Source organism: Pelophylax lessonae (assembly GCF_965119305.1).
Source record: "Pelophylax lessonae genome assembly, chromosome: 13".
Taxonomy (NCBI): domain Eukaryota; kingdom Metazoa; phylum Chordata; class Amphibia; order Anura; family Ranidae; genus Pelophylax; species Pelophylax lessonae.
This window is the reverse complement of record NC_138780.1, coordinates 142,509,357-142,653,535: the sequence shown is the minus strand read 5'-3', so window position 1 is coordinate 142,653,535 and position 144,179 is coordinate 142,509,357. Positions and strand designations below refer to the sequence as shown.

The window sequence follows — 144,179 nt, the reverse complement described above, 5'->3', positions numbered from 1 at the left end:
GTCTCAACAAAATCATATCTCCATTCTCCACCAAGGATCGTCCTCGCCCGTTGATGAGTTCTCAAGCCCCCTCTTGGAACGATCCCCCTTATCCCCATATGGAAATTTTCATATATTAAACCCTTAGAGGTCACCCCCTAATCGTCGGGGACCCCAGGGAATTTTTGTACCACTGTAGTCCCAGCCAATCAGGGACCTCCATAGGTGGAACTTTTAAGAAGGAAAACAGTCCTGGTAACTGATCAGGCCAACTTCCTTCACCACAATCAAGTGGAAGGGGTGTCCCCAATGATAAGTGGCTCCAGCCTTCTGTATAACCTCTAATAAAGGCTTTAATATGGCCCTCATCTTGAGGGTATGTCTTGATAGGTCTGAAAGTAGCCGTATAGTTGAACCTTCAAAGTCAAATGGACCCTTGTTCCATGCGTTTTTCATTATTTTCTCTTTAATGGAGTAAAAATTAATCCTTATCAAGACATCCTGCGGGAAATCTGTCCCCATGCTTCGTGAAGCTCGCACCCAATCTATCTCAATGTCCTCTGTTGGAGTTGACTCCAGAAGGTCATTGAGTTTGGCCATCACCTTAACTTTTAGCTCTGGGCCTTGGATTTTGTCTGATAAGCCCCGCAGGCGTATATTGTTTCTCCTACTTCGATTCTCTCCATCATCTTGTTGGAGTTTTAATATAATTAATTGTTTAACAAAGGTTTTTTGAGTGTTCTCCATATTGGCTACTCTGGAGCTTAATACACTGCATCCTGTCTCCACCACTTCTATTTTTTTTAGTCAGATCATCCATTTGACCCTTTAGAGAGTTAATTTCTTGTGTAAGAGCACTTACTATTGAAGTTGCCATTGCTGACATATCCTGCTTTGGGGGCATTATGGCCAGTAATTCCTGCCAGTCAGGGTTTCGATATTCCTGTGTTCAGGACCCTTGGGCGATGCGAGAGTCTGCTCCCTGCAACATAATACTTTTATCCGGCCTTTGTTGTTGCTGGCTTTCTTGCGATGTCTCTTGGGGTTCCCGCTGGATACTGCTGGCCTTTCCATCCTTCTTAGTGGCGTTTACATTTGCCGTCGCCGAGCGTGTCAGCGCCATTTTGGGGCGAACCACCTTACTTTCCTGTGCGGGGGGGCTTCGGATAAAGTATTGTGAGATATCGGAGTGTCTCACTGCCGTTCTGAGTCCCGCCAGCTCCCCGCCGCCACTCATAAGCCAGGGAGAGGCTATCTCATCCCCCGGCCGGAGCGATGACCCCTCCTTCCGCTTATGGATCGGCTCCACCAGCCATCCTGCACCGTCCTCCTCCAAGTGTGAGATACTCTACCTCAGGATCCCAACCCGGGTCTTACGAACACCCTACACCCGGCCTGTCGCCTCAGCACATAGCAGGGAACGCTGGCTCTTCAGGGCAGAGACTCTCCTGCGAGTCTCAGAGCTCCACTGTGTGCTGTCTCACAGCGCCATTTCCTCACCACGCCCCTTACAGGGAGGATCCGCTCTCTGCTGCGATTCCGTTTTTTAATTTTTTTCTGACTTCGTGTTCTATATCTTTCACTTGGATGATATAGGAGGCACAAAACTGTCTTCCTTTCAGGCTGCAAAGCAAAAAAATTTGATTTTCTTTTTTTTTTTTTAAAAGAGGGGACACATTATATTCTATACCCATTGTATAGCTACAGAGGTGACTACAAGTGTCTCATTTCAAAGCACTTTTACTGCTTGTTCTGAATTTGCAAATACTTGTGTGTAACCATCATATACAGGTTCTATTTAAAGTGGAAATTTAGTCATGAAAATTAGGTCCCAATTACTGCAGGCATGTGTATGTGAAAAAATGTGCGCAGGATCTGTGAAGCAAATAAAGCTGCAACCTTAGAACCAAATGGGGATGGTGAATGTTGTAAAGAAATCAGGTGCGCTAAATTCACGAGTGTCACAAATCAGGAGCGGATATGATACTACAATAAGCATCTACCACATTCCTGTGCTGTGTGCCTGGATTGATGTGCAATCAAGTGTGTATATGATGACCTCATATACTCATGTGCATAAACGTAGGTAAGAACGTGATAAATAAATTCGTGGTGGAATCAATATCACTCAAGTGAAAATCAAACTTAAACACAAAAGTGTACAGTACAGTGAATCTCAACATAAAGTGTCTCTTAAACGGTCATAACCACCACTGCATCATGTGTGTAAAACGTTGAAATAAAGGGGGGAAAGGTGCATATAGTCCCAACTATTTCCACATAAGTCGGTAGTGAGATCCACACAGCAGATTCTCCTGGACTTGTCAGGTGCAAATAGGTTCCACCACCTTATTGCGGACTAGCCCCTTACCAGAAGGAAGAAGGTCAAGGGCGAAGTGTCAGCTCAGCAGTGTAGTAGATATACAGGAGAGTGGGTGAATCACTCAAGTGGGAGGTTCAGCCTCTTACCAGAACGAACTGTAATGGGGCTCGTATCACACGTATATCGTGGTACCTCTCTCTATCCTGGTCTTCCACACTCTGGGCGATGTCTCTCTGCTTATCACGGTTCAAGATTTCCTCCAGTCTGCCACCAACCAAGTAGACCGGTCTCCAGAAGGTGGCTGCTAATAAGCCTTGTAACATTAATCCTAGGCAGGGACCCAAAAGGAATCTTCTCCACTTCCCAGCATTGGACTGCAGGCAGCATTCAAGCATTACAAAAAGTGTAATAAGAAATGTAAAGACAAAATCAAGGAGGCTAAAATAGAACATGAGAGACATATAGCAGAAGAGAGTAAAAAGAACCAAGAAATGATTTAAGTATTTAAACAGTAAGAAAGCAAGGCTAGAACACATTAGCCCCATAAAAGACGACAAAGGAAATATGGCCACAGAGAAAAGGCGGAAGTGTTAAATAATTTCTTCTCTTTAGTCTTCCCAAAAGAATCGGGGGGCTACACTATGGAAGTACCACCATGGCTAACAGATTAGGAAGTACCACCATGGCTAACAGAAGATAGACTTAGAACTAAACTAGAGAAACTTAACATAAATAAATCACCGGGACCAGATGGCTTGCACCCGAGGGTTCTTAAAGAGCTCAGTCAGGTGATTGCCAGACCATTATTCTTGATCTTTAAGGATAGCCTACAGACGGGTATGGTGCCAGCTGATTGGAAAAAAGCCAATGTAATACCAATATTTAAAAAAAGGGCCGAGATATATCCCAGGTAATTATAGGACGGTCAGCCTAACATCAGTAGTCTGCAAGGTTTTGGAGGGGATGTTAAGGGACTACATACAAGACTTTCGTAATGAAAACGGTATTAGTAGTAAGCAACATGGTTTCATGAAAAATCGTTCTTGCCAAACCAATCTATTAACCTTCTACAATGAAGTGAGCTGCCATCTAGATAAAGGTAAGCCTGTGGATGTGGGGTATCTGGACTTTGCAAAGGCCTTTGACACCATTCCCGCACAAGCACTTACTGTACAAACTAAGGAAGGTAGGTATGGACCATAGGGTGAGTACCTGGATAGAGAACTGGCTCCAGGGGTGAGTAACAGAGGGTGGTGATTAATGGGGAGTACTCGGATAGGGCGGGTGTGGAAAGTGGGGTCCCCCAAGGTTCTGTCCTGGGGCCAATCCTGTTTAACGTATTCATAAATTATCTAGAGGAGGGGATATCCAGCACAATCTCCATATTTGAACAAAATAATAGGGTGGGCAACTCCATGGCAGATGAGGTTTAATGTTGAAAAATGTAAAGTAATGCACCTGGGCATCAGAAATACGAAAGCAAGCTACTCACTGGGAGGAACCTCTGGGTGAGTCTAGAATGGAAAAGGACCTGAGGGTACTGGTAGACAACAGGCTTGGCAGTGGCATGCAATGCCAAGTCGCTGCAAGCAAAGCCAACATAATACTTGCATGTATAAAAAAGGGGATTCACTCCAGAAATAACGGAATTTTTGTAAAATCTTACCTGTAAAATTCCTTTCTCTGAGTCCTCCGACAGTCGCCGCCTCTTCATATTCGTCACATATGGGGTATTAGACTTTGCTCCGAAGGAGTAGCTAGGCAACAGAATATGTTAACAATAAAGCTTTTAACATATCCCACCCTCAAGGGGTGGTCCCCTCAGTCAATACCCTCCTACTTCCTGCAACCATATCTCAGTTTTAGTGGAATAGCAGTAGAGTATACAACCAAACCCCAAAAGAGGGGCGGGGGCGGCGACTGTCGGAGGACTCAGAGAAAGGAATTTTACAGGTAAGATTTTACAAAAATTCCGTTTTCTCTTACGTCCTCCGACAGTCGCCGCCTCTTCATATTCGTCACATATGGGGACGTCCCAAAGCAGTGCAAACATGAGGGGTGGGAAACGCATCCGCGCCGAAAGGCAACGCAGTCTCTGCATCAAAGAAAGGAACCTTACCAAAGGAAGGAAACCAGCTGGGCAACAGCAAAAAACAAGTGCTCAACAGGAGCAACAACCCAGGAAAAGACAAAAAACCAGGGGATACAAAACTTATCCCAAAAGCCAGGAGTCCCCAACAAGGGACCCTAGGGAACAGCTGCACTAAGAACCTTGCGGCCAAAGGAAGCATCCGCCGATTCCTGAACATCTACTTTGTAGAATTTTGTGAAAGTGTGCACGGTCGACCAAGTCGCCGCCTTACACACCTGGGCTACAGAAGCCCCATGACGACAGGCCCAAGACGTACTCAAAGATCTAGTAGAGTGCGCCTTCACAGGAACAGGAGGAACCTTCCCCTGCAAAGCATAGGCCTGTTCAATGGTCTGCCTGATCCATTTGGCGATGGTAGAGGCCGAAGCCGCCACGCCCTTCCGAGGACCCTCTGGAAGAACAAACAAGGAGTCCGTCTTTCGAAAAGACTCAGTCGATTTAAGGTAAACCCTTATCGCCCGAACAACATCCAGAGAATGCAATCTCACCTCCTTTGGATGTTTAGGCTTCGCGCACAGCGAAGGCAAGACAATATCCTCATTAAGATGGAATTCCGAAACTCGTTTCGGAAGAAAAGAAGGATTAGGTCGCAAGACCACCTTATCCAAATGAATAACCAGGTACGGAGACTTGCAGGACAAAGCCGCCAGCTCCGACACTCTGCGAGCCGAAGTGATCGCCACCAAAAAGGCGACCTTTTTGGACAACATAGACAACGAGATCTCCCTGATCTGTTCAAAAGGAGCACGTTGTAACACAGATAGAACGAGATTCAAGTCCCAAGGGGGCAGAGGATCCCTCCTAGGGGGAACCAGATGCCGCACTCCTTGAACAAAACGTGCCAACCAAGGAGTTGGAAGCCACGGGACGTTGAAACAGAACGGCCAGCGCAGACACCTGACCCTTTATCGTAGCCAGCGCCAAACGCTGATCAACACCCGTCTGAAGGAAAGACAGCACACGGGAAACCGAGTACGTGCGGGGTGAAAACCCCCTGGACTCACACCAGGCAAAATAGGCCTTCCAAGTACGGTAATAAACCTTCCCCGAGGAAGACTTCCTCGCGTTGATCAAAGTATGAACGACCTCTGGAGAGAGACCCTTCTCCTTCAGGACCTCGGTCTCAACAGCTAGGCCGTCAAAGCCAGCGACTGTAAAGCAGGATGGTAAATCGGTCCTTGAGACAGTAGATCGTCTCGAAGAGGCAGATGCCACGGGGCGTCGACCGCCAGATTCACAAGGTCTGCGTACCAGGACCGGCGAGGCCAGTCCGGTGCCACAAGAATCACCGTGCTGCGTTCCGAGTGTAACCTGCGAAGGAACCTGGACAGCAACTGAATCGGTGGAAACGCGTACATCAGCCCGTACTGATGCCACGGGGCCACTAACGCGTCCGACGCGTCTGCCCGAGGGTCGCGCGTCCTTGCCACGAACCTTCTCACCTTGTTGTTGAGACGAGATGCGAACAGGTCCACATCTGGAAGACCCCACTTCGCGCACAACATCTGGAAGACAGCCGGGTGGAGAGACCATTCCCCCTGATCCAGGGTCTGGCGACTCAGATAGTCCGCCTGCCAGTTCTCCACCCCCGGAATGTGAACCGCCGTTATATGAGTCTCGGCCCAAGACAGAATGTCGGCCACTTCTCGAGCCGCTCGGGCACTCCTGGTGCCCCCTTGGTGGTTGATGTAGGCCACCGCCGTGGCATTGTCCGTCTGCACCCGAACCGGGCAGCCCTGCAGCCGGTCCGTCCAGCGATGAAGACAGAGACTTATCGCACGCAATTCCAGAATGTTGATCGGAAGGGAAGACTCCCCCTCCGACCAAGTCCCCTGGGCGGACAGAACGCCCAGAACTCCACCCTAGCCCGACAGGCTGGCGTCCGTGGTGATCACCGTCCACGAGACAGGACGAAACGACTTGCCCCCGGACACCAACGGAGACTGGAGCCACCACAGAAGGTTTCCTCTGGTGCGATGACTCAACGAGATTTGAAGATCCAGAGATTGAGGTCGCCCGTCCCACCTGGACAGGATCTCCGCCTGGAGACCCCGCGTGTGAAACTGGGCGAAGGGAATCGCCTCGAAGGCCGAGACCATCAATCCCAGACATCTCATACACGTCCGCAGAGACGAGTGCGGAACGTCCCTGAGGGACCTGACTTCCTCCTGGAGAGTCCTGAGTTTGTCTTCCGGCAGGAAGACCTTCGCCTGCACCGAGTCCAGAATCATTCCCAGGTAGGGAAGACGAACCGACGGACTCAGTGTCGACGTTGGAAAATTTATCGTCCAACCAAACTCCTGCAGAGTTTGCATCGTGACAGACAGGTCCTTCTCCAGACCCTGGCTGGTCGCAGACCGAACCAGAATGTCATCCAGATACCCCAGGACAGAAACGCCCTGGGCCCTCAATAATGCCAGAACCGGTGCAAGCACCTTGGTGAAGACCCGCGGAGCCGAGGCGAGACCAAAAGGCAACGCCACGAACTGGTAGTGATCCTCCGCAATGGCAAATCGAAGGTACCTCTGGTGACCCTCGAAAATGGGGATGTGAAGATACGCATCCTTCAAAATCGATGGAGGCCATGAATTCCCCCGGAACCAGGGCAGCCACCACCGACCGCAGGGATTCCATGCGGAACTTGCGAACCCGCACAGAGCGGTTCAGAGCCTTCAAGTCCAGAATTGGAGGAACCTTGCCCTCCTTCCTGGGCACGGTGAACAGATTGGAATAAAACCCCCGAAATCTGTCCCGATGAGGCACCGGAACCACCACTCCCTGAGCCCTCAGGTCCCGCACCGCCAGGTGCAGGTCCCGCAAACGCTCTGGAGACAGTTGAAGATTTGAGGGAAAAAATCTGCTCTCCGGCCGAGAGAGAAACTCGATCTTGTAACCAGATCGAACGATTTCCTGAACCCATCTGTCCCGCACACGGGCCAACCAGGGCTGAAGAAAACCGAGCAAGCGTCCCCCCACCCCAAAACTGGGTGAGGGCGCCCCTTCAGGCCGAACTGTTATGGGCTGCAGATCCGGATTGGCCGGACTTCTCTGTTTACCAGACCAGGGCTTCTTCTGAGAGCCTTGACCTTTGAACGGCTTGCCCTTGTAGTGCGGCCGAAAGGCACGAAAGGACCCCTGAGGGGGCCGAAAATTAGCATGCTTCTTCCCAGAAGCTCCCTTAGCCTTGGGGAAATGGGGCAAGAGAGTGCTCTTACCCCCGGTGATCCCCTTAATCAACACATCCAGGGACTCCCCAAAAAGGCGAGACCCATCATAAGGTAGATTGGCTAAGGTCTTACGTGAAGACTGGTCCACCGACCAACATTTCAACCAAACCAGGCGGCGAGACAACACCGCCACGCTGTGCACACGTACAGCCAACGGAACCAGGTCCAGGTCCGCATCACACAGATACATGACACCCTGGTGGATTTGATCCACCATATCCAGGGTCGCCGGCGAGGCCGAGTCGGCCACTAGGAAGCGCCTAAGCATCTGCGTCCAACTTGCGATCGCCTGGGCCGCCATGAGAGAAGCAAACAGAGCCTTAAGCATAGAACCCGTAACAGAATAAGTATGACGGCCAAGAGACTCCAGTCTCCTATCCGTGGCATCACGGAACACAGGGGAATCCTCTGCAGGAATCGCAGTGGCTTTGTTCAAAACCGCAATTGCGTGATCCACTGGGGGAGGCACACACCACCTTTCATCAGTGGAAGGCGAAAAAGGATAACGCAGCTTGAATCTACTTGGTACCGCAAAAGGTTTGCGCAGATTGCGCCATTGTTCCTTAACAGCGCGCTGAAAATCATCATTGCAGGGAAAAACCTGCGGCGTCCTGTGTTTTCTCTGCGTCCCATAAGCCGCCAAGGCGGCGGGGGGACACACTTCGTCCTGCAAACGCAGCGTTTGCTTTATGGAAGCAATCAACTCATCCATGATTGCAAGCTCTTCAGGCGAGCCAGGGGGAGAATTATCAACCCCCTCAACTTCAGCCTCCACCTCGGACCCCACTAGATCAAGAGAGGAGCGGGACCCCGATAAGGAGGCCCCCGCCATAACAGCCCCATCACCTTCACCCTCAGAATCAGAGGAAAGAGCAACTCTGGGCCTTTTAGTAGATTGAGCAGCCACCAGCATCTGCACCTGAGCAGCAAGGCCAGCCACAATAGTGGCTAAATCCCCCCCTGGGGGGGAAACAGCGGTCCCCTGGCTTTCCACCAATGCTGTAGGAAATTTGCCCTCCTGAGAATCCATTGCCCCTGTAATGCCAGACAACAAAGGGTTAACTGCCCCTTTTAAGCAAGCGCGGCAAGCGCAGCCCACCGCACCACACTCAAGCACAATAAGACCCCCACAGGGAATATGCAAACTGAACACAGGCAATGGATAGCAAGAACAGAAGGATAAAACCTGAGGAGACCCTCGCCGCTGCTGCTGCCTCGATCGGTGTTCCTGGAAAGAGGAAGTGATGCTGCCAGGGCGCTCTATGTAAGCCTATGGAGGCTACAAGAAAATGGCCGCCATGCATGTAAAACATGCGGCCGGAGCGAGTGTAGGCAAAATGGCGTCGTTTGGCGCCAAAACCGCCGCTCCACAGTGCATTAAAACACACATTACATTCCAGTATCAGAATACATGTCAGATCGCCGCAGCGATCGCTGTATATGCCCAAACATGCCAAAAAAACATGCCCCACAGCACACAGCTTCACACACTGACCAGTCTGACACACACAGTGTCACAAAGCTCCCCCCCCCCCCCTTGCAGCCCACAGCATGCAGCCGAGAGATAGGGAGACAAGCAGTGTGAATAGAGGCAGGTTACACAGTCCCAGACTGACACCCCCCCAGACAGACAGGTCCCCACATAAATACACTTACCTCTCATGGCGTGGGGGACCCGCACAGGCGAACAAGCCGCTGCACATGAGGCAGGGAGAGTCGCATTCAAGACGCACAAAATGGGGGTTAAGAAACCGCACAGCGTCCAGTGAGGTAGCCACCTCACCAATCATCCCTGCACCGAACAGGGATGGGTCGTTCACTGTGCCAGGAGCGTTACCTGGCTGAACGCTCGATGGCAGACTGGGAAGCCACTGACCCACGACCTGCGACCAGGGGGATCAGCCCGAGACCCAGTCCGCATGATCCTCTTCATCAGAAGAACTAACGAACGCTGACAAAAATAACAGCTAAGTAAAGGTAGAGAGAAAACTCAAACAAAATTTCAAAAAGAAGAAAGTCTGGGGCAGAAAGCCCCAGCACAGGAAAAGCCAGCCACTCCTGACAAGCTAGACATTAAAACTGAGATATGGTTGCAGGAAGTAGGAGGGTATTGACTGAGGGGACCACCCCTTGAGGGTGGGATATGTTAAAAGCTTTATTGTTAACATATTCTGTTGCCTAGCTACTCCTTCGGAGCAAAGTCTAATACCCCATATGTGACGAATATGAAGAGGTGGCGACTGTCGGAGGACGTAAGAGAAAAAACTGAATTTTTGAAAAATCTTACCTGTAAAATTCCTTTCTCTGAGTCCTCCGACAGTCGCCGCCCACTTCATATTCATCACCAATGGGGTTATGTCCTTTATTCCGTAGGAGTAGCTAGGCAATAGAATATGTTAGTACAAAGACTTTTAACATATCCCCACCCCCAGGGGGTGGTCCCCTCAGTACATAACCCTCCACTTCCTGTATCCAACTCAGTTTCAGTGGAATAGCAGTAGAGAGTACATCAAAACCCCAAAAGAGGGGCGGGGGCGGCGACTGTCGGAGGACTCAGAGAAAGGAATTTTACAGGTAAGATTTTACAAAAATTCCGTTTTCTCTTACGTCCTCCGACAGTCGCCGCCCACTTCATATTCATCACCAATGGGGATGTCCCAAAGCAGTGTAAACATGAGGGGTGGGAAGAACACAGCCGCGCCCAAGGCAACGCCGTCTCCCCATCAGAGAAAGGAACCTTACCAAAGGAAGGAAACCAGTTGGGCATAAGAACAAAACACTCGCTCAACAGGAGCAAGAAAACCCAGGGAAAAACAAAAATCCCAAAAAGCCAAAGAACCCGTAACAAGGGCTCTAGGAAACTGCCGCACTAAGAACCTTGCGGCCAAAGGAAGCATCAGCCGATGCCTGAACATCTACTCTGTAGAATATCGTGAAAGTGTGTACGGTCGACCAAGTCGCCGCCTCACACACCTGGGCCACAGAGGCCCCATGACGACAGGCCCAAGACGTACTCAGAGATCTGGTAGAGTGCGCCTTCACAGGTACAGGGGGAACTTTCCCCCTCAAAGCATAGGCCTGATCAATGGTCCGTCTGAACCATTTGGCGATTGTAGAAGCCGACGCCGCCATGCCCTTCCGAGGACCTCCCGGAAGGACAAACAAGGCATCCGACTTGCGAGAAGACTCAGTCGATGTGAAATAGACTCTAATCGCCCGGACAACATCCAAGGAGTGAAGCAACACCTCCGTCGGATGCTTCGGCTTCGCGCAAAGCGAAGGTTTGACAATGTCCACATTGAGATGAAAGTCCGAAACCCTTTTTGGAAGAAAAGAAGGGTTAGGTCGCAAGACCACCTTATCCAAATGCACAACCAGACACGGAGACTTGTAGGACAAGGCTGCCAGCCCCGACACTCGACGAGTCGAGGTGATAGCCACCAAAAAGGCGACCTTCTTGGATAACAAAGACAGCGAGATCTCCCTGAACCTTTCAAAAGGAGCACGCTGCAATACTGATAGAACTAGATTTAAGTCCCAAGGGGTAAGAGGGTCCCTCCTAGGAGGGATCAGATGACGTACCCCCCGCACAAAAGTGCTAACCAAAGAATCAGATGCCACAGGCCGTCGAAAAAGAACGGCCAAAGCAGACACCTGACCCTTGATCGTGGCCAGCGCCAGACGCTGGTCAACACCCGTCTGAAGGAAGGGCAACACCCTAGACACCGAATAAGTGTCAGGAGAGAAACCCCTGGATTCGCACCAGGCAAAATACGCCTTCCAAGTACGGTAATAAACCTTCCCCGAGGAAGACTTCCTCGCATTTATTAAGGTGTGAATGAACTCAGGGGAAAGACCCCTGTTCTTCAGGACCTCGGTTTTAACAGCCAGGCCGTCAAGGCCAGCGACTGTAAAGCAGGATGGAAGATCGGTCCTTGCGACAGAAGATCTTCTCGAAGAGGCAGACGCCACGGGGCGTCGATTGCCAGATTTACGAGGTCTGCGTCCCAGGACCGGCGAGGCCAGTCCGGTGCCACAAGAATCACCGTGGTCGGTTCCGCGAAGGAACCTGGACAGCAATTGAATCGGCGGGAACGCATACATCAGTTGGTACTGATGCCACGGGGCAACCAACGCGTCCGACGCGTCTGCCCGAGGATCGCACGTCCTTGCCACGAACCGTGGTACTTTGTAGTTCAGACGAGACGCGAACAGGTCTACCTCCGGAAGACCCCACCTCGCGCACAACATCTGGAAGACAGCCGGGTGAAGGGACCATTATCCCTGGTCCAGGGTTCGACGGCTCAGATAATCCGCCTGCCAAATGTTCACCCCCGGAATGTGACCTGCCGATATTGCCGGGACATGCGTCTCGGCCCAAGACAGAATCGCGGCCACTTCTCGAGCCGCCCGGGCACTCCTGGTGCCCCCTTGGTGATTGATGTAAGCCACCGCCGTGGCATTGTCCGTCTGCACCCGAACCGGGTAGCCGTGAAGATTGTCCGTCCAACGACGAAGACAGAGGAGTGTCGCTCGCAGTTCCAGAACGTTGATCAGAAGGGAGGATTCCTCCGTCGACCAAACACCCTGGGTGGACAGAACGCCCAGAACACCACCCCAGCCCGACAGGCTGGCATCCGTGGAGATCACCGTCCACGAAAGGGGACGAAAAGACTTGCCCCCCGATACTGAGGGAGATAGAAGCCACCCCAGAAGATCCCTTCTGGTCTGAGAACTCAATGACATCTGGAGATCCAGAGACTGCGGACGCCCGTCCCACTTGGACAATATCTCCGCTTGGAGATCCCGCGTGTGAAACTGGGCGAAGGGAAATCGCCTCGAAAGCCGAGACCATCAATCCCAGACACCGCATGCACGTCCGAATGGACGAAGATGGAACGTCCCTGAGGGACCTGACTGCCTCCTGAAGAGCTGCGAGTTTTTCTTCCGGCAGGAAGACCTACGCCTGGACAGAGTCCAGAATCATACCCAGGTAAGAAATCCGAACCGATGGGCACAATGTCGACTTTGGAAAATTGATCGTCCAACCAAACTCCTGCAGAGTCTGCAACGTGACGGACAGATCCTTCTCCAGACTCTGGCTGGTCGCAGACCGAACCAGAATATCGTCCAGATACCCCAGAACCGAAATGCCCTGGGCCCTCAACAAAGCCAGAACTGGTGCCAGCACTTTGGTGAACACCCTTGGAGCAGAGGCGAGACCAAAAGGCAACGCCACAAATCGGTAATGATCTTCCGCTATGGCGAATCGAAGGTACCTCTGGTGACCCTCGAAAATCGGGATGTGAAGATACGCATCTTGCAAGTCGATGGAAGCCATGAACTCCCCCGGAACCAGGGCAGCCACCACCGACCGCAGGGATTCCATGCGGAACTAGCGCACCCGCACAAGGCGGTTCAGCGCCTTCAAGTCCAGAATCGGACGCACCTTGCCCTCCTTCCTGGGCACGGTGAGCAGATTGGAATAGAACCCCCAAAATCTGTCCCGATGAGACACCGGGACCACCACTCCCTGAGCCCTCAGGTCCTGCACCGCTAGATGCAGGTCCCGCAAACGCTCCGGGGATAACAGAAGACTTGAGGGAAAAAATCTGCTCTCCGGTCGAGAGAGAAACTCGATCTAGTGGCCAGAGCGAACGATTTCCTGTGAAGTGGGTGAGGGCGCCCCTTCAGGCCGCACTGTTGTGGGCCGCAGAACCGGATTGGCCGGACTTTTGCTTACCTGCCCACGGCTTCTTGCGGGAGCCTTGACCCTTGGACGGCTTGTCCCAAAATGTGACCGAAAGGCACGAAAGGACCCCTGAGGGGGCCGAAAGAAAGCATTCTGATTTCCAGGAGCCGTCTTAGTCTAGTGGGATTGAGGTAAGAGCGTGCTCTTACCCCCCATGACCCCTTTAATTAGGGCATCCAGGGATTCGCCAAAAAGGCGAGAACCATCAAACGGCAGATTGGCCAAGGTCTTACGTGAAGATTGATCCACAGACCAACACTTCAACCAAACCAGGCGGCGAGATAACACCACCACACTGTGTACACGTGCAGCCAACGGAACCATATCCAGGTCCGCATCACACAAATACATGACACCCTGGTGGATTTGATCCACCATATCCAAAGTCGCCTGGGGGGCAGAATCAGCCACCAGGACACCCTGCGTCCAGTTCGCGACCGCCTGGGCCGCCATAAGTGAAGCAATAAAGCTTTCAACATAGAACCCATAATAGAATAGGTACGACGGGCAAAGGACTCCATCCTCTTGTCCGTGGCATCCCGGAACACCGGGGTGTCTGCAGCAGGAATCGCAGTGGACTTGTTCAAAACTGCTAACGCCTGGTCCACCGGAGGTGGGACACACCAACGCCCATCAGTAGCGGGCGTAAAAGGATAGCGCAGCTTAAACCTACTTGGTACAGCAAAAGGTTTGCGTATATTACGCCATCGTTCTTTCTGAAAATCATCAGTGCATGGAAACATCTGCGATGATATGCGCCTTTTCTGCGTCCCATAAGCCGCCAAGGCAGCAGGAGGACATGTTTCCTCCTCCAAACGCAGAGTTTGCTTGATAGAAGCAACCAATTCATCCATGAGCGCAAGCTCTTCAGACGAGCCAGGGGGAGAATTATCAACCCCCTCTACCTCAGCCTCCATTACTGACCCTATAAGGTCCCGGGAGGAACGAGACCCCGATAAGGAGATCTCTGCCCCAGCAGCCCCAGTACCATCACCCTCTTGAAACAGAGGAAATTGAAAACTCTGGGCCTTTTAGAGGATTGAGCAACCACCAGCATTTGCACCTGAGTCGCAAGGCTAGCCACAATCGCAGCCAAATCCCCCCCGGGGGGGGGGGGGGGAAACCGCAGTCCCCTGGCTTCCCCCTAAATTGGCAGGAAACTAGTATTCCTGAAAATCCATGCCCTTGTAGCAGCAAAAATAAATGGGTGACCGCCCCTTTAAGAGAGCGCTGCGATCGTAGCCCACTCACACTAAGCATCCCACACAAGGGACCCCCACAGGGACAAGTATACCAAGGCAGGATACAGGGAATAAAAAGAAATGAACCTGGAGAGATCGGTGCTGCTGCTGCTGCTGCCTGCGGTGCTCCTGAAGGAAAGGAAATGCTGGCATACAGGGCGCTCTATGAAAGCCTATGGAGGCTACAAGAAAATGGCCGCCATGCATGTAAAACATGCGGCCGGAGCGATCGCAGTCAAAATGGCGCCGTTTGGCGCCGAAACCGCCGCTCCCACACCCCATGAGGGAGAAGTAAAACACACCATCTGCCCAAAAAAGGAACATGGTAAACCGCCGCAGCGGCGCTGTAATGTGCCCCAAGCATGAGAAACTCAAGCCCCACAGCACACAGCCGTTCACACAAACAGAAAACTGACACAGAGTGCAGCCAGCCCCCCCTCCTGCAGCCCACAGCTTGCAATGTGAGAGATAGGGAAAACGTAATAGTGTGAACACAGGGCAAGGTACACAGTCCCAGACTGACACCCCCCAGACAGGCAGGTCCCCACATAAATGCACTTACCTCTCACATGGCGTGGGGAACCCGCACAGGCGAACAAACCGCTGCACATGAGGCAGGGAGAGTCGCATCCAGGACGCATCAGAAGGTGGGTTGAGAAACCGCACAGCGTCCAGTGAGGTAGCCACCTCACCTAGCATCCCTGCACGGAACAGGGATGGGTCGTTCAGATAACTCAGGAGCGATACCTGACTGAACGCTCGATGGCGGGCTGAGAAGCCACTGACCCACAGCCTGCTACCAGGGGGGTCAGCCCGAGACGCAGCCCGCATGATCCTCTTCATCAGAAGAACTAACTAACGCTGGTAAAATAACAGCTAACAAGAAAGAGAGAAAAAACTCAAATAAAATCCAAAGAAAGGAAAGAGAGCTGAGACAAGGTGCCCCAGCACAGAAACTTCCAGCTACTCCTGACAGCTAGACAAATGAAACTGAGTTGGATACAGGAAGTGGAGGGTTATGTACTGAGGGGACCACCCCCTGGGGGTGGGGATATGTTAAAAGTCTTTGTACTAACATATTCTATTGCCTAGCTACTCCTACGGAATAAAGGACATAACCCCATTGGTGATGAATATGAAGTGGGCGGCGACTGTCGGAGGACGTAAGAGAAAGAGATTATGCTCCCATTCTACAAGACTTTGGTCTGGCCACATCTCAAGTATGCTGTCCAATTCTGGGCACCGGTCCTCAGGAAGAACGTGCTGGAACTGGAGAGAGTCCAGAGAAGGACAACAAAATAATTAGGGGAATGGAGGGCATCGGCTATGAGGAAATACTACAAACACTGAACTTATTCTCTCTGGAGAAGAGACGATTGAGGGGGGATATCAACGTACAAATACTGTACTGGCGACCCTAGCATAAAGAACAAACTTTTCAGAGTAAGGGAATACAATAAGACACGTGGCCACTCACTAAAACTTGAGGAAAATAGAATTTTTGTAAGAACTTACCTTTGACAGTCACCGCCCACTTATACAATCTGCACGTCTGGGTACTGGCCTTCTCCACATTAGTAAGCTAGGCAGAAGATTGTCTGATGGCAGAAGGCCCAAGATGCACTAATTGCTCTGGTAGAGTGCGCAGTGACAGGGAAAGGTGGAACCTGATCCCTAATTGAATAGGCCTCCACAATCGTCCGCCTGATCCATTTTGAAATGGTTGCCGCAGACGCAGCCGTACCCTTCCGAGGTCCCTCAGGAAGAACAAAAAGACAATCCAACCTTCTGAGAGATTCAGTAGACGACAGTTAACCCTAATCGCCCATACCACATCCAAGGCATGCAAGGCAAACTCCTTAGGATGCTTAGGCTTCGCACACAGCGAAGGTAAGACAATGTCCTCGTTGAGATGGAAGTCCGAAACCACCTTCGGAACAAAGGACTGATGAGGTCGCAGGACCACTTTGTCCCTATGAACAACCAGATAGGGGGAGCGGCAAGACAGGGCCGCTAACTCAGACACTCTGCGAGCAGATGTGATCACCACCAGAAAAGCAACCTTGCGTGACAGCACCGGCAGAGGAATCCCCCGCATGTTCTCAAAGGGAGGACGTTGCAAAAACGGATAGAACCAAATTCAGGCCCCAAGGAGGTAAGGGTGCCCTCCTAGGGGGAGCCAGATTACGCACCCCTTGAATGAAGGTGCGGATCAAGGAGTTTGACGCCAAAGGGCGCCGAAAAAGAATGGCCAGCGCAGACAACTGGCCCTTAATAGTGGTCAGCGCAAGACGCTGCTGCACACCAGTATGCAGGAAAGTCAACACCCTCGCTACCGAAAAGGAGCGTGGATGGAACCCCTGCGACTCACACCATGCGAAATAAGCCTTGTAGGTACTAAAATAAATACTACCTGAGGAGGCCTTCCTGGCCTTGAGCAAGGTAGGAATGACCGCCGACGAGAGACCTCCGTCTCTCAAGACCTGGCTTTCAACAGCCACGCCGTCAAAGTCAGCAACTGTAAAGCGGGATGGAAGATCAGCCCTTGAGACAGATGATCGTCTCTTAGCAGGAGCCGCCAGGTAGGCTCGACGACCAGTTGCATGATGTCCGCGTATCAAGACCGGTCTGGGGCCACCAGAATCACAAACCTCGGTTCTGAGACCAACCTGCGAAGGAACCTGGACAACAACTGAATCAGGGGAAAGGCATAAATCAGCCGATGCCAAGGCACCACCAACGTGTCCACCAGAGGGTCGCGCGTTCGTGCCACAAACCTTCCCACCTTGTTGTTGAGACGAGACGCAAACAGATCCACGTCCGGGGATCCCCACTGCACACACAGCATCTGAAACACCTCCGGGTGGAGGCACCATTCCCCTTGGTCCAAGGTCTGGCGACTCATAGTCCGCCTGCCAGTTTTCCACACTTGGAATGTGAAATGCCAAAATCGCCGGGACCTGCGTCTCGGCCCAGGACGGAATCTCGGCCACTTACTTGGCCGCCCGGGCACTCCTGGTGCCCCCTTGCGATTGATGTAAGCCACCGCAGTAGCGTTGTCTGTCTGCACACACACTGGGCAGCCCCGAAGACGATCCGACCAACAGAGCCGGATCGCCCGCAGTTCCAAGACATTCATCGGCAGGGAGGATTCCCCCTCCGACCAAGTGACCTGGGCAGACAACTTGCCCAGAACTCCACCCCAGCATGACAGGCTGGCGTCCGTGGTGACCACAGTCCATAACAAAGCACGAAAGGACTTGCCTTATTTCAGAGCCGGCAACTGGAGCCACCACAGGAGATCCGATCTGACTAGGGGGCTCAAAGAAATCCTCCTTTCCAAAGACTGAGGATGTCTGTCCCACCGGACCAGAGTCTCCGCTTGAAGAGATCTTGTATGAAACTGTGTAAATAGGATCGCCTCGAAAGCCGACACCATCAAGCCCAGGGACCGCATGCAGGTCCGAAGCGAGGATAACTCGTCCCTGAGGGACCTGACCTTGTCCTGCAGGATCTGGAGCTTGTCCTGCGGAAGAAAGGCCTTCGCCTGGGCGGAGTCCAGAATCATTCCCAGGTAAGGGAGGCGAACAGAAGGGGACAAAGTCGACTTCTGAAAATTGACGGTCCACCCGAACTCCTGGAGTGTCTGAACCGTGATCGACAGATTGCGCAACAGAGTGGCACTGGAGCTCGACCTTAATAGATCGTCCAGGTAACCGAGGATGGCAATCCCCTGGACCCGCAACAAAGCTAGAACAGGAGCCAAAACTTTGGTAAAAACCCTTGGAGCAGAAGCGAGACCGAAAGGCAACGTCACAAACTGATAGTGCTCCTCCGCTATTGCGAATCGGAGGTACCTCATATGACCCTCGTAAATAAATGGATTTTTGTAAGAACTTACCGTAAAATCCTTTTCTCTTAAGCTCATTGACAGACGTAGTCTTCTTGATTCTCAAGAGCTGGGTTATGTTGTCTCCGCAGGAGTAGGACTAGGCAGAATGACAAAACGTTCTGGCTCCACCCTAGGGGGCAGTCCCTGAGGGTATATCCTCCCTCTCTCTGCTACAGGGAATCAGTTCTGTTTAAAGCAGTACAGAGAAATTAACCCAACCCAACGATAGAGGGGCGGGTACTACGTCTGTCAATGAGCTTAAGAGAAAAGGATTTTACGGTAAGTTCTTACAAAAATCCATTTTTCTCTATCGCTCATTGACAGACGTAGTCTTCTTGATTCTCAAGAGCTGGGACATCCAGAAGCAGTGCCACAAATGAGGGGTGGGATTGACAAAATCAAATCCAATCTAGTAGGCCCAACCGGTGCCAAACTAGAAGTTTTAAAGGCTCATTATAAACAAAGAATGAGACTAAAAGAAAAAAATTTTCCAACGGAAAAAAACCCTCGAGGTAGACCACTGGTCTCCTCAAATTGCGGCCTGCAAAACCTTGCGGCCAAATGAGGCATCAGACGATGCCATTACATCAACTTTATAATGTTTAGAGAAGGTATGCACCGACGACCAGGTAGCCGCCTTGCACACCTGGACCACTGACGCCTGATGGCGAAAGGCCCATGACGCACTAAGTGCCCGAGTGGAGTGCGCCTTAACAGGGAACGGGGGCTCCCGACCCTTAATAGAATAAGCCTGTACTACCGTCTGTCTGATCCATCTGGAAATGGTCGCGGCAGATGCAGGCAACCCCTTTTTGGGTCCATCTGGGATCACAAAAAGTGAATCCGTCTTGCGAAACGAGTCTGTCGTTTTCAAGTATACCCTGATCGCCCGGACCACATCCAAGGAGTGCAAAGCAAATTCCCGAGGATGACTGGGCTTAGGACACAGGGAAGGTAATACAATTTCTTCATTCAGATGAAATTCTGAAACTACTTTTGGTAGGAAGGATGGATTCGGACGAAGAACCACCTTATCTCTATGAACCACCAGATATGGTGAACGACAAGATAATGCGGCCAGTTCTGACACCCTGCGTGCAGAAGTAATAGCCACCAAGAAGGCCACCTTCTGGGACAACGTGGGTAGAGGAATCTCCCTAATATCTTCAAAGGGAGGTTTCTGAAGAACCGACAACACTAGATTAAGATCCCAGGGGGGTAACGGCGCGTGCACTGGCGGAGCCAGATGTCGCACCCCCTGGATGAAATTCCGCACCAAGGAATGAGTAGCCAAAGGCTTCTGAAAGAAGATGGCTAATGCTGAGACCTGACCCTTGATAGTACTCAAGGCCAGTTTCTGCTCAACCCCTTGTTGCAGAAAAGCCAATATTCGACTAATCGAATAAGACCGAGGACGGAACCCTAAAGGTTCACACCATGCAATGTAGGACTTCCATGTGCGATGATAAATCTTTCTGGAAGTCGCTTTCCTTGCTTCAACTAGAGTAGGAATAACTGAAGCTGACAAACCTTTGTCCTTCAGCACCTGGGTCTCAATAGCCAGGCCGTTAAAGCCAGCGATCGTAAAGCAGGATGGAAGATCGGTCCCTGAGACAGTAGATCCTCCCTGAGAGGAAGTCTCCATGGGACGTCCGCCACCAGTCTGACCATGTCGGCGTACCAAGCTCGACGAGGCCAGTCCGGAGCTACCAGGATTACTGGGATTCCTTCCTCCTCTACCCTGCGAAGAAGTCTTGGCAGTAACGCAAGAGGAGGGAAGGCATATATTAGCTGGTATTGCCCCCATGGGGCGATCAGTGCGTCTGCGGTTTCTGCTAGAGGATCGCGGGAGCGAGCCACGAATCTCTGAACTTTCCTGTTGAATCGTGATGCCAACAGATCCACATCCGGGGTGCCCCACCGTAGGCACAACTGGTGGAAAACGTCTGGATGGAGGGACCATTCCCCCTGATCCAGGGTCTGACGGCTGAGATAATCTGCCTGCCAATTCTCCACCCCCGGAATGAACACCGCAGAGATTGCTGGAACAAATCGTTCCGCCCAGCGAAGAATGCAAGCCACTTCTTTGGCCGCTCGGACACTCTTGGTGCCCCCCTGATGATTGACATAAGCCACGGCCGTGGCATTGTCCGACTGGATCCGAACCGGGCTGCCCTGGAGCTGCTCGGTCCAGTGAATCAGACAAAGTCTGATCGCTCTCAGTTCCAATACATTTATCGGTAATCTGGATTCTTCCGGGGACCAAAGTCCCTGGACAGATAACTGACCAAGAATTCCTCCCCATCCGGATAGACTGGCATCCGTGGTCACTATCGTCCAATATATTGGCAGAAATGACTTTCCCTGGCTGAGCATTGGAGACCGAAGCCACCAAACCAGAGACTCTCTGGTCTGTTTGCTCAATCGTATCTGATTGTCCAGGGATTCCGGATTCCGATTCCATCTGAGAAGAATCTCTTGCTGAAGAATTCGGGTATGGGACTGGGCAAATGGGACTGCTTCGAATGAAGCCACCATCAACCCCAGAACCCTCATGCACGTCCGAAGGGAAGACCAGCTGTTGGACAGTAACAACTGGACTGCTGATTGAATCTTTCGAAGTTTCCCTACCGGAAGGAAAACTCTCGTCCTGACTGTGTCTAGAATTAGACCCAGATATTCGAGCCTCTGGGTGGGAACCAGAAATGACTTTTGCTGGTTCACCAGCCACCCGAATTCCTGTAAAGAAATCATAGTAATTTCTATGTTTTGTAGCAAGGTCTGAGGAGATTCTGCATGAAGCAGAAGATCGTCTAGGTAACCTAGAATCGATATACCTCTTTGGCGCAGAAGTGCCAACATTGGGGCCAACACCTTTGTGAAGACCCGCGGAGCCGTGGCGAGACCGAAAGGTAACGCCACAAACTGATAGTGGTTCTCCTCTACGGAAAAGCGTAGAAAACGCTGATGTCCTGCGAAAATGGGAATGTGAAGATAGGCGTCCTTGATGTCTATGGACGCTAGGACATCCCCTGGATGCAGGAAGGCTGCTACCGTGCGAATGGACTCCATTCTGAATCTTCTTATGTTGACGAAAGAATTGAGTGCTCTTAAGTCCAGAATTGGACGCACTTTGCCCTCTTTCCTGGGTATTGTAAACAGGTTTGAATAAAACCCTTGAAACCGTTCTGTCCAAGGAACGTGGACTACCACTCCTTGTTGTAGTAAATCTGTGACTGCTCTCCGCAGATCTTCTAAACGATCTGCGGATAGACGGATATTGGAAGGGAAGAATCGCGCCGGTGGGAGAGATCGAAACTCGATCTTGTACCCTGACCTTATGACTTCGCAAACCCATTTGTCCGGGATTCTGGAAAGCCATGGATCCGGGAACCGGCGAAGACGTCCCCCCACCCCAGTTATGGGTGGGGGCGCACCTTCAGGCTTTGGATGGTTTATCTTCGGGTCTGGAGGGGGCGGGCTTTTGCTTGCCCGACCACCGACCCCTGACGCCTCCTGCAGGAGCTTTGGAGGACTTAGTTTTTTCACCCGCTGGACGAAAAAACCTCTTGTGAGCAGAAAAAGAAGGCCCTCGTCTTTGACGAGTTCCTTTACCTTTAAAATTTTGCGGTAAAAAGGTGCTTTTTCCACCGGTGAGATCCTTAATGATCTCATCTAAGTTGGCTCCAAATAGACGCTCTCCTGAAAAGGGGATATTAGCCAATGCTTTTTTGGAACCTTGGTCGGCTATCCAACCTTTTAGCCACAGTGTACGCCTGAGAACCACTGCTGAGACTGATGCTCGCGCCATTAATGGAGTGGCGTCTAACGCCGCATCACATACAAACTGTAACCCCTGTATCATTTGTTCCAACAAATCTGATACCGCCTGAGGGACTTCTTCTAAGTCCCGGCGTAACCACTTGGTCCATTCAGTTACAGCCTGCGAAACCAGACCAATAGCAATTATTGGCCTGAAAGCTGATCCAATCAAGGAAAACATGGTGCGAGACATAGCTTCTATCTTGCGATCCACTGGATCTTTAAAAGACGGAGCGTCTTCTAAAGGAATAACCGTGGCTTTATTCAATCTAGCAATAGGTGAATCCACCACAGGTGGTTCTGTCCATTTCTTAATAAGGGTTTCCTCAAACGGATAACGCCTGTCAATGCGTTTGGAAATATTAAAAGTGCGTTTTGGCAGACGCCATTCTTCATCGATTGGATTGCCAAAACATTTGGGCAATGGAAAAACCTTTGCCACTTTGATGCGCTTTTTAGTCCCAAAAGGGATCTCAGTTTCAGCTATTTCTGATGGAATACCCTGTAACCTTAAAGTCTCTTGAACAGATACAATGAGTGCGTTTACCAACGCTTCCTCTCGGGCTATGGAAGATGCCGAAACATCCTCCTCACTGTCTGAAGAGACAGGACCCGAGACACCAATACCAGATGAAGTACCTGCAACTGCAGAAATAGGCTCAGAGTCTGAATCCGAGGTTTCAGATAATAAGGGGTTAGGCGGGGGTCGCTTTCTTGCGCCCTGTCCCTGACAAGCCACTTCCACCCGGGACACAAAAGTTTCCATAATAGCTGACAAAGATTCAATTGTCAATGGGGTGCTGGAGGATCCCGCAGACCCCTCGAGGGGATCCGGAGGAGATACATGAGTGACAGGGTCCATGTTAATACAGGACACTTTGCCAGCAATAAACAAAAAAAACTTTTTTTTTTTTTTGTGTGTCTCCCCCTAGCGCAATAGCGCCCCTCAGAGTACCTGCTTCTCGATCCCAGAGAGAGAGAGAGGGACCCCCAAGGCTCACCAACCGATGCAGTGCAGTTTCCAACAAACTGCAGCCAGCGTCTGTCTTACACAGACTGGAAGGAGCTGTTTGCTTTTTCCCGGGCAGAAGGCGTGGCTCCGCCCCCTGTGTACGCCTTCCGGCGTTCCCAGCCCTCCACGAGGAAGCTGGGCTCACAAAACATGGCCGCCCCCATAGAAGAGACATAAGACTCCAAAAAACATGGCGGCCGACGTGACCTGAGGACATATATGTATTCGGTCTACGGCAAAATGGCGGCGGACCGCCGATATCGTCTTCCCAGCACATCCACCTGCACTCTGGTTCTCCTCTACCTGAGAGGTGACATATGGATCTACAGAGATACACTGCACATAAGGTAGGATTATACCTCCTATGTCTGCTGTAATGTTACAGTCTGCTGGGTAGAGTGTTAGCTCTTGAACCAAGTCCACTTCCCACAAACACATGCTGTATTACAAGGGGGACTTGTAAGTGTCAGATATATACTGACCATATATGGAGGGGCCCATAATATATACTGCCTCATAAATGAGGAAAAAAAGGGAACGTTTTACTCACCATACCGAACCGACAGGCACCCTCTCTTCATAATACCCTCTCCACCGGGGTGGGGGTTTGTGGACGCCTCGACTCTCTGGTCCTGGCGTCCAAGCGAGCTTTAACTCGCAAAGTCAGTCCCTTTACTGGGACTCCGTCGCGGCCGACTCAGCGCACTGGTCTGCACGCGCCTTTTAGGCAGAAACCGGGGTGACCACTGGATCTCACATCCAGCCCGTCGCCCGGCCCCGCATACTTACTTGAATATGTCGCGGCCGACCAAGCGCAATGCCTGGTCTGCACGCGCTCGTAGGCCGGCTGGGGTGACCACAAGTGTCGCCCAGTCCGGCATTTTTGCTTGAAGATCTCACAGGAAAAAAACACTGGAGAAAACTACCTAAAAAATGTCTTTTTCTTAAAGAAAAAAAGTCTTGCCAGGACCAAAAGATCCCAGCAAGGAGCTTAGGTCCTTACTCCCGACTAGACAGAAAAAAACTGATTCCCTGTAGCAGAGAGAGGGAGGATATACCCTCAGGGACTGCCCCCTAGGGTGGAGCCAGAACGTTTTGTCATTCTGCCTAGTCCTACTCCTGCGGAGACAACATAACCCAGCTCTTGAGAATCAAGAAGACTACGTCTGTCAATGAGCGATAGAGAAAGGGATGTGTAGATACGCATCCTTGAGGTCGATGGACGCCAGGAAATCCCCTGGACTCAGGGATGCCACCACCGACCGGAGGGACTCTATTCGGAACTTCTGAACCCACACAAAGCGGTTTAGGAACTTTAAGTCCAGAATCGGAAGAAACTTGCCCTCCTTTCTGGGCACTGTTAACAGATTTGAGTAAAAACCCCGAAATCTGTCCCGCTGTGGAACCAGGACAACCACCCCTTGGGCGAAGAGATCCTGAACCGCCCGATGGAGATCTCGGGAACGAACGGGGGTTAAATGAAGATTTGAGGGAAAGAATCTGTCTGCTGGGCATGATCAAAACTCGATCTTGTACCCTGACCGAATGAGTTCCTGAACCCACCTGTCCTGAATCTTGGCCAGCCAAGGCTCGGGAAAATAGCGCAGATGTCCCCCCACCCCTGAAACGGTTGAGGGCACCCCTTCAGTTCGAAGCGGACTGAGCCGCTGCGCCAGAGTGGGCGGCTTTTGACTTGCCAGCCCACGGCTTCTTCTGGCCACTAGAGGCCTTGAAGGACTTACGGTTGTCTTGTGCCTTGAAGACACGAAAGGGCCCCTGGTTAGGTGTAAAGGAGGGACCCCGCTTGCCGCGGAATGATTTTCCCCTGGACACCTGGGTAAACAGAGTGATCTTGCCCCCAGTTATCCCCTTGACCAGTTTATCCAAAGAGACCCCAAAAAGACGACTCCCCGCATAAGGGATATCAGACACCGTCTTCTTGGAAGATTGGTCAGCCGACCAGCTTTTCAATCAAACGATGCGACGAATCGCAAATGCGACTGCTGAAAGTTGTGCGACTAAAGGGGCCTCATCCAAGGCCGCGTCACACAACTATAAAAACAGCCTGACCCATTTTATCCACCATCACCAGAGCAGCAGGAGAGGCGGAATCAGCAATCAGAGTGCGCTTAATCACCTTGGCCCACTCCACAACAGCCTGAGAGACCATTACCGAAGCGAACACGGGTTTCAGCAAGGAACCCGCTACCAGATAGATGTGGCGGGAAAGTGTTTCCACCCGCCTATCCGCCGGGTCTTTAAACACCGGAGAATCCTCCGCAGGCATCAAAGTGGCCTTATTTAACCTGGACACAGTGTGGTCCACCTTAGGAGTCACGGTCCAGCGAAAATCCACCGGATCCGCAAAGGGATAACCGTACTGAAATCTCCTTGGCACCACAAAATTACGTATTAAGTAGCGCCATTGTTCATTCACGGTTTCGTGAAACTCTGCGGGACAAGGAAAAACCTGACCCTATTTTTGGGCTTTGCGGGTCCCAAAGGAAGACCGCTTACCCGACAGGTGGGGCTCATCATCCAAATTGAAAGTGTCTTTAACAGAGCTAATAAGCGCTGACACCGCAGCGTGGTCCCGTGCCGATCCGGAGAGGAATCCTCCTCCTCCACATCCGACTGAGACCCCTCAGGGAGTGCGCTGTCCGTGGCAACCAAATCTGGCTCTGAATCAGAAGACTGAGGGGGCATAGGCCTTTTCTTAGAAGCCCAGTCATCAACAAATCCACTTTTGATGCTAAAGTCGCAAATGCAGCAGTAAGTGAGGCTATAGCAGAGGAATCAGAGAACCTGAACTCTCCGCCAGATCTGGGGAGAATTTGCTATCCTGGGACTCCATAATAACAATCTCAATGTAAATGACGCTGGCCGTTTAAAATCGGAGATTCCCGCAGTCCCCACCGCAAATGGAGAGCAAGTCCTGTGCTACAGGAAACTGCAAAAAAAAATGAATGCTAGCAGGAATGCCGGCCAGGAAACACAATAAAAGCCCCCCAAAGTGTGCTATACTTGCCACACTGCTGATCGATCTGAAGGAGAAGAAAGAGGAAGTGACCTCACGCCCCTAGAGGCAGAAAACAGTCCTGAGCCACAAAAAAAAAAAAAATGGTTGCCAATACAAGTCTATGGGAAAAGCTCTGGGAAAATGGCCGCTGTCCACACAAGGACCTTTTGCCCTCACTAAAGATGGCGCCCGACCGGCGCCAACAGCATAGCAGAAAATGGCTGCTGCCCTCACTATGAGGCCAAACAGCCTGCCCACACCTAAAATGGTGGCCGCGCGGATTCACGCCGATTGCGGCCCCCACACACCATGTACTGTTCCCCAAATAGTTGCAAAAGCACCTCAGGGACATAGAAGACCCCCGCAACCCCCCATACAGCGGTAGAACCGCCATAGCGCCCCGACAGGGACTGGGAAGGGACACACAGGGACCGCACCTACAGACATGAGGGAGACATCACAGAACCCATACAGAACTGCCATCCCCATAAAAACAGAGGGCCCACATACACACCCCGACAGATATGGTCAGAGACAGAGGGATATCATGGTACTCACCGGTTCAGCGAAAACGTGGGTACCGCTCTGTGGCAGGAAGCCTCCCACTCTGGGTGCTGGTGCCATCAGCCGAAGGGGACGCTAGCAACTCGTGGGCATACCGCGGTTGAGACATCCCGGCGAAGATAGTGCCTTCGCAGGCTCGACCCTGTAGTCAGGGACATAGTCGTTTGCGAGGCCTGGGCATACCATAACCTGCTAACGCTCGATGGCAGGCTGGGATTCCGTAAGGCAGTGTTAATTTTGGCAGCAAGTTTCAATTTAGTTTTAGTCTTAGTACTAAAATGGCATTTTAGTTTTAGTCCCATTTTAGTCTTCTGCAAGTATTTTAGTTTTAGTCGTATTTAGTCGACTAAATCTCCAGTACATTTTAGTAGACTAAAACATCTTGCATTTTAGTCATCTAAATGGTCATGGTCAGGTCAGAGGAGGCCTGTAATGCTGCTGCCTGCAGTCAGTGCACACAGTGCTGGATGGGGATCTCAGGTTTATGGGGGGTCTCTGGTCTGACTCTGAACTGAAGTTGTTGAACAGGATGGGCCGGCCGGAGCTCAGCAGCCTATATGCACGCACGCAGTCCTGGATGGATGGCGGAATCGGAGGCCAGTGGTGACTGGTGAGTGGTCTGAGGGGACTCAGGGAGGCAGTAATAGCTGGCCTGGCTGTTAACTCACAGTGGGTGCTCTGCTCTGGATGTGGTGGTGGCCGGGTGCCAGTGCCGTGTGATAAGTAGGGCCTGGCGTTAACGAAAACAGATTTGATTTTCGCCATAGTGGTCGTCATTTGACGAAAATGTGCTATACTTTGCGTCTCGTTTTCGTCAGTTGAAAAATGCCGGTGACGAAAGCGGCGACAAAAACGTTTTGTTGACGAAATTAACATTGCTGTAAACTCCATTGGCTATAATGTCATTGCACATATTACCTGAATATATTCCCAACATTAAATATTAGGGAAAAATATAAGAAAAGCCTTAGTAGATGCCCCTTACTTATGCGGTGGTGCAATACATGTTTAAACTTTAATGTGCTATTATTACATGCTCTGGATGGAATTGTGTTGCCGATATAGAAATGGCCAGCAGGAGTGTTAATTTTGATGTCAATTTTTTTTATTTAGTTTTAGTCTTATGACTAAAATGCCATTTTAGTTTTAGTCGTATTTTAGTCATCTGAATTGTTTTAGTTTTAGTAGACTAAAATTGTGTTTAGTCGATGAAAACGTTTTAGTCGGTTTTAGTCGACAAAATTAACACTGCCGTAAGGCTCTGGAATAACCAGTGCGATTCCCAGCTCAGCAAACGCTGTAGTCTTCCGAAGTCCGACTAAGCGCAGGAACGAATAAAAAGCTATCTTTTAAAAGAAAAATTACTTTCCTAGAGAGAAAAAACAAAAAGAAAAAGGCTGAGACCGCAGCCCCAGCCAGGGAAAAGCCAGCCTACTCCTAAGCTAGGCAGCAGCAAACTGAATTGGGAATGAAGCTAGTTGGCGGTATTGACCATAGGGACAGCCCCCTGTAGGTGTCTATACAAAGTTTTGTGAATATTCTAACAAAATCTTCTGCCTAGCTTACTCCTGTGGAGAAGGCCAATACCCAGACGTGCAGATTGTATGAGAGGGCGGCGACTGTCAGAGGACGCAAGAGAAAAACGGTTTAAATTAAAATACGTAGGGGGTTCTTTACTGTCAGAGCATAAGGATGTTGAATTCTCTTCCACAAGCAGTCGTATCAGCAGGGAGCATCGATAGTGAAAAAAACTATTAGATGGGCACCTTAAAGACCACAATATACAGGGGTATACAATGTACGGTTAACAGCAAAACACACACATCTTAGGTTGAACTGGATGGACTGATGTCTTTTTTCAACCTCACTAACTATGTAACTATGCTGGTCCCTTTTGAAGGCATTTGCATTGAAACCACCTGTGAAGGAGATACCATAGGAAAAAAAAAAAAAAAAGAAGAAAAAAACAACAACTTTGAAACAAAGTTTACTTGAGTCATCTTCGCTTCTATAATACAAGCATGTGCGTATTAAATACAAAAAACTATTCTTTAACAACGGTATCTGAGACTTCAACAGAAATTGTCAAAATTAATTTACATTCTGGTTTTGCAAATTTTCCTGCGTTTAAAGCCTCTGCAGCTGCACTGCCAAACCATTAAACCTAAAAAATTAGCTTATCATAAACATGTAACATAACAGTAATGGGATATAATACAGCTTCAAAAATATCAACTCTTAAAAACAGTTTTGATCTTTAAAATAATAAAAAATATATAAAAAAGAAAACAGCACAATGGAAATCTTCTGGTTTGCACAGGCAGGCATAGGTTCCCAATCCTCCACAAAATGTTAACTTTCCATTGGTGAAAATACCATCAAGTCAGATACCGCAGTGATCGATTCTGACTTCAAGGGGGTATTTGTTACCTGCAAATAGAAATTCAAGTTACCAGTTGGTACAAAGCATACATCCGATATGGTCTAATGAGGATAAACCTGTCCCTAAAATCAGTTGTGAAAAAAATATACATACTATACACTTCACAATAGTACTGCATGTTAAGAAAACATTTTACTGAGGAAAATATCTAAGATGCAATTGCTGATCTTCTGAAAATACCAGTCCCCTGGCTATCCCCATCACCCTCACTGACTTGAAACAAGCATGCAAATCAGAACTCCTCTACATACTTTTCAGGAGCAGCAGGGAGCCAGGAATTGTCTTATTGTCTAAGACTGGCGGCAATGTCCACATTATCTTTTTTCAATCTATGTAATTATTTAAGATTTTTTGTAAGCTTTCCTGAATCACTAGTGCCGGTTCACACTAATACGACTTGTCAGGCGACTTAGACAGCCTGGCAAGTCGTGCACCATCGCGGTCATTGAGTAGTACAGGACCGGTTCTAATAGGAGCAACACAAGTCGCTCCGACTTAGAAAAAGGGTCCTGTACTACTTCGGGGCGACCTGGAGGCTACTTGCATTGATTCATTTTACGAAGTTCGTGCAAGTCACACGACTTCACAGGTCGCCCCCTAAGTCGGAGCGACCTAGTGTGAACCGGCACTTACTGCGCACTCCATCATGAGCTGGGACAGATACTAAATGTAATGGGCTAGTACAGTACAGGTTTGCTGCATTCAGGTTGTAGTCTATTTACAGCACCAAGTCCTGATGCCTCAGCTCTGCTTTCAATGAGGCCCCACATGAAAAGACAAAAAAAAAAAAAAAAAAAACACAAAAACAAACACCCCCCTTAAAAAGCACAAATGTGGCCTGTGCATGAAGTTTAAAAAGGCACCTTTGCTCACATGCAAGAACCCATTTAGGCATTGTTCTAAATGAGTCAATACACAAAAAGGTCAGTAACTATGGCTACCATCTCAGTCTGTCTGATAAGGTGATGTCAGTAACAATAGATTACTGCACTTGCACATTGGCTGGCAGTTTTCTATGTAATACTATGGCGCTGAATTCTGAGCTAGTATTAATAGCTGCTGATTTTTTTTATGGCCAAAGTTTTAATACAATATGGTGATGTAATACTGCAACCTCTACAAACCGCTTTAGTTTTCTGCTTAAAAGGGTAAACTAGGAAAAAGGTTGCTGTACTGTTGCCTATATTAACTATATGGCAGAATGTAGCTTTTGCTTGCGCAATAAAAAATATAGTCCGACAGTGTGCCTCGATTTTAAATGAGCACACTGTCTGGATCTTAGGAGAGTTCTAGATTATACTAGAAGCTGAAGATTTTTACAGCTGGTATCTCAGGGCAATAGTCTGTGATTGTACTTGCAAAAGCTTTGTTCTCCGTTTTAGTACACTTCAGCCAAGTGCAACTGTTCATATATAGTGTGACGGAAAAAAAAAAAAAAAAAATCTTACTTTAAAGTGGATAAAAAGAATCCTCAGTACTAAAGCAGGAGCCACTTCTAACCTTCCTCTACTAAATGGAAATGTAACATTTCATGTACACTAGAGTAGGCTGAATTAGTAATAGTTACAATGAGGAAAAAGCCACACAAATTTTAATAGAAACTTTTAATTCATGGAAAAAAAAGGTTGAAATAAATATAAAAAACACAGATTGGATTTCATTCTCCGATATGGAGGAGGGGGGGCGTGGACCCAGACTGTAGTGTGTAGATTTAATTTTCTCAAGTAGATAAAGATTGGAGGGAAAGGATTTACTTCTCTACCATATTTGAAGTACAGCTTTCAAGGAAGTCTAGTGGATTGTCCGAATTCTTGACGTCTAAAAGAGAAAAAAAAAAAAAGAAAAAACCACAAGGTTAAAAACCAAGAAGGAAATCCACACACACCACATACCCCTGCACGCACTACTGGTGGGCAAATCTAATCCAGTAAATGAAGTTGTGGATAAAGACCAACAGTAAGTTTACATAATGCCCTTACACTAAAACATGCGGTGTTCAATGAAAATCACCTTAAACCCCTGCTCCGTTCTATGGCTCACTATTGGTTATAGAACCTAGTCATCACTACAGGTCCACTAGCAAGTAACAGGAGAGGGTGGTTCCAAGTGCCAGTTTAGAAACTACTTTGGTTGAGTTTTCCTGCTTTGTGGTCCCCTGGAATTTTCTCTTTAGCACACATGCAGCCTGTAGTAGAAGTAGGTCCCTTTCATCTATGTTAACCCTAATCTACAAAGACCTGAAGCCAAAGCTACTGAAGATATTTTGTGAATTCATCATCATTGGCAGGATAAAGTAAAACTCTGTAAACAGCACTTGGCAACTGTAAGTCACTGCCCTGATTTAGTAGAAGCAATGTACGCTTCCTTTGTGCACTCCTTTTAGTTGGTTGCTGGGCTAAACATCAGGTCTAGCAGACAGGCAGCCCAACTAATAGGAAACGGACAAGTCTGTCAAAGTTGCTGCCAATTGTGAGGCAGTGGTTTGAACACTGTTAGCCTGCAACAGGAAGCAGTTACTGACAAGATTTCCACGTAAGAAACTTGCGGAAAAAAAACAAAACCATGAACCACATAAATTCTTTGGCCTGGTTTTTCAACACACCGCACACGGAAAGGTATGAGCCCTGCCCCTTTACACTGGATAAGCAAACAGTTCAGTTCAAATTAGAAATACAGTGAAATGTAATCGGGTATACCTTCGTCAGGTAAGATTTCAATCATGCCATCTTCAGGGGCCAGAATTTTAGATTCCTGAACTTTTTCTGGACTGCACATGAAAACGTCATCTACGACTGTGGACGTAACTTCAAACGTATTGTCTTCTTCCAGTTCAGTTCCTCCAGTTTCCAGCCTTGAGAGTTCCATAAAACCTGGAGAATCAGCTGGTACGCTTTCAGTAACTTCTGTAGTATGAGCAAGATACTTTGTCAGGTCAACTTCTTGTGACACCTTAAAAGGAGGAGATCAAAAAACGTTGTTACACCACATTAACCACACAATGTCAAACATAAATAAACAAAGACTCACGATTTCGGATTCTGTATCTGCAGAAGTGGTAACCACAGGATCCTCTTGATGGTGCTGCAAACTGAAGAGGGGAGGTTATCAAAAGAAAGAACTACTGGACTGTTCTATTAAATGAGTGTCAACCACACACAATGAATATTGTCCATTTATGATCCAGTATCACAGCGCCACCTAATGGCTAAAGTTACTGACCAGAAAACTAGGTGACAAATTAAGCTGGCCATACACTAGCGGAAAAATAGTTCAATCTAATTTTGGAAAAAACTAAAAAAATCGGCCGTGAGAAGCAGACGATTGTGCCATCATGTAATGACCGAATTTCGAACGATAACTCGTTCAATGGACATTCAGTTTGTCACATATGCCTAGTGCAAACAGTTCAGCCGAGAAACACATTAACTTCAATTTCAACTTAACTTTCAATTTATCGTTCGGCAGAACTTTCCAAACTGTTCCTTCGATTTTTCGGCTCTGAAAAGTGAACAATTTTCTATTTGTGCCCATTAACTGGACAAAAAACGAACAATCGGACCAAATGACAGATTTTCTAATGATTTTTCGACCAGTGTATGGCCATCATTACTTGTCTTTAGTTCTACATTAGCCCACGAGGTAGAGTATGACTAGCATGACACAAGACAACATTCCAATGAGCAGAGGTTATTTTTTTTTTTGCTTATAGCCCATCAATCTACACTGCTGTTGATAGTGAATTAAAAATCAGATTGTGACATGTGAGGCCAGCTTTAAATGTGTATCTAGTGCTGTATGGTGCAATGGCGTACTTTACAAGGAACCAGAAATTGACTGTTTAATTGGAACAATGGATAATATATTAGTAGTAGTAACAGCCTTCTGTAAAACGAAGATTGATTGATTGCACATTTGAAATTATGACCCTGTTCACATCTCTGCAATGAATGCAACTGTTGGAATATGCATCAAGGCATGCACACAGCTGTGCCATCATTTTTTTTGGTGCTAGTTCTCATCTGTGCTGCATTGACCAAAAATTGCAGGTTCGTTTTAAGCGCTACAAAATGTGTTGTAGGCCCCATTGATTACAATGGCAGAGCATGAAAGCACGCAACACGTTCTAGTGCTTTTTCCAGCACATGGCAACCATCCCCTTCTAAAGCATCTGGTCAGGTCCTCTTTAATTATGCTCTATTTATGTGGTACATTTACTTTACATGTAACTTAAAGGGTAAAACAATGTTAAAACAGGATCCACACACAATTATCGGGGGCACCTCCCCTCAGCCTAAACAAGCTGTGCCACCTCGGAGATTGAAGAGAGCCGGCAAAATAATCCCATCAATCCTGCGCACAATGACACATGCCCTCCTTCAAAAATAACGTATGCCAGATGCACAGATTATTCTACATCTTACACACCTGCTACCTATAATTCACAGGTTAGGAAAACAATTCTATAGGCAGCATTTTTAAGTCTGGGTGGACTCCTGACATTAAAGCGATAGGCAGATTCCCGACTGCCATCTAGCTCAGCCTTTCGGTTAAAGAGGCTGTCATTTTTTTTAAACAGACATGTTCTATACATACCTTCTCTGTGCAATGGTTTTACACAGAGCGTCCACTAACCACCTCTTGTGGGATCCCACTCCAGCACTCCTGGCTCTTCTTGTGTGCTCCCATATCAAGCTGCTTGCTATGGGGGGGGGGGGCACACCTGCAGGCCCAATACAGAGCTGGGCTGTTTGCATTCATATGGCACTTTTCCACTGCAAGTACCGGCTAGTACCGGCTCGGCTCTACTCGGCCCTGCTTGGCCCTGTTTGCTTTTCCACTGCGGTACCGCATGGTATAGGGTCGGAACGGTTCGGTACGGTATAGGTTTGCTTTTCCACTAAAGTAGTACTAAAGTTAAGTGGGTGGGATAACAACGGGGTGGGTGTGATTCTCTGACCAATCAGTGGCTAGTAGTGACTGCATGCAAAGGATTGTGGGATATGGTACCAGTTTGGTACCTGTTGGAACCACAATCGAGTAGGTACTGTTTTTTCAGAGCCGTACCGTACCGTACCGTTCGGTTCCATGCAGTGGAAAAGCAAACCTATACCGTACCGTACCGAACCGTTCCGACCCTATACCATGCGGTACCAGCAGTGGAAAAGCACAAAAGCGTGCCGAGCCGGTACGGTTCTATGCAGTGGAAAAGCGCCAATAGATAAACAGTACAGCTCATTTAACTGACAGCAGCTCCTGCTGCTCTCAGCCAAGAGAGTGAGTGCAGGAGTGAGTGCAGAAGGGAGAGCAGAAATTAAGCGGAGCACAGACCTGGATCAATAGAGGACTCTAGTAAATGATAAAGAAAGGGGGGCTAGGGGGCACTGGAAGTTTTTTTTTTTTTTACTTTAATGCAGAGAATGTATTCAAGTAAAAATCTTTTGCCTTTAACCGGTTGCCGACCGCCGCACGACTATATACTGCGGCGGTCAGCCCCGGCCAGGCAGAGTGACGTATCGGTACGTCACTCGCCTGTCACTGACTTGCGAGCCTATAGCGAGCGGGCGCGCGCCCGCCGAGGCGCGCGCCCGCCGCGGCTCGTTCACAGGCAAGTCAGTGCGTGTGACCGGCGGACTCGATGTCCGCCGGCCACACTACGATCGCTCCTGTGAAGGGAGAAAGACAGAGCAGCTTGTGTAAACAAGCTGCCTGTCAGTTCTCCCTGTGTAAAAGTAAAGATCTGACCGTTCTACTATGTAGAACGGTTGATCTTTGCTTTTACACCAATAGCAATGTCCCTACACAGTAGAAAGCACGCCCCTAGGACACACTTAACCCCTCCCTTCCCAATAAAGTTAACCCCTTCCCTGCCAGTGTCATTTTTGCAGTAACAGTGCATATGTATAGCACTGATTACTGCAGTAATGTCACTGGTAACCCCAAAAGTGTCAAAAATGTCAGTCAAGGGTCCGATCTGTCCGCCGCAATGTCGCAGTACCGAAAAAAAAATCGCAGATCGCCGCCATTACGCGTTAAAAAAAAAAACACCAAAAATGACAAAAATCTTTCTCTTTGTTAGTAAACGCGATAACTTTTGCGCAAACCAATCAAAATACGCTTTTTGCGATTTTTTTTACCAAACATAGGTAGCATAAAACAAATTGGCCGAAAAATGTTAAAAAATTTTGATTTTTACTTTTTTTTTTGGGGAATTTCATATAAAAAAATGTGAAAAATATTGTTATTTTTGCAAAATTTACGCTCTTTTTTTGTTTATAGCGCTTGATCAAAAAATCGCACAGGTGATCAAATACCACCAAAAGAAAGCTCTGTTTGTGGGAAAAAAAGGACGTCAAATTCGTTTAGGTACAGCGTCGCACGACCGCGCAATTGTCCGTTAAAGTCACGCAGTAAAAAATCGCAAAAAAACCCCTGGTCCTTTAGCAGCCAAATCCTCCGGGGCTTAAGTGGTTAAAGTACTTTAGGTATCACCACATGCCAAGTCCCTACAACAGGAACCAGTGCAAACCAGCTGGCCCTGCATCTTCCACCAGGTAGGGTCTGGGTCCAGTCCCTCCAAGCTTCGCTGAAGGGGTCCATCAATAGCCACATAGAAAACTGCAGTGGCTTTGGTGCAGCCAAGTGGCGAGGGAACTGCCCCTAAAGAAAAACATCTTGGGGGGAGAGAAATTAACCTGGATTTTTGTACTTAACGTAAAATCCCTTTCTCTGAAGATCGACAGACGCAGCTCCATATCTTCGCTCCTTTCCGGGGACCTTGAACTTCCTGGATTCAGGAAAAATGGGTTCACAAACTGATCCTATCAGGGTACAGGATTGAATTCCGGTCTTGTCCGGACAGATTCTTCCCGTCCAATCTGCGCCCATCTACAGACCGATTAAGGAATCTACGAGAGGCGGTACAAGATCTGCTGTCGCAAGGGGTGATGCCAGTTCCCTCTCAGGAACGCTTTCAGGGGTTTTATTCTAACCCATTTACTGTGCCCAGAAAAGGCGGCAAAGCGCGACCAATTCTGGACCTCAAGGCTTGGAATCGCTTTGTGCGGGTACAGAGGTTTTGCATGTAATCCATACGAACGGTAGCGACGTTGCTACACCAGGAAGACCTTTTGGATAGAGATATATATATATATATATATATATATATATATATATATATATATATATATATATATATATATATATATATATATATATATATATATACATATATACATATATATACATACACACACACACACATACATATACATACATACACACACACACACATCTCTCTCAAGGACGCATATCTACACATCCCTATCTACGATGGTCACCAGGGGAACAGCTACTTACCGCACCATAGACACAGGATGGGCACCGCTCCAAACCAGCTTTTCACCAGAATGGGGCGAAGCTGTCAGCCATGAGGAACGCTGCGACTCAGGCTGAGGCCAGGTTGTGAGCTCCCTCGCGAAACATTGAACTCGCAGGCCAGCCCCCATCCAGTTGGGCTATGTCGCGGCTGACCTAGCGAGGAGCCGAGGCCTGCCCTCGCTGGCCAGACTAGGGGGGACCCTCTGGATCTTGTAAAAAATATCCAGTCCGTCATCAGTCTGGCAGTTGATTGCAGATTCTCACAGGAACAAAAAACAAACAAAGACAGTAAAAATAATTCCATTTAAAAAAGGAAAAAATTGCCAGGATCGAAGATCCCAGCAAGGAACAAGGTCCTTACTCTGAAATAGTCAGAAAAAAAAAAAAGAAAAACCTGAATGGCTATAGAAGAGAGTGGATGTATACCCCCTGGGACTGCCCATGGGTATAGCCAGAATTTTTTTCTGCCCAGTTTTTCTGCCCCCTGTAAGGAGCAGTATAACCCAATGGTTAGGAATACCAGAAGCAGTCTGTCAATGAACTGAAGAGAAAGTAGATTTCTCTCCATATAGAGATGTGGCCCACCACATAAACGGAATTTTTGTAAAATCTTACCTGTAAAATTCCTTTCTCTGAGTCCTCCGACAGTCGCCGCCTCTTCATATTCGTCACATATGGGGTATTAGACTTTGCTCCGAAGGAGTAGCTAGGCAACAGAATATGTTAATAAAGCTTTAACATATCCCACCCTCAAGGGGTGGTCCCCTCAGTCAATACCCTCCTACTTCCTGCAACCATATCTCAGTTTTAGTGGAATAGCAGTAGAGTATACATTCAAACCCCAAAAGAGGGGCGGGGGCGGCGACTGTCGGAGGACTCAGAGAAAGGAATTTTACAGGTAAGATTTTACAAAAATTCCGTTTTCTCTTACGTCCTCCGACAGTCGCCGCCTCTTCATATTCGTCACATATGGGGACGTCCCAAAGCAGTGCAAACATGAGGGGTGGGAAACGCATCCGCGCCGAAAGGCAACGCAGTCTCCACATCAAGGAAAGGAACCTTACCAAAGGAAGGAAACCAGCTGGGCAACAGCAAAAATAAGTGCGCAACAGGAGCAACAACCCAGGAAAAGACAAAAAAACCAGGGGATACAAAAAACTATCCCAACAGCCAGGAGTCCCCAACAAGGGACCCTATGGAACAGCCGCACTAAGAACCTTGCGGCCAAAGGAAGCATCCGCCGATGCCTGAACATCTACTTTGTAGAATTTTGTGAAAGTGTGCACGGTCGACCAAGTCGCCGCCTTACACACCTGGGCTACAGAAGCCCCATGACGGCAGGCCCAAGACGTACTCAGTGATCTAGTAGAGTGCGCCTTCACAGGCACAGGGGGAACCTTCCCTTGCAAGGCATAGGCCTGTTCAATGGTCTGCCTGATCCATTTGGCGATGGTAGAGGCCGAAGCCGCCATGCCCTTCCGAGGACCCTCTGGAAGAACAAACAAGGAGTCCGTCTTACGAAAAGACTCAGTCGATTTAAGGTAAACCCTTATCGCCCGAACAACATCCAGAGAGTGCAATCTCACCTCCTTTGGATGTTTAGGCTTCGTGCACAACGAAGGCAAAACAATATCCTCGTTAAGATGGAATTCCGAAACTCGTTTCGGCAGAAAAGAAGGATTAGGTCGCAAGACCACCTTATCCAAATGAACCACCAGGTACGGAGACTTGCAGGACAAAGCCGCCAGTTCCGACACTCTGCGAGCCGAAGTGATCGCCACCAAAAAGGCGACCTTCTTGGACAACATAGACAACGAGATCTCCCTGATCTGTTCAAAAGGAGCACGTTGTAACACAGATAGAACGAGATTCAAGTCCCAAGGGGGCAAAAGATCCCTCCTAGGAGGAACCAGATGCCGCACACCCTGAATAAAGGTGCCAACCAAGGAGTTGGAAGCCACGGGACGTTGAAACAGAACGGCCAGCACAGACACCTGACCCTTTATCGTAGCCAGCGCCAAACGCTGATCGACACCCATCTGAAGGAAAGACAGCACACGGGAAACCGAGTACGTGCGGGGTGAAAACCCCCTGGACTCACACCAGGCAAAATAGGCCTTCCAAGTACGGTAATAAACCTTCCCCGAGGAAGACTTCCTCGCGTTGATCAAAGTATGAACGACCTCTGGAGAGAGACCCTTCTCCTTCAGGACCTCGGTCTCAACAGCCAGGCCGTCAAAGCCAGCGACTGTAAAGCAGGATGGTAAAATCGGTCCTTGAGACAGTAGATCGTCTCGAAGAGGCAGACGCCAAGGGGCGTCGACCGCCAGATTCATGAGGTCTGCGTACCAGGACCGGCGAGGCCAGTCCGGTGCCACAAGAATCACCGTGCTGCGTTCCGAGTGTAACCTGCGAAGGAACCTGGACAGCAACTGAATCGGTGGAAACGCGTACATCAGCCTGTACTGATGCCACGGGGCCACTAACGCGTCTGCCCGAGGGTCGCGCGTCCTTGCCACGAACCTCTTCACCTTGTAGTTGAGGCGAGACGCGAACAGGTCCACATCTGGAAGACCCCACTTCGCGCACAACATCTGGAAGACAGCTGGGTGGAGAGACCATTCCCCCTGATCCAGGGTCTGGCGACTCAGATAGTCCGCCTGCCAGTTCTCCACTCCCGGAATGTGAACCGCCGTTATAGCCGGGACATGAGTCTCGGCCCAAGACAGAATGTCGGCCACTTCTCGAGCCGCTCGGGCACTCCTGGTGCCCCCTTGGTGGTTGATGTAGGCCACCGCCGTGGCATTGTCCGTCTGCACCCGAACCGGGCAGCCCTGCAGCCGGTCCGTCCAGCGATGAAGACAGAGCCTTATCGCACGCAATTCCAGAATGTTGATCGGGAGGGAAGACTCCCCCTCCGACCAGGTCCCCTGGGCGGACAGAACGCCCAGAACACCACCCCAGCCCGACAGGCTGGCATCCGTGGTGATTACCGTCCACGAGATCGGACGAAACGACTTGCCCCCGGACACCAACGGGGACTGGAGCCACCACAGAAGGTTTTCCCTGGTGCGATGACTCAACGAGATCTGAAGATCCAGAGATTGAGTTCGCCCGTCCCACCTGGACAGGATCTCCGCTTGGAGACCCCGCGTGTGAAACTGCGCGAAAGGAATCGCCTCGAAGGCCGAGACCATCAATCCCAGACATCTCATACACGTCCGCAGAGACGAGTGTGGAACGTCCCTGAGGGACCTGACTTCCTCCTGAAGAGTCCTGAGTTTGTCTTCCGGCAGGAAGACCTTCGCCTGCACAGAGTCCAGTATCATTCCCAGATAGGGGAGACGAACCGACGGACTCAGTGTCGACTTTGGAACATTTATCGTCCAACCAAACTCCTGCAGAGTTTGCATTGTGACAGACAGGTCCTCCTCCAGACCCTGTCTGGTCGCAGACCGAACCAGAATGTCGTCCAGATACCCCAGGACAGAAATGCCCTGGGCCCTCAATAATGCCAGAACCGGTGCAAGCACCTTGGTGAAGACCCGCGGAGCCGAGGCGAGACCAAAGGGCAACGCCACGAACTGGTAGTGATCCTCCGCAATGGCAAATCGAAGGTATCTCTGATGACCCTCGAATATGGGGATGTGAAGGTACGCATCCTTCAAATCGATGGAGGCCATGAATTCCCCCGGAACCAGGGCAGCCACCACCGAGCGCAGGGATTCCATGCGGAACTTGCGAACCCGCACAGAGCGGTTCAGAGCTTTCAAGTCCAGAATCGGACGAACCTTGCCCTCCTTCCTGGGCACGGTGAACAGATTGGAATAAAAACCCCGAAACCTGTCCCGATGAGGCACCGGAACCACCACTCCCTGAGCCCTCAGGTCCCGCACCGCCAGGTGCAGATCCCGCAGGCGCTCTGGAGACAGTTGAAGATTTGAGGGAAAAAATCTGCTCTCCGGCCGAGAGAGAAACTCGATCTTGTAACCAGATCGAACGATTTCCAGAACCCATCTGTCCCGCACACGGGCCAACCAGGGCTGAAGAAAACCGAGCAAGCGTCCCCCCACCCCAAAACTGGGTGAGGGCGCCCCTTCAGGCCGAACTGTTATGGGCTGCAGGTCCGGATTGGCCGGACTTCTGTTTCCCAGACCAGGGCTTCTTCTGAGAGCCTTGGCCTTTGAACGGTTTGCCCTTGTAGTGCGGCCGAAAGGCACGAAAGGACCCCTGAGGGGGCCGAAAATTAGCATGCTTCTTCCCAGAAGCCCCCTTAGCCTTGGGGAAATGGGGCAAGAGAGTGCTCTTACCCCCGGTGATCCCCTTAATCAACACATCCAGGGACTCCCCAAAAAGGCGAGACCCATCATAAGGCAGATTGGCTAAGGTCTTACGTGAAGATTGGTCCACCGACCAACATTTCAACCAAACCAGGCGGCGAGACAACACCGCCACGCTGTGCACACGTGCAGCCAACGGAATCAGGTCCAGGTCCGCATCACACAGATACATGACACCCTGGTGGATCTGATCCACCATATCCAGGGTCGCCGCCGAGGCCGAATCGGCCACTAGGACGCGCCTAAGCATCTGCGTCCAACTTGCGATCGCCTGGGCCGCCATGAGAGAAGCAAACAGAGCCTTAAGCATAGAACCCGTTACAGAATAAGTACGACGGGCAAGAGACTCCAGTCTCCTATCCGTGGCATCACGGAAAACAGGGGAACCCTCTGCAGGAATCGCAGTGGCTTTGTTCAAAACCGCAATTGCATGATCCACTGGCGGAGGCACACACCACCGTTCATCAGTGGCAGGCGAGAAAGGATAACGCAGCTTGAATTTACTTGGTACCGCAAAAGGCTTGCGCAGATCGCGCCATTGATCCTTAACAGCGCGCTGAAAATCAGCATTGCAGGGAAAAACCTGCGGCGTCCTGTGTTTTCTCTGCGTCCCATAAGCCGCCAAGGCAGCGGGGGGACACACTTCGTCCTGCAAACGTAGCGTCTGCTTAATGGAAGCAATCAACTCATCCATGATTGCAAGCTCTTCAGGCGAGCCAGGGGGAGAATTATCAACCCCCTCAACTTCAGCCTCTACCTCAGACCCCACTAGATCAAGAGAGGAGCGGGACCCCGATAAGGAGGTCCCTGCCAGAACAGCCCCATCACCTTCACCCTCAGAATCAGAGGACAGAGCAACTCTGGGCCGTTTAGTAGATTGAGCAGCCACCAGCATTTGCACCTGGGCAGCAAGGCCAGCCACAATTGTGGCTAAATCCCCCCCTGGGGGGGAAACAGCGGTCCCCTGGCTTTCCACCAATACTGTAGGAAACTTGCCCTCCTGAGAATCCATTGCCCCTGTAATGCCAGACAACCAAGGGCTAACTGCCCCCTTTTAGCAAGCGCGGCAAGCGCAGCCCACCGCACCACACTCAGGCACAATGAGACCCCCACAGGGAATATACAAATTGAGTACAGGCAATGGACAACAAGAACAGAAGGATAAAACCTGAGGAGACCCCGCTGCTGCTGCTGCCTCGATCGGTGTTCCTGGGAAGAGGAAGTGATGCTGCCAGGGCGCTCTATGTAAGCCTATGGAGGCTACAAGAAAATGGCCGCCGTGCATGTAAACCATGCGGCCGGAGCGGGCGCCGGTAAAATGGCGTCGTTTGGCGCCGAAAACGCCGCTCCACAGTGCATAAAAACACACACATTACATCCCAATATAAGGATACATGTTAGATCGCCGCAGCGATCGCTGTATATGCCCAAACATGCCAAGAAAAAACATGCCCCACAGCACACAGCTTCTCACACTGCCCAGCCTGACACACACAGTGTCATACAGCTCCCCCCCCCCCCCTTGCAGCCCACAGCATGCAGCCGAGAGATAGGGAGACAAGCAGTGTGATTAAAGGCAGGTTACACAGTCCCAGACTGAGACCCCCCCAGACAGACAGGTCCCCACATAAATACACTTACCTCACATGGCGTGGGGGACCCGCACAGGCGAACAAGCCGCTGCACATGAGGCAGGGAGAGTCGCAATTCAAGACGCACAAAATGGAGGTTAAGAAACCGCACAGCGTCCGGTGAGGTAGCCACCTCACCAATCATCCCTGCACCGAACAGGGATGGGTCGTTCACTGTGCCAGGAGCGTTACCTGGCTGAACGCTCGATGGCAGACTGGGAAGCCACTGACCCACGACCTGCGACCAGGGGGATCAGCCCGAGACCCAGTCCGCATGATCCTCTTCGTCCGAAGAACTAACTAATGCTGACAAAAATAACAGCTAAGTAAAGGTAGAGAGAAAACTCAAACAAAATATTAAAAAGAAGAAAGAGTCTGGGACAGAAAGTCCCAGCACAGAGAGAGCCAGCCACTCCTGACAAGCTAGACATTAAAACTGAGATATGGTTGCAGGAAGTAGGAGGGTATTGACTGAGGGGACCACCCCTTGAGGGTGGGATATGTTAAAGCTTTATTTTTAACATATTCTGTTGCCTAGCTACTCCTTCGGAGCAAAGTCTAATACCCCATATGTGACGAATATGAAGAGGCGGCGACTGTCGGAGGACGTAAGAGAAACATGGGCTAAGCTGTGAGTGGGAGGTTATAAAGGGATTGCACCTTCAGCAATTTCCAGTGTCAATTGTTTTAAGGCAGATGCCTATAACCCAGTTGTAATGATTTCAAGAAGCCTGTGTCCTGTACAACATGAAAACGGTTTGCCAAAAAGAATCAAATCCACTCAAGTTTCAAGTGATCAGTTAAGCTCATCCCCAGCTAAGAAATGGCCAGATCAGTCAAAACAATGCAGATGGATAACCTTGAAAGTAGAAGTTACCTTTCCTCTTCTGTGTCAAAGAGTGCTTTTCTCACAGGGGATTTTTCGGGACATGGGGACTTTGGCACATTAATATGATCAACACCCGCTTCTGTATCATCCCTCAATGGGTTGTCTGAATTTTGTAATTTTTTAGTTGATTTGGGTGTATCTGATGTCTGGGAAGAAGTTTTTGTTCTTAGGCCTAGAAAAGAAGTAAAATTCAAATTACTTTGGAGCAGAAGAAAGCAAAACCTGTTGATTGCACAATGGGATTTTTGACTTACCGTAAAATCCATTTCTCTGAAGTTCTTTGATGGACACAACTCCTGATTATCTTAACCATTGGGTTATACTGCCTCCTACAGGAGTAGGACATTAGGCATAAAAAGAGTCTGGCTACAACTATGGGCAGTCCCAGGGGGTATACTCCCTCTCTGCTATATGTACTCAGTTTTGTTACAAGCAGTGTCAGAAAAATTCCAACTCCATGGGGGGCGGGGGTGCTGTGTCTATCAATGAACATCAGAGAAATGGATTTTACGGTAAGTCAAAAAACCCATTTTCTCTTTTTCATTGACGGACAGCTCCTGATCTAATAAAAAGATATATAGTATTGCGCTCCTTAGACTTATAGGGTAAACACGAGTGCTCAATTATACTATCCACATTGGTATACATCTGCAAATGAATATACTTAACCACTTAAGGACCACCCGCTGCAGATTTACTGCGGCAGGCAGCCCCTCCTGCGCAAACCGTAGCCCTACGTCGGTCGCGAGACTGCAGCTAGAGGGCGCGCTCCCACCCCCACTCGGCAGCGGGGACTGTGATGTTAATGCTTTCACAAATAAAGTAATTTGATATACTACACCATGATGGCCTTTTTTTTTTTACATCTGATCTGGAGCTACTAGGACCGTAGAAAGTCTATATGCGACTAGTTCTCCATTTCTCCACTAAACCCCGGGGAGAGATAAAAAGAAAAAAAAAAAAAAAAAAAAAAAAAAAGGAACATACACGAGGACTCCAGGCTATCCAAATTCCCAATACCAACAGGCTTTGTTGATTTCAGCTGAAGGTGAGCACTGAAGAGCACCCCCTGATCACTAGAATTCTGGTGGAGGATCTTAATAGATATAAAGGACTCACTATAAAAAGGAAACCCAAATTGAAGAGATCACAATATTTTCTGGATTTATTAAACGTTGACACTTTGTTATTTCTTGTTGGCTTTTATATTGTGATTATGAATTAACACCATATGATTGTATATTTGCACTGATTCTATATTTGCACTTCATTCAATTTTTTTATATTTTGGTCTAGCACTCCATGCACTTTGGTAATTATTCACTTAAGCACTGGAGCGCCTTTATATTGATACATTATTCGTTTAAGTATATTCATTTGGAGATATATACCTATGTGGATAGTATATTTGAGAACATGTCTTTACCCTACAAGTCTTAGATAGAGAGGGAGGGGGAGAGGCGCTCCTATCCATCTTTATTTATAGTCAAGTATACTGGTTGGGTAATCCGTTCAATATTTGCAGCACCCGAGAAGGAATTATATAATTTTATTAGTTAAATTTATTATCCGATAGCGCGAGAGCCCCCTATTTAGGTCTTAACCATTTGAACGTCCCAAAGCAGTGTTAAACATGAGGAGTGGGAACAGCGAAAAAAGAAACTCCCAAGGCCAACTATAGCCAACCAGGTAAACAGGAGCACAACCAAAACAACTGGAGCTCACCTGAAAACAACAATACACCCTCAAAGAGGACCAGGTCCTCTAAACAGCAGCTGGCAAAACCAAAACCTTGCGGCCAAAAGGAAGCATCCGCAGACGCCAACACATCCACTTTATAGGACTTTGTGAAAGTGTGCACTGACGACCAGGAGGCCGCCTTGCAAACCTGCGTCACTGAAGCACGATGACGGCAAGCTCATAAGGCACAGAGCACCCAAGTAGAATGCGCCTTGACAGGGAAAGGAGGAACCTGACCCTGGATGGAATAGACCTTAACCATCGTCCGTCTGATCCATCTGGAGAATGGTCGCAGAGAAAAACGGACAACCCTTTCTGAGGCCCTTTCGTGAGCACAAAAAGGGAGTCAGACTTCCTAAAAAAACTCTGTAGCTGCCAGATACACCCTAATTGTCCGGTCCACATCCAAGGCATGCAAAGCAATTTCCTTCGTATGTGTTGGCATGGGACACAGGGAAAGCAACATAAATCTTCCAGGTTCTCGGATTCTCATTTGAATGAAGACAACGGACGACAGACAGGGGCGAAGAACCACTTAATCACTGAACCACCAGTAAGGTTAACGACAGGATAACGCCGCCAATTCAGACACCCTGTGCGCAGATGTCAAAGCCACCAAAAAAGGCCACCTTCTGGGACAGCGTAAGCAGGGGAATTTCCCGAAGATTCTCAAAAAGAGGCTTATGGAGGACAGAGCACCAAATCGAGGTCCCAAGGCGGCAACAGAGACCGCACTGGGAGGTGTCAAGTCCCTAACTCCCTGAAGAAAAGTACGCACCAGGGAATATGTGGCCAAGGGCTGTTGAAATAAGACTGCTAAGGCCAACACCTGATCCTTGATAGTACCCAAGGCCAGTTTCTGCTCAAACCCCCCCCCCCCCCCCCCCGTTAAAGGAAGGTCAAGATCTGAGCCACTGAACAAGAGAAAGGATGAACCCCAAGAAACTTACACCATGCACCGTACGTCTTCCACGTACGATGGTAGATCTTCCTAGAAGTTGATTTCCTAGCTTTTACAGCCTTGGAAACACAAACTCAGACAAACCTCTATCCATCAGCACCTGGCGTTCAACAGCAAAGCCGTCAAAGCCAGCGACTGTAAAGCAGGATGGAAGATCAGTCCTTGGGACAGCAGATCCTCCCTAAGAGAAGTTTGCAAGGAAAGTCGGCGACCAGCAGCACCAGATCAGCATAACAAGCCAGATGAGGCCAGTTCGGGGCCACTAAGATAACCGGAAACCCTTCTGCCTCGATCCTGCGTAGGAAGTCTTGGAAGCTTGAGAGGAGGAAAAGCGTAAATCAGACAATACTGACCCCACAGGGCCACCAGTGCACCTGTGGCATCTGCCAGAGGATCCAGTGACTGAGCCACAAACCTCTGCACCTTTGTTGACCTGGGAACCCAACAGATCCACCTCAGGGATGCCCCACCGGAGACACAACTGATGAAACCCCTTCTGATGAAGGGACCACTCCCCTTGGATCAATGCCTGCCAACTGAGGTAATCCGCCTGCCAGTTTTCCACCCTGGGAATGTGTACGGTGGGGAGGGCTGAAACTAACTGTTCTGCCCACCTTAAAATGCCAGCTACCTCCAGAGCCACCAGGACACTTCTTGCACCCCCCTGGTGACTGACATAAGCCACCAGGCAGATTGAATATGCACTGGACATACCTGATGATGATCCGTGCAATGTTCCAAGCACAGTCTGATCGCTCTGAGTTCCCAAGACATTGATCATTAGTCTAGACTCTTCCAGTGTCCAAATCCTCTGAGCAGAATATTTGCGGAGGACACCTCCCCAACAGGACAGGCTGGCATCCGTGGTAACCGCTGTCCAATACAAGGGGAGGAAGGAATTGCAAAGCCAAAGCAGGAGACACCATATCCGGGACTCTTTCCTTCCCAGGCTCAGCCAGGTCTGATTGTAGAAGAGACTGCAGATTCTTGTCCAAGGTTGCCAGAATATCCCTTGCAGGGACCTTGCAGGGACCTCGTATGGAACTCTGCAACTGGAACCACCCCAAAGGTAGGACACCATCAGGCCCAGCAACCGCATGCAAGTCCGGGGGGATGACCATCTGCTGGACAGGAGACTAACTGCAGCCTGCAATTTCTGGGAGTTAGCTAGAGTGCTCCTTCCTCTAAACAAAGTCTAGAGTCAGACTCAGATAGTCCACCTTTGTGGATGGAATCAAAGCAGACTTCTGAAAATTCAGAATTCAGCCAAACTCCCTCAAGCTCGTATGGTGATTTCCATGTTAACCACCAGAGCAGTAGGAGACTGCTCGCAGAAGGAGAACGTCCAAGTAGCCCAGTACCGCGATCTCCCATTAGAACAATGCTGGCACCGGGGCCAACACTTCTGTGAATACCCGAGGAGCAGAGGCGAGACCAAAAGGTAACGCCACAAACTGATAATGCTCCTCTCCCACAGCAAAGCGGAGGAAGCGCTGTAGAACGACATATATTCAAATGTGAAGGCAAGCATCCTTGAGGCAAGAAAATCCCCCTGATACAGGGAAGCCACTGGGGCCACTTTGTGCCAGCCCGTCGCCCAAAAGCCACCTCCACCTGGGACACAAGGGACTCCGGGACCTCCGTCAGTGCAGCGATGGATAGATGGGACCCGGAGGGCCCCGCAGCCCCAGGAAGGGAATCAAGTGGGGAGATGTGCTCCAAAGACTCCATAAGTCAACAGGTGGACCCCACAATAAAAAAAAAAAAAAGTGTAAAAACACTGCTAAAGGGACAACCCCTTTCTCTCTGGCAGCACCACCCGGTTGCCAGTAACAGAGCACCAATCGATCCTCAGCAGAGAGGGAGAGGACCCCACCAGACTCACCACCCCGCAGAAACCAGGCACTGCAGCCACCAGGAGAATCTGCACTGCACATGCGGCAATTAGGAAATAAAAGAGTCAGCGCCAGGGGATGAGGGGCTCCCCCTGCTGAAATCACCACCCAGAGGGCTCCACTGTCATGGCCGCTATTTTCAATGGCAAACCTCAGCAAAATGGCAGCCAGACTACACAAAGATGGCCACTGTGCCTCCAAGGGGAGTCAAATAAAGAGGGTGCCTGATGGGGAGGAGGGGAACCCGGAGGTCCGACAGTCCCAAGGAGGAGTCCACGTCCACCCCAAAACCCTTGAGGGGGAGAGCACTACTTACCATACCAGGAACAAGGCCAGACAGTACCCCTCGCCATGAAGATGTAGATTATCCAGCCTGTCGCCCAGTCCGGCAGTTGATTGTAGATCTCGCAGGGAGAAAAAAAAAAAAAAACAGGAGAAAAAAAATAACACCTTGCCAGGACCAGAAATCCCAGCAAGGAACTAGGTCCTTACTCCTGACTAGTCAGAAATAAAACGTACCTATAGCAGAGAGAGGGAGTATATCCCCTGGGACTGCCCATAGGTGTAGCCAAACTTTCTGCCTAGTGTCCTACTCCTGTAGCGGGCAGTATAAGACATGGTTAAGAAGATCAGGAGATGCGTTCGTCAATGAACAAAAGAAATCCATCCACAAACACACACGCAAGTTTTCTTGGTCCAATCAATTGTAACCCATACCTGACTAACACTCTGCAAGGTCCCAGATATTAGGGGCATCTGCGTGCATATGTAGGGATCCACTGCACACGCGCAGACTTGTCACAGGCCTCTGGCAAGTATAGCAGAGACCTGCAGAAAAGCTGTGCATGTACAAATTGTTTAAGCGGTTCTTAAGTCTAAAAGTTTTACCCCAATACATTCTATGCTTTAGAAAATTCAAAAGACCCCAGCCCATAAAACACTTACCCGGCTTCCATCAGTGCTCCCCTCCCTCACCAGGAGAAACTGAGGGCAGCAGAGTCATAGGCCCCTGCTGTTGTCAGTCAAACTCCTGTGAGAAGAAAGCAGGTGCGGGGCTCACAGGGTCTGTATGCATTTATGTAAACACACAGCCCAGCTCAGAAGCATACATGCATGGGTGGCTCCTTGCGCCTGGCTTGGTAAGGAGGCACCTGGAGAAAGTGGGGGGGAGGGACATCTTTAAGCAATATCGTTGCACAGAGCAGGTTAACTACCTCCATCTAAAAAAAGAAAAGCTAGACTGTAGGACCACTTTAAAAAGAATGTGGTAGAGGAGTGATGGAGGGCAAACATTGCAAAAGTGAAGTTCCCCTTAAACATTAGCTCTCAACCTTGCACTTAAGGCCCCTTTTACACATACGGTCCGTTCAATTACGTCAAAATGTATCAGTTTTTCGTCAGTTGTCATCCGTTTTTCGTCCGATCTGTTTTTTTTGACGGATGAAAAATAGGGCATTCATCCGTTCAAAAAAAAAAAAAAATGGACATAGACGGAAGCAGATGAAAACGGATGATCATCCGTTTTTACATAGAGATACATTAATGTCCGTTTTTCATCTGTCAACGGATGGATAAAAAAAACGGACAGCGTGTGTGAAAGGGGCCTAAAGGATGCTGGATGTGCGGTATAAACTGTATGTAGCTAAGGCTACATACAGCACTCTGTACTGGGTTTGAGACGAGACTTCCTGTCTCATACCCGGAACAAATTACAGTGACAGGCTCTCAGCCGTTCAGAGAAAGCAATGTATTCTAGCAATGAATACAAAGCTTTCTCTGATTAGCTGTGTAAGGGGGGAGGGGAATGAAAACAACCTCCGTTTTCTGAATGGCTGAGCGCTGATCAGATATTCACTACTGCATTCTGGGTATGTTCGTCTCAAATCTGGTACACAGTGTGGTATGCTGTATGTAGCCTCAGCTGCAGACAGTTTATACCGCACATACAGCGGCCTCACGTTAAGTGTGGGATATAGTTAGTTTGGGCCAAGTAAAAAGTCTAACAAAAGCTGGAGTTCAGCTTTAAAAAAATTAAAAAAAAGAGACCCTGCCAATAGACCATTCATCCTTCTATAAGATTAAATGTGCATTTATAATTTTAGGCATGTTATTTACAGTAAAAGCCTTCCATCTGCAGATATCCAAAAGCCCAGAGTTGTGGGGCTATGATGTGCATTACTGAATCGATTTTCTGAATTAGTAAAATTTGCTAGGAGGTTTAATGGAATATTTAAAAAACAAAGGTTTTACAAAAAAAATAGATTTTTCTGTGCCAAGGTTTGAGCCCCCTAAATAGTTAGACTTTCTGTATGCTATCAGAGTATAAGTATCAGAGCTGGACCCATGCAGTCTAGCGGTAACTGTGCTTAAATTTTACAATCTATTCAGAACCTTTACAGGTGAGCAGCTAGTTACTTACAGCCAGGTCGTTTTGCTGGGCTCTCAATTCGAAAAAAGCCTGCATCAAATACAACAGCATCTACTTGCATGGGCTGTTCTGAGACTAAGGCCTCGTCAACCATATCCTCCTGCTTCACTCGGTTTCTCATTGCTGCTTTAATGACAGCAAGACGACTTTTGGCAGCGGCTCGTGCATTCTCTCCCTGGCTTCTGTTCACGGTTGGAGCTGAAACTGCTTTTTTCTACACAGAATAGAAAGAGTTAACAGAGAAACTATTTAAAAATGGTAATGGGATCACATTTCTACTGTAACCAACAGAATACTCACCCTGACCACCTTTTTAGCTTGGACTGTAGTCTGTTGCCAGGAGTTCGCTTCCAGTTTCTCAAGGTTACCAAACTTCTTGCTTACATCTTCAATCTAAGAACAAATGCATAAGCTTCCATATGCATATTTAAGTGATCTTCAACAACTATGTATATTTTGCAAGGGTAAAGTATTGTAACAGAGTTGCACTTCATGGTAATGCCACTTGAAATATGGCAAATCCTTCAAATTCGCTTCAATTTCACGTCCAGGCCCAATTTAACAGGTCTGTTTAGACAAATAGGGGTTTTATGCAATCTCTTTCCAGGATAAAATGAGTTTTAGTTTGTTCAAATGCAGCCTACAGCCTAGGTATTCTGTCACATGTTCAGTACTGATGGGAGCCTAGAATAGCATTTTCCCAGAAAAAGGGAAATAGTCCTACTTCCTAATACACATTAGCAAGACTGTCAAAATCAGTTTTAAGTTAAAAATTTAAGAAGAAGAGGTCTGAGACACTTTACGCATGAAATACTTCAGAACTCTCCACCCAACAAATGGGTAAAAACAAAAAACGCAGCGAAAAACCTGACTGTCTTCTGCAGTTTGTCTTCAGTGTCTACCTGTTGCCTGTCCAGTCTGACTGTCTCCTCTAATTTATTTAAAAGGCTGAGTGTCATCTGTCATGCTGACTATTGGGCTCAGTTCACACTGGCATTGAAAGCAGGCGTTTTAGGAACATTTAAAAACGCCTCTCAAAGCCTATTAAGAATGAAACTATGGAATGTCCCACAAAGCCCAGTAATGATAGAGGAGAGCAAAGAGTGTCCTGCAGACACTTCCTTCTATGCACTTCCCGTCTGTGCTGCTTGCAGATGGCTGACATCAATTTCTGAGGGTGGGTACATAAATCATGATACAGGGCACTAAAGTGCTCTTGAGAATATCACTATGACAACTGAATGTACTAAATAGCACCTGGATGCCCTTCTCTTTCTCTGCTCAGCAATTTAATCATACATCTGCAGGAGGCCAAACCTGAGATAAAGCATAGTAAAGGAATCCAGGCCGTTGCCTTCCCTGCTAATAGAGTATGCACAGGAAACATTTACCGTGACAAGCCACACCTCAAATTCTTTATTTCCAGTAATGTCACTTCCCAAAAAAAAAAAAAATATATTTACACACACTATATTACCAAATATATTGGGACACCTGCCTTTACACACAAAAAACATTATTGGCATCACAGACTTAATCCATAGGTTCGATATTGAGTTGGCACACGCTTTAATTTGTGGAGCGCTTTTAATGCGCATCAAAACATGCATAGGGTGGGGAGCGTTTTTAAAGCGTCATTAACGCTTGTAAAAACGCCAGTAACACCAATACCACAGCACATTAATGCTTTAGGAACATTTGTTAGAAATTTAATCAAGTGTGCACAAGCCCTTACGGTGCGGCCTTTTGGAACAGTCGCCAACATATCAGCTGTACCTTTCCTCCAGGCTGCCATCTTGGCTATTGCGGTTACTTCCCTGGCACCTCTAAGCAAAATCTTGTGATACTTCGAGAATCTCACAAGATATTTGCACTTCTTGACTTGTAGCCTTCTGGATGTTTGATATAGCTTTCAGAAGGCTGCAGGCAACAAAAGGAAAAAACTAAAAAAACTGTAAAAGATCCCTTTAAGTCCTGGATAAGCATGGTAGTCCGTTATTCTGAAACTAAAGCTGGCCATATATTACACAATTTTCTTGTTCAATTTCCTTTAGATTAACCTCTAACTATAGTGCAAGGGCCTGTCTAACAGCATACAAAAATAAAAAAAAAAAGTGTTTATGCATGTCCCTCATATCACATGGTTTTGGTAAATCTAAAGAAAAATTGTACAATAAAATTGGTAGTGTATGGCAAGCCGAACTATACAGTCATAATATAGTCATCAGTGGGGGGGGGAAAAAGATAATCCGTCAGTTCTGTGCTTTTGAATTTGTGGACAAGAGGAAACAGTCACAGGAACTCAACCAAACAATACATGTCTCACTAAAAGGGAGTACACCCCTCACATGTTTGTAAATGTTTTATTTTATCTATTCATGTGACAAAACTGAAGAAATGACACTTTCCTACAATGTAAAGTAGTGAGTATACAGCTTGTATAACAGTATAAAATTTGCTGTCCCCTCAAACTAACAACACACAGCCATTAATGTCTAAACCACTGGCAACAAGAGTGAGTACACCCCTAAGTGAAAATGTCTAAATTGGGCCCAAAAGGGTTAATATTGTATGGCCACCATTTTTTCCAGCACTGCTTTCACCCTCTTGAGCATGGGAGTTACCAGAGCTTCACAGGTTGCCAGAGGAATACTCTTCCACTCCTCCATGATGACATCACGGAGCTGGTGGATGTTGGAGACCTTGCATTCCTCCACCTTCCAGTTGAGGATGCCCTACAGATGATCAATAGGGTTTAGTTCTGGAGACATGCTTGGCCTGTCCAACACCTTTACCCTCAGCTTATTTAGAAGGCAATGGTCAGCTTGGAGGTGTGTTTGGGGTTGTTCTGTTGGAATACTGCCCTGCAGCCCAGTCTCCGAAGGGAGGGGGGGTCATGCTCAGCTTCAGTAGGTCACCGTACACGTCAGCATTCATGGTTCCCTTAATGAACTGACAATGAAATAAAGTGTTTGTTCACCAATGCCAGAAGTCTGCCAAGCAAAAAAAGTTGAGTTGGAAGCTCTGGTGCTCGAGGGGAACTACGATTTAATTGGTATTGGTGATTCTTGGCTTCATTCTTCACATGACTGGGCTATTAATATTCCTGGCTATGCTCGCTTTCGTAAAGACAGGGTAAAAAACGGAGGGGTGGTGGTGTGTCTATGTGAGAAGTAATCTCAAAGGGAGTGTGAAAGAGGACCTAGCTGTTTGAGAGTGTGATGAGTTCAGAAGCAGTATAAGTTTAAATGTACATGGGTGTGCGTAATACAAAGACTACCATTGGAGTTTGTTATAGACCTCCCAGTATTAATGAAGAGGTGGAGACTTAGCTCCTGGCACAGATGGAAAGGGCAGTAAGGGCTGGGACAGCAATAATGGGGGGATTTTAACTACCCAGACATTGACTGGAGTAATGGCACTGCTGGAACAGTTAAGGGCAAAAATGTATAAACCCATTACAAGACAATGGTACAGTTTATTGATGCCCCCACTAGAAATGATGCTCTGTTGGACCTGGTAATCTCAAACCATGCAGCGCTTACTAATGTTAATATAAAAGAACATCTGGGTAGCAGTGACCATGATAGAATTTCATTTAATGTTAGCTGTAAGCAAAAAACGCATACAGGAAATATAAAAACACTTAATTGTAAGAGCAAATTTTCCAAGGATGAGGGCTGCTCTCCATGATGTAGACTGGGAGGGAATATTGCCATCGATGAGCACAGAACAAAAATGGGAAATAAAAAAAAAAATAAATTGTATACAAACTCACTGCAAAGTATATTTCCATGGGCAATAAGTTTAAAAAGCTAAAAAACTGGATTTTTGCAAGAAATTGCCGTAAAATCCTTTTCTATGAAGTTTGACAGACGCAGCTCCATCTATTCAGAAACTTTAGGGTTATGCTTTTCCTATCATGAATAGGCACGAAAAAAGCTTAACCACACCTATGGGGGCTGTCCCCCGCAGGCATAACCCCACACACCCTGCTATCAAGCCATTTAGTTGCAAGCAGTGTTTAGAATAGAAAAAACCCCATTCACTCAGAAGTAGAGCGACGGGTGCTGCATCCGTCAATGAACTTCAGAGAAAAAGGATTTTACGATAAGTTCTTACAAAAATCCAGTTCTCCATTGTTCATCAACAGACACAGCTCCATCCAGTCAGACTATAGGGATGTCCCAAAGCAGTATATTCATGAGGGGTAGGAAGACCACGCAAAACGGAACACGCAACGCCCCAAAGGCTAAACTTAGCCAACCAAATATGGAACTCATCAGGAACAACTGCTCACCCTGAAAACAATACACCCTCAAAGAAATAAAAAAAAAAAAAACAGTTCTCCTTAAACAGCAGCCTGCAAAACCTTGCGGCCAAAAGGAAGCATCTGAAGATGCAAACACATCTACTTCGTAGAATTTTGTAAACGTATGCACAGACGACCAAGTTGCCGCCTTGCAGCACGGGACGCCTAATGGCGAAAAGCCCAAAAGGCACTCAGCAATCTCGTAGAAAGCCCCTTCATCAGGAAAGGAGGAACCTGACCCTTCAGTAAATAAGCCTGAACTACCATCTGCCTGATCCATCTAGATATGGTCTAATACGATATGCGGTTAAAGCCACTGTAACGCAGGATGGAAGATTCGACCTTGAGACAATACACCTTCTGAGAGGAAGTCTCCAAGGAGCACAGGCAACCAACCTTACTAGGTTTGCGTACCAAGACCGGCGAGGCCAGTCATGAGCCACCAGAATGGCTGGAATCCCTTCCACCTCTATTCTGCGCAGAAGCCTCGGCAGGAGTTTCAAGGGAGGAAAGGCATAAATTAGCCGATATTGACCCCAATGAGCCACCAAAGCGTCTGTGGCGTCGGCCAGAGGATCTCGAGACCCGGCTACAAATCTCTGACCCTTCTCGTTGGAGGTGAGAAGCAAACAGATCTACCTCGGGAGTCCCCCCACCGAACAGAAAGGAGATTAAAATCCTCCAGGTGCAGGGACCACTGCCCTTGATCCAACACCTGACTACTCAGGTAATCCGCTTGCCAGTTCTCCACACCTGGAAAGTGTACAGCAGAGAGGGCTGGAATACATTTCTCCACCCAGGCCAGAATCTGACACCTCTTTGACTGCCAAGACACTCTTGGTGCCCCCTGGTGATTGATTTAAGCCACAGCCGTGGCGTTGTCTGATTGTATTCAAACCGGACAATCTTGCAGAGGAGTCGTCAAATGGCTTAGGCTGAGCTCCAAAACATTTAATCGGTAGTTTTGACTCTTCCATCGCCCGGGTACCCTGGGCACAGACCTTCCCCAGCACCCCGCCCCAGCCCGATAGGCTGGTGTCCGTGGCGTCCAGCATAGTGCTGGAGACTGAATCCACAACAATAGAGCAGACCTTGTGTTGTGGCTTAACCGTATCAAAGAGTTCAAGGACTTTGGATCCTTGTTCCATTTGACAAGAAACTCCCTTTGCAAGGGTCTGGTATGGAACTAAGCAAATGGAACGGCCTCGAAAGTGGATACCATCAGACCCAAGACCTGCATGCAGACTTGAAGAGGACAGATTGTTTGCCAACAACCGAATCGCCTCCTGCAACTTTTGCAGCTTGTCTGGGGGAAGAAAAACTTTTGGCCAGGGATGAATCCAGAGTCAAGCCCAAATAATCCAGTCTCAAGACAGGTGTCAGCGCGGATTTCTTGAAACTGATGTTCCAACCGAAATCCTGCAGAGTTCTAACAGTGACCGCCAGATCCCCCAACAAGACTGAAGGAGAGTTCGCTCTCAACAGGAGATCGTCTAGGTACACCAGTACCACAATCCCCCCGCTGGCGCAGCAATGCCAATACCGGTGCCAAGACCTTGGTAAACACTCTGGGAGCTGAGGCGAGACCAAAAGGACACCACAAATTAATGCTCCTCTGCAACCACAAAGCGAAGAAGCCGCTGGTGTCCAGCGTAAATAGGGATGTGTAGATATGAGTCCTTGATATCTATGGAGGCTAAGAAGTCTCCCTGGTGCAGCGACGCCACCGTGCGAATGGATTCCATCCGAAACTTCTGTACCCGCAAAAAGCGGTTCGGAGCCTTAAGATCCAGGATGGGAGGCATCTTGCCTTCCTTCCTGGGCACAGTGAAGAGATTTGAATAAAACCCTTGAAAACGTCCCAGAAAAGAAACTGGTACAATCACTCCTTGCGACAGCAAATCGTGTACTGCCCCTCGCAAGTCCCTTAACCAGGCTGGGGACAGTCGAAGATTGGACGGGAAAAACCTGTCCGACGGGCGAGACCAGAATTGGATTTTATACCCTGCTCGGATCAGTTTGTGAACCCATTTGTCCTGATTCAAGGAGGTCCAGGGTTCCAGAAAGAAACAAAGACGTCCTCCCACCCGAAAATTGGGTGAGGGTGCCCCTTCATGCAGACGAGGACTTGTCTGCAGGTCCAGATTGGCCGGTCTTTGCTTTCCCCGACCACGGCTTCTTAAAAACCCCCAAAAAGACCTGAATGATTTACCTTTTTCTTGCAACCTGGAGGCACGAGAAAGATGTTTATGAGCATTAAAGGAAGGCCCCCGCCTAGAACGTGGAGCCTTGCCCTTAGAGGATTGGGGAAGAGGAGTGCTCTTACACCCCCATGATACCTTTGAACAACTCGTCCAGTGAGGATCCAAACAGCTTCTCCCCTGAGGAAAGATCAGTCAAGGCCTTTTAGAAGCCTGGTCCACCTACCAGCTTTTCAGCCACACCATGCACCCAATAGCAATCCCCACTGCCGATGCCCTGGCTCAACGGGGCTGAATCCAGAGACGTATCACACATGAACACCAGGGCTTGAGACAACTGGTCCAGTAGTTCCAACACCGCAGGGGGGAGCCGTTTAGCTTCCAAGTTACTTTAAGTAACTTCACCCATTCCGTAGCAGTCTGCGCTACCAAAACATTCACAAAAGGTAGTCCAATACGTGACCTGCTACCAAGCGTAAATGGTGGGACAAGGATTCCACCCGTCTATCCACGGGGTCCGCAAAAGTTGGAAACTCTTCCACCGGTACCAGAGTCGCTTTATTCAACCTGGACACCGGGGATCCACTTCTGGGGGTACAGTCTACCTAGTGGACACTGCCTCCGCAAAGAGGTAACGGCGTGCAAAATGCTTAAGCACTACTAAAATGTGCTTAATGCGCCGCCATTGTTCATCCACAATAGTATAAACATTCTGAGCAAGTTAACACCTTGCCCAATTTAAGGGATTTGCAAGAGCCAAAAGACACCTGCGTACACAGCGCTGTGGGTTCATCAGCCAATTATTAAAGTTTCCAGCACTGAAACTATCAGAGCTTCCACCAAAGCGCATTGCCAGGCGGCAGCTGAGGACAGGTCATCTTCAACGTCAGAATGCGACGACACAAACCCCTCAGGGTGGACTGCGTCTGCCATGTCTATCTCAGTGTCTGGAGACCCTGCAGATGGAGGTGAGGGCAGAGGGCGTTTGCAGCGGGCGTTTGCAGCATTAGCAATGACAAAATCTACCTTAGACATCAAATTTTGCAAAAAAGCTGCAATCTCTGGCTGAGACAGAACCAGAAGGTCCTGCAATAGTTGCCAGGGGGTCTGCAGATGAAATTATCCTGGGACTCCATGTTATACTTTTTAAAATAATTGGGCAGTGTCTCTTTAAGACAGCTAAAAATGCGGTCCCACTGCTATAACTACATGCTCACAGTCCCTGATTATTATAAGATTGAATGACGAAAAACCCACAGGGAACCCCAGGAAAAAAAGTTTACAGACCACAGGAGAGACTCAGCATGATCTGTGCAACAACTAAATTGACTGTACAGGAAGAGAAGAGAAAAAACAGCCTCTATATTTTAAAAAACCATGCCGCATGCCTGTTCAGCTTATGGACCTCAGGAAAATGGCCGCTCATGCATTCTCAATGGGAAATTTAGAAAATGGCTGCCCATATAAACGAATGGGATTAAAAAAATCATTAACCACAACAAAATGGTGCCTCCCACGGCACACCATGTGGTCTCCAGGACCCCTAAAAGGGGGCCCAGAACAATAGGCATCGGAAGGTCCCTGCCTAGGGGCCCACACAGGACAAGTCACCCCCCTCAAATAAACGCCACAACGGCCACAGTATATTACCGCCCCCCCCCCCCCCCAAAGTAAGGAGCAGGGGAATGCGGAGGGGTACACAGGATTAGTCCTCAGGAGGTGCCAGGGAACTGAGGGAGCCCCTAAGGTCCGACTATTCCAGGGAAGGGCCCACGTCCGCCCCGAGACCATCTAGGGGTTTTTGGGGGGACAATTTACTCACCATGCCACGGTCCCAGGTGGGTGCCAATCCGAAATATGGGGGTGCTATCAGCCAAGAGTAAGCTGCGACTCTGGGCGTTCCAGGTCCTGCACATCCCAGCGAGATAGTCCACTTGCAGGCTCGTCCCCATCTGTTGGGACACTGTCCTGGCAAGGCCTAGTTCTGGACTATAACCTGCATGCCCAGAAGCTGTGCAGGGATGCCGTGCCTGCACCAGAAGTGACGAGCGGGGCCGGTGCAGTGCATTGTGGGACTCCGACATCAGGGAAGAGGACACAGAGGGACGCTGCAGCTTCAGCTGCCCACACCCAAGATGGCAGCGCTGGAGAAGAAATTTTCAAGGTAAGTAAGTATTTCTTCTTACAGGTAAGTGCGACCCAGGACAGTTCAGAGGCTATCCATCATGGAATGTACTAGCCCTGACTTTACCGGGGGTATTTTAAGCTCAAATTTGACAAAGGCCGGAACTCCGCTTTAATGTTTATAAATGTAAAGTAATGCACTTGGGGGCTAAGAATTTGCATGCATCATACATACTAAGGGGGAGAAAAACTGGGGGAATCCATAGCGGAGAATGATCTGGGTGTTCTGGTAGATCCCAAGCTTAAAAATAGCATGCAATGCCAAGCTGCGGTTTCCAAAGCAAGCAAAGTCCTTTCTTGTATTAACAGAGGCATGGACTCCAGAGAGATATTTTGCACCTGAACAAATTCGTAAGACCTCATTTGGAATATGCAGTTCAGTTTTGGGCACCGATTCTTAAAAAGGATATCGGGGAACTGGAGAAAGTGCAGAGAAGGGCAACCAAACTGATAAGAGGCATGGAGGAGCTCAGCTATGAGAAAATAACGGAATTTTTGTAAAATCTTACCTGTAAAATTCCTTTCTCTGAGTCCTCCGACAGTCGCCGCCTCTTCATATTCGTCACATATGGGGTATTAGACTTTGCTCCGAAGGAGTAGCTAGGCAACAGAATATGTTAACAATAAAGCTTTAACATATCCCACCCTCAAGGGGTGGTCCCCTCAGTCAATACCCTCCTACTTCCTGCAACCATATCTCAGTTTTAGTGGAATAGCAGTAGAGTATACAATCAAACCCCAAAAGAGGGGCGGGGGCGGCGACTGTCGGAGGACTCAGAGAAAGGAATTTTACAGGTAAGATTTTACAAAAATTCCGTTTTCTCTTACGTCCTCCGACAGTCGCCGCCTCTTCATATTCGTCACATATGGGGACGTCCCAAAGCAGTGCAAACATGAGGGGTGGGAAACGCATCCGCGCCGAAAGGCAACGCAGTCTCCACATCAAAGAAAGGAACCTTACCAAAGGAAGGAAACCAGCTGGGCAACAGCAAAAATAAGTGCTCAACAGGAGCAACAACCCAGGAAAAGACAAAAAAACCAAGGGATACAAAAGATATCCCAACAGCCAGGAGTCCCCAACAAGGGACCCTATGGAACAGCCGCACTAAGAACCTTGCGGCCAAAGGAAGCATCCGCCGATGCCTGAACATCTACTTTGTAGAATTTTGTGAAAGTGTGCACGGTCGACCAGGTCGCCGCCTTACACACCTGGGCTACAGAAGCCCCATGACGACAGGCCCAAGACGTACTCAGAGATCTAGTAGAGTGCGCCTTCACAGGCACAGGGGGAACCTTCCCTTGCAAAGCATAGGCCTGTTCAATGGTCTGCCTGATCCATTTGGCGATGGTAGAGGCCGAAGCCGCCATGCCCTTCCGAGGACCCTCTGGAAGAACAAACAAGGAGTCCGTCTTACGAAAAGACTCAGTCGATTTAAGGTAAACCCTTATCGCCCGAACAACATCCAGAGAGTGCAATCTCACCTCCTTTGGATGTTTAGGCTTCGTGCACACGAAGGCAAGACAATATCCTCATTAAGATGGAATTCCGAAACTCGTTTCGGCAGAAAAGAAGGATTAGGTCGCAAGACCACCTTATCCAAATGAACAACCAGGTACGGAGACTTGCAGGACAAAGCCGCCAGTTCCGACACTCTGCGAGCCGAAGTGATCGCCACCAAAAAGGCGACCTTTTTGGACAACATAGACAACGAGATCTCCCTGATCTGTTCAAAAGGAGCACGTTGTAACACAGATAGAACGAGATTCAAGTCCCAAGGGGGCAAAGGATCCCTCCTAGGAGGAACCAGATGCCGCACACCCTGAATAAAAGTGCCAACCAAGGAGTTGGAAGCCACGGGACGTTGAAACAGAACGGCCAGCGCAGACACCTGACCCTTTATCGTAGCCAGCGCCAAACGCTGATCGACACCCGTCTGAAGGAAAGACAGCACACGGGAAACCGAGTACGTGCGGGGTGAAAACCCCCTGGACTCACACCAGGCAAAATAGGCCTTCCAAGTACGGTAATAAACCTTCCCCGAGGAAGACTTCCTCGCGTTGATCAAAGTATGAACGACCTCTGGAGAGAGACCCTTCTCCTTCAGGACCTCGGTCTCAACAGCCAGGCCGTCAAAGCCAGCGACTGTAAAGCAGGATGGTAAATCGGTCCTTGAGACAGTAGATCGTCTCGAAGAGGCAGACGCCAAGGGGCGTCGACCGCCAGATTCACGAGGTCTGCGTACCAGGACCGGCGAGGCCAGTCCGGTGCCACAAGAATCACCGTGCTGCGTTCCGAGTGTAACCTGCGAAGGAACCTGGACAGCAACTGAATCGGTGGAAACACGTACATCAGCCTGTACTGATGCCACGGGGCCACTAACGCGTCCGACGCGTCTGCCCGAGGGTCGCGCGTCCTTGCCACGAACCTCTTCACCTTGTTGTTGAGGCGAGACGCGAACAGGTCCACATCTGGAAGACCCCACCTCGCGCACAACGTCTGGAAGACAGCCGGATGGAGAGACCATTCCCCCTGATCCAGGGTCTGGCGACTCAGATAGTCCGCCTGCCAGTTCTCCACTCCCGGAATGTGAACCGCCGTTATTGCCGGGACATGAGTCTCGGCCCAAGACAGAATGTCGGCCACTTCTCGAGCCGCTCGGGCACTCCTGGTGCCCCCTTGGTGGTTGATGTAGGCCACCGCCGTGGCATTGTCCGTCTGCACCCGAACCGGGCAACCCTGCAGCCGGTCCGTCCAGCGATGAAGACAGAGCCTTATCGCACGCAATTCCAGAATGTTGATCGGAAGGGAAGACTCCCCCTCCGACCAAGTCCCCTGGGCGGACAGAACGCCCAGAACTCCACCCCAGCCCGACAGGCTGGCATCCGTGGTGATTACCGTCCACGAGATCGGACGAAACGACTTGCCCCCGGACACCAACGGGGACTGGAGCCACCACAGAAGGTTTTCCCTGGTGCGATGACTCAACGAGATCTGAAGATCCAGAGATTGAGGGCGCCCGTCCCACCTGGACAGGATCTCCGCCTGGAGACCCCGCGTGTGAAACTGTGCGAAAGGAATCGCCTCGAAGGCCGAGACCATCAATCCCAGACATCTCATACACGTCCGCAGAGACGAGTTCGGAACGTCCCTGAGGAACCTGACTTCCTCCTGAAGAGTCCTGAGTTTGTCTTCCGGCAGGAAGACCTTCGCCTGCACCGAGTCCAGTATCATTCCCAGATAGGGGAGACGAACCGAAGGACTCAGTGTCGACTTCGGAACATTTATCGTCCAACCAAACTCCTGCAGAGTTTGCATTGTGACAGACAGGTCCTCCTCCAGACCCTGTCTGGTCGCAGACCGAACCAGAATGTCGTCCAGATACCCCAGGACAGAAATGCCCTGGGCCCTCAATAATGCCAGAACCGGTGCAAGCACCTTGGTGAAGACCCGCGGAGCCGAGGCGAGACCAAAGGGCAACGCCACGAACTGGTAGTGATCCTCCGCAATGGCAAATCGAAGGTACCTCTGATGACCCTCAAAAATGGGGATGTGAAGGTACGCATCCTTCAAATCGATGGAGGCCATGAATTCCCCCGGAACCAGGGCAGCCACCACCGACCGCAGGGATTCCATGCGGAACTTGCGAACCCGCACAGAGCGGTTCAGAGCCTTCAAGTCCAGAATCGGACGAACCTTGCCCTCCTTTCTGGGCACGGTGAACAGATTGGAATAAAAACCCCGAAACCTGTCCCGATGAGGCACCGGAACCACCACTCCCTGAGCCCTCAGGTCCCGCACCGCCAGGTGCAGATCCCGCAGGCGCTCTGGAGACAGTTGAAGATTTGAGGGAAAAAATCTGCTCTCCGGCCGAGAGAGAAACTCGATCTTGTAACCAGATCGAACGATTTCCAGAACCCATCTGTCCCGCACACGGGCCAACCAGGGCTGAAGAAAACCGAGCAAGCGTCCCCCCACCCCAAAACTGGGTGAGGGCGCCCCTTCAGGCCGAACTGTTATGGGCTGCAGGTCCGGATTGGCCGGACTTCTGTTTCCCAGACCAGGGCTTCTTCTGAGAGCCTTGGCCTTTGAACGGTTTGCCCTTGTAGTGCGGCCGAAAGGCACGAAAGGACCCCTGAGGGGGCCGAAAATTTGCATGCTTCTTCCCAGAAGCCCCCTTAGCCTTGGGGAAATGGGGCAAGAGAGTGCTCTTACCCCCGGTGATCCCCTTAATCAACACATCCAGGGACTCCCCAAAAAGGCGAGACCCATCATAAGGCAGATTGGCTAAGGTCTTACGTGAAGATTGGTCCACCGACCAACATTTCAACCAAACCAGGCGGCGAGACAACACCGCCACGCTGTGCACACGTGCAGCCAACGGAATCAGGTCCAGGTCCGCATCACACAGATACATGACACCCTGGTGGATCTGATCCACCATATCCAGGGTCGCCGCCGAGGCCGAATCGGCCACTAGGACGCGCCTAAGCATCTGCGTCCAACTTGCGATCGCCTGGGCCGCCATGAGAGAAGCAAACAGAGCCTTAAGCATAGAACCCGTAACAGAATAAGTATGACGGGCAAGAGACTCCAGTCTCCTATCCGTAGCATCACGGAAAACAGGGGAACCCTCTGCAGGAATCGCAGTGGCTTTGTTCAAAACCGCAATTGCATGATCCACTGGCGGAGGCACACACCACCGTTCATCAGTGGCAGGCGAGAAAGGATAACGCAGCTTGAATTTACTTGGTACCGCAAAAGGCTTGCGCAGATCGCGCCATTGATCCTTAACAGCGAGCTGAAAATCAGCATTGCAGGGAAAAACCTGCGGCGTCCTGCGTTTTCTCTGCGTCCCATAAGCCGCCAAGGCAGCGGGGGGACACACTTCGTCCTGCAAACGCAGCGTTTGCTTAATGGAAGCAATCAACTCAGCCATGATTGCAAGCTCTTCAGGCGAGCCAGGGGGAGAATTATCGACCCCCTCAACTTCAGCCTCCACCTCAGACCCCACTAGATCAAGAGAGGAGCGGGACCCCGATAAGGAGGTCCCTGCCAGAACAGCCCCATCACCTTCACCCTCAGAATCAGAGGACAGAGCAACTCTGGGCCGTTTAGTAGATTGAGCAGCCACCAGCATTTGCACCTGGGCAGCAAGGCCAGCCACAATAGTGGCTAAATCCCCCCCCTGGGGGGGAAACAGCGGTCCCCTGGCTTTCCACCAATACTGTAGGAAATTTGCCCTCCTGAGAATCCATTGCCCCTGTAATGCCAGACAACCAAGGGTTAACTGCCCCTTTTAGCAAGCGCGGCAAGCGCCAGCCCACCGCACCACACTCAAGCACAATGAGACCCCCACAGGGAATATGCAAACTGAACACAGGCAATGGATAGCAAGAACAGAAGGATAAAACCTGAGGAGACCCTCGCTGCTGCCTCGATCGGTGTTCCTGGAAAGAGGAAGTGATGCTGCCAGGGCGCTCTATGTAAGCCTATGGAGGCTACAAGAAAATGGCCGCCATGCATGTAAACCATGCGGCCGGAGCGGGTGCCGGTAAAATGGCGTCGTTTGGCGCCGAAAACGCCGCTCCACAGTGCATTAAAACACACACATTACATCCCAATATAAGGATACATGTTAGATCGCCGCAGCGATCGCTGTATATGCCCAAACATGCCAAGAAAAAACATGCCCCACAGCACACAGCTTCTCACACTGCCCAGCCTGACACACACAGTGTCATACAGCTCCCCCCCCCCCCCTTGCAGCCCACAGCATGCAGCCGAGAGATAGGGAGACAAGCAGCGTGAATAGAGGCAGGTTACACAGTCCCAGACTGAGACCCGCCCAGACAGACAGGTCCCCACATAAATACACTTACCTCACTTGGCGTGGGGAACCCGCACAGGCGAACAAGCCGCTGCACATGAGGCAGGGAGAGTCGCAATTCAAGACGCACACAATGGAGGTTAAGAAACCGCACAGCGTCCGGTGAGGTAGCCACCTCACCAATCATCCCTGCACCGAACAGGGATGGGTCGTTCACTGTGCCAGGAGCGTTACCTGGCTGAACGCTCGATGGCAGACTGGGAAGCCACTGACCCACGACCTGCGACCAGGGGGGATCAGCCCGAGACCCAGTCCGCATGATCCTCTTCGTCCGAAGAACTAACTAACGCTGACAAAATAACAGCTAATGAAAGGTAGAGAGAAAAACTCAAACAAAATATTAAAAAGAAGAAAGAGTCTGGGACAGAAAGTCCCAGCACAGAGAGAGCCAGCCACTCCTGACAAGCTAGACATTAAAACTGAGATATGGTTGCAGGAAGTAGGAGGGTATTGACTGAGGGGACCACCCCTTGAGGGTGGGATATGTTAAAGCTTTATTGTTAACATATTCTGTTGCCTAGCTACTCCTTCGGAGCAAAGTCTAATACCCCATATGTGACGAATATGAAGAGGCGGCGACTGTCGGAGGACGTAAGAGAAATTAGAGGAACTGAATGTATGCTCTTGAGAAGAGGAGATTAAGGGGGGGATATGATCAACATGTATAAATACATAAGGGGTTCATATAGTGAACTTTGTGTTGTGTTATTCACTTTAAGATCAACACAGAGGACAAGGGGGCACTCTTTACATCTAGAGGAAAACCTATTTGGTCTCCAAATATGGAAAGATTTCTTAACCGTTAAGAGCTGTGAAAATGTGGAAATGTCCTCTGAGGAACTGGCAAGCTCACTAGATTGCTTTAAAAAAAAAAAAAGGCATCGATTCTTTCCTGGGTGTACATAAATTAAATGGGAACTAAGATTTATAGGTAAAGTTGATCCAGGGAATATCCGATTGTCTCTCGGGGGATCAGGAAGGAATTTTTTTCCCCTGCTGTAGCAAATTGGATCATGTTTTGCTGGGGTTTTTCGCCTTCCTCTGTATCAACTGCGGGTTTAGAACTGTGTAAATGGGATTGCATGGTTGGGTTTTCTTTACTGTTTTCTTTGTTTTTTTTATTGGTTGAGCCAGATGGACTTGTCTTTTTTTTTTCAACCCGACAAATGGCACTTTTCCACTGCAAGTACCGGCTCGGCTCTACTCGGCCCTGCTTGGCCCGGTTTGCTTTTCCACTGCGGTACCGCATGGTATAGTGTCGGAACGGTTCGGTACGGTATAGGTTTGCTTTTCCACTAAAGTAGTACTAAAGTTAAGTGGGTGGGATAACAACGGGGTGGGTGTGATTCTCTGACCAATCAGTGGCTAGTAGTGACTGCATGCAAAGGATTGTGGGATATGGTACCAGTTTGGTACCTGTTGGAACCACAATCGAGTAGGTACTGTTTTTTCAGAGCCGTACCGTACCGTTCGGTTCCATGCAGTGGAAAAGCAAACCTATACCGTACCGAACCGTTCCGACCCTATACCATGCGGTACCGCAGTGGAAAAGCACAAAAGCGTGCCGAGCCGGTACGGTTCTATGCAGTGGAAAAGCGCCATATGTAACTGTAGCTCCCCAGCACCAGCAGCGCTCATGCTGCCCCAGACCATGACCCTCCCACCACAATGCTTGACTGTAGGCAAGACACACTTGTCTTTGTATTCCTCACCTGTATGCCGCCACACACACTTGACACGATCTGAACCAAATAAATTTATCTTGGTCTCATCAGACCAGAGGACATGGTTCCAATAATCCATGTCCTTAGTCTGCTTGTCTTCTGCAAACTGTTTGCGGACTTTGTGCATCATCTTTAAACAGGCTTCCTTCTGGGACGAAATCCATGCAGACCAATTCGATGCAGTGTGCGGCGTACAGTCTGAGATCTGGCAGGCTGACTACCGCCCCTTCAACCTCTGCAGCACTCTGGCAGCACTGATAATCGGATTTTTGTAAGATCTTACCGTAAAATCCTTTTCTCTTAGCTCATTGACAGACGTAGTCTTCTTGATTCACAAGAACTGGGTTATGTTGTCTCCGCAGGAGCAGGACTAGGCAGAAAGAAAAAAACGTTCTAGCTCCACCTTAGGGGCAGTCCCTGAGGGTATATCCTCCCTCTCTCTGCTACAAGGCATCAGTTCTGTCACAAAGCAGCAACAGAGAATTTAACCCAACCCAACTCAATGATAGAGAGGCGGGTACTACGTCTGTCAATGAGCTAAGAGAAAAGGATTTTACGGTAAGATCTTACAAAAATCCGATTTTCTCTGTCGCTCATTGACAGACGTAGTCTTCTTGATTCACAAGAACTGGGACATCCAGAAGCAGTGCCACAAATGAGGGGTGGGATTGACCGAAATCAAAATCCAATCTAGAAGGCCCAACCGGTGCCAAACTAGAAGTTTTAAAGGCTCATTATAAACAAAGAATGAGACTCAAATGCAAATTTCCAACGGAAAAAAAAACCCTCGAGGCAGACCACTGGTCTCCTCAAATGGCGGCCTGCAAAACCTTGCGGCCAAACGAGGCATCAGACGATGCCATTACATCAACTTTATAATGTTTTGTAAAGGTATGCACCGACAACCAGGTAGCCGCCTTGCACACCTGGACCACTGACGCCTGATGGCGAAAGGCCCATGACGCACCAAGTGCCCGAGTGGAGTGCGCCTTAACAGGGAACGGGGGCTCCCGACCCTTAATAGAATAAGCCTGTACCACCGTCTGATCCATTTGGAAATAGTCGCGGCAGATGCAGGCAACCCCTTTTTGGGTCCATCCGGGATCACAAAAAGTGAATCCGTCTTGCGAAACGAGTCTGTCGTTTTCAAGTATACCCTGATCGCCCGGACCACATCCAAGGAGTGTAAAGCAAACTCCCGAGGATGACTGGGCTTAGGACACAGGGAAGGTAATACAATTTCTTCATTCAGATGAAATTCTGAAACCACTTTTGGTAGGAAGGATGGATTCGGAAGAAGAACCACCTTATCTCTATGAACCACCAGATATGGGGAACGACAAGATAAAGCGGCCAGTTCTGACACCCTGCGTGCAGAAGTGATAGCCACCAAGAAGGCCACCTTCTGGGACAACGTAGGTAGAGGAATCTCCCTAATATCTTCAAAGGGAGGTTTCTGAAGAACCGACAATACTAAATTAAGATCCCAGGGTGGCAACGGCGCGCGCACTGGCGGAGCCAGATGTCGCACCCCCTGGATGGAATTCCGCACCAAGGAATGAGTAGCCAAAGGCTTCTGAAAGAAGATAGCTAAGGCTGAGACCTGACCCTTGATAGTGCTCAAGGCCAGTTTCTGCTCAACCCCTTGTTGCAGAAAAGCTAATATTCGACTAACCGAATAGGACCGTGGACGGAACCCCAGAGGTTCACACCATGCAATGTAGGACTTCCATGTACGATGATAAATCTTTCTGGAAGTCGCTTTCCTTGCTTTAACTAGAGTAGGAATAACTGAAGCTGACAATCCCTTGTCCTTCAGCACCTGGGTCTCAATAGCCAGGCCGTTAAAGCCAGCGATCGTAAAGCAGGATGGAAGATCGGTCCCTGAGACAGTAGGTCCTCCCTGAGAGGAAGTCTCCACGGGACGTCCGCCACCAGTCTGACCAAGTCGGCGTACCACGCTCGGCGAGGCCAGTCCGGAGCTACCAGGATTACTGGAATTCCTTCCTCCTCTATCCTGCGAAGAAGTCTTGGCAGTAACCCGAGAGGAGGGAAGGCATACATTAGCTGGTATTGCCCCCACGGGGCGATCAGTGCGTCTGCGGTCTCTGCTAGAGGATCGCGGGAGCGAGCCACGAATCTCTGTACTTTCCTGTTGAATCGTGATGCCAACAGATCCACATCCGGGGTGCCCCGCCGTAGGCACAACTGGTGGAAAACTTCTGGATGGAGGGACCATTCCCCCTGATCCAGAGTCTGACGGTTGAGATAATCTGCCTGCCAATTCTCCACCCCCGGAATGTACATCGCAGAGATAGCTGGAACAAATCGTTCCGCCCAGCGAAATCGTTCCGCCCAGCGAAGAATGCAAGCCACTTCTTTGGCCGCTCGGACACTCTTGGTGCCCCCCTGGTGATTGACATAAGCCACGGCCGTGGCGTTGTCCGACTGGATCCGAACCGGGCTGCCCTGGAGCTGCTCGGTCCAGTGAATCAGACAAAGTCTGATCGCTCTCAGTTCCAATACATTTATCGGCAACCTGGATTCTTCCAGGGACCAAAGTCCCTGGACAGATAACTGACCGAGAATTCCTCCCCATCCGGATAGACTGGCATCCGTGGTCACTATCGTCCAATATATTGGCAGAAATGACTTTCCCTGGCTGAGCATCGGAGACCGAAGCCACCAGACCAGAGACTCTCTGGTCTGTTTGCTCAATCGGATCCGATTGTCCAGGGATTCCGATTCCATCTGAGAAGAATTTCTTGCTGAAGAATTCGGGTATGGGACTGGGCAAATGGGACTGCTTCGAAGGAAGCCACCATCAACCCCAGAACCCTCATGCAAGTTCGAAGAGAAGACCAGCTGTTGGATAGTAACAACTGGACTGCTGATTGAATCTTCCGGAGTTTCCCTACCGGAAGGAAAACTCTTGACCTGACTGTGTCTAGAATTAGACCCAGATATTCGAGCCTCTGGGTGGGAACCAGAAATGACTTTTGCTGGTTCACCAGCCACCCGAATTCCTGTAAAGAAATTATAGTAATTTCTATGTTTTGTAGCAGGGTCTGAGGAGACTCTGCATGAAGCAGGAGATCGTCTAGGTAACCTAGAACTCACCATACCGAACCGACAGGCACCCTCTCTTCACAATACCCTCTCCACCGGGGTGGGGGGTTGTGGACCACTCCGGACGCCTCGACTCTCTGGTTCCTGGCGTCCAAGCGAGACTTTTAACTCGCAAGGTCAGTCCCTCCAATGGGACTCCGTCGCGGCCGACCCAGCGCGGAGCTCTGGTCTGCACGCGCTCGTAGGCAGAAACCGGGGTGACCACTGGATCTCAACATCCAGCCCGTCGCCCGGCCCCGCATACTTACTTGAATGTGTCGCGGCCGACCAAGCGCAATGCAATGGTCTGCGCGCGCTCGTAGGCCGGCTGGGGTGACCACTAGTGTCGCCCAGTCCGGCGTATTTGCTTGAAGATCTCACAGGAAAAAAACACTGGAGAAAACTACCTAAAAAATATTTTTTCTAAAGAAAAAATCTTGCCAGGACCAAAAAGATCCCAGCAAGGAACTTAGGTCCTTACTCCTGACTAGACAGAAAAAAACTGATGCCTTGTAGCAGAGAGAGGGAGGATATACCCTCAGGGACTGCCCCTAAGGTGGAGCCAGAACGTTTTTTCTTTCTGCCTAGTCCTGCTCCTGCGGAGACAACATAACCCAGTTCTTGTGAATCAAGAAGACTACGTCTGTCAATGAGCGACAGAGAAATGTCTATTTCCCAAAGACAACCTCTGGATATGACGCTGAACACATGCACTCAACTTTTGGTCGACCATGGCGAGGCCTGTTCTGAGTGGAACCTGTACTTTCACACCGCTGTATGGTCTTGGCCACCATGCTGCAGCTCAGTTTCAGGGTCTTGGCAATCTAATAGCCTAGGCCAGTGATGGTGAACCTTAGCACCCCATGATGCTCATGCACTCTGCAGTGTAGTTGATCATGGGAAATATAATTCTAAGACATCTGGGGTGCCAAGGTTCACCATCGCTGGCCTAGGCCATCTTTATGTAAAGCAACAATTCTTTTCAGATCCTCAGAGAGTTCTTTGCCATGAGGTGCCATGTTGAACTTCCAGTGACCAGTATGAGAGAGAGCGCGATCACACCAAATTTAACACACCTGCTCCCCATTCACACTTGACACCTTGTAACACTAACGAGTCACATGACACCGGAGAGGGAAATCGCTAATTGGGGCCCAATATGGACATGCTCACTTAGGGGTGTACTCACTTTTGTTGCCAGAGGTTTAGACATGAATGGCTGTGTGTGGAGTTATTTTTAGGGGACAGCAAATTTACACTGTTATACAAGCTGTACACTCACTTTACATTGTAGCAAAGTACAGGGTTCATACACATTTTTACCAATAAAATTCCATGACTTTTCCATGATTTCACGTAAATATTTATGACCTAAAGTTTCATGAAATGTCTATGTATACATGTTAAATAAGCAGAAAATCCATGTCACGCCCAGCATATTTTTACTAAAATAAATGACAATCTTTTTAGTGTACAGTACCTCTGCAGTTAGGGTTTAGTTTCTGGATACAGAGCGACTCAAAATGGTCCCTTGTTTTACAGTGGATGAGATGGAAGCACCACTGCCGCAGCTGGGAGCGGGTGTCACTTCAGGCGCACGGGTGAAAAAGCTAAGAACTCTGATGTAGGGGGGACTCTGGTGACCAGAGACCACTTTCCACAGAGTGAATGCACTAAGGAAGGGAGGGGGGGGGGTCCTGATATAAGGAGGAACCTTTATAACAGTGCCCCCTTACATCAGTGACCCCCCCTCAGACTGGCCGGGCAGCACTGTCACTGACCTCCTCTTAGGTGCACCATGCTCTGGTTTTATCCTGTAGTCTCCTCTCCCCAGTCCACACATGTCTGACTTCTCCTGTGATCCCCATCCCAACAGCACTCCCACTTTTGACTCCTCTCCAGACCCCCTCAGAGACTGCAGACATGATACGATACAAGAGATGGTCAGAGACTGCGGACACGATACAAGAGATGGTCAGAGACTGCGGACACGATACAAGAGATGGTCAGAGACTGCGGACACGATACAAGAGATGGTCAGAGACTGCGGACACGATACAAGAGATGGTCAGAGACTGCGGACACGATACAAGAGATGGTCAGAGACTGCGGACACGATACAAGAGATGGTCAGAGACTGCGGACACGATACAAGAGATGGTCAGAGACTGCGGACACGATACAAGAGATGGTCAGAGACTGCGGACACGATACAAGAGATGGTCAGAGACTGCGGACACGATACAAGAGATGGTCAGAGACTGCGGACACGATACAAGAGAAGGTCAGAGACTGCGGACATTATAGAAGAGCACTAGGGGGGGCCGGAGAGCACAGGGGAAGCAGAGAGCACTGGAGGAGCTGAAGGGCATGGGGGGGAATAGAGAGAATTAAGGGGGGGTTTGGAGAGCATTGCAGGGGGGTTGGAAGGCGCAGGGGGTGGGGGAACTAGAGAGCACTGTCGGGGGGGGGGGGGGGGGACAGGAAATCACTGAGGGGGGAGCCAGGGAGCACAGGGGGGTGGAGAGCACGGAGGGGGCTAAGAGCACTGGGGGGTGGGGTTAACAGGACCGAGGGGGGGCTAAAGAGCACCGAGGGGGGGGGGGGGGGGGGCTAGCAAAGGAAGTTGTATAGGAAGGGGATGGGGCAGCTGCATATAGATGAATTGAACTTTACATATTCCTAGTGCAGCTTCTGAGAGGAGGAGTAACCAGCATTCAGCGACATGAGGCATGAGGAATATGGAAAGTTCAATTCATCTCTATGCAGCTGTCCCATCCCATCCCCGTCCTATCCAGCACAAGAGACTCCTCAGGCACTCTCACTGACCTTCTTCCTGCCGCTGCAGCTGCCTTCTTCACACGACACCCCCCAGTGCACGCGCCCCCCCCCCCCCCCCCCCCCGCTGGTACGCCCCTGAGAGCGGGACAGCAAGTGCACCATTTCTCAGTTTCAGCGGATCAATCCGCCGCAGAGTTCCCAGCCTGTCACGGTCTATTCATATTGAAGAGACCAGTGATCAGGCTTCAGCTGTGCAGTGCGCTGCGGCTGATTCATCCGCCTAAACCCGAAACAGAGAAAAAAAAAAAAGTGTCCACTTACTGTCCCCCGCTCCCACAGAATACAGGTGGCCCGGAGACAAAATTAAATAGTTGCACAACACAATTCCATGACTTCTCCAAAACTTAGTAAGTTTACTCATTTTCCAGGATTTTCATGACCGTACGAACCCTGAAAGTATCTTTTCATGTGACAATACTGAAGAAATGACAACATATTTACAACAATGTTAGGGGTGTACTCACTTTTGTGAGATACTAGATGCTTGGAAGAGACGTATTTTGGGAGTTTTTTTTTTACAGTTTAAACAGACAGCACAAACCTGAAAATAAATCATATCCCAAAATCCATCAAGATCTGTACATGTGGTTTCTTTTTCTCCACGCTTAAATTCACAGTTATCCACCAGGCCCTCAAACTGTTTAAACCGTTCGGTCATCAGCAGCCTGGTTTGCCCAACTGTTGTTCTGATCAGATCTTTTGCTAAACGGGAAAAAAAAAAAAAAAAAAAAGGAAAAAGGATTCATGTACTTCTTAAAATCTGCATTATAAAACCATAAATGTAATTAACAGAACTAGAATACAAAAGGGGTTAGACTAGACTAAATTATAATAGGAGAAGATAGTTTAAACATTTTTGTTTGCAGCATAGGACATATCTAAAGAAATACACAACCAACCCCAAAATAGAGGGGCGGGAGCTGCGTCTGTCAGAGGACTCAAAATAATTTTACGGGAAGTTATTACAAAAATTATATTTTCTCTTGCGTCCTCTGACGCAGCTTTCTATAGTTTCTTCACCAATGGGACGTCCCATAGCAGTGTAAGCATGAGGGATGGAAAGAAAGCAACAAAACATTTCAGCAAGGCTAGAGAAAACAGCCAACAGGGCAACAGAAGCTCAACCCCAAAACAAAAATTCCCCCCTGAAAGAGAACAGTAAATCTCTTTCAGCAAACAGCAGCCTGCAAAACCTTGCAGCCAAAAAGGAAGCATCAGAGGATGCCATCAAATCAATCTTGTAGAATTTTGTAAAAGTGTGCACGGAAGAACAGGTCGCCGCCTTACACACCTGAGCCACCGAAGCCTGATGGCGAAAAGCCCAAGAGGCACTCAGCGCTTTAGTAGAATGTGCCCTCACAAGGCAAGGAGGAACCGGACCCTTAAATTAATAGGCCTGAACAATAGTCTGTCTGATCCCCTTTGATATGGTTGCAGCAGACGCAGCCGAACCCTTACGAGATCCCTCAGGAAGGACAAACAGGGAATCAAGACGTCCGAAAGGATTCCATGGCCGACAGGTAAACCCTGATCGCCCGAACCACATCCAGCAAATGCAAGGTAAATTCTCTGGGTTGCTTGGGCTTCGCACAGACGAAGGCAAAACAATGTCTTCATTGAGGTGGAAAGCGGACACCACCTTAGGGAGAAAGGATTGGTTAGGTCGCTGAACAACCTTATCCCTATAAACAACCAGATAAGGCGAACAGCAAGACAGAGCCGCCAACTCAGACGCCCTGCGAGCAGAGGTGATAGCCACCAGAAAGGCAACTTTCTGAGATAAAGGCAGAGAGAGTGAGTTCTCTGATAATTTCAAAGGGAGGTCGTTGCAGAACAGACAAAACCAAATTCAGATCCCACAAAGGTAAAAGGGGATCTCCTCGGAAGGGCCAGATGAAGCACCCCTTGAATAAAGGTGCAAATCAAAGAGTTAGTCACCAAGGGACGTTGATCGTAAACGGCTAAGGCCGACACCTGACCTTTAAACATGCCCAACGTTGCTCCACTCCTTTCTGCAAGAAGGCCAAGACCCTCGCCACCGGAAAAGCGAGAGGATGCAACCCTTCTGACTCACACCAGGCAATATACATCTTCCCAAGTACAATGATAAATCTTCCTGGAAATCTTCTTCCTAGCTCTCAGCAAGGTAGGAATCCCAGAATCAGAGAGACCTCTGTCCCTCAACAGCCACACCGTTAAAGCCAGCGACTGAAGCAGGATGGAAGATCGGTCCTTCAGACAAAAGCTCTTCTCTGAGAGGGAGTCGCCAAGGAGCATCGTCTACCAGCCTTACTCGGCCTGCATACCAAGACCGACGAGGCCAGTCTGGAGCTACCAAAATGACTGGAATCTCTTCTGCCTAGATTTTGCGCAGAAGTCTCGGCAGAAGCTGTAGTAGAGGAAAAGCGCAAAAAAAAAAAAAAAAATCAGACAATACTGACCCCAAGGGGCCACCAGAGCATCTGCAGTGTTGGCCAAAGTATCTCGAGACCTTGCCACAAACCTCTGAACCGGGAATCGGGGGTCCCGCACCGGAGTGACAGTTGTTCAAACTTCTGGATGAAGAGGCCATTCGCTCAGCTCCAACACCTGTACAGGTAGTCTGCCTGCCAATTTTACACCCCTGGAATGTGCACAGCAGAGAGGGCTGGAACATATCGTTCTGCACACTTTAGGATGTTGGCTACTTCCCGGGCCACTAGGGCACTTTTTTGTGCCTCTGATGATTGAACCCTTACCGGGCACCCCTGCAAACGATTCGTCCACAGGGAACCCGAATCTCCAGGATGTTGATTGGCAGACTGGATTCCCGAGTCCAAACTCCTTGAGCCGAGACTGTACCCAAGACCCCTCCCCCACCCGCACAGGATGGCATCTGTGAAAACCACTGTCCAATACCGGGGGAGAAAGGACTTCCCCTGCCAAAGCACCAGGGAACGGAGCCACCAAATCAGGGATCCCCTCACACCTCAGCGCAACAGGATCAGATTGTCCAGGGATTGAGGATTCCGGTCCCACTTAGCAAGAATCTCCTTTTGCAGATGCCTGCCTGGTATAGAAATGAGCAAACAGAACCGCCTCGAAGGTGGAGACCATCAAGCTCAGCACCTGCATGCAAGCCCTGAGAGACGACCGACAGTTTGAGAACAGGAGCCGAATCGCATGCTGCAACTTTATTGCCTTTGGAAGTAACACCCTGGCTAAGGCCAAATCCAAAGTCAGGCCCAGGTAGTTGGACAGAGTCAGAGCCAGTTTCTGAAAAACTGAATTTTTGTAAAATCTTACCGTAAAATTCCTTTCCGAGTTCTCCGACAGTCGCCACCCCTCATAAGTCATCACTAATGGTATTGACTTCCGCTCCGTAGGAGTAGCTAGGCATAAGACTTAGTTAAGAAACAAAAAGCATTTAGTGTAGAAACACCCATGGGGGCTGTCCCAATGGTCAATACCCCCCTGCAGTAATCCATCCCAACTCGGTTTGGTAGCATAGCAGTAAGTGTACAAGAAAAAACCCCAAAAGAGGGGCGGGGGCGGCGACTGTCGCAGGACTCAGAGAACGGAATTTTACGGTAAGATTTTACAAAAATTCCGTTTTCTCTTACATCCTCCCGACAGTCACCGCCCCTCATAAGTCATCACTAACGGGATGTCCCAAAGCAGTGTAGACATGAGGGGTGGGAGACGCAACCGCACAAAAGGAACCTTACACACACAGTAAGAGAACAGACTGGGCAACAGACAAAAGCTCAACAGGAGCAACAACCCAGGAAAGCAAATAACCCAGGGGATGAACAACCAAAACAGCCAGGGACCCACAAAAAAAAAAAAAAAAAAAAAAAAAAAAAAAACACAAGGGTCCCCTATGGCACTGCCACACTGAGAACTTTGCAGCCAAAAGGAGGCATCAGCTGATGCCAGAACATCAACCTTATAGAATTTTGAAAAAGTGTGCACTGACGACCAAGTCGCAGCCTTGCACACCTGGGTCACCGAGGCCTGATGCCGGTAGGCCCAAGACGTACTCAAGGATCTGGTAGAGTGTGCCTTAACAGGGAAGGGCGGAACCCATTCCTGCAAAGCATAAGCCTGGACAATCGTCGGTCTGATCCATTTGGCAATGGTCGCCGCAGACTCAGCCATGCCCTTCCGAGGTCCCTCAGGAAGGACAAAGAGGGAATCCGATTTCCGAAAGGATTCTGTGGATGACAGGTAAACCCTGATCGCCCTGACAACATCCAAGGAATGCAACGCAACCTCCTTAGGCTTCGCACAGAGCGAAGGCAAAATAATGTCCTCATTAAGGTGAAAGTTAGACACCACCTTAGGGAGAAATGAAGAGTGAGGTCGCAAGACCACCTTATCCTTATGAACCACCAGGTAAGGAGAGCGGCAAGACAACGCCGCCAACTCAGACACCCTGCGAGGCGAAGTGATCGCCACCAAAAAGGCCACCTTCTTGGACAGCATAGGTAGCGATATCTCCCAGATGTTTTCAAAGGGAGAACGCTGTAACGTGGACAGAACCAAGTTCAAGTCCCATAGAGGTAAAGGCTCCCTCCGGGGAGGGGCCAAACGTCGCACACCTTGAATGAAGGTGCGAATTAAGGAATGAGACGCCACAGGGCGTTGAAAAAGAACAGCCAGTGCAGATACCTGGCCCTTTATCGTGGCCAGCGCCAGGCGCTGGTCCACACCAGTCTGGAGGAAAGCCAACACTCTCGACACAGAGTATGAGCGACTAGAAAACCCCCTGGACTCACCAGGCGAAATAAGCTTTCCAGGTACGGTAATAAATCTTACCAGACAAGGCTTTCCTAGCCTTGATTAAAGTAGGAATGACCTCAGGGGAGAGACCCCTATCTCTCAAGACCTGGCTTTCAAGCCAGCGACTGTAAAGCAGGGTGGAAGATCGGTCCCTGAGCCCGCAGATCTTCTCGCAGGGGCAGCCGCCAAGGAGGCGCGACTGCCAGGTGAACGATGTCCGCCTACCAGGACCGGCGTGGCCAGTCCGGCGCCACCAGTATCACCAAGTTCGGTTCCGAGGCCAACCTGCGCAGGAACCTGGACAACAACTGAATTGGAGGAAAGGCATACATCAGACGATACTGATGCCAAGGCACCAGAAGCGCATCCGAGGGTCGCGCGTTCTTGCCACGAACCTTTGCACCTTGTGGTTTAACCGGGACGCGAACAGATCCACGTCCGGGAATCCCTACTTCGCACACAGCAGTTGAAAGACCTCCGGGTGTAGGGACCATTCCCGCTGGTCCAGGGGGTGGCGGCTCAGATAATGTGCCTGCCAATTCTCCACACCCGGAATGTGAACTGCCGAAATCGCCGGGACATGAGTCTCGGCCCAAGACAGAATGTCGGTCACCTCCCGGGTCGCCCGGGCACTCCTGGTGCCCCCTTGGTGGTTGATGTAAGCCACCGCGGTAGTATTGTCCGTCTGTACCCATACAGGACTGCCCTGAAGTCGATCCGACCACTGGAAGAGACACAGTTTGATCGCTCTCAATTCCAAGACGTTGATCGGAAGGGAGGATTCCTCCTCCAACCAAGCACCCTGGGCAGACTGGATGCCCAGAACGCCACCCCAGCCCGATAGGCTGGCATCCGTGGTAACCACTGTCCACAGTAACGGCCGGAAGGATTTTCCTTCGACACCGCCGGGGACTGAAGCCACCACAGAAGACCCATTCTGGTCCGGCGACTCAATGAGACACTCAGATCCAAGGATCAACCGAAGGAGACAAAGTAGACTTCTGTACGTTGATGGTCCATCCGAACTCCTGGAGCGTCTGTACCGTAGTGGACAGATCGAGCAGCAGGCTCTGGCTGGCACTCGATCGTCCAGATATCCCAAGACCACAATGCCCTGTGCCCTCAGCAGGCCCAGAACAGGTGCCAGCACCTTGGTAAAGACCCTTGGAGCCGAAGCGAGACCGAAAGGTAACGCCACAAACTGATAGTGGTCCTCCGCTATGGCAAACCGAAGGTACCTCCGATGACCCTCGAAAATGGGGATGTGCAGGTATGCATCCTTCAGGTCTATAGAGGCCAGGCATTCCCCTGGACTCAGGGAGGCCACCACCAAGCGGAGGGATTCCATACGGAACTTTAGAACACGCACAAAGCGGTTCAGAGCTTTCAGGTCCAGGATAGGACGCACCTTGCCCTCCTTTCTGGGCACAGTGAACAGATTGGAAGAAAACCCCCGAAACCTGTCCCGATGAGGCACCGGGACAATCACCCCCTGGGCAAGCAGGTCCTGCACCGCCTGATGCAGGTCCCGTAGACGCCCCAGGGTCAGATGAAGATTTGAGGGGAAGAATCTGTCCGCTGGCCGGGAAAGGAATTTGATCTTATTCCCTGACCGAATGATTTCCTGAACCCACCTGTCCGGAATGCAGAGCAGCCAAGGTTGGAGGAAACCATGAAAACGCCCTGAGATGGGTGAGGGCGCCCCTTCAGGCAGAGGCGGATTGACCCACCGCACCGGCATTGCCAGACTTCTGCTTGCCCGCCCAGGGCTTCTTCTGGCCACCTTGGCCCTTGAAGGGTTTGCCCTCGTTTTGTGGCTTAAAGGCACAAAAGGACCCCTGATTGGGTCGAAAAGCGGGACCCCGCTTGCCACGAAAAAGACTTGTTCTTTTGATTCTGGGGTAGCATAGTGCTCTTGCCCCCCGTGACTCCTTTCACCAAGGTATCTAACGCCTCGCCAAAAAGACGACACCCTGCATAGGGAAAATCAGCCACCGTTTTCCACGACGTCTGGTCAGCCGACCAGCTCTTCAGCCAGATCAGTCAACGGTTAAGCACCGCGACACTAGACAGGCGTGCAGCCAAAGGGGCCTCATTCAAAGCCGCATCGCTCAAATACATGACCCCTTGATGAATTTGGTCCACCATAGCCAGTGTTGCAGGTGGGGCAGAGCCAGACGCGAGGGTGCGCCTAAGCACCTTAGTCCAATCCGCCACCGCCTGAGCCACCATGACAGAAGCAAAAATAGGTTTGAGCAAGGAACCCGCCACCATGTAGGAATGGCAGGCCAGAGACTCCAACCTCCTGTCCGTGGGATCCCGGAACACTGGGGTATCCTCAGTGGGAATCAAAGTAGCCTTGTTTAACATGGCCACAGTGTGATCCACCTGGGGAGGCACACACCAGCGCGAATCCGTAGACGGCCCAAAGGGGTAAAGCAGTTTAAACCGACTAGGCACCGTGAAAGGACGTTTTAAATTGTGCCATAGTTCATTCAGTGTGATGAAACTCAGCGGGGCAGGGAAAAACCTGCGCCAATAAGCAGGTCCTATGTGTACTAAAAGAGGACACAATGCCCGGAGGACTGGGCTCATCCTCCAAGTGTAGCGTTTCTTTCACAGAAGAAATCAACGCATCCATAGTCGCGCGTTCAGGCGACCCCGGGGGAGAATCATCCACCCCCGCCTCCCCCTCAGACCCCAGCGGGACCAGGGACGAGCGAGACCCTGAAAAGGGCACGCCAGCCACATCACCATCTGAATCAGTGGAGAAAGACAGTCTAGGCCTTTTCCTAGCAGCTCGTTCAGCCATCAGCACCTCCATTTTGGACACCAAAGACGCCACTACAGCGGCCAAATCCGGTATAACAGGGGGTTCAGCAGGACTGGAGTCACCCACCAAGGCTGGAGGGAATTTACTGTCCTGAGATTCCATTGCACAAAGTCACAATAAAAGTACTGGCCCTTTAATATCGCTGCGGAGTGCGCAGCCCACCGCTATATACACAGTGAACACCGACCCCCCAAAAAAGGGACAAAAAACTGAGCCAGGAAGGACAAAACAGAGTAAAGCCCCGTACACGTACCGATTGTCGGCCGTAAATATTCGGCCGATGACCGATCGGCCGATTGTAAGCTTGTTAGTATGATGCTTCCGACAGCGCATTTTCGGCCGAACAGAATCTGTCGTGCAGGCATTAAAATTTCTGTTGGCTAACACCAGAAAGGCCGATTGTTCGCCAGTCAGTACAGATTTCGGCCGACAGACAGAAGATTTGCAAGACTGGGCATGCTCAGAAAAGAAAAAAAGACAAGGAAAGTTAACCATCACATGACATCACTTCTGCAGTCGGCTGTTGTTGGCCGACAAAATTAGTGTGCAGTCTTTTGCAGTTTAACAGACACGACAGCCCTGGACAAAAGACGGCCGATCATTCAGCCGACGATCAGTACGTGTGTACGGGGCTTTATGGAAGAGAGTCTGCAGAGCCCCACAGAGTGTTACCACACCGATCTCTGCTCCAGAGGAAAAAGGAAGTGAGGTCATCAGAGGCTGAAAACTATATGCTGCAAGGCCAAGGGAAAATGGCTGCCCATAGAAATGAATGGGAGGCTTCAACAAGAAGGCCGCCGACATGTGCTTGGAACGATCGTTCTGCCACACACAAGATGGCGCCGGATATGCCAGACATAAGCCAGACATGCTTGCCCATACCTAAAATGGCAGACCGCATGTTTTTCACCCGCTGCGGCCGCCGCACACACCGTCTGTACCCCCAAAACACCGCAGTGACACAGGGGAGGGGGCCCCCAAACCCACAAAGCACCCGCAGTGCATAAAAGACCCCCGCAGGGATTGCATCAGGGAGCCCCACACAGGCACAGACATGGGGAACACAGCAACACAGGACTGCCACCCCAGACAGAGGCCCCACACAGAAGGAACTTACCTGTACCGGATGGCGCGGGGTGCCTCTATGAACGGAAAGCCGCTGCCCTCAGATGACAGGGAATGCCGTTAGACAAACACAGGACACTGCAGCACCTCAGATGTGTCCAGTGAGGTAGCCACCTCACAGGCTGCATCCCTGCTGCAAGCAGGGATGGGTCGTTCTTAATGCCAGGACGAACACATGGCTGAACGCTCGATGGCGGGCTGGGGATCCCTCTGACCCTCTGCCCTGGAGAGCCAGGGCGGCCAGTCCGATCCCCAGCTCCGCAGAATCCATCTTCATCCGAAGATCCGACTAAACTAAGCTGACAAAATAAACAGCTAGTAAAGCAAAGAAAAAAAAATTAAATTTTGCAAAGAAAAAAATCAAAAGAAAAAAGAAGATCAGAAAGGCTGAGACTGAAGCCCCAGCACAGGGAAGCCTGACTACTCCTGACGCTAGGCAGAGACAAACAGTTGGGATGGATTACTGCCGGGGGGTATTGACCAGTGGGACAGCCCCCATGGGTGTGTCTATGCTAAATGCTTTTGTTTCTTAACTAAGGCTGGCCATACACTATACAATTTTCTTGTTCAACTTTCCTTTAGATTTACCAAAACCATATAATATAAGTTCAAACCTGAACACTTTCAATTTGTATGCAATCAGGCAGGCCCTTGCACTACATACTTGAAGGTAAATCTAAAGGAAATTGAATAAGAAAATTGTATGGTGTATGGCCAGCCTAAGTTCAATGCCTAGCCACTCCTGCAGAGCGGAAGTCAATATCCATTAGTGATGACTTATGAGGGGCGGCGACTGTCGGAGGACGTAAGAGAAATTCAGTTTCCAGCCGAACTCTCAGAGTTCGCACAGTGATGTCCAGATCGTCTTAAAGACAGACGGCAACTCTGCTGGCAGAAGGAGATAATCTCAAGGAGGGGCCCATGTCCACCTCAAAACCCTCCAGGGGAAGACAGCTACTCACCATACCCAGAACTAGATAGGCACAGCTCCAAACAGAAACCCTTGCCTTCGAAACTTCGGGTCTGTCGGCCAGGAGGAAGGCTGCAACTCTGGCCGAGACCGGCTCGAAAGAGAATTGGTGTGTTTTTTTTTTTATGTCACACATGCATTTGGGCAGTGTTTATTCAAACGCACATTTCTCTGAAAAAATACACTTTAATGAACTTAAATGCACACAATCACAATAGCAGACCCTTTTTCAGGCAAAATATAAAAGATAGTGTTACACCGAGTAACTAGATACCAAACATGTCACATTTTAAAATGCTCGTAGAATGGCAAAACACTAGGCAATGCTTCAAAACCCTTTACAGGTTACCAGTTTAAAGTTAGAGGCCAGGCGCTGGAATTATTGTTTTCACTTTGACGTTTGCTGCATTACCTCGTATGGTGTGTCTGCCGTTTACGCGTGCATGCGGTACCAATGTGTGCATTCGCCTTTCCGTGCAAGCACAGGGAGACAGGGTATTTTGAATTTCCCCCTCCCCCAAACTATTTCCTTTTTTTTTTTTAATCACTTTTACTGCTGTCACAAGGAATGTAAACATCCCTTGTGAGAGCAATAGGCAGTAAGGTACTCTTTATGGGGAGATCTGGGGGTCTTATTAGACCCCAGATGTCTCCACTGCCCTTAAAAGCATTTGACCACACCAAGGTCGGATACTGTCCAAATTTAAAAATGCTGCCGTTCACATCTAGGAAACCGAAGTGACAAAAATGCTTGTCGCTTCAGGTTTCCTATACCAGTGGTCCTCAACTCCGGTCCTCAGGGCCCACTAACAGGCCAGATTTTAGGTATTACCTTGGGGAGATGCAGACTAGAGTACTGCAATCACTGAGCAGCAAATGATATCACCTGGGATATATTTCAGTTATCTTGCAAACCTGGCCTGTTAGTGGGCCCTGAGGGCCAGGGTTGAGGACCACTGTCCTATACCATAAAGCTCTCCGGAGACCTTCCAATCCTCAAGCTCTGTGATAAGCCAACGGAACAGACAGATTTTATTAATGGCTAACCAGGCCGAAGATGCTTTCGCCATCCAGCGGCTAAGTAGCCATTAGGATGGCTTAAAAAAAAAAAAAAAAAAAAAAAAAAAAAGGGATGATGCCTGTAGCTGCAGGCATCATTCTGGTATAACCACTAAAGGTCAAAAAAGGACATACACGTATGGGACTTGCTTTACGTGGTTAATACCCACTATTAAGATTTCAAGACCAGAGGCTTATGCAGTGGTCAATCTTTGCATTGATCGTTTAATATTCTAGTCTTTGAAAACCTGGTATAAATTATTAGAAACTATGCATTAGAAATTTCATTAAAGGAGAGACAATGAGCCATGCATTCTTCACTTACAGTCTTCTGGAATATCCTCTTCAATTCTTTTATCCCACTCGCAGCACATCAAGGCCAACCTCTTAATCTCAGACTTTAGCAAACCTCTGATGTAAATAAAAACATAAAAATAAAATACTTCAATGATGAGGAAAGATAACAAAATTGCAGACAATGGCAAGAAGGGCTTAAAAACAAAAAACCTCCATCGAACTAGTGTGTACAGTAAAGCCTTCTTAGAACAGAAGTCATATAAACATCTTATTCCATTAGGCACACACTTAAGAGATCTCAATTTTAAACAGTGAGCGGAATCATGCTGCTAATTTTTGCAACTTGGCCTTATATGAATCAGAACTGCACTGTTATTAGTGTAAAGTGATAAAAGGGGTCTACAAAATAAAAAAAAAAAAAAAAGTTACCTTCAGTGAGAATCTCATTTAAAAAGCAGCAGATGCAGAGTTCCAGTCAGCTCTAAGTGCCGGTCTACATTAGTGCGATCACCGAGAACGCATGTAATTCGGAGAGCACTGCTCCTAAATTACATGCGATCTCTGTGCGGTGCAAATTTCAGTCATACAGTTTGTATGTCTGAATTCGCACCGCAATCGCACTAAACACGCACATTGCGATATGCAATCTCAACTGGGGGTGCCATTAACTTTAATTGACACCCCCTGCATATCGCATATGGCAGTGTGAACTGCCAGGGGTGCGGATGCGATGCGGGAACACACTGCATATTCGCAGCGTTCCCGCATCACAGAAGTGTGAACCGGGACTAAGACAGTTATTTTTAAAACTTCTAGTTTCACAGTAACCTGCACTCTCTCATTTTTTTATCACATGCTCAACTGGAACAGCTTCACTTCAAACTACTTTATCGTTGCCTTGATTAGCGAATGTACGAAAACTGACAATGAAAGGTTGAGGAATGGCACACAGCAAACTGATAGAAAGCAGAACTATCCTTAAAATAATCACCCACATCTAGAGGGTGATCTCCCCAAAACATTTACAAACAGTCCAATGGGAGCAGTTAAGTCCGGGGGCGTGTCCAAGATGGCAACCAGAGCAGAGGCATAGTAGGGGAGCTCCATGCTTGGCCTGGCCTACCACCCCTGCAGATTTCTCAACTGCTGACAACTGGATTCTACAGCACTTGTTCCTCTAACCTGCTATGACCAGAGGTAGACCTTCATCAATGCCTCGGAAAGACTACTTATGCATCGACTAAACCTAGTGCCAAGAAAGCTGGGCCTCGTGTGCTCTCCAATATGGCAACCCAGGCGGAGGACGTGGATGCAGCACTTCACTCCCATCCTACAATCCTGTTTGATGTGATGCAGTTCTGAAGCTAGAGACACCTTCTGCTGCAGGCTGCCGTGATGGGACTTTGTGAGTTCCTCTCTGAACACCTTATGATCCAAAGACTGGATGCAGATGTTGAGGATAAGACTTCAAGTGTACCTGGGTTCAGCTGTCCATCAGTGAACTTTTTCTTTTTCTACTATGCAACGGTTTTCAAGAATTGTGCCTTCAGACTTGTTTTACCGGGCGATTATCTTCCTGCAGGGAAGTTTACATTGTGTCCTCATGCCGAGACACACACTTTTCTTTCTACCAGGCAATATACCTTTTGCTTTTTAACTGTTCTTCCATCTAATCTAGAGCTTCCGTGCTGTGACCTTCCAGCATTTTTTGGTACACTGCTCCCGATTTACTTTAGTCCAGTTTTGTTTGGGATTTCAAGCATACTCTAGTTTTGGGGGGCATGATGTTGGGCTGTTTTTTTCTTATTTTTTTGCTTACAGTTAGAGGTATACGATACATACGCTACATGCTTACCCTATGCTGAGCCCTGACCAGTTTTACACTGGGCTTAGGGGAAGATCCACTTCTGAGTGGGTGGCCCAAATAACTATCTGCTAAACTATGGCCCCACTAAACCTGCTGACCTGGAATGTGAGAGAGGCTTGAACTTCAAGATTAAGGGCTCTCTGGTGTTCACATTACTTAAAAAAAAAAAAAAAAGTACCACCCACATATCTGTATTCTTCAAGAGAAACACCTTACTGGAGGCAGAGTTCTCTCCCTCAAGAAACCATGGGTGGGCTCGTATTACCATTCCACTTTCTCCTCATACTCCTGAAGAGTGAGTATTCTAGTTCACAATAAGCTTCCTTTTTACCCTGTCGGATCTTCATCTGGACCCAGATGGTCAGTATGCAATTCTACATGCTTTATGTGATCGTGTTGATCTGGTCATTTTCAGGATACACATACCACTGCCAGTGACCATGACGATACTTCACAAACTTCAAACTAGCCTGGCTCAGTATCCTACCAATGTGGTACTAGCAGGGGACGTTAATATACCGCCTAATCCTAGCTTAGATAAGATGCACCCTGACCAGGCAGTTGACTCGACATTATCTCACTGGGCTAGGATATTTGTTCTGCATGATGCGTGGAGATTGAGGCATCCAAGAGACAGAAAATAACTAACTATACCTGTCACTAAGCCACTCATGCTACTCCATCTCGAATCGATTTAATTTATGCAAGTGATTCCCCATCTCTTATCTCGGGTAGCGGAGGTTTCCATTTTACCATGTGGCATTTCAGATCATGCCTCGGTTATGGCGGTCCTTAGCACTGACTCAGCTGCCGGCCTGGGACTGTGGAGAATCTCGCTTTGGGTTACTGATGTAATATGGGCACCATATTTTAATTTGCCGCCCTCTCTGGGGCATTGATAGATAATTGCCCTCCCACCCCTCTATATATCGGAGGCTGTAGTAGTAGTACCCAAACCTGGAAAGGATCCTGAACTGTGTGCTTCCTATAAGCCAATATCACTCCCCTATGTAGATGTAAAAATACTGACAAATTTTGATAAACAATTTAAACGGTCATATTGTCCCCAATTCATGGCGACCAGACTGGATTTATGCCAGGCAAAAGGTACAGATATTAACATTCATTGTTTATACATTAATCTTAGCCTTTCAGAGTGCAGAGGAGCCTCAGAGGGTAGTGGCCTCTCTAGATGCAGAGAAGGCCTTTGACTCGGTGGAATGGGAATATCTCTGGCAGGTAACTTGGGCATTTTGGATTCGGTTCCAAATTAATCACTGGATTCAGCTACTATAAAAGCCCAGTGCCCGGTTTCCGCACCGATAACGTTATGCCCCCCCCCCCCATTCCAGCTTGGCAAGGGGACAAGACAGGGATTCCCTGTCCCCGGGGCTTTTCACCCTGGCAATTGAGCCTGTGGCTAACCTGCTTCGCTAATCTGACACAGTGGGAGGGCTAATGGTGGGACCCCTGATTGAAAGACGTTCTATGCTGACGACACTTTGTTGTACCTGCAAAAGGATTCGGACTCCCTGACTGCAGCTTTAGAAATTATAGACAGATACAGGACCGTCTCAGGGGTGAAAATGAATTAAGCCAAATCAGATTTGCTCCCACTGACTCCTCCTCCACCCCCTCCCTCCCTCTTGACCCACTTCTCTACAATGGGTATCTCAGTTTAAATACCTGGGTAACCTAATAAGTGGCAAGTTAAAAAAAAAAAAAAAAAAATCTGGATAATCTTTTTATTGGTTTTTCAAAACTCAACAACAACAAAAAACGAGTGCACTAGGTTCACAATACAAGTCGGGATATCACATTCAGCAGCAATCCACCCGCGCAGGGGCGTCAAATCACATAATTCCATGCCGAGGCAAATGGCTAAAGAAGGGCAAGCAGCGGTGCAGGGAGTGAATAAGGGCCGCAAGCCAGAACTCTGCTCACCCAGCGCTCATCGCAACATGGGCGAGGCCAAAAAGTACAACCAACATCTAGGTGACCAATGCCATGGACGAGTCCGCCAGCCACCTGGCCCAGACCCTATCATTTTTTAGGGCAACCCCATCCAGATATTTAGGGGACAAAATATCCCATGTTGCAAAATGTAATCCTCAAGTGCTAAGCATGGAAAAACACCCCCCCCCCCCCCCCCCCCAGCGGGATCAGTAAATCTCCTTAAGATACTTTCTCCCAAAATCCCTCTATGTATTTAGGAATACCCCGTTTAATTTGCAGAAGAATGCGGTTGGGATAGTAGATGGAATCACCACATCCTTTATTTGGGCTGGAGCGGTCCCTCGGATAGCCAAACAAACTTCAGCTACCCTTATTTGGAGGTCTGGCTCTACCTGGTTTTAGGAAATATTACTAAGCGGCGGTGCTGGTCTCCGTCTGTGGGTGGTTTGCTCAACCTAGATCTAACCCCGCAGTTCGGCTGGAAGACGCCATTTTGGGATCCTATGCTGTTCTGACTAACTTGGTTCATAGGGGCACAAGGGCTACTGTGCAGAGAACGACCCAAATGCGGACGACGGTGCGGGTCTGGGCGCAGATGACCAGGGCTACTGGTCCACTCCATCTAAAAACTAAAACACCGGCATCTATAGATCTCCACATTCTAACACTAACCCACCCCTGTAAAGAAGAAATCAGTATACTTCCCTTTTTTGAAGCCGATCTGATCCCACGCTGAGCTGTCAGCCGCGGCTTCACTGTGGCAGTGGGTGTAGAAGACAAAGCCAACAGAAGCCCCAAAGTAAGTCTATAGGTGACATCACATCCCATTCATTTCACAGCCGTTGTCAGCTGTGTCCTCTGCAAAACTCCCCTCGCTGGAGATTGGGTCAGATCGGCTTCTTCTTTACAAGGCTAGATAGGTTAGGGTTAGAACTAGAACGTGGAGATCTATAAAATGCAGGGGTGTTTAGTTTTAGGGTGGACTTCTCCTTTAACTGGAAAAAATAAACCCCTAAGTAATTAATCCCGAAGACTAACCTGAAATATGGCACATCATGAGGAGTCTGATCTGATTGAGGAGGCTTTTCAGTAGGTGTACTTGCATCTTGGTCACATACAGGAGGGCAATCTTCCCCAACAGGCAGAGCTGCACAGACCACACCTGCAACTTTATACAAAAGAAACAAAACCTTAAAAAAATGCCAAACTATATATGTTACACAAAACCGTGTGTTCAGGACCATATTTGTGTACCTGTGGCTTCAGACGAAGTACAAATGTCCATTTCCAGTTCAACGCTCGTGGTCTTCATGGGCAAGTCAGGAGGAGACACCTGAGGACTCCTATTTTCTTCAGTTTCGTGCTCTCGTGTGAACACAAAGTTGCTTTATTGAAAAAAAAAAGAAAAACATTTGAAAAAGATCAGTTGCCAGTCAAAAGCTGAAATTATGTATTAAAAAAATAAAAATGTAGTAGCACCAAAAACAGTTAAGAGCATTGGTGTAGCTTGCTGTCTGCGCCACGCTGAGCGGATATTGCTTTCTTATACACAGTATGGCTGGTCGTGGTCTTCACCTCTCCATCTGGCTCAGTGCCAAGCTGCCCCTTTCCTCTGATGTTCAGGGATTGTGGTTATCTAGGACATTTATGATGCCATCTTATGAACCAATGTGTATGCAAAATCCCGCGCTGGCCCTGACGAAGCAGCTGTGTACTGCTAAGCAGGTCGGCTACTAACAGGATACAATATTTGTTTTTATTGTACTTGGCTATGTAATTATATGCATGAATTTTATTTTGTGGTGAGGTTAGCCACCTACATACTTTTAATGTGATTCCATAAATCTACTGTTTTATCCAATTCCTTGTGTTAGTACAGTGCCTTAAAAAAGTCCTCACATAAATGTAGATCTATATCTCTCTATCTCTTTAAAAAAAAAAAAAAAAAAAAAAAAAAAAAAAAAAAAAAACACAGGACACTTTCGTACTGTCACCAGCGTCCCTAATCACTGCCACACCAGTTATAGGATGACACTGTGCTGCACTCGTGACCGTATGAAAAAAGGTACATTTTTTTTTTTTTAAGGTGGGTGGGAAGAAAGAAGAATGGGATTTTTGACTTACCGTAAAATCCATTTCTTGGATGTTCATTGATGAACACAGCTCCTGATCGTCTTAACCATTGGTTATACTGCCCCCTACAGGGAGTAGGACACTAGGAAGAAAAAAAAAAAAAAAAAAAAAAAAAAAAAAAAAAAATGGGGCTATGGGCAGTCCCAGGGGGTATACGGTTACTCTTCTCCTCCTCCTCCTCCTCCTCCTCCTCCTCCCCCCCCCCCCCTCTGCTATAGGCACTCCATTTGGTTAGAAGCAGTGACAGAAGAAATACAACTCCACAGAGGGGTGGGTGCTGTGTCCATCAATGAACATCAGAGAAATGGATTTTACGGTAATACAAAAATTACATTTTCTTTCGTTCATTGACGGACACTGCTCCTAAACTTCACCCCATTGGGACGTCCCAAAGCAGTATTCAACATGAGGGGTGGGAAGAGCAAGAACAAAAAAACACTTCAAGGTTAAACATAGCCAACCAGGCAACATGGAGCTCAACCATAAAATCTGGAGCTCATCTGAAAAAAAAAAAAACCCGTCTGTCTGATTCATCTGGAAATGGTCGCAGAGGAAGCGGACAGACCTTTCCGAGGGCAATCCATGAGCACAAAAGAGTGAGTGCGTTCCTAAAAGACTCTGTAGTTGCCAGGTACACCCGAATAGCCTGAACCTCATCCAGGGCATGCAAAGCAATATCCTTAGGATGTTTTGACCTGGGACACAGGGAAGGCAACACAAAGTCTTAATTTAAATGGAAAATCAGAGACAACCTTTGGAAGGAACGATGGACAGAACCACCAAGTAAGGTGGACAGGATAACGCTGCCAATTCCAGCACCCTGCACATCAAAAAGGCCACCTTCTGGGGCAGCATAAGCAGGAGAATCTCCCGGAAGATTTTCAAAGAGAGGCTTCTGGAGAATTGAGAGCACCAAGTTGAGGTCCCAGGGTGGTAGCAAAGACCACACTGGAGGAGCAAAGTGTCGACCTCCTGGAGAAAAAAGGTACACACCAGGGAGTGCATTGCCAAAAGGTTGTTAATAGATCACCACCTGGCCCTTTATGGTACTCAGTGGAGGTTTCTGCTCAACCCCCCCCCCCCCCATTGAAGGAAGGTCAAGACCCGAGCCACCGAGAAAGGAGGATGAACCCCCAAGAGACTCACACCACACAATGTACATCTTCAGCGTATGGTGGTAGATCTTCCTAGCTTTTAACAGCGTTGGAAATCACCAACTCAGACAAAACCTCTGTCCTTCAGCACCTGGCTTTCAACAGCTAAGCCGTCAAAGTCAGTGACTAAAGCAGGATGGAAGAAAGATCGGCCCTTGGAACAGCATATCCTCTCTGGGAAGTAGTCTCCAAGATACGTCGGCAACCAGGTCGCGTACCAAGACTGGCGAGGCCAGTCCAGGGCCACTAAGTTCACTGGAATCCCTTCTGCATCAATCCTGCGCAGGAGCCTTGGCAGAAGATTGAGGGGAGGGAAGATTTAATCCGACGATACTGGCCCCACGGGGCACCCACCAGAGGATTCTGTGACTGTGCCACAAACCTCTGCACCTTTCTGTTGAGCCGAGACCCTAACAGATCCACCTCAGGGGTGCCCCACTGGAGAAAAAAAAAACAGATGAAACCCCTCCAGATGAAGGGACCACTCCCCTTGGTCCAACGCCTGGTGAAAGATAATCCGCCTGCCAGTTTTCCACCCCTGGAATGTGTACGGCGGCGAGGGATGGAATGAAGACGTTCTGCCCACAGTAGAATTCTGGCTAACTCCAGAGCAGCCAAAACACTGAGTGTGAAAGGAGCTGAATACAAATGCACGCCACACTTTTTACATACTTATTTGTAAAAACATTTTCAAAATCATTTATCATTTTCCTTCCACTTCACAATTATGTGCCACTTTGTGTTGGTCTATCATATAAAATACCAATAAAATAGATTTAGGTTTTTGGTTGTAACATGACAAACTGGAAAATTTCAAGGGGTAAGAATACTTTTTTCAAGGCACTGTAAATGGCGGGACAGACACTCAATTAGTCTATCAACAGGGTCCGTAAGGGCCGGGGATTCTTTCACCGGGACCACAGTAGACTTATTCAGTCTGGAACTGGATGATCCTCTTTGGTGGTGCGGTCCACCGCGTTGAAACCTAATCCGCAGAGGGATAACGGCGTTTAAAACGCTTAGGCACCACTTGATGCGTCCCCACTGTTTGACAATATTGTCAAAAAGTCCTGGACAGGGGAACACTTTGCCTGATTTCTAGGATTTGCAGGTACCAAAAAAAGACACCTGCGTTCCTGACACTGTAGACTCATCGGCCATTTTTAACGTTTCTTGCACGAAAACTAAGTGCTTCCACCAATGCGCTTTCCCGTGCAGCGGCTGACAAGGACATGTCCTCTTCGCCATCAGAATGCAATGACACAAAGCCACAAGGGCGGTGTGCATCTGTGGCAGCCATATTTGCCTTCAAATCTGAAGGCAAAGAGAAGACAAAGGGCGTTCACGGCTAGCATTTTACACTAAATCCACTTTGACACCAGGCTTTCTAAAAAACTGCTGTAAAAGCTGACAGGGGCATCGACCCAGAAGGTTCTGCAGCCACACTGAGGGGGTCTGTAGTAGTGATCGACTGATATCGGTTTTTCGTTGTCACTACCGATATTTTGGCCAATGCATATCGGTATCGGCTGATATTTTTGTACATTTAAAAAATGTATTTTTATCACTTGACAGGTACTCTTGTGGGAAGGATCTGGGGGTCTAAAAAGACCCCAAACCCCTGCTCTGCACTTAAAAGCATTCAAAACATCAAGTTTGGCTGTTTTGAATGCGGTCATTTTTTTAATCTGGTGCCGAGTACCTGGAAGTGATGTCATGACATCACTTCCGGGTTTTTTACATGGAGACCCAATCAGAGCCGAATCAGAGTGGGGGATGGAGCGGGAGGGGACATCCCCCCCTCCGGCTCCTTGTAATGACAGCCGAGCGGGCTTCTCAGTCGCATAGGTTGTCATTACAAGACGCCGACCATCGGCTATGGACGCCGATACCCGGGTGATGACTCTAGCTGCAGGCATCACTCCGGTACAAGCACTTTCCAGAAATATCGGTCACCTTGGTGGCAGATTCCGATATATTGGGGAAAGTGCATATCGGCCCTCGATATATCAGCTTTGCCGATAATCGGTCAATCACTAGTCTGTAGGTGAGATTTTGTCCTGGGACTCCATTTACACTGAATTTAAAAAGCTGTAATGTCACTTTAAAAAAGTAAAAAAAACGCGATCGCACCGCTGTACTGGCGGTACAGCAAGTCCCAGCCTAACACGGTCTGTTAGTGTGTGAGGAAACCCACAAGAGACCCCAAAATACATTAACCAAACCGATCAGGAGGCTTGCAGGAACGATCTGTACAGCAGAAAGAACGATCTGATACAGAAAGTAAAGTACCTGGGTCATGCCTAGAGTGTCTAAAGTCCGCCTAAGCTGTCCAGCACCGTGGACTACAAGAAAATGGCCGCCCCATGCATTCCAATGGGGAAGATTTAGAAAATACAGACAAGAAATGGATCAAGTGGCGCAAGCTGTTAGCACTTCATAAAAACGATAGTCCATATAATAGCACATCAAGGCTATGATAAAGTCTTAAGGTGAGATGAGGAAATAGTCTGAATGCTCAGGGCCAGCCTGTTGGGGAGCAGAAGCGATCTCCAAACATGCAACAAACAAAAGAGAAAACAGGCGCCTCTGAGTTAAGACTGCGATTTAATATGGCAAACAAGTAATAAAAACTTACATCAAAGTAAGTATAAGCAGACAAGATGGGTCCTTCCGGTGTCCATGTGGAGGCTGGGGCTTGGAGTCATCACTGTGGGTCTGTAATCATCTCCTCTCTTCCTCTTCCTGTCCAGCAGGAAGTGGAGGGTGTCACAGCAGTGAGATGGAGGCTTGGACAGCAGGGTGAAACCGCAGTGAGATGGAGGCTTGGGCCGCACAGTGGCTGTGATGCTTGTCCACAGGATCTTCCGGCGTAATGACTGACGCGTTTCCGAGCATGCGCACTGTGGTGGGAAACCAGCGCGCGCTCCTTTTTCAAAGTCAAATGTAAAAGGGAAAGAGAAGGACCAATTTATGTGTTCTGGGACAATGCCCTCTGGTGGTGAAGTTATAAAATTACTATCAAAGTAAACATGACTCTACATTATAGCTGTATGAGGAACAATGCCCTCTGGTGGTGAAGTTATTAAATTACTATCAAAGTAAACATGACTCTACGTTATGGCTGTATGAGGAACAAGGGTCCCTCTAGAGGTCAAACCAGTAAGAAATAAAAACAAACAATATACATGTGATACGATGCATAAAGAGAATAATGCCATAGACAATGAGAGGAAAATTAGAGGGGAAAAAAAAAAAAAAAAAAAAACCATGGGATGAAATGAGAAAGAAATGATAAATGTGGAAATAAAATTAAATATTAAAGAAAATAAATATAAAATATAAAAATGAAATTAAAATAGAAATAAAAATCAAAAATGGGAAATTAAAAATAAATGTAAACAAAATAAATAAAGAATTGTATATGATGTAAGCATATCATTAACTGAGACTAAATATACAATAAAAAAAAAAAATATATATATATATATATATATATATATATATATAAAAAAAAATATTATATTTGTATGTGATAATGTAAAATTCTTATAGTATATATTGATATCAATATCCTACATATTTTTTTTTTTTTTTTTTTATATATATTTTTTTATTGTATATTTAGTCTCAGTTAATGATATGCTTACATCATATACAATTCTTTATTTATTTTGTTTACATTTATTTTTATTTTCCCATTTTTGATTTTTATTTCTATTTTAATTTCATTTTTATATTTTATATTTATTTTCATTAATATTTAATTTTATTTCCACATTTATCATTTCTTTCTCATTTCATCCCATGGTTTTTTTTTTTTTCCTCTAATTTTCCTCTCATTGTCTATGGCATTATTCTCTTTATGCATCGTATCCCATGTATATTATTGTTTATTTTTATTTCTTACTGGTTTGACCTCTAGAGGGACCCTTGTTCCTCATACAGCCATAACGTAGAGTCATTTTTGCTTTGATAGTAATTTAATAACTTCACCACCAGAGGGCATTGTCCCGGAACACATAAATTGGTCCTTCTCTTTCCCTTTTACATTTGACTTTGAAAAAGGAGCGCGCGCTGGTTTCCCACCACAGTGCGCATGCTCGGAAACGCGTCAGTCATTACGCCGGAAGATCCTGTGGACAAGCATCACAGCCACTGTGCGGCCCAAGCCTCCATCTCACTGCGGTTTCACCCTGCTGTCCAAGCCTCCATCTCACTGCTGTGACACCCTCCACTTCCTGCTGGACAGGAAGAGGAAGAGAGGAGATGATTACAGACCCACAGTGATGACTCCAGGCCCCAGCCTCCACATGGACACCGGAAGGACCCATCTTGTCTGCTTATACTTACTTTGATGTTAAGTTTTTATTACTTGTTTGCCATATTAAATCGCAGTGTTAACTCAGAGGCGCCTGTTTTGTTTGTTGAAGATTTAGAAAATGGCTGCTCAAGAGAGGCCAGGGGAACTGAGGGTTCAACTATTCCATGGAGGGGACCCACGTCCATCCCGAGACCGCCAGAGAATTGGGGGGGGCACTTACCATACCACAATATCAGGTAGGCGCCACTCTGAACAGACTACCTCCCACCCGGGATGGGGGTGCTGCCAGCCAAGGGGTACGCTGTGACTCAGGGCGTTCGCGTACCAGCGAGACGGTCCACTTGCGGGCTCGTTTCCGGTCTAATGGGGGTCTGTCGTGGCAAGGCCTAGTGCTGGACTATAACCTGCTCACGCTCGCTGGCCAGGCTGGGAGACCTTAAGGATCTAGAATATCCAGTCCGAAACCCAGCCAGCTGTTGCTTGTAGTTCTCCAGGAACTCTACTAAAAAGAATAAAAATTACAAAAAAAAGTTCCAAAAAAACAAAAAACAAAAAAAAAAACAAAATTAGCTAAAACCGAAGTCCCAGCAGGGAACTAGGCCCTACTTCTAAACTAGGCAGAAACAAACAGAACTGTAGCAGAGTGTGTGGGGTTATGCCTGCAGGGACAGCCCCATAAGCGTGGTGAAAGCTTTTTTTCTGCCTAGTGTCCTACTCCTGTGGGGGGCAGCATAACCCAATGGTCAAGATGATATGAAGCTGCGTCTGTCAATGAATGATAGAGAAATCTGCATTTCTGTCAGTAGAGGGTATTGCGGGGAAAGGCTCCAGTTTGGTTTGCCTACAGTGGGCCAAACTATCTACTGTATCCCAACAATCCCCCAAAGGTAGTTGGGGTAGGAGGTATATTCTGACCTCAGGCCTAGACGGTTAAAAAAAAAAAAAAAAGAAGAAGAAGTACATGTTTGACAAATTTACTTTTAACCTTTAAAATGATTTCCATTAGTGTTCCCTGCCATCACAGCATATATAGTTTACCCATTTAGTCTAGTCAGTAAATTGGTGCAATTTACTGACTAGAGAGCAAAGCAGCAATTTGCAAATATTTTGCGGAAAAAAAAAAGAAATTCCTAAATGCTACAGGGATGAGAAAAACATAGCATGCCAGGAGGTGCAAAAAAAATAAAAAACACACACAAGGAATGAAGTGCGGACCGCAGTGAAAAGTGCAAGTAGCTTTCCCGCCAGAGTTTTCATTCCAGAAACTCTGCTAAATCAACCACAAAGGGGTTGATTTACTGCACAGAAACCAATCAGCTTCCAGGTTTTGTTTTTGCCAAAGCAGACTTGAACAAACTGAAGTTAGAAACAGATTGGCTACCAAGTACAGCTGCACCAGACTTTGCACTCCGTATTAGTAAAATAACCCCCAGAGTATTTCTTCACCAGCAGTATCTGCAAGTAAGAAGTGTTGCAAACCACTACCTCAAAAATACCTAATCCCTTAATTTATAGATTGGACACTTGAAAAATTTCAAGAGAATTTATCAAGCTCTTTCAAGGGCAATGCATGCTTCTGGATAAGTATGGTCAATAAGGAAATGCATACTGGCAGAAAGCTTTTCAATTATTATTGGGATTGCCAAATTAGGTTCTCATGCATAGTTAAAATGTTCCTAACATATACAGTCCTTTATTTGAAATAAGTTCTTTTTTTGGCTGTCCCCTCAAAACACACAGCAATTAATGCCTGAACGGCTAACAAAAGTGAGTACACCCCTAAGAAACAATGTTCAAATTGGGCCTAAAGTGTCAATATTTTGTGTGGCCACCATTTTCCAACACTACCTTAATCCGATTGGCCATGGAGTTCACCAGAGCTTAACAGGTTGCCACTGGAGTAGTCTTCCACTCCTCCATGACGACATCAGAAAGCTGGTGGATGTTAGAGACCTTGCGCTCCTCCACCTTCCGTTTGAGGATGTCCCACAGATGCTCAATAGGGTTTAGGTCTGAAGACATGCTTGGCCAGTCCATCACATTTACCCTCAGCTTCTTTAGCAAGGCAGTGGCCATCTTGGAGGTGTGTTTGGGGTCATTATGTTGGAATGCTGTCCTGCGGTCCAGTCTCCAAAGGGGGGGGGGGGGGAATCATGCTCTGCTTCAGTAAGTCACAGTACATGTTGGCATTTATGGTTCTCACAATGAACTGTAGCTCCCAGTGCCCGCAGCACTCATGCAGCCCCAGACCACGACACTCCCACCACTATGATTGACTGTAGGCAAGACACACTTGTCTTTGTACTCATCACCTGGATGCGACACACACGCTTGACACCATCTAAACAAAATAAGTTCATCTTGGTCTCATCAGACCACAGGACATGGCTCCAGTAATCCAGGTCCTTAGTCAGTCCTCAGCAAACGATTTGTGGGCTTTCTTGTGCATCATCTTTAGAAGAGGCCTCCTTCTGGGACGAAAGCCATGCAGACCAATTTGATGCTGTGTGCGGCGTATGGTCTGCGCACTGACAGGCTGTCCCCCCCCCCCCCCCCCAACAATCGCTGCAGAAATGCTGGCAGCACTCATACTTCTATTTCCCAAAGACAACCTCTGGATAGGACGCTGAGCACATGCACTCAACTTCTTTGGTCAACCAGCTCAGTTTCAGGGTCTTGGCAATCTTCCTATAGCCTAGGCCATCTTTATGCAGAGAAACAATTCTTTCAGATGCTCAGTTTTTTGGAGAGAAAGAGAAAGAGAAAGAGAAAGAGAAAGAGAAAGAGAAAGAGAAAGAGAAAGAGAAAGAGAAAGAGAAAGAGAAAGAGAAAGAGAAAGAGAAAGAGAAAGAGAAAGAGAAAGAGAAAGAGAAAGAGAGAGAGAGAACACCAAATTGACCACACCTGCTCCTCATTCACACCAGAGACCTTGTAACACTAATTAGTCACATGATACCGGGGAGGGAAAATAGCTAATTGGGCCCAATTTGGTCTTTTACACTTAGGGGGGGTACTCCCTTTTGTTGCCAGAGGTTAGACATTAATGGTTGTTTGTTGAGTTATTTTGAGGGGGGATAGCAAATTTACACTGTTATACAAGCTGTACACTCACTAATTTACATTGCAGAAAAGTGTCATTTCTTCAGTGTTGTCACATGAAAAGATAAAATATTTACAAAAATGTGAGGGGTGTACTCACTTTTGTGAGATTACACACACACTATTTTATTTAGGGTAGAAATGCACCCCCCCCCCCCTTTCCCCCAAAGCCCTACCTTTTACCAACTACAGGGCTCCATGTGAAAGTTGGTGTTAAGAAAGCATTGGCTCTTTTGGGAGTCAATGGCTGGAACTTGAAAGAGGACAGTCCATCCAATGGTTGAAACTCGAAATTCTCTGGAGCAAAGGACGGCTTTCTTTCTTCTCGTACGGTGGTCTCTGTAAGGATCTCACTTTCCACAGCTGTCACTTTGTTGGTAATATCTGGCTTTGGCTTTTCTTCAAAAACCACCTCTGGTTTCAACTTTTCAGATTTCTCTTGGTCAGGTACTGCAGGCTTAAAAAAAAAAAAGGGAGAAATTTTAATCAATTTTAAGATTTAGTAGGAGGGTGGGAGGTTTCCAACTCAGTCATGCTTTTATTGCAGCTCGCATCCCTGTCAGTCAGAACATCTCATTACTTCCAGTATGGTGACCTGAATGGGAAGCAAGATTAAATCTTTCCAAGACACAGGCAGCAATAAAAAACCGGAGGGAAGGAGTGAAGAGGAAGGAGCTTTTATTAAAGTTTATGCCACTGGTTGGAGAGATTTAGACAGTCAATTTTTCTTAAGCTCCATTCAAATCAATGCGTTTATTCATGGTTTTTGCAGACATGCAGGACATTATTTTTAACATAGGTTCCTATGGAACACGTTCATATATCAATGCATTTTTTTACCTCTGCGTCTTTGGAAACAGTCAGACTTAAAAAATTTTGCTTTTTTTTTGGTTCAATAGTGAAGCTGCAAAAAAAAAAAAAAAAAAAAAAAATGTAGTGCAATTTTACTGTGGTTTGCATTGGTTTTAATCTGTCCAATAACAGAATTTGGGGGAAAAAAAAAAAACCCAGCAAAAAAGCACTGCAGAACGCTTAATAGCAAACTGCATAGGTGTGATTGAGTCTTCGTGACCACACAGGAAAATCTCCCCAGTGCCTATGGGAACTCAACAGGGGCTTTAACACTTGCCTATTCAAGTTCAGCTGAAGCGACTTTAGTATAGCTGGCAATCCTACAGCAATCCTTAAGCGCCATGTACATTAGAAAGTAAACTTTAAAGTGGAGTTCCACCCATTTTTGGAACTTTAGATCTATGTAATCCCCTTTAAAATGGCTTTTACCAATGGAAACTCCGCGGGGGCGGAGGCGGGGCAGACACGGCTCAGTACAGATACAGCTACTGCGAGATTTCTGGAATAGAATACATCCCAGCAGACACTGCGGATCGCCGAATGACGTCATCGCCGATCGGACCAGGAAGTGAGGAGAGGAGGAATAAAGCCGAAATTAAGGTATTTACTAGCAGAAAAAAAAAAAAAAAAAAAAAAAAAAGTTTCCATTGGTAAAAGCCGTTTTAAAGGGGATTACATACAGCTATGTATTCCAACCTATTAAAAATGGGTGGAACTCCGCTTTAAGAATACACAGCTTTCCCCTACAGTGGCATTTTTACAGACTACTGAAATATTCTAATACAATATATAGATACACCAAACTATAGGACAGCATGAGAGATGCTACAAGTAGTACTAGTTTGACTAGAGTGTGGAATACAGAACCCTTACCTCTGGTTCTATTAATGCAGATTCCTGTTCAGAGTTCTCTTTGGTGGTTCTTTTTTGAGGCTTGTCCACTACTAAAAAAAAACAAATACTGTGCTGGTGAAAACCGTGAATATTAACAAAGTCTTTCATGTACACAAATTGGGATAAATAACTCCATCCAGGCACACAAACCTATCCTGTGTTGCTAGCGAGTGCAAACTGCATACTCAACCTCAGTAACACTACTGCCTACAATAAAGTTACCTGAAGTGTTGATTGCTTTCACTGTTGGAAGCCGACTCGTGGCAGCTATAGCTGCTGTTGCTCTTGTATTTCTGGCAGATGGAATAGCAGTGACTAAACAAAAAAAAAAAAAAAAAAAAAAAAAGGGAGGACAAAATACATTACTATGAAAAGCGAGGTACTCAATCCATATACAAAACTATTGTGCAACACTGGCCTGGGGCATAGCAAGGCACTAGCAATACATTTTTTTTGAGGTGGGAGAGAAAAAAAAAAAAAAAAGACCCCTCCTTTCCATTTTTTTGTAAATAAAAAGTATTTAATCCCAAAGTGGATAGAGCAAACATGCACAATACATACAATGTAGTTGTGGCATTTGAGGTTATACCATGCCAGAAAGCATAATTTAAACACGTATTCTTCAAAATGAACATTTGGGTAGATAGTCATTGTGGTTTTTAATAAGATAATTTATACAAGAGCCATTAAAAACAGGAATCCGCCATTGCCCATTACCTTTGTTTTCCTTCTCATTCTTTTTTGGGGCAGTTTTTGGTCCACGTCCTTTTGAAGCAGTTTGGTCAGAGATTTTGTTTAGTACGGGCACCTGCAACAATGAGCAAAACTGAGACCCCTTTTCTGGCTTAAAAAACACACACACAAACCTACCTGTGAGAAAAAAAATGGTGATAAACCAAAGCGAACTGCGCAAATTACAGTGTACTAGAACTTTTCCATTAATCGTGAATACATGAATAAATTAAATGTGGATGGTCCGGATTCTTTGTGGATACCAATGCTTATTGTGACCCCCTATAATTAAGGGGTCATATCCTTCTGGTAAGGAGTATTAAGATCACTGAGTGAAGGTGAAGGTTTAAACACCACTTCTATCAAGTCTGTGCTTCTAATGACTGCTGCGGTTAACCATTTAATCACCTTGATATTTTAAGCACCAAAGGACTTTATTTATGGTGGGCTTGTGCTTTTATCAATTGTTGTGGTTTTCAATCACCATTGATGGTTTTAAGCACAAACGGACTGTTTTTTAATTGAATTAAATTATTTATTCACTTGCACCCATGCAATTTTTGTTTATAATTATTGTTGAGCGCAATATATAATTTTAAATTTTACAAACCTACCTGTGCAGGCCGAGAAAGGGGTTTATGAACAGGAGCTTCTATTTTGGCTGCCGATCTGGTAACTCTAGTCACAGCAGGTGGCACAGTCTAAAAAAAAAAAAAAGTCAAAGGATACTAGTGAATCACTAATAGTTCCCATCCATATCGGCAAGGAAATCACATCACTGGAGAGACCTTTTGGAAGAAAAGTCAGCCAATATAGGAAAAATACACTGAGAATGCGGTGCAACAAAAGCCCTGGGGGACAACAGTCAGTTTAAAGTGAAACTAAAATGTAAAGTGAAGATTTACCATGTTAGGTCTCATGCACACAGGGTGTTAGGAAAAAAAACGTGCTGCAAAGCCACTAGCAAGGCCAGGAAAAAAGCAGCTGTAAAGCATGCTTTCAGTAGCTTTTACCATGCGTGTCAATGCACATTCCGCCGTGTTAGCTCTTAGCAGCATTTCTCAGCCTTTATTAAAAATCAATGGTTGCCTATGAGAGTCGTCTTTCAGCCCACTGATTTGAATAAAAGTCGCATCCAAGTTAAATCATAATGATCCGACTTGCGCTCTGAGGATCTTGAAAGGGAATCCCATGCCAAACCCCCCCCCCCCCCAGAACATACCAGGGCACACACCCTCAACATTGGTGTGGGGGGGGGGGGGGGGTGTCCTTATCAGAATCTAAAAGCCCCCTTTAACAAGCCCCCCCATTGAGTATGCATTGTACCCCTACCCGTTCATCCCAAAATAGGCAGTGTATTGTAAATAATTACAAGAGACAGTTTGGAGAAGTCCGTTATTAAAAAATCTTTCTCCAAAATTCTGCCTCCGGTCTTTTGTGTAGCCAACCCAGTCCTTCAAAGCGTTTTCTGTGGCTTCCTATTGGGCGTGGCCACCTGGTGACGTCACCCGGAGACCCCAATCCTGTTGTCATGTCGACAAAAGAAACAAACCACCCACGGTTGTTGGCAAAAGGCCCTTGTCCCCATTAACACTGGATGCTGAACGTGTGACCTGGTATGGTTCAGGAGGGGGGCACTCGCTCAGACCCTTCCCTTTCCTGACCTGCATGCTCGGATAAGGGTCTGGTATGGATTTTTTCTCCCCCCCCCCAGAACCTACCTGTACAGGCCGAGATCGAGTAGAAGGAACTGGAGCATTTATTTTGGCAGCTGGTCTGGTAACTCTGGTCACAAGAGGGGGCACAGGCTGAAAAACAAAACAATTGGATTATGAACATAAGTTGTCAACTATTTTCATGATTAGTTGAGTTGGTCAGCCAATTACTTGGCCGGCAAACAGAATGCATTTGTTTACATTGTAGAAAATACAGTACAGTAAAGCACACAAACAGCTCAGTACACCATTTATACATGTCAGTATACACAGTGCAGCGCTCATACAGCTTAGTACACAGTCCATACATGTCATAAGTGCTTGAGAACTTGTGAATGTTAAGAGCAAAGCCTCATGGGGACATGTAGTCCTGGGCAGGAGAAGGAAGTAAGGGATTCTAAAAGATTTTACCTTGCTATAGCGGCACTAGCCTAAACTATTTATAGTATTTTTCACAACAATTTTTGAACTTTTTGCCGACAGTCCCTGAGTTAACACATGGGAGTTCCTGGAGCATGTTTCACCACCCAACCCCCTCAGAGGCTGCGGACCTCGTGGGGTCCCGGGTCGCTTTGTCTACTATGACAGCGGTCCTGCAGTCACCGGTGTCCAAAGCAGATATGGCCCTTCAAAATAGGACGAGTAAAAAGAGTCCGCCTTCACCTGCATCCTCTGCTTCTTCAGATTCTGAGCTAGGATTGGCAGCCGGACGCAAGTCACCCTATTGGGTCTGCGGCAAGGCACCCGAGTGCTCTGATGGTGAGGATGAATTCTCTTCCACTACAGTAGCGCATGAAAAAGCGCTGGTAGATGCATTGATTGTATCAGTGCGGGAAACTTACAAAATTGGAGGAAGAAGCTACTGCACTGTCGGCTGTGACAGTTGAAGTCGGTACGTGCAGAACTTCCAAGTTGACAAAAAGGTATTCCCCTTTCTCGCCTATTTTGACAAAATCACCACAAGTCAGTGGGGTTCCCCAAACACAACAGTGTCCCCAAGCATTTTTCTAGAAGATATTCTTTTGCAGAGTCCCTGCTTAAAAGGGAGAAGAAAAAAAAAAAAAAAAACAAAAAAACTTACAGTACCACCTGTGGTGAACTCGCAAGTTTCCAGGTTAAATAAAGCCACCCTTCTTCCGGTGGAGGACTGTCCTTTAAAAAGGGCCCTTTTGACAAGACAGCCGAAACTCTGGTCTGATACCGGTTTTCCATGGCCAGTTTTCGCCATAACCTTGGTTTCCCAGACCTTGACGGAATGGGGGGGGGGGGGGGGGGTTCAACCTCCTCCTGGTAGGCCAGTTGGTCCAGAGGTTGCAGTACATCTGTGATGCCTCTCTGGATGTGGTCCCCCTAGCCTGCAGGGTGTCCGTGACAGCTCTGACTCTTCGCCACTTGATATGGTTGAAATACTGGTCTGTGGACCAGGCTTCCAAGAAGGTATTGACGGATCTCCCTTTTGTAGCAGACCGCTTGTTTGGAGCTTCCATGGGGGGAGATCTTACTGGGAGGTAAGAGTACTCTGCTTCTGCAGACTGCCAGGAGTAAAAGAGGCTTGTCGCAAGCGTGGCCCTTTCCTCTCGGCCCACAAGTGGTCCTTTCCTCCCTCGGGATCTAAGGACCAGAGATTAAAATCCAACCGTAACCCTGCAGCAGGTTTCAAGAGGCCCTGGCCTGGTAAGTCAAGAGTTGGTCCCTCCAGAACCGCAAACAAGCCCACTTCTGGCTGATGGGGCTCCATCAGCCCCGTATCTAGGGTAGGGGTGGGGGGACATCTTTGCTTTTTTCCAGATTCGTGCTTTTTTCCAGACTCCTGGGATTCAAGACAAATGGGTTCACAAGTTAATTAGGTCCGGTTACAAGCTCGAGTTACGGTCCTTACCTCTGGCAAGGTTCTTTCCTTTAAATCTGCATTTGTCCCAAGATCACCTACGAGGTCTTCTGGGGGCGGTACAGGATCTGCTCTCACGGGGGGTCATTATACCAGTGGAATCTGAACTCTTTCAGGGGTTTTATTCAAACCTATTTACGGTTCCCAGGAAGGAAGGCAAGGTCCGCTCAGAAATTTAGAATCGAGTTCATTTGCACAGTAGCGGCATCCCTTCAAGGGCATTTGAGGAATATCAAGCCTCTATCGATATCAAGGACGCTTGCCTTCATATCCCAATGTGCATTGGGCATCAGCGTTTCCGTCACTTTGCCGTGGGCGAGGAGCAACCTGGTGTTGGCATTACTAAGGCAGAAGGCGATTGAAGTGCTGGGGTACCTGGATGATCTCCTTCTGGGAGCAGTCTCTGAATGCCTTGGGGAAAAAAAAAAAAAAAAAAAAAAAAAAAAAAAAAAAAAAGAAGGACTATCTGGACAAGTCGGTGCAAACATTGCAAGAGTTTGGATGGAAACTGAATTTCCAAAAATATGTTCTGGTCCCGACCACCAAACTGGACTATCTGAGCCTGACCCTGGACATGACCTCAGCCAGGTTGTTTCTTCCAGAGGTAAACTCCAGAAGTTGCAGGATGAGGTGCGGCTCCTGTTGTCTGACCGGCAATCATCCCTCAGGACTTGCATTGTAAGTGCTGGGTCTGAGGATTTCCACTATCAAAGCAGTTCTGTTTGCTCAGTTCCATACCAGGTATTTCCAGAAGGAGATTCTTGCCAAATGGAACAATAATTCAGTCTCTGGACAATCTGATCCTATTGAGCCGGAGTACGAGAGGGTCTCATATGGTGACTCTGCTCTTCCACAGGGAAAAAGCCTCTCTCCCCCTGTACTGGACGGTGGTCGCCACAGATGCCAGCCTGTCTGGTGGGGGGGAGGAAGTGTCTTGGGCACGGATCTGGCTCAGGGAGTTTGGACCCTGAAGGAGTAGAGTCAATATACTTGAAACTTGGGTGATCAGGTTTTGCCCAACTCACTGGATGGATTGTCTGCAGGGGCACCTGGTAAGGATTCAATCGAACAATGGCATATGTCAATCAAGGGGGCACCAATAGTGCCCTAGCGGCCCGGGAAGTAGCATGCATTCTAAGGTGGGCAGATAGGTTTTTTTCCCCAGCTATCTCTGCCGTACATGTTCCAAGCGTGGAAAATTGGCAAGCGGACCTACCTCAGTCAGCAGACGTTGCATCAGGGGAGAATGGTATCTCCACTAGGAGGAGTTTCATCAATTGTCTCTTGGGGGGGGGGGGGGGGGGGTACTCCTGATATGGACCTTTTGGCCTCATCTCAACAGGAAGGTGATGAGGTTTGTAGCAAGGTCTCAGGATCCTCTAGCCGACACCAGACACTCTGGTGGCTCCTTAGGGCCAGTATCGTCTGATGTACACGTTTCCTCTGCCAACTCTTCTGCGAAGAATCGAGGCAGAAGGGGTTCTGGTCATCCTAGTGGCCCCAGACTGGCCTCACAGGTCCTGGTATGCAGACCTAGTATGGCTGGTCTCAGATGTCCCTTGAGAGACTCCCTCTCAGGGAAGAACTGTTAACTCAAGGACCGATCTTCCATCCTGCTTTACAGGCGCTGCCTTTAATGGCTTGGCTATTAAAAGCCAGGTGCTGAAGGATAGAGGGGTGTCTGAATCTGATTGCTATGCTGTTAAAAGCTAGAAAGTCTACTTCTAGGAAGATATAGCTGAATAACGTACATTACGGTGCGAGTCTGGGGATCTTCCTGCTCCTTCTCGGTGACTCTCGTTTAAAGTTCTCCAAAGGAGGTGTAGATCAGCGTTTGGCCTTCGGTACCATCAAAGGGCAGATTTCAGCCCTAGTAATTTCCTTTCAACGCCCGTAGGGATGTACCCCGTAAGAGGATGGCCGTGTCGGCTGCGACAATTTCCAGATGCGTTAGACGGTGGTGCAGGCCTATTCTATTAAGGGTCAGGATCCTCCTTTCCCCGTTAAGGCACATTCTACGAGGGCGCTTAGTGCCTCCTGGGCCTTCTGTCATCAGAAGGTAATACAGGTTTGCAAGGTAGCCACCTGGTTGTCCGTGCATACATTCACAAACATTTATAAGGTGGATGTGCTGGCATCTGCGGAGGTTTCTTTTGGCTGCAAGGTTTTGCATGCTGCTGTTGGGAGAGGTTAGTCCTTTTTGAGGGTGTATTGCAGGTGTGCTCCAGTGGTTCCTGGTTGAGCTCCTGTTTTGCCTGGTTGGCTATGTTTAGCCTTTGGGGAGTGTGTTTTCTTTCAGTTTTCTTCCCACCCCTCATATTGACACTGCTTCGGGACGTCCAATCGGTCAAGAAGATGAAGAGCGGTGTCCGTCAATGAACATCAGAGAAAAGGATTTTACAGTAAGACAAAACTGGATTTTTGTACTTACCGTAAAATCCTTTTCTCTGAAGTTCATTGACATATACAGCTCCATATCTTCTTAACCATTGGTTATGCTGCCTCCTACAGGAGTAGGACACTAGACAGGAAAAAGCTTTACCACACTGAAAGAGAGTGTATCAAAGTGCTTTGATTAAATATTAAAGTTCATGGTATATTTCAGCTAGTGGGCTCTTGCAATGACATTAACGAGTCATTCTGGCACACCTCAATCATACATCCTTTGACACTTGGCAGTTCTATTTTTGCATATAGACGACAGACATTGATAGGTGTTTACATATTAAACACCTTTTATTCATTCAGACACCTTTTATTCATTCATTTGGACACTTAACAAGTTAGGCTTCGCATAGAGATTACAGACAACACCTGAACACTGACAATCACTTACATATTAACACATCAGACAGCTGAGCAAGAGACGGAACTGCCCTTTCCACAAACAAACTTTCAGACACACTACACCCCACATTTTCAGCACTGTGTTAGGGAAACAAAAGCCTTTTCATATATTGTCTTAGTATATACACATTTTATTGTTAAGTTGATATAACAAAAAACTATCAGCGCAAAACCAAATATGTGATATAACACTCAAAATAGGTAAAAACACTGTGCGTGAATAATGTACTGAAAAAGTGCATAAATATCACTGTGCATAAAACATATATAGGCGGCAGCATACACCAATCGTGTTCACATCCCACAATAAATCAAAATAAGTACAAAATACTGGCGCAGCACATTTTTTGTATTTATTTTTATTGTTAAGTTGACCCATGAATTGTAACTGGTTCAAACTGGTTTTTGCCGCTCAAATTTCCTTTAAATATGTGAGCCAAACTTGAAATAAAATTAGATGTATCTACATTAAGTTTAAGTTGCTATGTGTCGTTGCATCTCCTGGCCAGCAGACGGAAAATTCACTACACAGGGGGAGTTAGGACTGAAGGGTCGTGAATCATCTTCTACCTGCCTCTTGACGTAAATGAGCTAACAAACACTTATTGGGTTGTCCCTGCAGGCATAACCCCACACACTCTGCTACAGCAATCAGTTTCCTTGCAAGCAGTGTTTAGAAGATAAAAAAAAACCCCATTCCACTCAGAGGGGCGGGTGCTGCATCTGTCAATGAACTTCAGAGAAAAGGATTTTACGGTAAGTACAAAAATCCAGTTCTTTATCGTTCATTGACAGACGCAGCTCCATATCTTGACCATTGGGACGTTCCACAGTACTATTTGTATGAGGGGTGGAAAAACGATGCAAACAAGAACGTAATTCCCCAAGGCTAAACTTAGCCAACCAGTTAACATGGAGCTCAAACAACTGGAGCTCACCTAGAAAAAACATACACCCTCAAAGAGAAATAAAGGTTCTCTTTTAAACAGCAGCCTGCAAAACCTTGCGGCCAAAAGAGGCATCCGAAGATGCCAACACATCTACTTCGTAGAACTTTGTGAACGTGTGCACAGACGACCAAGTTGCAGCCTTGCAAACTTGCATCACTGACGCTTGATGGGGAAAAGGCCAAGAGGCACTCAGCACCCTAGTAGAATGCGCTCTAACAGGGAAAAGGAGGAACCTAACCCTTCAGTGAATAAGCCTGAACCCCCATCTGCCTGATCCATCTAGCTATGGTCGCAGCAGACGCAGCCAATCCCTTACGAGGTCCCTCTGTAAAGGACAAAAAGAGCATCTGATTTTCTGAAAGACTCAGTAGCCACCAGGTAAACCCCGATTGCCCGAACCACATCCAAAGAAAGCAAAGCAATTTCCTTGAGATGCTTGAGCTTAGGATAAAGTGAAGGCAGCACAATGTCATTCAAATGAAAATCAGAAACCACCTTAGGAAGAAAAAAAAGACTGATTAGGTCGAAGTACCACTTTATCTCTGTGGACCACCAGGTAAGGAGAGCGGCAGGACAACGCCGCCAATTCAGAAACTCTGCAGGCAGAAGTGATAGCCACAAAAAAAAAAAAAGGCAACCTTCTGAGACGATGAAAGCAGAGAAATGCCCCCAATGTTCTCAAAAGGATGCTTTTGAAGAACAGAGAATACCAAAGTCACATCCCATGGAGGCAACAGGGATTGCCTCAAAAGAGCCATACGGCGCACCCCCTGAATCAAGTCATGCGCAGCTAACGGGCGTTGGAAATATATAGCCAAAGCTGACACTTGGCCTTTGCTAGTGCCTAAAGCCAACCACTGTTCAACCCCTTTTTGCAGAAAGAGCAAACACCCTAGCTACCGAAAACAAGCGAGGGTGCACCTTCAGCGATTCACACCAAGAAATGTACGCTTTACACGTACGATAGATCGATCTTCCTGGAAGTAGACTTCCTGTCCTTCAATAATGTAGGAATAAGAGTCAGAAAGACCTCTATCCCTCAACACCTGGCTTTCAACAGCCATGTCATTAAAGGCAGTGAGTGTAAAGCAGGATGGAAGATCGTACCTTGAAGCAGCAGATCTTCCCTGAGATGAAGTCTCCAAGGAACATGGGCGACCAGCCTTACCAGGTCTGCGTACCAAGACCGCCAAGGCCAGTCTGGTGCTACCAGAAGTACCGGAATGCCTTCCATCACCGGCCAAGAATCCTCGGCAGGAGTACGAGTGGAGGGAAGGCATAAATCAGTCGATATTGGCTGCAAGGAGCCACCAAAAGCATCTGTGGCATCGGCAATAGGATCCCGCAACCTGGCCACAAACCGCTGGACATTTCTGTTGAGGTGAGACGCAAACAGATTCACCTACGGAGTCCCCCCACCGGACCACACAAGAGGTGAAACACCTCCAGATGAAGGGACCATTCATGCAGTCACATTTTGACAAAAGCCCTAAAGGACCAACAATGGATTTAGTTCTGCTTTAAAGTGAAGAGAACGCAACATGAAGGTTTGCCATATTATATTACAGGAACACCTAGAAGAAATATTTTAACAGGTTTCAGACCGGCCGCCGTAGCTTTACTGCGGCAGGCAGCCCCTCCTGCGCGAACCGGGGTAAGACTGCGTCGGTGGCGAGCATGCACCGGCTCACTCCCGCCCCCCACTAGACAGCAGGGATGCCGATGTACGGGGCTGGCGGCACCGATTGCCACCAGCCACCTGCGATCGCTTCCCACTGAGAGAAGAACAGTCAGCAGTTGTAAACACAGGCGATCGTTCCCTCAAATGATCACAGAGCGCCTTTGATCCTTTTATCTAGGATCACAGGTCTCTAGTCATTTCACAAGCCCCCCCCCCCCCCCCCACAGTAAACACTCCCGTAGGCTTATATTTAACCCTATCAAACCCCTTCCTTCACAGTAACAGTGCATATTTTTAGCACTGATTACTGTAATGTCACTGGTCCTCCCAAAAGTGTCAAAGGTCAGTTAGGTGTCCGATCTGTCTGCCGCAATCTTGCAGTCCCACTAAAAATGGCAGATCACCGCCATTACAAAAAAAAAAAAAAAAAAAAAAAAAAAAAAAAAAAAACACGACCCCACACACAGTAAAGAAAACCCAACCATACAATCCCATATACACAATCCAATACCCACAGTTGATCCGGAGGAAGGCAAGAAACTACAGCAAAGCATTATCCAATTTGCTACAACAGTGGGAAAAAAAAATTCCTTCATGATCCCAAGAGGCAAATCAGATATTCCCTGGATCACCTTTACCTATAAATATTAGTACCCATTTATTTAGATTATGTACACCTAGGAAATAATCCAGGCCTTTTTTAAAAGCAATCTAGTGAGCTAACAAGAACCACCTCTGGAGGGAGTCTAGAACACATTTTCACAGCTCTTCCAGGTAAGATTTTAAATCTTCCAAGAAATAGATTTTCTAGTGTTTAACAGTGTAGGAATCACCAAGTCAGACAACCCTCTACAGCCAAGCTGTGACAGCCAGCGACTGTAAAGCAGGATGGAAGATTGCCCCTTGCATCAACAGATCTTCCCTGAGAGGAAGTCCTCAAGGAGCATTGGTGACCAGCCGTACCAGATAGGAGAGGCCAGTTGGGAGCCACTAGGATGACCGGAAACCCTTCTGCCTCGATCTTGCACTGGAGTTTTGGCAGAAGCTTGAGAGGAGGAAAAACGTAAATCAGACAATACCTAAACCTCTCCACTTTCCTGTTGAGTAGAGAGGCCAACAGATCCACCTCAGGAGAACCCCACTGGAGACAACCTTGGTGGTTGATATAGGCCATGACATTGTCCGATTTAATCCGTACCGGACACCCCTGGAGACGGCATGTCCAATGATCCAGACAGTCTGATCGCTTGAGAGTTCCAGTACATTGATCGGTAGCCTGGACTCTTCCAGAGCCCATACCCCCCCGAGCACAATCTGTGCTGAGGACGCCTCCCTACCCAGACAGGCTGGTGTCAACCATCCATTACAGGGGGAATAAACGATTTACCCTGATAAAGTGCCAGAGAACAAAGCCACCAAACCAGGAACCCCCACGTACTCTGGGTCAACAGTATCTGATTGTCTAGATACTGAGGATTCTTGTTCCATTTCACCAGAATTTTTTAAGAGCCATCGTGTAGAACTGTGCAAACAGAACAGCCTATAAAAAAAAAAAAACAAAAAAAAAAAAAAAATAAAAAAAAAAAAAAAAAAAAAAAAAAAAAAAAAACACACGACATCAAGCCCAGTACCCACATGCAAGACTGAAGCGATAACAGTCTGCTGGACAGCAGAAGCTGAATTGCATCCCGCAATTTCTGACCTTTACAGAAGAAACACTCTAGCTGAGGCAGAGTCCAGAGTCAGACCCCGATAGTCCAGGCTTGTGGACGAAACTAGAGCAGACTTCTGAAGATTCAGAACCCAACCTAACTCCCTCAGAGTTCGCAGAGTATTCTCCAAGCTGACCAACAGAGCAGTCGAAGATTCTGCTCGCAAAAATAGATCGTCCAGATATCCCAGTACCGCTATCCCCCGTTGACGCAGCAATGTTAGCACCGGGGCCAAAACTTTTGTGAAGACCCAAGGAGCGGAGGCGAGACCAAAAAGGGTAACAAGGCGAGACCAAAAGGGCCACAAACTGATAATGCTCTTCGCCCACGACAAAGCAGTGGAAGCGCTGGTGGCCGATACATATTTGAATGTGTAGGTAGGTGTCCCTGATGTTGATGGAGGCGAGGAAATCCTCTTGATGTAGGGACGCCGCCACCGTGCAAATGATTGCATTCTGAACTTCTGTAGGCGGACAAAGCAATTTAGCGCCTTGAGGTCCAGAAAAGGATGTACCTTGCCTTCCTTACTGGGAACTGTAAACAGGTTTGAGTAAAAACCTTGAAAATATTCAGATGTCGGAACCGGGACAATCATCTCTTGAAGTAACAAGTCTTGCACTGCCCTAAAGAGATCCCCTAACTGATCTGGGGACAAGTCAGGTTGGAAGGAAAGAACCTGTCGGGAGGATATGATCGAAATTCGATCTTGTAGCCAGGGCGAATGACTGTGGATCCACACGTCTAGTACCAGGGAGGTCCACATATCCGAAAACCTGGAAAGAGGTCCCCCCACCCCGCATATGGCTGAGGGCACCCCTTGTCCGCAGGTCTGGAATAATCCGCTCGTTGCTTGACAGACCAGGTCCCCTTTAGAACCCCCGGTGGAGGCTCTGAAGGGCTTAGATCCCTTGTCTTGAGACCCTGAGGGACAAAAAGGCCTCTTGTGAGACGAAAAGAAAGGCCCCAGTCTGCGACAAGGCTCCTTACACTTTGAAGCCTGAGAAAGAATAGTACTCTTTCCCCCTGTGCGGCCTTAGAAGCCTGGCCCATAGACCAACATTGCAGCCAGATAATGCACCGCAGGGCCACAGCTGAGACAGTCTATAAATCAAGGGAGCCGCATCCAAAGAGGTTTTTTTTGAAAGCCTCTTAGAGTGCATAACAAGGCACAGGGATCCCACACCATCACACATTTGGGCTCCCCTCAAAAAAGCTTCTAGAACTATAGTTACTAAATCAGAAAGCAGCTGAATTACAACATGCATTTTAGAGTGGACGTTACAAACAGATCCAATCCAACACCCATTGACAAAAAGTGCACAGCCATTATCAGATTTTTATTACTAAACGTACCTTTTCTTTTGTTTTAACTTGGAGAGCATGCTGGGAGGTGGGATGGAAGACTGGAATAAATGGGTTTTCAGGCTTGTATAGACCGCACTTGAAGACTCCTTTGTTTGCTTTTTCTCTCTGTTCCTTAAGTTTCCTTAGTTCCTTTTCTTCCAAATAGCGCTTCAGCATTGCATGGCGCCCAGAGTTAATGTTCTCTCTCTTTATACCAGGAGCTGCTGTAGAATTTAATACAAAATATAGGCATTTTTAAAACAAGTAAAGAATTGAGAGAGAAATGAACCCCCCCACCCCCCCCTCACACATTAGGTCCCCCTTTTGCTGCTAAAACAGACCCACTGAAGCATGGATTCCAAAGTAAAGAAACATCCACATGAATGGCAAGACCCAATGTTTCCAAGCAGAACATTACCCAAAGCATCACACTGCCTCCGCCGGCTTGCCTTCTCACAGTGCATCCTAGGGCCATGGTAAGCAACGCACAAGCCAGCCATTTAATAGGATGGAAAACATGATACATCACAGCAGGCCACCTATTACTCCGATATAGTTCTGCTGGTCATGTGCCCATTGTAGGTGCTTTTAGCCATGTACACGGGTTAGCATGGGCACCCCGTGACACCCATCAGAATTAGCAATAAAGCCCTGTACACATGGACTAAACTTCTGATGGCATTGTCTGGTTCAATAAAAACCGGCCAACATTTGGCCTGTGTACTGCAGCAAGTCTGCCGGAAGCAGGCTGTTCGGCTGGATTCTATAGGGGCATGACTGGAAAAGGTCTGACGACCGGTTCCAGTTCAACGATCTTAGCCAATGGCTGCTTTTTGTTTATTGGTTGAGCCAAATGGACTTGTGTCTTTTTTCAACCTGACTATATAAAAAGAAACCTCCCCCCCCCCCCCGTAGCGGTGTGTACTAGGCTTATCTTTTTCTGAAATTTGACCAATAGTAGCTCTTCTACTGCATTGTCCACATGGGCCGGTTTTCATTCCCATCTGCGTCAATGAGAGCCTTGGCCAATTTTTTGGCTGTACAGAACGCCACCAGGTAGCCATATTGCATTGAATTTACAGAAAACAACAACGCTGCAGAATTTAAAAAATAAACACATTTTTAAACAAAATTCAATTAAAATTTGTGTTACAATTATTTTTTTTGGCTCACTAAGAGCCCATTCACATTAGCGCGACTTGTCAGGCGACTTGTCAGCCTGACAAGTCGCGGTCCATTGAGTAGTACAGGACCTGTTCTAATAGGAGCGACACAAGTCGCTCCGACTTAGAAAAAGAGTCCTGTACTACTTTGGGGCGACCTCGGAGCGACTTGCATAGACTTCCATTATGTGAAGTCTCTGCAAGTCGCGCCAAAGTCGCGGTGCAAACGACTTCACAGGTGGCCCCCCGAAGTCGTGTCGCCTCAATGTGAATGGGCTCTAAAGGTTGAGAACTGAGCGATCAGTGGTGTTTGATCACTTCATTCTTAGTCTGAGGTGGCAGGGGACAGATGCAGCTTCGGATCAAGGCTGCATCCATCTAGGGATGAGGAGGAAGGAAAAAGTTTTTTAAATACACAACCCCATAAATTTTATTTTATATAGCAGCAGAACTACTAAGAGTGCAAGCTCAGCAACAAAAAGACTAGTGTAATAACAAAATCATAGACTCAAATAGGAGACTGCACACAAAACTATAGAAAAATCTCAAAAGCTAGATTACTACAAAAATACCAGAACAGTTTTGTAACAAAACCCCCCCCCCCCCACACACACACACACACCTCTCTCTCTCAAAACTACCAAGGAGGTCCCTGGGACATTCTCACCACAACTTTACACTATCTGGCTACATAAAAACTTGCCATTAGTTAATGGTCCATCAACTGAATGAACATTTTTCATACAGCAGGCATTTCTTCAACAAGACAACCTATATGCATTATGTATCTTGGTTGCAACAACAAATTGTTCATACAATGATCAAATCGCTGCTACTGAACAGTTGCTAGCTTGCATAAAAACTTGTCTTTTTTTTTTTTTTTTTTTAAGCAGGATTCCCCTGAAGCCCCTTTCACACAGGCGGACCGTTCAGATCCGCCTGTCCGTTTTTTTTTTTTTTTTGGCGGATCTGAACGGATGCCCCATCAGATGTCAGCGGAGACATGTCCTCTGACATCTGATCTGTCAAATCTGGACGGATGGAAACCCCATATTCCATCCGTCCAGCGGATCGATGAGAACGGACAGTCGGTCCGTTCCCATTCCCCCATGGAGAACAGCGGGACCAGACAGCTGTGTCTCTGCACACAGCGCGGAGACACAACTGCCATCCACCTGCTCAGCGGGGGAATCAGTGGATCGATCCCCCACTGAGAAAAACGGAGTCCGCCCATGGACTCCACAGTGTGAAAGGGGCCTTAGACTGCCACACGCTCAAACACATCAGATTAGGAAAAAAAAAAAAAAAATTATAATATACATACACTTTTTTTTTTTTTCTTCACACACACCTAAAATCTGGAATATCAAAAAGTAATATTTATAAAGTGAAACAGATGCATCTCACACAGATATTTCAAGCATTTTTTTAATTTTGAGGATTATGGCTTACAGCTAGTGAAAACCCAAAAATTCAGTATCTCAGAAATTAGATTACATAAGACCAATAAAATGATTTTTAATTAAGAAAATATTGGCTTACTGAAAAAGTATGTCCATGTAGTAATTTTTGCATGAATTACTGCATCAATGCAGGGTGGCATGTTATCAGCCTGTGGCACTGCTGTATTATGGAAGCCCAGGTTGCTTTGATAGTGGCCTTCAGCTCGTTAGCATTGTTGAGTCTGGTGTCTTTCATCTTCCTCTTGACAACACCCCACAGATTCTCTATAGGGTGTTTAGGTCAGTAAAGTGTGGTGGCCAGTCAAGCAAAGTAATACCATGACCACCACGTAAAAGCTGATCATTGGTATAGCCTTCATATTCAAGGTCTGCAGTTGACAATGCATGATAAAACACGCATCAAAACCTAGCGAAAGTACCGGATGGCAGTTTATATTTGTATTCACTAAAACTATTGGCTATTAAAAACAGGAAAAAAAAAAAAAAACCTTAGTTACTTACCGGTGACGGTATTTCTAAGAGCCTTTCAGGACAGCACCTGGAGAGAGCGCAGCTCCACCCAATCCACAGGAAACACTGCAAATAAAAACTCCTCCTCTTCCACCATGCCTCAGTCATATAGTAGCCTCCGACATGCTGGAAAACATAAACTACCACAGGTTAAACATTTACAAATTATATTATAAACAAAACCAAGGGGGGGTAGCTGCTGCTGTCCTGAAAGGCTCTTAGAAATACCGTCACCGGTAAGTAACTAAGGTTTTCTCAGATCGCCTTTCAGGACAGCACCTGGAGAGGATAAGCGAGTAACTTACACTTAGGGTGGGACCACTGCCTGCAGAACTTTTCTGCCAAAGGCTTGATCCTTAATTGACAACAAGTCCAACCTGTAATGTCTAATAAAGGTTGAATAGCTGGACCAGGTAGCTGCCTTGCAGATTTGATCAGGCGAAGCACCGGCCCTTTCAGCCCATGAGGTTGCCACAGACCTTGTAGAATGCGCCAAGATGCCTTCTGGAGGTTCTTCTCCTTGAGCTACATAAGCCTGTTCAATTGCCCATCTGAGCCATTTGCCTAAAGTGCTCTTTGATGCTTTTTCTCCTATACGGGACCCTGAGAAGATGACAAATAATGCATTTGTCTTTCTAAATTCCTTAGTTACCAGGAGGAACTGAAGTAAGCATCTCCTCACATCCAAGGTATGAAAGGATTCTTCCCGAGTATTACTAGGAGTTGAGGAGAAAGTTGGTAAGACAATTTCTTGTGATCTATGAAAAGATGAAGCAATCTTTGGAAGAAAGGCTGGGTCCGTTCTTAGGACTACTCGATCTGCAAAAATTGTCAAAAAAGGGTCTGAAATTGAGAGGGCCTGGATCTCACTGATCCTCCTGGCCGAGGTTATTGCTATCAAAAAGATAGTCTTCAAAATTAAATTCTTCAGGGAAGCCTCTTTTAAAGGTTCAAAAGGAAACTTAGTCAAACCTTGTAACACAATGGTCAAATCCCATTTGGGAAATACTTTAAGGGCTATTGGCCTGTTGCGGGCTAATGCCTTGAAAAAACGAATGATTAGAGTCTCTTGGGACAAAGTCTTTTCGAAAAAAACTGAAAGAGCCGCTACTTGCGTCTTTAAAGTACTTGCTGCTAGTCCTTTCTCCATTCCCTCATGGAGGAACTCAAGCACTGAAATTAAATTTTTTGATTCAAAATTTTTGCTGGAACACCAAAAGTTGTATTTTCTCCAGACTTTCAAGTAAATATCCCTAGTCACCTTCTTCCTGCTGGAGAGAAGGGTGGAGATAACTTTTTCTGACAGGCCTCTGGCTCTCAAGATGTCTTCTTCAGTAACCACGCTGTCAGTTGTAAGCGGTCCAGTTCTGGGTACACTAGGTTCCCCTGTGTCAAAAGATCTCTCCTGTACGGAAGTTTCCAGGGAGGTTCTGAGGCAAGATTCAGCAGGAGGGCGAACCAAGGTCTCTTTGGCCAGTAAGGTGTAATCAGAATCAAGTTGGTCTTTTCTTCCCTGAACTTTTTGAGAACCAACGGAATCAGTTGGAATGGAGGGAACGCGTAAGACAAACGGAAGTCCCATGGATGGGCTAGAGCATCCAAGCCCCAGTCCTGATCCTCCCTGTGTAGGGAAAAGAATCTTTGGACTTTGTTGTTCTGTTGACAAGCGAACAAATCTATTTGGGGAAGACCCCAGACTTCCACGATCTGCATGAATACTTCTTGATTCAGACTCCATTCTGATTCCAACACCTTTTTCCTGCTCAGCAGATCTGCTAGAAGGTTTTGTGACCCCTTCAGATGCACCGCTGTCAGAGAGGCTAGATTTTTCTCCGCCCAGGAGAGTAGCTGTATTGCCAGATCTGATAGCTGTCTGCTTCTTGTGCCTCCTTGCTTTGACACGTAGGCCACTGCTGTCATGTTGTCCGACAGAACTTGCACATGATGGCCCCTGACTGTCTGTTGAAAGGACCAAAGACCCAAAAGGATGGCTTTCAACTCCCGCCAGTTGGATGATTTCCTGGACTCTGCTTTGGACCATGTCCCTTGCATCGTCCGGCCTTCCAGGTGGGCTCCCCAACCCCACGAACTGGCATCCGTCGTCAGACGTTTGTTCGTCTGGAAAGTCCATTGCAGACCTTCTTCCAGATTTCTGGAATTCCTCCACCACCACAGAGATCTCTTTGCTTTCGTGGAGATTCTGATGGATTTCTCCAGATGTTCCGGGTATGACCAACTCTGCAGAATGTCTCTCTGGAGAAGACGGGAATGCAGTCTTGCCCACTGCACTGCAGGGATAGCGGCTGTGAGCAAGCCCAAAGCTGCCATGGCCGACCTGACAGTAACCTGATGATTGGTTTGTAATCGAGCAACTGCGTTCTGAGTCTTCTCGATCTTTTCTTGAGGTAGAAACACCTTCTGGAGGACCGAATATATTCTGTATCCCAGAAACTTTATCTGCCGAGATGGAATCAAGCTGGATTTCTCCAAATTCATGAGCCACCCCAGACTCTCTAGGTGGTCCCGAGTCTCCTGAAGGTGTACCAACGTCTGGCTCTTGGACTCTGCAAAAATTAGCAGATCGTCCAGGTAAGGGACAATTGAAATACCCCTCAGCCTTAATGGCTCTAGGGCATCCGCCATTACCTTGGTAAACACCCTTGGAGAAGATGAGAGGCCAAAGGGGAGGGCCCTGAACTGCAGATGCCAGACCGATTCCCCGAGATTGACCGCCAGCCTTAGGAATTTCTGGCACTCCTGATTTATTGGGATGTGCAGGTAAGCGTCCCTCAGATCCAAGGATGCCATGAAACAGTTTGGGGACAACAGTTTGGTCACTGAATAAATGGTGTCCATCCTGAAGTGCTTGTACCGAATTGATCTGTTTAGGATTTTCAAATTTAGGATCATTCGGTACTTGCCTGAGGGTTTTTTCACTAGAAAGATCTGAGAATAAAACCCACGGCCTTGTTGCCCCTCGGGGACTTGGATAATCACTTCCTGTTGAATCAGCTCTTGTAAAAGAGACATCATTGAGGAAGCCTCTTCCGGATTCCTTGGAAGGGGAGTAACATGGAATCTGCTTGGAGGTGTCTCCGAAAACTCCAGTTTGTATCCTTGAGCCACTATATTCTTTACAAAGGGGCTTGCGGATACCTCTTCCCAACGTGGGAGGAACCATAACAGCCTTCCTCCCACTGGAAGACTGTTGTCACTTGCTTTTATTGGCCTGGTCAGGTGGTCTAAAGAGGACTCCACCTTTCCCTTTGCCTTTATGGGAGGTCCATCTTGATCTCTGATCTTGTTCACGACCTCTGTTGGTTTGTTGAACAGAACGAAATCTCTTCTTAGGAGGCGATTTCTTTTTTGACGGAAAGGCCTTCTTATCCGCCGTTCTGTCAAGAATTGCTTCCAATTCAGGCCCGAAAAGCAAGTCACCGGCAAAAGGTAAACCACAGAGTTTCACCTTAGAAGCTGAATCACCTGTCCAGGTTTTCAACCAGACCGCCCTCCTGGCAGAGTTGACGAGGGCTGCTGACCTGGCAGACATTTTGATAGACTCAGCAGAAGCATCGGCCATATATTTTACTGCCTTTAGGAGCAGCGGAAATGAATCCAGGAGATCTTTCCTTGCTGTTCCAGCCTCCACATGCCCTTTAAGTTGTTCGAGCCAGCACTCAAGATTTCTGGCTACCACCGTGGAGGCCATGGCCGGCTTAAGGCTGGACGTAGAGGAATCCCAAGCCTTTTTAAGGAGAGAATCTGCCCTTTTATCCATGGCGTCTTTCAGAACACCCATGTCCTCGAACGCCAAATCCGTGCGGCGAGACACCTGAGAAAAAGCAGCATCCACTCTGGGCTTCTTGTTCCATAGGTGCGCCGTATCCTCTTCAAACGGAAATCTCCTTCTTAGGGATTTAGAGAAAAAAGGGGCCCTCTCTGGGTCCTTCCACTCTTTTTCAATAGATTCCGTAAGGACTTTATGAACAGGAAAAACCCTGCGCTTTGTCTGTTCAAGGCCCTGGTACATTCTGTCATGAAGTGAAACTTGCACCTTTTCTTCTGCGATTTCCAACGTGGTGTAAATCGCTTTCAGCAACTCATCAACCTCTTCCAAGGATAATTTGTATCTGGAAGAACTAGCCACCTCTTCCTTCTCTTCCTCCTCTGAATCCCTGATTGAACAGAGAGCACTCTCCCCCTCATCTTCTGAATCGCTTGACACTGCAGACTTAGAAGTAGACGGCTGGGAAGATGTACCACCCGTTTGTTGGGAGAACTTGTGGCGTCCTGGATAACAGGGAACGAACTGAGGACAAGGTGTCTGAGTTCTTTAAATGAAGATATGAATTCATTATTCTGCTGACTAGACTCTTCCTTCACAAGGTCAGCAATACATGCTTTACAAAGTGGCTTCACCCAGGAATCTCTGAGTGGATTCTTGCATGAAGGGCATTTCCTTGATGCTGGGGCTCTTGTCTTCACTGTGGCTTTAACCTAGTAAAGAAAAAGCCATCATGAAAGCCCAATAACCACTATAAAAGAAAACCACCACCTAGTGATTTCTTGCAAGGGAGAAAATCGTGACCCACACCAAAAAGGATCAGAAGAAAAGACTCCCAGATGCATATATATCCTGTTAGACTGTGAACAGTTACTCAGTCTACAGGGCAGGCTCCAAAGGAGGAAGGAAGAAACCCCACAATAAAAGCTCACACAGTAAAGAAAAAAGAGGCACCACTGCACCTCTCCTACCTGAGCTTGGCCGGCGCTGGCGGTGCCTGCTTCCACCGTCGCTGCAGACTTTTCCTCCATGTTGTAGAAAAGCGCAGCTTGCTGGCAGATCTCTCCATTTAAATACCGCTTCCCGCGTCCTCCTCTGTGGACCGGAAGCGGAAGCGCCGACCTCGTGACCTGCCTCTGACCCCTGCGTGTATTGCGGTTGGAGCAAACGCCGCCACGCCCCCACCGGAAGTCCCGTCCACCGGAAGTGACGCCGCGCGTCCCCGGGATCAGAGTCCGAAAGTGCGGGAGATTCGAATGCCAAAAGCGGCTCCCCGCCCGCCGACCGGCCGAAGCGCGGACCTCTGACGCCCGGACCGGATCCTCCGATGGGTTTCAGCTCCCCTGAGCGAACGAGGTGAGAGGCTCCGGAGCATACCCCCTTTGACACTCCAGGGAGGGGAGCTGGGATGGTCTCCATGCTGAAACAGCAAACAAAAACTGGGCAACAAATCCTTCTCTCCCCCTGGAGAGAGTGCAGCCCTTCCACATAGCTCCTGCAATGCTTCCACCATGGCGGAGGAAACACAAATGACTGAGGCATGGTGGAAGAGGAGGAGTTTTTATTTGCAGTGTTTCCTGTGGATTGGGTGGAGCTGCGCTCTCTCCAGGTGCTGTCCTGAAAGGCGATCTGAGAAAAAAATGTTTAGAGCAGCTTTTTTCCCCCAACCAGGGTGCCTTGGTAAATGCCATAAAAAACAATTGCCCAAAAGCTGTATACAAGCTGGCGTGTGGATGAAGACTGCCTTTTAGTTATACAAAGCTACGGGTATTCATTACAACCTTCTCGCTGACGGCATCCTAACTCATCAGTTGATAAAAGGTCAGTCGCCTTGCATAGCATCCTTGTTTGACCCTCCCCATTACACTGTAATGGGGGGGGGGGGGATACATTAGCTCAGTGAGGGAGAAGAGAAACGTTGGAATACTAGTCAGTACCAATTTGCAAAAGTGTATTTGGCTTTCAAAGACTAAACCACCTCTAACATTTGGCTTCATACGTGTGTGGATGTTGCTGCATTATGCAAAACTGTTTAGCATAGTTTTTACATTTTACAATGAGGTGCCTCGAGAATGTCCATGATGTTTAAATGGTGCCTTGACAAAAAAAAAAAAAAAAGTTGAAACACTGGTTTGAAGGGAGACCATATGCATGTAAAATTGGCTGAAGCAATCTATAAAGATTATCAGAGCATTACATCTGCAGCTACTGCATTAGGGTACATACAAGTCCAAATGCAGGTTTGAAATATGTGGAATACTTAAGCCTTGTTAACACTTGCTTCAAAATGTGCCTTCAGACATGCTTTTTTTATATTTAAATATTTTTAAAAAGATCTGGCAATAAGAAATATGCCATTTAAAACAGCCCATTCTTGGGTTCTCATATCAGAGACATAAAGCAAGAAGATAAAAGACCATCGTCAAACAAACATTAACAATGGGATGTTCTCAGGTAGGTATTTTGAGATTAGAAAGAGAAATTGTCATCAGGAGGTAGGAAACAGACCTGATCTACAAGGGACCAGGAACATAATAGTTCTCAACAGTAACATGAAATACCACCAGGTATTAAGAGGTACAGGAATAAATACTATGGAGAAATAGGGAGGGGAAGGGGAAGGGAAATAGTTGATAGGGAATAGTGGGAGAAGTCCTGTACCTATCCTAGCAAATACCATCAAGTGTAGAATCATACAAAGCAAGCTCTCAAGACATCCAGGTATGAACAGAATTAGTCAAAAGAAAATAAAAAAGTTAAATAGGTTAGACGGACACAGCTCCCCATCTTGACCATTGGGTTATACTGCCCCCTACAGGAGTAGGACACTAGGCAGGAAAACGCTTGACTACGCCTTTGGGGCAGTCCCAGGGGGCATACTCCCACTCTCCGCTATAAGAGCTCCATTTTGTTACAGTGTAAGAAGAAAGCCAACTTCAGAGGGGTGGGTGCTGTGTCCAATGGCATCACTGAGCTCCTAAACCGACTGAGTTGCAACCTGGCGGCGTCGGATGGACTGAAACCTAATGCCCCAGAGGTGTTCTGTTGGATAACTCCAATAAAGCTGAGGAGAGCATTCAATGGTGTTTAGGGTGAATCAGCTCTAATCTTTGAAAAGTACAGGAAGCCAGCGGCAGACCTGTCAATTCTGGTGTTCAATGCAAATACCAATCAAGCTCCACGATGCCAGGCAGTAAGCACAGGGCCCACTAGAGGACGTCTGGCCTTCAGGCCATCTTCATGAAGTCTGTTTCTGACCAATCAGAAATACACACCAGTGGCCGACTGGAGGTCATTTTGTTGGGCTCCGGCAGTGCTCATCCTGTTCCTCCTTGCAAAAAGGAGCAGATACCGGTCCTGCTGATGGGTTAAGGACCTTCTATGGCCCTGTCCACCCGTCTCCTGGAATCTCCTCCCATGCTCTCGAGACTGTGCTGGGAGACACAGCAAACCTTCTGGCAATGGCACGTATTGATGTGCCATCCAGGAGGAGCTGGACTGCCTGTGCAACCTCTACAGGGTCCAGGTATCGCCTAGACCCTAGCCAAATGCAAAACTAGTAAAAAAAAAAATAAAAAAAAAAAATAAAAAAAAAATATTCAGTGGCCTCCACCTATAAACCAATTCCTGTTTTGGAGGTTGTCTCATTGTTGCCCATCTACTGCCCCTGTAAATTTCATTAACACCAAAGCAGCTGAAACTGATTAACAACCCCTTCTGCTACTTAATTGACCAGATCAATATCCTACGAGTTTGACTTGATGCTATAATCGGATAAAAAAAAAAAAATAATTATCTATTACTAGATCGTTAGTTAAACACCGCTCCAGAGGTTTTGCATCCCTTAATGACGAGGCCATTTTTTTTGCAATTCGGCACTGTGTTACACTAACAATTGCACAGTCCTGCAACTCTGTTCCCAAATACAATTGATGTCCTTTCCCCCCCCCCCCCACAGCTAGAGCTTTCTTTTAGTGGTATTTGATCACCTCTGTGGGTTTTTATATTTTGCGCTATAAACAAAAAAAAGCTTTCTTCAAAATCTGCTGCACAAGGGTACCAGTGAGCTGGGTTCTACTGGGCCCCTTTAAAACAAATAGAAAATCAACACACATACAGGGCATTGATCAAGCTTCATTAAAATAAATACAAAAACAAACTGATTTTATGGTTGTGGGTTTTATTAAACACTTTAAGCCAGGGCTCGACAAACCGCAGGCGCCAGGTCACATTGGCAACTTGAATTAGCCGCCTGACTACACTGCGGCAGGGTATCCTCTCCTTATACCAGCCATCCCAAGTCTCCAGCGAGGTGCAGGAGTCTTTCAGCATGCAGACTACAGCTCCCTGACACCTGCAAGTGCCGTGCGATATCCCGACTCTGGGCTGTTAGCACGGAGTAGATGCTTCCTGTAGAGTTCTGACTCCATCCTGTCACAGGCAGAGTGATATCAGATGCACTCAGCCTGTGAGAGGAGAGATACAGGAAACATTGACTCTGCACCTCTAGCACCGCTCCTCACACTCAGTTGGTGTCTCTCAGAGGAGCCAGCATTACCCACCAGCAGTAAGTCACATGTACTGGGGGGGGTGGGGTGCAACTAGCCCTCCAGCACAGAATTGTAAATATCTCAGCATGTGCAGTGTTTGACTCCTACCACCATGACCCACTTCAAATCTCTTAAGTGGAGTGCCACTTTCCTGAAATTAGTTTTTGCAGGTTGGGATTTCTGCCATGTGGCAGACTAAGATGCAGCAGCTTTGTGGCCTGCTGGAACGATGCGATTACATTGGGGAAGTGGCACCCTCTTTTGGTGGCGGGGGACCTCAACAAGTAGTCACTGGCTGTTCTGAGGGTTTCCCCTGCCTGCTCACTACTGCCCGCCCATGTCTTTCCGAAGAGAAGAGGTTGAAGGTGTTGTGGGGCAGCTGGTTGGAACGGCCTCAGTTCCATTTACAACCTCGCAAACATGGAAACCCTTTTTTCCCCCATGAAAATGAATTCTTGTTTCATTCTCTCCCTGTCATGCCACACAGCTGAAGGCCCCTTTCACACAGGCTGTATAATCAGGCCTAACTGTCAATCTGTCAGGTGGACCTGATCAGACCCTTCAGTCTCCTCTATGGAGCAGCAGATGTCTGCTGAAAACCGACGCCATCTGATCCTGTCCGCCAAAAACGGACTGATAGTGGTCCTATTTTCCATCCATCCGGCGGATCGAATCAGATGGGAATGGACAGGCAGCCTATTTCCATCAGATTGCCCCATAGAGGAGAGCAGGACTGTTAGTGTTCGCTCTGTATAGCGGGGCGGACAGGTCATCTGTCTGCTCAGATGGGATTAGCAGAGAAACCACGCTGAGCAAGTAGATTCTGCTTAGCGGAGGTGTCTGTATGAAAGGGGCCTGAGGTGGCATACGTTACTGGATCTCCCACCTTGCTGCACTGTCCTTGCCTAGTGAGCCACCTCGGCTCCCATCACACCATCAAGCCAAGTACACACGGGCTGAATGCCAGGCAACACCAACCAGTTCAATTAAAAAAAAAAAAAAAAAAAAAAACTGTCCGCCATTCAGCCCGTGTGTACGGCAGGCGGTCCGACAGAAGCTGGCTCCTAGAGGAAAGGAAATCTGTGGGATGGGGGGGGGGGGGGGAAGAAAGAAATTAACTTTACTGCCAGTCTCTCTTACCTGAGATGGCGGCAGCAGCACCTGGGTTAAGACACCGCTGGATTTGTGGACAAGTGTCCTAATATTAAAATTCAGCAGCTACAGTAAGAAGCACCACTTTAATGTTGGAGGGTTGCAAAGTGTTCTGGTATTTTTGTAATAAGATATTCGGTAACATTTTCTGTCGTTTGAACCATAAGTCCAAACAAGACACTCTCAGAGTATGGGGTACGTACCACAGCAGGATTATATCCGGTTTGGATTGGTGTAGGACTAGAAAATATTTGCAGAAATTGACAGTAGGGAGGGTTTTAAGGGCTGAAACTAATTGATTAGCCAGTCCTGGACCGGACAGATTTGCCCCCTTAATGACCTGGCCATTTTTTTGCGATTCGGCACTGCGTTACTTTTAACGGACAACTGCACGGTCGTGCGACACTATCGAAATAAAATTGATGTTCTTTCCCCCCACCCCACCCCCACAAATAGAGCTATCATTTGGTGGTACTTTATCACCTCTGCGATTTTTGTTTTTTGCACCATAACCAAAAGAGTGGCAAAAAAAAAAAAAAAAAGAAGGAAGAAGAATTACATTGCATGCCCAACATTAGAAGTGAGGATGCTGGGAGGTAAAATGGTGGGCATACCACTTTTTTTTTCCCCCATGTAAAAGCAATCCTAGCAGATAATTAGCCGCTAGACTGCTATAACAAGCAGTGGGAGGGGGGACCCCCACCCCATATAGAAATTCGAGAATAAATTGCCTCTTTTAAAAAAAAAAAAAACAAATAAAAAAACCACACCCCTTCACATATTAAAATTATACACCACCCTTTTTTTTTTTTTTTTTAAAGTTATTATCCGATCAAAACAAATATAATGGATTATGAAAATAATGGTTAGTTACAGCCCTAGAGGTTTTATTCAATAAAATCACAGGTTGCTCTGAGCTGAAAAAAAAAAAAAAAAAAAAAAAAAAAAACACCCCACACAAACACTGGAGGCATGCTTGTAGCTGGTGAGGGTTATCATGGTCTGGTCTACTATTTATAAGCATCCAATTTACCTGTAGGAAGCAGTGCGAACCATTTTTAAAGACTATTGTACTCAATGGAAAAAACAATGGACTTTTACAGCATATTTTGAGATATAGTTTTCTCAGTACTAACTTACCAGTTTTATCCATGGATGCCTTCGCAAAAAATGTCTCATTGACCTCTTCCAGCACTGTCAAGTTCTGCTCTTTCCCAATTGAAACATTTGAATCCATTAGTGCCAGACCTCTGCTCTTCCTGAACTCTTTATCTCGGTTTTCCTTCTGCCTTATAGATTTGCGCCTGGCAACTTTCACTCTCAAGTTATCTATACTCAAGTCCTTTTTATAACGTCCAACAAACTGAGATTTGGTATCCATGATTGCTTGACACCTGGAAGAGAAAAAGGTCAAACTTATTTCACAAAATATAAAAATCACTACACCTTTGTAGATCAAATAAAGATTTGAGATAGACAATTCAACGAACCAATGTAGCAATTTGCAAACTAGTGATACTTTATGGACATAAATTTAGCACATCACTACTAATTACTATAAACTGTTATATTTAAGCACTAGGATTAGGACTAACCTCTTAAATGTTAGATTGGGTTTAAAATGTAACTACACAAAAGACTAACTCTAAGTGCCGGTTCACACTAATACGACTTGGTCAGCCTGGCAAGTCGTGCACCGTCGTAGTCCATTGAGTAGTACAGAACCAGTTCTAATAGGAGCGACACAAGTCGCTCCGACTTAGAAAAAGGTTCCTGTACTACTTCGGGGTGACCTGGAGGCGACTTGCATAGACATTCATTTTATGAAGTCCGTGCAAGTCGTGCTGCATGCAACTTCACAGGTCGCCCCCTAAGTCGGAGCGACGTAGTGTGCAAAGCAGTGTTAAAACAGGAGAGGGTGAGAACAGCAGGAAAAAAAAATTCAAGGCTAAATTGTAGACAACCAGGTAACGAGGAGCACAATAAAACAACTGGAGCTCACCAAAAAAAATAAAAATACACCCTCAAAGAGGACCAGGTCCTCTGAACAGCAGCCTGCAAAACAAAGCATCAGTAGATTCCAACACATCCACCTTACAAAACTTTGTAAAAAAGTATGCACAGACGACCAGGTGGCCACCTTGCAACTTGCATCACTCACGCCTGATGATAGAAGGCCCAGGAGGCACAACACACCCTAAACACGCTCTAGTAGATTGTGCCTTCACAGGGAAAGGAGGACCCTGACCCTTAATAGAATAGACCTGAATCACCGTCTGTCCAATCCATCCATAAATGGTCGTAGAGGAAGAGGACAACCCCTTTTCGAGGTCCGTCTGTTAGCACAAAGAGTGACTTCCTGAAAGACTCCGTAGCTGCCAGGTACACCCTAATTGCCTGGACCACACCAAAGACATGCAAGGCAATTTCCTTAGGATGTTTAGGCCTGGGACACAAGGAAGGCAACACAATGTCTTCATTCAAATGAAAATCATTGACAACCTTTGGAAAGAACAGACAAACAGGTGCGAAGAACCACCTTATGCCTGTGAATCACCAGATAGGATGGATGACAGGGTAACGCCGCCAGTTCCGAAATCCTGAGCACAGAGGTGAGAGAATCCAAAAAAGGCCCCCTTCTGGGGACAGCATAAGCAGGGGAATCTCCCAAATATTTTCAAAGGGAGGCTTCTGTAGAGCTGAAAGCACCAAATTGAGATTCCAAGGCGGCAACAGAGTCCGCACTGGAGGGACCTAAAGTCGGACACCCTAAAGGAAGGTATGCACCAGAGAAGTGTGTGGCCAAAGGTCGTTGGAAGAAGACCGCCAAAGCCGACACCTGGCCCTTGATGGTACTCCGAGGCAAACTTCTGTTCAACCCCCGTTGAAGGAAGGTGAAGATACAAGTACCCGTGAAGGTGCGAGGATGAACGCCAAGAGACTCACACCAAGCAATGTACGCCTTCCACATACGATTGTAGATCTTCCTAGAAGTAGATTTGCTAGCTTGCAACAGTGTAGGAATCACCGATTCAGACAAACCCCTATTCTTCAGCACCTGGCTTTCAAACAGCCAAGCCGTCAAAGCTAGCAATTTAAAGCAGGATGGAAGATTGGTCCTTGGAACAGCAGATTCTCCCTGGGAGGAAGCTTCCAAGGAACGTTGGAGACCAGCAGCACCAGATCAGTGTACCTAGCCCAACAAGGCCAGTCTGGAGCCACTAAAATAACCAGAAACCCTTCTGCCTCGATCCTGTGTCAAAATCTTGACAGAAGATTGAGGAGCAAAGGCATAAATCAGCCGATACTGACCCCACAGGGTCACCAGCATGTCTGTGGTGTCCACCAGAAGATCCCTTGACCGAGCCACAAACCTTTGCACTTTTCTGTTGAGCCGAGATACCAACAGATCCACCCAAGGGGTGCCCCACCGGTGACACAGCTGATGAAACACCTCTGTATGAAGGGACCACTCCCCCTTGGTCCAACGCCTGACTGAGGTAACATACCTGCCAATTTTCCACCCCAGGAATGTGTACAGTGGAGGGGGATGGAATGAACCATTCTGCCCACCTTAGAATGCCGGCTACCTCCAGAGCCGCCAGGACACTTCTTGCGCCCCCCTGGTAATCGACATAAGCCACGGCCGTGGCAATGTCCGATTGAATGCGCACTGAACAACCCTGAAGACGATCGGTCCAATGATCCAGGAACCCAGTCCGATAGCACGGAGTTCCAAGACATGGATCAGTAGTCTGGACTTCCAGCGTACAAATCCCCTGAGAAGAATGCTTGCCGAAGACGCCTCCCCAGCCGGACAGGCTGGCATCCGTGTTGACCACTGTTCAATACAAGGGAAGGAAGGATTTTTTCAGCCGAAGAATGAAGCCACCTTTATCAGGGACTCCCTTGTTCCCTGACTCAACTGGATCAGATTGTCCAGAGACTGCAGGATTTGTCCCATTTGGCCAGAATCTCCCTTTGCAGGGACCTCGCATGGAACTGTGCAAAAGGAACAGCCTTGAAGGTAGACACCATAAGGCACAGCACCCACATGCAAGTCCGGAGGGATGACCAACTGTTGGACAGCAGGAGGCGAATTGCAGCCTGCAATTTCTGGAGTTTTTCTAAGAGGAAGCAGCACTCTGGCTAAGGCCAAGTCCAGAGTAAGGTCCAGATAGTCTAGCTTTGTGGACAGAGCCAGAGCAGACTTCTGAATTCTGAGACTTTGTATTGTAATCTCCAGGTTTTCCACCAAAGCAAAGGGAGACTCCGCTCGCAAAAGGAGATCATTTAAGTAGCCCAGTACCCTGATCCCCCATTGGCGTAACAAAGCTAGCACCGGGACTCAGATTTTTGTGAAGACCTGAGGAGCAGAGGCGAGACCAAACGCTTTGATAAACGCCACAAATTGATAATGCTCCTCTACGACAGCAAAGCGGAGAAAACTCTGGTGACTGGCACATATTGGAATGTGAAGGTAGGCATCCTTGATATCGATAAAGGTGAGGAAATCACCCTGATGCAGGGATGACACCACCGTTCGAATGGATTTCATTCTGAACTTCTGTACCTGCACAAAGCAGTTGAGCGCCTTGAGGTCCAGGATTGGACGCACTTTACCTTCCTTCCTGGGGACTGTGAAGAGGTTTGAGTAAAAACCCTGAAAACGTTCCGAAGTTGGAACCCGAGATAATCCCCCCTTGAAGGAACAGGTCTTGTACCGCCCCAAACAGGTCAAGCAGTCTTGGGACAGGCGCAAGCTGGAAGGAAAAAACCTTACCAGGGGACAAGAGGGAACCTCAATCTCGTAGCCAGACCGAATTACTTTGTGGACCCACTTGTCCTGTACCAGGGAAGTCCATGGATCTGGAAACCAGCGAAGATGTCCCCCCACCCCCAATACAGGTGAGGGCACACCTTCAAGCTGAACGAGCCTTATCCACAGGTCTGGAGAAGCCCGATCTTGGCTTGCCAGAGCAGGCTCACTTGTATCCTCCTGAAGAGGCTCTGAAAGGCTTTGAACCCTTGTCCGTTGACCCTGAGGGACGAAAAAAGCCTTATGAGCTGAGAAGGCCCACGTCTACAATGAGGTTCCTTGCCCTTAAAAGCCTGTGGAAGAAAAGTACTCCTCCCCCATGCGTGATCTTTAATTATGTCATCCAGGGTAGCTCCAAACAGGCAATCTCCCTGGAAAGGAAAATCATTCAAGGCCTTTTTGAAGTCCGATACGCAGACCAGCATTTGAGCCAAAAGACACGCTACGACTACTGGCAAAAAAAAAAAAAAGGGGCAAGCCATCCGGGAAGCCGCATCCAAAGAAGCATCACAGATAAACTGCAGCACCTGGACCAGCTGCTTCACCAGCTCAACAAAGGCAAGGGGGAGCCGTTCCCCCCCTCCAGGTCAGGGCGCAAGAGCTTAGTCCACTCAGTCATTGTTTGGCTGGTTCACCATTGCCCTAGTTTTGCAGAGTGTACATATTCCAGGCCAAAGGGTCTGGTCAGCCGGATCCCTAAAGGCCGGGGACTCTTCAATCGGAATCATGGTATCCTTGTTTACTCTGGAAACTGGAGGGTCTACCACTGGTGGCACAGTCCACTTCTTAAAGGGACTATTCATAGGGGGCAACTCCTAGTAAAGCACTTCGGAACCCCACAGGGACACTTTAGTCGTCCCCACTTTTTAGCGACAATTCTGTCAAAATAGGCAGGGAATGGAAACACCTTTGCCTCTCTGGAAGGCTTGTGAGTGCCAAAGGGTACCTCCATCCCAGCCTCAGCTGCATCCTCCCTCTTTAGGGTCTCACGCACAGATACAATCAGTGCTTCCACGAGCACCTTTTCGGGCACGGTCGCAGACATGGAAGAATCATCCTCACTATCAGAGGATTCCAGGCGCATGGCTGCAGACCCAGCAGGGTGACCCACGTCCACAAGGCACAGAGCAATCCTCAGAAGACCATACAAGACTTCCCCACCCACCTAACAAAGGCACCTGCAAGCACCAGGAAAATCTGCACTACACGCGTGAAGATCTGGAGACTAAATGATCCAGTGAGTCAGCATCAGGGGATAAAGGAGGGGCTCCTACCGCTGAAATAGCCACCCACAGGGCTTTACTGTCATGGCCGCCGCTATTTGCATTGGCAAACCACAAGAAAAATGGCCACCGAACTACACAAACATAGCCGCCGTGTATAGAAACAGGCTACAACAAAATGGTAGCATCACAAGGCATACAGGGACCCAGAATGGGGAGACCAGGCTCATGATAGATCTAGGCAGGACGGGGCACCTTGGCAGGAGCAGCCACCAGGTACAAGCCCCCCCCCCCCAGCTTCCACAATCGATCGTCCTGTCGTCGGTGGCGCACCCCCCCTCCTGCCCCCTCCCATTGCCATTAGCGCCCTTCTCCCACCCCAGAAAAATGGCCAGACCACCCAAAAAAAAAAAAAAAACCAAATACATCCCCAGCGTATGTGTATGCCCGGGATGTGGGACTTAAGGCGGATGCCTGCAGGAAGGAGAGGAACCTGGGGGTCTGATCGTCCCAAGGAGGGGCCAACATCCACCCCAAAACCCTCCAGTGGTGGGTGGGGGGGGGGGGGGGGGTAACAGGACAGCTCCTCTCCATCGAAATGGGGGGGGGGGGCTGTAGGCCAGGAGGAATGCTGCGACTCAGGCCAGGTCGTATGCGACCTTACGACACGTTTAACTCGCAGGGCCAACCCTACGTCCAGTGGGGCTACGTCACGGCTGACCCAGCACAGAGCTGAGGCCTGAGCACGCATGCTCGCTGGCTAGACTGGGGTGACCACTAGATCTAGATTATGCAGCCCGTCACCCAGTTCGGCAGATGATAGTAGATCTCACACGAAAAAAAATTGCTATTAAAAAAAAAAAAAAAAAAACATGAAGTGGCTATAGCAGAGAGGGAGTATACCCCTTGGGACTGCCTATGGGTGTAGCCAGAACTTGTTCTGCCTAGTGTCCTACTCCTGTAGGGGGCAGTATAATCCAACTGATATGAAGATCAGAGACTGCCTTCCGTCAATGAATGATAGAAAAAGACGGACCCGGAAAATAAGCCCTACTAAAGTCCTTGTAAAAATATATAAAATCAGTTTTGTAAAAAGATGATAATGTCCAGGGTGTCTCCTTTTGTAACTTTATTGCTGAAAATACCTTATTTGCAGCACCGCTGGGGGGGGGGGGAATCACGTGACCCGCCGGAGATCTTCTCTCCTCCCGGCTGACATCAGCGGGGATGTCGGCCCTTACCTCAGCAGGGCTTGGAGCAGGGAAGAAAAACTCAGGGTATCACTTGAGTGCCCAGCGGCGCTGTAAATAAGGTATTTTCGACAAAGTTACAAAAAGGAGACTCACTGGACATTATATAATTTTTACAAAACTGGATTATATATTTTTACAATAACTTTTAACTAAGGTTGTCGGCTGTGTCCTCTGAAGAGAGTCCGCCGCTGGAGACCGGATCGGAGCGGCTTCATAAAAGAAGCATACGGATTTCTTCTTTACAAGCCTGGATAGGTTAGTGTTAGATCGTGGATGCCTATAGATGTAAGGATTTTAGTTTTAGGGTGGATTTACACTTTTAAGATATGACAAGGATGACTCCTGTATTGACAGGGTAAGAAGATCAGGGACACAGATAAGACATCCCCCGAAAATAAGCCCTAGGGTGTTTTTTTGCAGCTAAAATGAATGTAAGAGCTTGTCCTATTTTTAGGGAAACCCGGTAATAAACATTATTTTCCTTTATTCAAAATGTGGTCTCTTTTTTCCACACGCACGGCTCGACAAATTTCAGGCCTAGACATCCCAAGTCTCCCGCAAAGTGCGGGAGTCTCCCTGACACCCGCAAGGGCCATGTTGTCTGTGCCAGCTGTGAGAACGGAGCCAATGCTGCCTGTATAGTTCCGGCTCCGTCCTGTCACAGACATGGCGATATCAAAACACACTCCCCCTGTGAGGAGACCAAGAAATACAGGAAGCATCGTCTCTGCATGCCTCCTCACATTCTGTCAGCATTTCCCACCAGCAGCAAGTCACATTTGCTGGGGGTACAACTAGCACCCAGCACATAATTGTAAACATCACAGCATGTGCAGTGTTTCAGACTCCTATCACCATGAGCACTTCAAATGACCGAAGTGGTCATGGTGGTCAGATTGTTCCTTTAATATCTCTCAGAAGAGGTAAACCTCTGTATACTGATCGCATTCCATTTTCTCATCCTCTAGTGGTGTTAAATTGGTGGGGGGAGGGGCGCGGAGTGCCAAATTACTGACAGTTTTTGCAGCTTTGGATGTCTGTTGTCCCCATACAGCCCCCGCTGCGGGGACTAAGGTAGAGCAACAGCGATTGAGGCCGCGGCTTTGCAGCCTGCTGTAGGGAAGACGCCGACATCAGGGAACTGGCGTCCTCTTGTGATGGCCAGGGCTGCAACAAGCAGTCACTGGCGGTGCTGAGGGTTTCCCCTGCCAGTTCTCATTGCTCGAAGAAGAGGTTGAAGATGTTCAGGGCTTGATCTGGTGCCCTGTCCTTACCATAGAGTGGACAGGGAGTGTGGGGAAGCTGGTCAGAACAGCCTCAGTTCCATTTACAAGCCAACAGACATAGAAACTGTTCTCTCTCCCCCCCCCCCCCCATTAAAATTGTTCAATTCCTACCTGTTGTGCCACACAGCTGAAGACCCCTTTCACACAGGCTGCCTGATCAGGTCCGCCTGTCAGTTTTTCAGGCAGGCCCGATTGGAACCCTCCAGTCTCCTCTATGGACATCCGATCCTGTTGACCAAAAAACAGACGGATGGTGGTACTACTTTCCATCTGACTGCCCCATAGAGGAGAGTGGGACTGTGTCCATGTTCACTCTGTATAGCGGAGCGGACAATACATGTCTTCAACCTGCTCAGCGGGGATTAGCTGAGAAATCCCAGCTGAGCAAGCGGATTCCGCTTAGCGGAGGTGTACGTGTGAAAGGGGCATAAGTTACTGGATCTCCGATCACCTCCCAACTTGCTGCACTGCCCTTCCCTGGTGAGCCACTGCCCATCACACCATCAAGCCAAGTATACATGGGTAGAAATCCGGGCAGCTGGTTCATTAAAAACAGGCCATCATTTGGCCCGTGTGTATGGCAGCCAGCCCAACAGAAGCCAGCAAAAAAAAAAAAAAAAAAAAAATTCTAAACCACCCACACACCAGCTGTGATTAACCACTTGCCGTCTGAGTACCGTAGTACTACTGTGGCAAAGTGGCTCGTTATCGTCTGACGACGTAGTACTACGTCGTCAGACACTCCCCTTTCTCGGCGGTGCGCGCGCGCACCACCGGAGGCTCGCTCCCACTGTATTCAGTCACAGCGGGAGTCGGGCCAGGGGAGCAGCAGCGGCGATCGCCGCCGCTCTTCCCCGATCGTCGGGGATCTAGTGTGGAGATCCACCTGCTTGTGTAAACACAAGCGGGCGGATCTCCCAAGTGACAGGCAGGGTCAGATTGCAGTGTTCAGCATAGCTGAACCCTGGATCTGTCCCTGTGTCACACAGTCACCTCCCCCCACACACGTCAGTAAGCACCAGGCATACATTAACCCCTCCCTCTCCAATAAAATTAACCCCTTCCCTGCCAGTGTCATTTTTACAGCAACAGTGCATATATATAGCACTGATTACTGCAGTAATGTCACTGGTACCCCCAAAAGTGTCAAAAATGTCAGTCAAGGGTCCGATCTGTCTGACGCAATGTCGCAGTCCCGCAAAAAAAAGAAAAATCGCAGATCGCCGCCATTACGTGTTAAAAAAAAAAAACACCAAAAATGACAGAAATCTTTCCCTTTGTTAGTAAACGCAATAACTTTTGCGCAAACCAATCAAAATACGCTTATTGTGATTTTTTTTACCAAACATAGGTAGCAGAAAACAAATTGGACAAAAATTTAAAAAAAAAAAAAATTTGATTTTTACATTTTTTTGGGCGGAATTTCATATAAAAAAAGTGAAAAATATTGTTGTTTTTTCAAAATTTACGCTCTTTTTTTGTTTATAGCGCAAAAAGTAAAAATCGCACAGGTGATCAAATACCACCAAAAGAAAGCTCTGTTTGTGGGAATTAAAGGACGTAAATTTTGTTTGGGTATGGCGTCGCACGACCGCGCAATTGTCAGTTAAAGTCGCACAGCGCCGAATCGCAAAAAGTGGCCCAGACGTAAGACAGCAAAATCCTCTAGTGGTAAAGTGGTTAAAGAGGCGCTCCAGGAACCTATCAAAAAAAAAAAAAAAAAAAATCAGCAGCTACAAAAAGTGTCGGTGCTGAATAAAAAAAAAAAAAAAAAAAAAACACACAACCCTCACTTGTCCCACGATCCAGCAGAGAGCTCACAACAGCCGTCCTCATCCTCCCTCGGCAGCGCCAGCATCTTCACTATGGGCACGCAGCTGTGACAGCTTACGGCTTCACAGCCAGGAGCCCACTGCGCATGTCGCGCATCCTGAATGGTGGATGCAGTCTTGTGGGACCTGTCAGTGTCCCAGAAGACTGCAGGGGGGGTCGAAGAACTTCTGTTGCAGAGTGCCGTGGTGCCCTTTCGGGTGGAGTTCCACTTTAAATACCACCAAAAGAAAGCTCGAATTATCGGAATAATAATAGATAAAAATGTACTACAGGTACAGTGTTGCATGACCGGAGGTAAAAGTATCCAGTATTAACCACTTCCCGCCCTATAGGCAAATGACGGCGGAAAGGTGGTTGCATTATCCTGACCGGACGTCATATGATGGCAGCAGGATAATACACTCGGGGGGCGCGCAAACCGTATCTCCGATCTCAGTAAAGAGCCTATTAGGCTCTTTACCATGTGACCAGCTGTGTCCAAACACAGCTGGTCACATAGTACACAAGAAATGCCGCTGATCGGCTTTCCTCAGTTCATGCCCGACAGGCACGAGTAGAGGAGAGCTGATCTGCGGCTCTCCTGATGGGGGGGGGGGGGGGGGGGGTCTGCACTGGTAATCAGAGCATTGATTACCAGTGCAGACGCTTTGGGGGGGTGCCACTAGAACCACCAGGGATAGCCACCCATGACCCCAGGGATGCCCACCATAGTCACCAGGGATGGCAATCAGGGCTTAGGGAGCCCATCAGTGCCCTCCCCATCAGTGCTGCCCGCCAGTGCCCTCCCCATCAGTGCCACCCACCAGTACCCTCCGCATCAGTGCCACCCACCAGTACCCATTATTGCCCACCAGTGCCGCTTATCAGTGCCACTCCATCAGTGCATGGGAAAAAAAAAAAAAAAAATTTCAAACTTTTCGGTCTTTTTTTTTTTTTTTTTTTTTTTACTTGTTAAGAAAAAAAGAAAAAAAACCTTGCGGTGATCAAATACCACCAAAAGAAAAATATTTGTGGGAAAAAAAAAAATTACATAAATTTGGTTTAGGTACAGTGTTACATGACCACGCAATTGTCATTCAAAATGCAACAGCGCTAAAAGCTGAAAATACAGATTACAGCAAGTCTAGGTACAAACATTAGAGTGGAGTTTGCTTCCTCTTTAAAAACCACATAAGAGAAAAAAAAAAAAAAAAACACATAATAGTGTAAAATAGAAATCAAGTCCAAAATTAAATAAAAACCACAAAAACACACACCCCTCCCTGCTGTATCGAAGGTTTTGCCTATGGTCCTATTTGAAAGGAAAACTAAGCAATAGTAAAAAACACAGAAATAACTCAGCATAATAAACATACCAATAGTCCCCCACTATGATAATGACCCATAAACCAAAGTCAGCTCTATAAAGTACATGACATGTCTGAGGACTCTATGGGGGGGACGCCTGTCAGCGGCTGAAGGACGTAGCCCGGTATGAGAGAATTCGGCGGGCCCCGGTACCGCCTCATATAACACACAGAGCGGTGAGCGAGGCCTTCTGTTATAAACAGACCGACATACTAAGAATAAACACTCACAAGTCTCCTCAATGCCAGAACCGCCGAACGCCCGCCCGCTCTTCTCTCTCCGCTATACACAATTTTCAAATAAGCGGAAACTCTCTTCTATTGGATGGATCCTTGCTTTCTGATTGGCCCATACGCCGTGTCTAACCAGAAACGAAGCAATGCGCATGTGTAGAAGTACATGGCGGCCCCCGGCGTCTGGGCATGCGCAGTCTATTAATAGTAGAAGTTTAGTTGTACATGTTGTTGAGCGTTTTTGCAGGTTGTATGATTACCTCTGATACGTGCAATTTGGCCTTGATTCTCCAGTTATAACCTAATATGAAACGTGCCAAGAGCGCCCAGGGGAGATTGTCATTGGTTGTTACTGAATTGTGCCCGAAGGATGAGATTTATTCACTTAAAGCGGTAGGTAACTCTTTGTAAACTTGTACCTACAGGTGAGCTTCTAACAAGACTTACCTGAGGTACAGCAAATATCTCCTGGAAAATTTTGAGATTGGCTGTGGCTGACTATGTGACTGCACATGCGTGGTGCGCTCAGCATTGAAGGAATGTTGAGTGTGCCGATAATGCAGAGAATACTGTGCCGCAAGGATGACTGCTGTGCGAATGCGCTGCAATGATGTCATCACAACCTGGCCTTTCAAACGGCTGGAGAGCGTGAATCCAGAAGGAAGATGGGAGCACTTGCAGCAGTGACAGCGCACCGCTGGAGGGCTCTATTTAAAAGGCAAATCTGTCATAATGTGCTAATACTTGGTTTATACTAGTACATTATGACAACAAAGCCGAGTTCCACCCGTTTTTGTGTTTATTAAAGAGGAAGTAAACCCTCCTCTGCAAGTTGTACCTATAGGCAAGCCTATGATAAGGCTTACCTATAGGTACTGTAAATATCTCCTAAACATGTACCGTTTAGGAGATATTTACTTTACATGCAGCCAGTGACATCACCGGCGCATGCGCTCTGAAGGAACGGCCGCTGGTGCCATTCCATCAGAGCCCCGTGCCGTGACCGTCGGCTCCCGCGCACGTGCGAGGGAGTGACGTCACCGCGGCTCCGGCCAATCAGATGGCCGGATGCCACGATCCCGGAAGACGGGCAACTGAACATGACGCCTGTCATACAGGTAAGCGGGGGCTCGTTCTAAGGTAAGTATTTCATAATGATCTAGTATGCGATGCATACTAGCTCATTATGTGTTACTCTTGCAGGTTGAAAAATAGAATTGGGGGTTTACAACCTCTTTAAAAGTCAGCAACTACAAAAAGTGTAGCTGCTGACTTTTAATAAATACACAGTCACCTGTCCCACTATCAAGTGATGTGGCCACCCGAAGCCTTGGTTCTCTCCCATCGGCACCAGCATCACTAGTGTGGCACACGGCTGTAACAGCATGCGGGGTGCGCGTCCTGAGTGTCCCAGAAGATTGCAGGGAGGGGGAGAACTCAAGGTGGGACGAGGAGAAGTGGGAGCGTGTAACTGTCAAAATGAAGTACCTGCTCCCCCCCCCCCCCCCCAAAAAAAAATGACATGTCAAATGTGGCATGTCAGGAGGGCTTAAATCAGAAGTTACATTTTGGGTGGAACTCCGCTTTAACCTGCAGGAGGGCTTTTTAAAAAAATAATTTGGCATCACTGAGTTTACTACCGCTTTAAAGCTTTTTTTCTATAGGCACCATTCACACCTGGCATTTCTGGAACGCACAACAAAGTGCACAAATAAATGTGCGTTTTGCCAGGTATTTTGGTAATGGCCTCACAAGTGTGGATAGCAGGTGCACACTTTTACATGCAGTGAAAAAACATGGCATGCCCTGCTCCAAAAATAAAAAGGTTTTGGAGTGTTTGTTGCAAACCATTCAAGTGAAAAGACTGATCTATGCACAACAAGTGGATACACTTCAAAAGGCACAAATAAAACTGAAGTGAGAGCACATGCATTCCTCACCAGTATACAGCAATAAGAAACAGGCAGGGGCCATTATGTTTGTTATTGATTTCTACTGGTGAGGGGACACACTAGATGCCTTGCTGCCAATGTACTATGTGCTGGGCGTCCATTGTTCCCCTGTGCGTCCATCGTTCCACTTCCAGACCCACCTGCCCCCTATCTATCCATTAGAATGCATGTGTTTTCACTGTAGAGACTCTCATAGATTTACAGGAGTTAGGACTTCAGGTAATACAGGGTGCCGTGAAGTGGCCCTGCAGCTTAAGCATGCGTTTGCAAACGTGTGCTAACTAAATCCCTGTTTTTAACGCATATTGTTAGATAGGTTAATTCGGTTGGTAAGCAAACTGGTTGGTGAGTTGAGCTGGGAATTTTTCTGGTTTTGTCTAGCTTGAGTGGCAGTTCTTATTTACGAATACTGTAGCTGCTGACTGTTAATATTAGGGCACTTACCTGTCCAGGGATCCAGCGGTGTCCTCACCCGAGCCGAATTTTCATTTGGCTATCAGGTGCTGGCGTCGTTATCTTGACTAAGGAAAACTGGTAGTAAAGCCTTGCTGCTTTACAGCCAGTTTCCTACTGCGCGTGCACAAAGTGAATAGGCTGGCTGTGGAGGGGGGGGGACTGAACTACCGGCTTAGAAGTGGGAGCGGGTACATTTGAAAACCAGGTAACCGCTCCCCCAAAATGGTGTCAAATGTGGAGGGGGGGGAGGAGGCAGACAAGCGGAGCTTACCCTTCTGGGTGGAGCGCCTCTTTAATGTCCCCTTCCTCAGCCGCACATACTTTCCTATTGTACCATTTGGCTAAGAGAAATGCCCACCACTGCCAACTATAAATAGCATGTGACTTACTGCCCTTCCTCCCCAGTGATTGGCCCAGCACTTTGGCATAGAGGCAGTGGGAGTGCCCTCAGCATAAGAGTTTTATTCCTTTACTCCTGGCGGTTGGGTAACAAAGGTATATATGTGGTATCAGGGTGGGGGGAATAAAGTGTATGTGAACCCTAACAATTATCTTTTTCACTCCCCTTTAGCCTGAACTTCAGTCATATAAAAGACAAAAATTTAAATACAGCTGTAATCATTTATACATCAATAAATGTTTTTTAAATTCAAGCAGTGGTAAGTATTTGACCTTGTATCAGTCTCTTGCAGTCCTTGTACAGTAGGGCTGGAGTATGAGAAGAAGTAGTCGAAGGAGCCAATCAGTTCATTTGCTGACTAGACATATGTTGATAGGAGGGGAGATCAGAGAGATGAGCTCATCGCTATGCTGCTTCTCCTTTCACTGTTTAGTCAGAGGCTGAAGTGGGTCCAACATTACCTGGAGAATTCAATAAAAAAAAGAAAAAAGGGCATCCAAGATGCGCTGGGACTTTGATATTAGATTAAACAAGGTAGTGAGAGGGCTATAAACATTTGAAGAGTCCACTGGCTCAAGTTAGGCTGTTCACAACAGGCAAAGCTTCCCTATTGTGGGTACTCCTATCAGGTTACCAGAAAAAGATTTGCATGTATGGAAGGAGTAGCAGACCAAAAAAAAGTCCAAATTCATTTATTAATGATCTCCAGGTGAAAAGATAGAAAAAAGAAAACGAATGCAGCCAACACATCTAGAGACTGGTAAACTGCAATAAATTACATTTTGGTTCTTGGGTTTAAATCATGGGTGTCCAACCCACGCATGTCTACAGAAATCCCATGCAAGAATAGAAGCCACTGCGGCTGACCTGTATGGAGGGATGCAGGGGACGCTATGTACGTATATGCATAGAGGCTGCAGCGGAACAGAGTTTGCAGGAACAGACACCGCTAAAGGGATGCCGGGGGTGCCAATTTATTTAAAAGTCTAGGCAGGGATTCCACATAGTGGCAGGCAAATAAATGCTGCATAGCTGTATTGGGGGGTGCTAGGTTGGGCTGCACCCCCCCCCCCCCCCCCCCGAGATTTCAGTTTCCCCTCAGATTGCAAAAAATATTTACAAATACCAGCACTTGGATATAATCACCTTAGTCAAATTCTTTATAGCAACTAGCATAAAACGTCATTCATATAATTAAAAAATGCTTTGCTATATCTTTAAAACATGCATATGTCACTGAAGAGTCTCTCTGATCTTGGGACCCATATACAGCGTTATCCCTTTAAAAAGTCATACAAACACATATAATAAATCACTGATAAGTCTTGCAGATCATAGGAACCAAAACAGGGTGCAGTAAGTCCATACACTTAAATATTGAGTGATCACTCCCTATTAGATGAGGAGATAGAAGGATCCTCCACCAGCACTAACACTCCAATTGTGCAGCCTCTTACCAGGGAGATATGGCTACCTCAAAAGCATCCAAATAGTGCAGTATAATAACTCCAGGCAAGATTTGAGCACATAATCTCCAAAAACACCATCCCACAAGCCGATACTGCAACAATACTTGCAGGCCTCTGTGGGTTACCATGTGTATTTAAAAGAAAAAAGACAGCCTCCTCATGGTGTAATAAGTTTTGTAAAAACAAATAAATGTAATAAAATATTGCACTTCCATTTAGCAGGCTGAATAAAGGCATAAACATATCATTAGAATAGCCAACCATCAAGATGGCTGCGGTTCGTGCCGGTGCTCGATGATGTCACATGCCATGACTCCACACTTTGCCATTTGTCACTAGGGGACGTCATCAGGGGCTTGGCTTGTGGCCAGCATCACGCTGTATTTCTATTAACCGGTAAGACCCACCCAACTAATTGGCGTGCGTTCCAAACGCTGATATGCACTCCATTAGCCCCAAGCACATCACCCGCAGCAGTGTAAACATTATCAGGACCGAAAAGGCTCAATTTGGCGTCACTGGGCTTTGACATGGGAATTGCAAGCTATTACAGATTGAGGTTACAAACATAAAATTACCAACAAGGAGAGAGCATTTTTGGTCCCGGTAGCCCCGCGGATGCCAGTCATCTACTACATACCTAAAATTCATAAGAATATGAATAATCCCCCTGGCTGACTGATCACTAGCAGTATTGATTCGATGACATCTAGGGTGGGTAGGTACATTGATATATTTTTATAACCGCTAGTAGCCAATAGCCCTTCATGCTTGAAGGATACCACGCAGGTTATTAATGTTCTTCAATCTATAGTTTGGAAAGACACATATTTTAGTATAAATCAAAACGCCCCGCAAGACGTCATTCTATGACGAAACTAGTCGGGCAGTTCCGGATACGTCGTAGCCACGCCACCCAACGCTGGCCAGAGATTTTTTACTGTTGCACGCGGGACGCCGCTATTTGGATACAAGTGTATTGGAATATTGTTCCCTGCCTGCCTGTTCATTGTTTTTAAGTAAGTGCAATCTTTTTAAATAAATTCATTTTTAATTACGGTATCACGCTATGTGCACTTTTCTCCTTATTGGATTACTTCCCATGGACTTTACCCTTTACATGTGAGGATTGGCATCTCTATATCTGCTCCAGCCCTTTTGGATCTGCAATTAAAGGAGTGCCCTGTGAGATTATTGGGATTGGTCTCTACAGATTAGTGCTTATGTGGTCTATCTATGAAAGTAGATGACCATATAAATCTGGTAAGCAGCCTATTTTACATCTTCCTTGGTCACGGGTGCCATTCAGCGGAAGCACTGTAGGATTTTCCACCACTGCTGGGACTTGTGGTTCCTCTCATCTGGAATTCACCACTTTTCCTTTTTCACCCAAAGACTTTTATGTTAATATAGTAAAGGTTCAATACATTGTTTTATATATATTATATATTTTCATTTCACAGGTTGGGATTAAATATCCCCTTTTACTATTGTTCCACTCAGATGATATTGATGTCACTTGGTTTATATAATTTTCACTCTCTAGCACAACACAATTTGTTTATTTACTTATATTTTAGTTACTGCAGATATGTCATCGTTTTATATGAGAATATCTCATCATCATGGCCGTGAAGCTGTTGATTATTATTTGTGGGGAGATGCCTCGTTGCGTGGTCCCCAATGGGAGTTTTTCTTGCTGTTTGACTTCACGTTCGGGTATAACTATTTTTGGTTCAGCGGCCCATACTACTATTTAGGGTAGGGGGGTGGCCATGAGCGCCAATTTTAAGCCCAATATGGCCAAATAAGAGGAGTTCATCATCTACAATGAGTGCTGATCCCAGCTGGTGCTTTGGAAAAGATTCAGTATTTCAAAAAAGTGAGTACACCCCTCACATTTTTGTAAATCTTTTATTATAGCTTTTCATGTGACAACACTGAAGAAATGACACTTTAGTACAATGTAAATTAGTGAGTGTACAGCTTGTATAACAGTGTAAATTTGCTGTCCCCTCAAAATAACTCAACACAGCCATTAATGTCTAAACCGCTGGCAACAAAAGTGAGTACACCCCTAAGAGAAAATGTCCAAATTGGGCCCAAAGTGTCAATATTTTGTTTGACCACCATTATTTTCCAGCG

General features: G+C 47.7%; 2 protein-coding genes across 2 annotated transcripts; both read right to left on the bottom strand.

Annotated features, from left to right (window-relative positions):
• Positions 1 to 29,175: 29,175 nt before the first annotated feature.
• DLGAP5 (DLG associated protein 5) lies at positions 29,176 to 137,882 on the bottom strand. The gene is made up of 20 exons (XM_082275217.1): positions 137,755 to 137,882; positions 126,904 to 127,157; positions 113,151 to 113,365; positions 102,726 to 102,812; positions 101,619 to 101,705; positions 100,990 to 101,080; positions 100,495 to 100,587; positions 100,252 to 100,319; positions 98,703 to 98,983; positions 89,071 to 89,201; positions 88,855 to 88,963; positions 84,022 to 84,107; positions 73,487 to 73,647; positions 50,988 to 51,080; positions 50,679 to 50,901; positions 43,652 to 43,835; positions 32,454 to 32,514; positions 32,123 to 32,375; positions 31,189 to 31,244; positions 29,176 to 29,413 (listed from the first exon to the last, which is right to left on the bottom strand). The coding sequence occupies exons 2-20, from the start codon at positions 127,142 to 127,144 to the stop codon at positions 29,336 to 29,338; spliced, it is 2,598 nt and encodes an 865-aa protein (XP_082131343.1). The 5' UTR covers positions 127,145 to 127,157; positions 137,755 to 137,882; the 3' UTR covers positions 29,176 to 29,335.
• LOC309569855 (lamina-associated polypeptide 2, isoforms alpha/zeta-like) lies at positions 114,108 to 126,762 on the bottom strand (the record flags this gene model as incomplete). The annotated part of the gene is made up of 3 exons (XM_082275847.1): positions 114,108 to 114,235; positions 119,536 to 120,523; positions 126,727 to 126,762. The coding sequence occupies 3 exons, from the start codon at positions 126,760 to 126,762 to the stop codon at positions 114,108 to 114,110; spliced, it is 1,152 nt and encodes a 383-aa protein (XP_082131973.1).
• Positions 137,883 to 144,179: the final 6,297 nt, after the last annotated feature.

What these genes read in the sequence shown, in the direction of transcription:
- DLGAP5 (XM_082275217.1), bottom strand. Translation starts at nt 127,144, where the DNA reads ATGGATACCAAATCTCAGTTTGTTGGACGTTATAAAAAGGACTTGAGT. An exon ending in AGCCCTGTAGTTGGTAAAAG is followed by an intron (nt 89,202 to 98,702) that starts GTAGGGCTTTGG and finishes TTTTCAATAAAG; the next exon opens with CAACTTTGTGTTCACACGAG. An exon ending in TACTTCGTCTGAAGCCACAG is followed by an intron (nt 88,964 to 89,070) that starts GTACACAAATAT and finishes TGGTCTGTGCAG; the next exon opens with CTCTGCCTGTTGGGGAAGAT.